This window comes from Panthera tigris, chromosome A3 (genome assembly GCF_018350195.1).
Source record: "Panthera tigris isolate Pti1 chromosome A3, P.tigris_Pti1_mat1.1, whole genome shotgun sequence".
NCBI lineage: Eukaryota > Metazoa > Chordata > Mammalia > Carnivora > Felidae > Panthera > Panthera tigris.
In genome coordinates, this window is record NC_056662.1 from 90360562 (window position 1) to 90504740 (window position 144179).

The 144179-nt window shown below is 44.2% G+C and overlaps 2 protein-coding genes and 1 pseudogene across 2 annotated transcripts; all 3 read left to right on the forward strand.

The window, feature by feature from the left end:
• Positions 1-2309: 2309 nt before the first annotated feature.
• HK2 (hexokinase 2) lies at positions 2310-64657 on the forward strand. The gene is made up of 18 exons (XM_042981816.1): positions 2310-2802; positions 22153-22315; positions 37861-38009; positions 42844-42963; positions 43574-43669; positions 44484-44583; positions 44871-45054; positions 47866-48021; positions 49297-49530; positions 50520-50824; positions 52163-52311; positions 52543-52662; positions 56183-56278; positions 56733-56832; positions 56930-57113; positions 58363-58518; positions 59758-59991; positions 62348-64657. Exons 1-18 carry the CDS (start codon positions 2740-2742, stop codon positions 62490-62492), a joined length of 2754 nt encoding a protein of 917 aa, XP_042837750.1. The 5' UTR covers positions 2310-2739; the 3' UTR covers positions 62493-64657.
• A 22699-nt stretch (positions 64658-87356) lies between these two features.
• Positions 87357-87923, forward strand: LOC107179746 (annotated as a pseudogene).
• Positions 87924-97505: 9582 nt separating this feature from the next.
• On the forward strand, positions 97506-109889 carry POLE4 (DNA polymerase epsilon 4, accessory subunit). The gene is made up of 4 exons (XM_042979776.1): positions 97506-97779; positions 98360-98444; positions 99069-99110; positions 109518-109889. Exons 1-4 carry the CDS (start codon positions 97570-97572, stop codon positions 109529-109531), a joined length of 351 nt encoding a protein of 116 aa, XP_042835710.1. The 5' UTR covers positions 97506-97569; the 3' UTR covers positions 109532-109889.
• Positions 109890-144179: the final 34290 nt, after the last annotated feature.

Sequence of the window (144179 nt, forward strand, 5' to 3'; positions counted from 1 at the left end):
CTGGGGGAACCACTTGAGATAAACTGGTCAGGAGAAAGTCCTCTGAAGAGGTGATATTTAAGCTGAACTTCAATGAGGAGCAAGAGTCAGCTAAACACAGATCTGGAGAAGGATATTCCAGATAGAAGAAAAACAAAGAGTAAAGGCCCTTGGATGGGAAAAGAGTTTGGCATTTTTGAGGACAACATGCCCGTGTGAATGCCAGGCAGTGTGCTGGGGAAAGTATCATGGGATGGGGTGAAAAGGGAGCCGGGGGCTATATCATACCATTGTCAGGATTTTGAATTTTATTCTAGGGTTAGAATCCATTAGATGGCTTTGAGCCAGGGAGGGAGAGACACAGAATGGTTTATCTTTTAAACAGGTCACTCTGGTCCCTGAGTAAGAAGACTGTGTAGGGGTCATGATGGAGGCAGACATAAATGGAAGCTGCGACAAAATTGGCTGATGTAGTGTTGGCACTGGCTGGGTTGTTGATGGCTTGGCTAGGAGGTATCCAAGGACATGGAGAGAAGCGATCAATTACAGGGTTTATTTTATGGGTCAGACTGACTGCTTGCTGATGGACTGACTGGATATGAGGGTGAGTGGCAGGAAGGAATTAAGGATGACTTAGGGTGGATGGTGATGTCATTTGCTGAGACAACTGGGAAAGGCATAGATTAGGGGAAAATAGTTGCGTTTGGCTTTGGACATGTTAAGTGTGAGATGTAAGTCATTCAGTGGAGGTGACAAATGGTTGTTGGAGAAATGTCTGGAGCTCCTGGAGAGCTATAGATTTATATCTGTGAGTTACCAGCATGTAGATAATGTAACAGTCATGAGGCTGGGAGGGATCACCCCGGGAGAGAGCATAACCGGATCAGAGGGTGGAGGACAGCCCTGGAATATTCCAGCATTCACCAGTAGAGAAAACAGGGTCTGAGGAGCTGGAGGAACACCAGGAGGGCGGAGCTTCCTGAACTCCCACAGAGGAAGGTGTGTCCAGATATCTGGAGGATGTGGTCAACTATGCACAGGTATCACAAGAAGTGCAGTAAGACAAGGGTAGAAGTGAGATAAGAACACAGGATTTGGCAACATGTAGGTCGTTATGATGAGAATGACAAAAGCAGTTTGGGACCCAGGCCTGAAGTTGGCAAGGCTACATAGCTTTTAAGAAGTTTTGCTGAGAGGATGGATCATGGATGTTTTTGTTATTTCTGTCTCTGTATTCCAACCATGAACATTTATTACCTACATAATACTACAATAATACATACTTTGCAGATAGCACCCCACTCTTTGGGAGAAGGAGAAACTCCTCAGTACAACACGGAAGCCCTTCATCTCCCCTCCCTTGCTACCTCTCCAACCCCAGGCTCGCTATTCTCCACAAGCACCAATCTGCTGTCTGCAGCAGTCTATATTTCATTCTCACTAGCTGCCACCGCGTATATGACCTCCCACTCCTCTCAGCATCTGTAAGCCACCCCATCCCGCCCCACACACGCATTCGGTTACACACGAATCACCCACCCAGTTTCACCCACACGTCCGTCCCACAGATGCAGATAAAGCTCCTTTCCTGCTTTCTCCTTCCCCAGGCCCCTTAGAGAGGTAGGATAGGAAACTAGGGAAGAGAATTGGGCCTCAAAGTCAGGCGGGTGTGGGTTCCTTCCTGCATCTGCCACTTACTAGCTGTCTGACTTTGGGCAAGTCTCTTAACGGCTCGTGCCTCAGTCTTCTCATCTGTAAAACGAGGTTAGTAAAAAACACACCCTATCCGTTTTGCGATGCCTGAGCAGCAGCTACGGTGCCTCATTTTGCTTCACCGTTGCTCCCTGTTGAGCCACAACAGGTGAGGACTGAGATGCTTCAGAAATGTGACCCGGCAATGGGGGCCCCTCACATGACCCCGAGATACCAGAGGTGTCTCTTTCCCCGAACAAGGCACGTGCGGGCCGGGTGACTTGTCTTTCCAGTAGGCCCACACTCTGGATCTGTGATCACGCGCCCCCCACCCATAGCTGAGCCTGACGCGGCGGTGGCTCATGCGCCTTTCCGCCCCAGCCTCTAGCCACGGACCACACGTCCCATCCCTGCCGCCCGGCCCCGCCCCCTGCCCCGGGCGCGCCCCTCCAGTTTGCCGGCTCGGGTGTCGGAGGGGCCGCGCCCGCGGGCCGCGGGCGCGGATTGGCTGCGCCGCGGCGGCGGGCGGCCCGTGGGCGCACACACCCTCCCCGTGCAGCCAATGGGCGTGCGCGCGTCACTGACCGGGAGGCCCGCGAGCCGGCAGCCCCTCAATAAGCCACATTGTTGCACGAAACTCCGGAGCAGGAGTCCCGGGCCGCCGCTAGCGCCGCCGTGTCATCAAGCGAAGATCCGTGGGCAAGAGCAGCACGCGTGTTGAGCCGGAGAGGCCCGCTCGCCCAAGTGAGGCCGGACTGAGATTCTTCCCAAGTTGAGCCTTTGGTGATTCTGTGGTGAAGTTAGCGCCTTGGCGGCGGGGCCACCCCGACACGTCGCCAGGAGTGATTTTTGGGCGCCTTCTGGGAATTCGGACTCCCAAAACCTGTTTCTGGAGACCCTAGACTCTCCTGTCAGGCGTGCCATCGCCTTCTTTTTGTGCCGCCCGGATTCACTGCTCCCGGCCGGGCCGCCAAGCCCGGATACAAAGCGGTCGGACCGCGCTGCCCTCCGCCCCCGCACGCGCTCCAGCCTCGGTTTCCCAACTCGGCGCCGACGGGCCGCGGCAGGATGATCGCCTCACATCTGCTCGCCTACTTCTTCACGGAGCTCAACCATGACCAAGTGCAGAAGGTAGGCAAGCGCGTGTAGGGGCGGCTGGCTCGCTTCTGACAAAGTTGTGCGGTCCCCGGCCGGCCGCGGGCTCTCCGTCTTGACCCTGCGGGGGACCGCTTCCTCCCCATTCGGGGCCGTGGGTGCGGAAAAAGTCAGGGCTGCCGGGAAACTCCAGGGCTCGAGGAGCCACGTCCGCTAGGCACCAGCAGGCGTGTGCGCGCGTGCGAGGCGCCTGGGCTCGCGCTCCGCGCGGCTCTCCGCCTTCCTGACACCCTGCGCGCGCTCGCGCTTTTTTCTTTTCTTTTCTTTTTTTTTTTTTTTTTCCGCTGGAGGGGCGGGTCAGCCAGCACGTAGTCTGAGACTGCGGAGTCCACGTGGGTGGAGCCCCCCTTTGGCCGCCGGAGTTCCGGCGAGAGCACGTGTGGAGAATCTTGGCTGCGGTGGGGGAGGCTCCTCTGCCACGTGGGACTGCAAGGGGCTCCCGCGCCGAACGAGCGCGTCTGGGGGACGTGCAGTTCCCCTCGGCGTTCCTCATGGCCTCGCGCAGGTGGGCTTGGGGAGAGGCCCCCTACCCCGCCAGAGGGAGTTGGGACGGGGGCCAAGTAACTCCGCCCGCCGCACCCCCTCCCCGGAACTGAGGCGCCCGGAACTGAGGCCCCGCGAGGGGCGTACATCCCCCACCGATCGGCCTGTGGACCGCCAGGCCTGGAGTGGCCGGGGCCCGCCTCCAAGAAGGGGGCCAACTTTGGTTGATACTTCTGGTGCTCCTAAAACTTGCTCGAGGAGGATCTCCCCCCCCCCCCCCCCCCCCCCGCCCCACTGTACCGTCTTTTTAAGAAAAGTTTTTGTTATGTAAACGAGCTTATTCCTGCCTTAGGCTCCGACAGGTCTGCCTACCTAGTTCTCGGCAGGTTCATATTCTCTCTCTTTTCTCTCTCTCCCTCCCTCCCTCTCTCCCTCTCCCCCGCCCCGCCCCCCCCCCCGTCTCTCGCCAGGTCATTTCCATAAGAAAGAGCTTCTGGCCCCGCCGGGACCAAGCTCTAGGTGCTGCGGGATATGGGGTGGGGGTGGGGCCCGGCCCAAGGTGCAATCACTCTAGGGAGTATTGAGTTTCTGAAATCCTGGGGATTTCTGGAGTGGCACCTGACCATGCACCTCAGCTAGGACTTGAGAAGAGGGGATGGGCTGAGGCGGAGGTAGAGGTGTCCAGACCTGTGAGGCAATGACAGCGTTGCTCAATTGCATACTTGAAGCTTCTGTGTCTTACAGGGAACACAATTTTGGGAGAATGTCTTGACATAAATTCGGTGCAGGGACCTGCTCTTACACCCATTCTGGGGATTGTGAGAGCAAAGGTGGGCTGCCATTATGGTGCTTTCAGAGCAGAGACACATGAACCCCCATATAAAACATGGCCATACTCAGCCTCGGACTGGAGTAGCAAGCAGCGGGAGGCTGGTTTAGTTGAGTTTTACTCTGCTTATAAAACGGCTGTTGCTCTCTCATTCCTGGGATGTAGCTCTGCTCTGCACTTTAATGCAGTTTATTTAAGAATGTGTCTGTGAGCCGGCAGGATCTTGGCAACTTCTTTCGGCTTCTCTGCCCAAGAAGTGAGTTAACCCTTGGGGAAGACTCATCCCTTGGCAAATTCTAAAGCAGGAAGCTGGAGGATTATTAATCCAGGGGAGGTCTTCTCGGATGCGTGAATATCAGACCAGGACATTTTAATTCTTTTACAAATTGTCTCCTACTCCAGGGGAGGGAGGCTAAGACCTGAACCGTGTCATGGAATGGTTTGGGGGCCATCTCTTTGGTCCCAGAGTGGAGAGATTATTAGCCAGGGTATCTGGAAATGAGTTCTAATCTCTGTTTTATGGTTTATTAACCTCAGGACCTGAGCAAGTCACTTTGCCTCTTTGGCCTGCTGATTTCTTTTTGTGTCTTCAGCAGGCTCCACGCTCAGTGCGGAGCCTGACATCATGACCTGAGCCAAGATAAAGAGTTGGAAGCTTTAACTGACTGAGCCATCCAGGTGCCCCTGGTTTCTCTTGGTAAAAGGGGAATGACAGCAGTGGTCCTGTCCACTTTATAGAGTTGTGATGATTAAGCACAGTAATGTAGAAATGTCTTTCTTGTAGATTACTCTTATCTACACTCACAACTTCCTTTTACCCTGTGAAGTATCTGGGGGGAGACAGGTGTATTTCCTCTAAATTACCAATGGAGGCAGAATAGAGTCAGGCCCTTAACTTACCAGGTGTCAGAACCTGGGGCTTGGCCTCCTGGCTTAGGTGAGCAAAGCTGTTTGATTCCAGCTGCAATTAGATAGGAAGTAGGAAGAGAATCAGAATATTTTGGAAGCATCTTTTCAAGTTGCTGCTACAAGGATGACTTAGGAAAGAAGGATGAAGCTTGAGTTTAATTTTAGAGTCTTTTGAAAAGGTCTTGATTTGGACTCTTCTGAAATCCCCATTATCTTACATATTCTGGGTTGTGGTCTGAGGCATGGAAAACAGATTCACCTGCCCAGAACTGTCACCCGCCTCCCTTCCCCCACCCCCTGCCTCCAATTTGTATCCTGATGGACAAGCCCAATGTTTTGTACCATTAGGAGGAGAGTAAGCGTCGTTTGCTCACTTTTGCCGATGAATGCTTTGAAACTCAAGAGCAAATACTTACAGCATCTACTGTGTACCAGGCACTGGTTTAAGCTCTTTACATTTGTTAGCTTATTAACATTCATAACAACCTCACAAAGTAGATGCAATTATTGACAGCATTCCTGTTTTACTGGTGAGGAACGAAGGCACAGTAACTTGTCCAGGGTCACTAGCTTTTTTGTAAAACCTGGGAATTAAAGCCATGCAGTTGGGCTCCAGAGTCCCATGCTCTTGACCACATTCACCTGCTTCTGGGAACAATATTGGACTCCATCCTAGCCTGTGTCTGCATTCACTCTTGGATGCTGGCAGCACCCTCACTTAGCATGCCCAGAAATGCAACTAGCTCTTCTCTTGGTTGCATTAATGGCACCAGTACCCTCTGGCCATTCTGGCTGGGAGCTTTGGACTCATTTCATTGACTTTCCTTTCTGATTGCTACACATTTGTCAACCGGTGTCTGGCTTACTTCAGAGGCCTCCTAGGGTTTCTGTGTTTCCACTCTCTTTCTGGAGCCAGACTGGAACATTTCAGAAGCCTTTTAACACCGCATGCTGAATGCCCCCTGACTCCTTCATATTCTGTATCTTCACTCCCCGAGGACTTGCCTGGCCATTCCTTTGAATGCCACACTCTTCACACTAGGTGCTTTTGCCTTATCATGGCATTTTTATCATCCCACTATGCATCAGAGTTGGTAGTTTTCAGTTCCAGTTCCTTCCTCAGGACAGGGAGAATCCTGGCTGTTCATCTTTGTAGCCACAGTTTCTGGCTACCGATGTACTCAATAAGTGTGAGGATGAGGGAGGGGACCTTCCTGGAGACAGCAGCTCAGCAAGGGCTGTGGGAAGGGGAGGAGGGTGAGAGGCAGATTGGGGGATGGCTAGTTCTGAGCTGAAGGGATGGGTGGATGGGGAGACATTAAGAGAGAAAGGCAGTGGGCTCTTCCTTCGTCAAGGCCCAAGGTTGATCCTGAGAAAAGGTGGGGGGGGGGGCTGGGGGGCACCGGGAAAAAGGCAGAGGGTAAGGGTGTTTCCTGTCTGCCAGCAATCAAGGCTTTATGCTCTGTCTGTGGAGAGATAGAGGATTCTTTTTATTAATTGAGGTATAATTAATATTCAAGATACAGGGTTTTTGCCGCTTGGGAATGAGAATCAGTTTTAACCATGGAAGTGAAATGAAGTGTGCATGCCTGCCTTTAGCCATTGGCCAAATTATTTAACATGCACAGACTGGTGACATATTTTCACTCCAGTTATGGAATATAGATAGCTCATTCGGGCTTCTTTCTGTGTGAGTGAAGCGTGGCTGTCAACTCTGGACTTAAGAGTGGGAGGAATATCTTGGAAGCAGAAAATTCAGCAGAGCCCCTAAGAGTCAAGATAGACAAGAGTTTTAATGTTTTCTGAGAACTTATTGTGGGTACCAAGCCCTCTGGCTACTACGTGGGAAACTGAAACTAAGACCCCTTTCACTTGTCTGGTGAGATAAGTTAGTAGTGAAGAGAGGGTGCCTTACCATGGGGTGAGGAGTTAGAGACCTCCAGAGAACCTTGATGGGCATGCCTTGAGCACCTGCTATGTGCCACTAATCTTCAGATAAGGGGTTAAAATACCAGGAGTCAGTACTGATCACAACCTTACTGAGATTAGTTTTGGCTGAGTTAACTAACATTGACAGGTACAGTTTTGCGTTTGTTCAGCTTGTATGTACCGCTTAGCATCCTAATACTGTCTCTTCCCCGCTCAGGAGCAGTTGATGGTGGTAGGAATATTTTGTAACTTTTGCTAATCATCCATTTTTTTTGTATCACCAAATTTCTATTTCAGAGAGCTCCGGGAAGCACTTTTCTTTACCATTGAACTAATTAAAATTCCCTTTGAGGCTCCTCAGATAAAGCCAACTTTTTTTTTTTTTTTTTTAACATCACTTTTCAAAGTTGAACTTTTCCAGCACTGTGAGGAGGGTGAGGGCAGTTAGGGGCCCTTTTCCAAGGGGAATCAAAACAACACAAACTGCAACAGTTTTCTCAAAATCTGGCAGCCAGAGTAAGGAGATCTGATGTACTAAAAGACCTCAGGAACCCCAGAAAACTGGCTTCCTTTGTTCAGATACTTCTTTAAAAGACGACTCTAGATAATGGGTTCCTCATTATCATTGTTGAGTTTTGCAGTCAGCAAGTTTGGTTTGTTTTCCAACACTGTGTGTTGTCTGTCTTTTCCTTTCCAAAGCAGTGGGGGGCTGGGGGTTGAGCAGATCAGATCCCAGAGTTCATTGGCTGAGTCTTAATATCGCACACCACAGATCACAGGCTATGCTTTCTTGTACTGGAGTGGTTGTTTCTGCTTGCTTCTCAAGCAGGTCTTTCAACTGCAGGGCTGTTGGCATTTTGGGCCATGCAGTCTTTTGTGAGGGGTGATCCTAATCTATAGTAAAGAGCAAGGATTCCCACTGTACCCAAGTTGACAGGGGCAAAGCCTGTGTTTTATTAGTTTCTTTGTTTGGTTTTGTTTTTGTTACTGCTTCTTTTGAACCATAGTTTTCAACTATTGGTGATTTTGCCTTCCAGTGGACTTTGGTAATGTTTGGAGACATTTTTGTCTGTCACAGGTTAGGTAGGTGAGGATACGTTATTGCATCTAGTAGGTAGAAGCAAGGGAGGTGCTCAATCCTACAACACACAGGACAGTCCCCTTGCAACAAAGACTTTTTTGGCCCCAGATATCTGTAGGTTGAGAAGCTGTGTTAGAAGAGCATAGTTCATCCCCTCCTTCAGTTTTATAGCGCATTGTTCATGGTCATAGAGCTACTTAATAGCATCTGTAACTAGGACCTTGGCTGTCAGCTCACAAGGTGCCAGGACATGGGACAGTCATGGTAGGAAGTGGTCTTTTACAAAAGTTGAATTTGAGGTGAAGTCTGCAGACCATGGCAGTCAGCAGATGTCCATGACCCTGGATAATGGGTAGGTTACCTGGGTTACTGTTTTTCTGTATTTAACCAGAAGAATGTGGGCAATGTAAGCACTCCAGGAAGCCCATGGGAGAGAAGTCTGCTCAGTTATCCACAAGAGAATCTCACCCTGGTTGTTGCTGGGATTTTCATGGAGGCCAGGCATCCATCAGGCTTCTGAACAAAGCAGGCGGATGAGCTGACAGAACATGAGTAAAGGAGCTACTATAGCTGGGGGCAGAAGAGAGAGGCCAGTGATACCCACCAAGGGCCAGTCCAGCAGTCATATTGGGAGAAGCTGTGTGGTGAGTGATAGAGCCAGTCTCCTAGGGTTGAGTCCTGGCTTATGTAACCAGCTTTGTGAACTTGGGCCAGTTAATTTAACCTTTGTAGGGCACTGTTTCTTCCTCTTGTAAAATGGAGAGTTTTGGGATTAATGCCTTAATAGGGTTATTGTAGGGATTAAAGAGGGTTCATATATAGGAAGCTCTTGGAGCTGTGCCTGACACATAGTCAGTTCTTCATGTTTTAAATATTAGTACATAGAGAATTACAAGCATATAGTACTACACTCTTAGATATCCTACTGTGCTGTCATCTGGGCAGGAGCAAAAGAGGCCCTTTTTCTTTTTTCCCCGAGGGCTTTTAGGGCATATGGATTCTGGAACATTAGTGCTTTCTGTCAGATGTCGGGTTGGAGTAGAAGATAGGGAGGGCAGAAGGATAGGAAGTTCCTAAATATGAGGACTAAGGAAGCATCCTCACCTGCCCTCTCTGCCATCTAAAACTGTGTCTTTCCTGGGCATAGGAGAACCATCCTTAAGTTCTTTGTCTAACTTGGTTTCCTCTGGGAAGTAGCATCTCCACTGGAGGGTCTCGGGGATGCCATGGCCACTGGTGTACCACAGCTTGAAGCATCCTCCGTGGAAGGCATGACTGATCACAGCATCAGTTCCACCCTTTTCACTGTAGAAACCTAGTCCCCTCCTCTTTAGTCCCTCCCCCAAAGGGCAGAGGCTCCCAGGGCAGTTGCTGAGACCACTTATGCTGCAGTTGGCCAATGAGATGCTTGTTTACCCTTCCTTACATCTGCCCCAGACTCTGACTTCCCACTGGGAAGCTGCTTGGGGTGGGGGATGCCCTGGGCTGTTGAGTCATGGTAGGTTTTGGTCCCACTGATCCCTGGAGTTTCACTGAAAGGAACCATCAATCTCATGTTATTTTGGCACATCGGGTAGAGGATCTGTGGCCATCTTGGGTCTCAGCAGAGAGCTCTTTGCCCCTCATATACAGACTCTGGGCTGTCTAGTGTGGCCCTTCCTGACACTTGGGTACCCAGGGCCCTTTCTTGACAAAGCCCAAGGCAACCTTCTTTGTGGAACCCACACTTGCCTTCCCCGATCCCTGTATAGGCTTTGTCTTGTCCAAACCCAGTTGGGAGTCTTGGCCTTGTTGCCCTGAAATGCTGCTCTCTTTTAAGGGTGGTCATGCTTTTTGCACTTTTGTCTATGGGTCTCTAAGCATTTCCTTGATGTTCCTTCCTAGGAGTGACCTTGGTTAAAACTTACCTTGGAGTTAACCAAGAGAGTGAGTCAGGGCTGAGACCTTGGCCCTTGGTGCCCACCCATCCAGCCTTCCTGCCTTTTCTCACCTTAGCTCAGTGACTCCACCCTGGAGGTGGTTCATGTGCTTCAAAGGCCTTATTCCCAGACTCTTCCTTCTGGCATCTCATATTGTCTGATAGAGGAGTTAAGCCAGATAAGCCATCAGGGTTAAATGAGGGCATGTGAAGCTACACTTTTCCTTTTTCCCATTTGAGAGACTTCCTCCTCCTGCTTCCTCCCAAATTTTCCTGTCTCAACCCCTTCCAGGGAAGCTTTCTAGCCATGTCTCATCAGTTCCTCCATCAATACCTAAAGCTCCTAAAATAGCAAACATTTCTAAGTGCTGGGCTTTGTCTATGCACTCACACTCAGGCCATCCTGAAGCAGCCCTCTCAGGTAGACATTATTATTACCTATTGTTCAGATAAAGACAGCAGGGTACAGAAAGGGACAGCACCTTCCTTGTTCAAGGGCCAGCCAGAATTCAAACCCAGGCAGCCTGACCCCAGAACCCAGACCCTTAAGCCCAGCCTGGGGCTGCCTGGAACAACTGGAGATGGCCACTTGTGTTTCAGTTTCATGGGGCTGTGAGTCAGGTGTCATTTGGGACCTTTGGATCATCTAGTTCCAGTTCTTCATTTTATAGATGAGGAAACCAGGTGCTGTGTACCGAGTGACCAGCCCAAGTTTATATAGGACAAGCCCCAGAGCAAGAACCCACTTTCTTGGTCCCTGTTTCCCTTTTGGCACCAGTTGTGCAGCATGAGCTCTTCCCATCAGTCAGGCATGGGCTCCTCAAGAACAGAGGCAGGATTTGCCTTGCGGCCTGTACCTAGAGTAACCCTATAATTTATTGTCCAAACTGGGCCACTTTGGGTAAAAGGGGACACTGTTAATACTTACGCTGCTACCTCAGTGTAAACTGAGCTCGTTCTAGGCTAACTGGACATATGGTTGCCCTGTCTGTGGTGGCTGTGATTGTGGGGTGGGCGGGCAGACTGGGAAGGTCTGGGGCAGGACATGGTGCGCAGGGACAGATCCACAGGGGCTCAGTGCAGCAGGTGGACACCTGGCAGCAGGCAGGAGTAGGTCGTTCAGACACGAAGCTCAGGGGTAGACTCAGGTCCCTGGCATGGGGCTATCCAGGGAAGGCAGAATCTGACACTTCGGGGACCTGGGGGACTGACCAGGGCAGCCAGGTAGCTGTAGAGGAAACCATGCTGCTGCCAGGGTCATGTGCCGTCAGGGCTCAGGTGAAAAACAGGGTTAGGCTCTGAGCCCCTAGGCATTCTAGAATGGCTAGCTCTCCCCTTTACCCAGGTTACTCTCCCACTGCTTCGGCACACTGTAGCCCCTTGTATGTGACTGTGACATATGATTTGAACACCTAGTGTATCTCAGTACTGAGATAACTGTTGGCATCACAAGTGTGAAGTTGGGAACGTGTGTGAGTGCCTTTAGTCCTCTGGGACCAGCGAGGGTGGAAAGACACAAGGTATCAAAAATGTGTTGGCAGCTGGGAATTTGGGGAGACACCATTTGTTCTGGGCCCTGAAGGGCAAGTGGGAGTTTGTTAGACCAGAGGAGGAGAACATTCTAGGTGTGGGGTCAACATGTATACCTTTGTAACCTTTTTGAGGCACTCCTTAGAATTCTATTGATGTGTGCATGATTTAAGGGATTGTAAATCTGTATTTTATTACGGTGAAAGGAACTGCCTACTATCTGCCCTTACTTTCAGTTTGTAATTACTTGCTGACATATTTGCCTCCCACCAATCGACTGAACCCCTTGCAGGCAAATACTGGGGTCTCCTTTCCCCTGGCGTCCTCTGCCCCTAGCACACTCCATTTAGCGCTCAATTAATGTGTGTAAATAACTGTGCCAGGGTCATGTACACCTGGGACATATCATCACCATGCTGCCCAACAGCTGGAACAGAATGTCTGAGGACAGGAAGGTCCCGAGACCCATCCATGTCCCAAATCCCATCTCCTGGACCCCTGATGGGTGCTGTTGCCTGAGGTCTGTCTGGCTGTAACTCCAGGCAGCTGAGGCAAGAACTGGAAGAACAGGAAACCCTGTGACTCACACGGAGGTGCAGCAGGATCCCGGAGGAGTGGCCTATAAGCCTCTAGGTCAGCTCCACACTTAGCCTGGCGCCCCAGGCTTGTGAGTGCGTGGTGCGTCAGCTGGAATCTCCCTGAGGTGGCATGGTGGCCCCAGTGAGGTTCTGCCTTGTCCCATCCTGAAGAAAGTGTTTTGGCAGATCTGTTACTTTTGGTTGGCTGCCTTTCAGAGGAAGGAGCCTTAAAGAATCCAGGATCTGCTGTGTCTTTGCCTCCTCAGTTTATCTTTTTTTCTTTTCTTTTCTTTTCTTTTCTTTTCTTTTCTTTTCTTTTCTTTTCTTTTCTTTTCCTTTCCTTTCCTTTCCTTTCCTTTCCTTTCCTTTCCTTTCCTATCCTTTCCTATTCTTTTCTTTTCTTTTCCTTTCCTATCCTATCCTATCCTATCCTATCCTATCCTATCCTATCCTATCCTATCCTATCCTATCCTATCCTATCCTATCCTATCCTATCCTATCCTATCCTATCCTATCCTATCCTATCCTATCCTATCCTATCCTATCCTATCCTATCCTATCCTATCCTATCCTATCCTATCCTATCCTATCCTATCCTATCCTATCCTATCCTATCCTATCCTATCCTATCCTATCCTATCCTATCCTATCCTATCCTATCCTATCCTATCCTATCCTATCCTATCCTATCCTATCCTATCCTATCCTATCCTATCCTATCCTATCCTATCCTATCCTATCCTATCCTATCCTATCCTATCCTATCCTATCCTATCCTATCCTATCCTATCCTATCCTATCCTATCCTATCCTATCCTATCCTATCCTATCCTATCCTATCCTATCCTATCCTATCCTATCCTATCCTATCCTATCCTATCCTATCCTATCCTATCCTATCCTATCCTATCCTATCCTATCCTATCCTATCCTATCCTATCAGAAACATCTGGCCTTGGCTTGGCAACATTACAGGATAAACTTGCTGCTCTTTGCACAGCCTTGGTCCTCCCAGGAGAAGTCTGTGAAGGCATTATTATTAATGAGGTCACTGACAGTAGTTACCTGGGTTTCCCAGGATGGGCACACCTGTGCCCTAGGTTAGGGCACTCAGCTGACCACTGGATGTTGTGGGGCCTGCCAGGGACTTGGCCTGTGGTTTGGGGAAGCTTCTCCAAGCCTTGGTTTCCTTGTCAAAGACTTGAGGTAACACTGGCAAAGGAATAATGCAAAAATAAATTCTTTTGAAACTAAGTTGCAAGCCTGTGTCAGCATGTAGAGTCACTGGAAGGCTGTGTGTGGCTGCATTTAGATTATGGCTCCCCTCTCTGGTCTGACCTCTTACAGACTTCTTTGATCTTCTTGGGCCCTCTTGACCATGAGTAGGGGGTAGACCAGGGCCTTGACCTTTATTCGTCCTGTATTTTAAAATTGTAGTATAATATACACAAGAAACTGAAAACAGCAGGTAACCACCACCCAGATGCAGTAACCGATCATTACCAGCACTAAGTATAATCACTGTCCTACCTTCTGTCAGCATAGATCTGTTTCTGTACTTCATATAAATGGACTCATAAGGTATGTCCCTTTCAGTGTCTAGCTTCTTTTGCCCAACTTTATTATTTTTTTATTTCTTATTACAAAAAATTTTTTAAATGTTTATTTTTGAGAAAGAGAGAGAGAGAGAGAGCTCGAGTTGGGGAGGGGCAGAGAGAGAGAGGGAGACACAGAATCTGAAGCAGGCTCCAGGCTCTGAGCAGTCAGCACAGAGCCTGACACGGGCCCAAACCCGAGAACCGAGAGATGATGACATAAGCTGATGTTGGATGCTTAACCGACTGAACCACCCAGGCACCCCTCTTTCACCCAACCTTATATTGTGAGATTCATCTATGTATGTTGCTATATGTGTGGTAGGTGGTGTTTTTTGTTTTTGATTTTTTAATTTAAATCCAAGTTAGTTAATATATAGTGTGATAATGATGTCAGGAATAGAATTTAGTTGTTCATCACTTACGTATAACACCCAGTGGGTAGGTGGTGGTTCTTAACAATTGCTGTATAGTATCCCTTCTCCTCTACCCCCAACCCTGTTTCAACTGTCTGATTTAAAGCAGATGAGACCAGTCAGAGCCCTTCAAGAGGGTGCAGACTTTCTGAAATTTCTTTTCAGAAACTTGTATATATACAAATATACAGGTCATCTGTGTAGATGGCCTGATTATATCTTTGGGACAAGAACGTGAGTGCTAGGAAAGTTAAAATTCAATCAGTTGGTCTGCTTGGGGTCTGGAAGAGGCTAAAGAGTAGCAGTCAGCTGCTGTCCCTCCAGCACCTCCTGGAGCCTGGGGACAGAATGTCCAGCAGTGCTTCCGGGTGGCCCTGACGTTACATGCCTGTGGAGTTGCTTTCTTATCCATTTTGTTCATTTGAATTCACACTTCTGTTGAAGAGGATATGTCCTGTAGGGATGGCTGATGAGCATTTGCTTGATCATGTATTACTTATTATTTCTGCTTACTAAAAGGATTAGGTGATCTAGTTCAGCTTTCAGTAAAAGGAATAGACAAGGGTGACTACCAACACGCATGGAACTAGGGACGGTTCACTGGAGTGGAGAGCAGAGCTCTGAGTTTCCTGGCAGTCTGGGCAAAAAGGACAGCTGTCCTTGAGGCAGTTGTTTTCATTTCATGGCCTGTGGCAGGAAGCAGTGACTCTGGGCAGCCAGACTTTCTCCTGGCACCAAACCCTACAGAAATGTAAATGGTCAGTAAATAACACAGCAACTTTACACAGTGGGGTGACCTTTATGATCCTTCCTTCCCGTGATCCCATGACTAAAAGTGGTAGGTTTAAATCATACTAATATGAAGACATTGTAGTAGGGAGTTAATGTAATACAGTGAGGTGAGTAGTTTTCTGGTCCTAGAATTCATAATGTCTTTCCAAGATCTTGGCCCACACCTTCTGAGCCTTTTCACATAATATCCCTACTCTCCAGGTCAACATCTATCCACTGAAATGTATGTTGGATATGTGTTCTTAGCCCAGAACAGTCTCCCCTGCATGCCAGTCTCACCGGCCACTTACTCACACCTGTGACACTTCTGGGGCTGCCTTGCATTGTGCTCCCTTTGTTATCTACTGGGATCCATCCTCCATTCATTTCAGAGACATTCATTTGTTGGGTCTAAAATACGATTTGAGTTCTGTGCTATCTTGTAAAGTCTTAGAGAATAGGAATCTTGAGTTCTTTTAAAAAAATTTTGTTTGTGTGTGTATATATGTAATGTACCATTCAGTGGCATTCAGTACATTCACGTTGTCAAACAACCATCATTACTATTCATTTCCAGAATTGATTTCTTCTATTAATTTATTTATTTTTTAAAATTTTTTATTCATTTTTGAGAAAGAGAGAGACAGAACATTAGTTGGGGAGGGGCAGAGAGAGGGAGACACAGAATCCAAAGCAAGCTCCAGTCTCTGAGCTGGCAGCACAGACCCTGACGTGGGGCTCGAACTCAGCGAACTGTGAGATCATGACCTGAGCTGAAGTCGGACGCTTAACCGACCAAGCCACCCAGGCGCCCCTGATTTCTTTTAAAATCATGTTCCTGTACACTGTAGTGCTTTGCATGTAACTGGGTTTCATCACAGGCTATACAATGGGAGAAACTGGGGTTGAAGCAATGGCCAGAGTTCTGGGGTTGAATGATACAAATCTTACAGAGACAGATGTTGAAATTTAAGGTTTCTTCCACACTTCCCTTTGAAACCTCTTAAGGTATTCAACTTAGGATTTGTAATACTTTGTATAATCAACTGTCAAAATTAGAATATTGTTGTCTTCTGGATCTGACCAGTTTGGTCAGGACTGTTTTTCCCACTGGGATCAGACAGGGCGGCTTTAGGATGTAGGCAGTGGCCACCAGCCATTCAGTTGGAATTGGCCTGCAAGATGACATGGGCCCTTGTGGACCAGCAACAGGATTGTCATTTATTGTTTTTGACAATAGAAGAAAGTATCTGGGTGATTCAGATCGTAGTCTCGGCTGTGTGACCTTGGTCAAGTCTGCCCCCTTGGCCTCAGTCTTTCCAAGGTCCCTTTCTGGCTTCCACCTGTAGGCCTTTCCTTTCAGGACTTCCCCATGCCTGACCGGGGCTGTGTCTCCTCCACCCAGGACACCGCACACTTTTTGGTGGATCTTTTGTGAGGGTGACCTGCTCTCTCCATTCTCTGCATCATTGCTGTGCCATAATTTCCCCTCCTTTTAGGGCTAGTCTGGAGGAAAATGTGGACACTGAAGGAGACAGGCTTCTCATTTAGAGTGTTACTCATTTCATAAAGAGTATGGTATTAATTTCTCTTTAGAACTTCTCCTGCCTCTACTCACAATCCTCTAGAGGAAACAGGAATGTTGGACTGGTGTGTTAGCAGAAGAAACTGACCAAAATTGCCCAATGAGGAAGTTCTAGTCTCAAGATTGCTAAAGAGATGTCATTTAAAACTGCTATCAGGGCGCCTGGGTGGCTCAGTTGGTTAAGCATCTGACTTCGGCTCGGGTCACGATCTTGTGGTTTGTGGGTTCAAGTCCCACATTGGGCTCTGTGCTGCCAGCTCAGAGCCTGGAGCCTGCTAAGGATTCTGTGTCTCCCTCTCTCTCTGCCCCTCCCCTGCCCGTGCTCTGTCTCTGTCTCTGTCTCTGTCTCTGTCTCTCTCTCTCTCAAAAATAAATAGACATTAAAAAAATTTTTAAACTGTTACCACTTTTTCTTTAACACACGTGCTTGCCTCCAGGCAGGGAGGTGGCCTTCTAATACCTCAGCCAGGCTTTGCTTTCAGCCTGCCTCTGTTTCCCCAGTTTCTCCTTTCCCTCTTTCTCCCTGCTAGAGTTTTAAAGAGAAGCAGCCCAGTGTGATAGGTCACACATCCACCACAGAAAGAGAAAGAACAGTTTGGGGAAACAGCCTCTCCTTTTGTTAATCCTGAATGTGACTAAGGTAGGGTTAAGAAGTGTCACTGATTTGCTGACAGTGCCACTGGCCAGTGGGGAGTCTAGCAGAAAAAGAGAACGGTTAGATAGAGCTTTAGGTCCATCATAAAGCCATTTATGCCAGTGACTGCTGTGTGGCACATTCATCCCGTTTTACAGGGAGGAAACTGGGTCTCAGAGAGTGACTCATCCAGTGTTACATACCTGTACATATGCTACAGCCAGGATTTGAATGATTTTTCTGATGCCACAGCTTGGCTAGACCATTTCTAACCATGAAATGAGGGTTGGCCTGAGTGATTCTGCTTTGATAGTTTCCAACCACCTGAATGTTTCCAACAAGTATACAGGGTTTAATCTTTCCAATTCCCAGCACCCAGGATCAACACAGGATTATTTCACACTTGGCCTAATGTTCTTATTAACTACTGACTTCCAAAGACTCCAAAGACTACAGGTAGAAAAATGGTAGAAATGACCTTAGGCAGTATTGACCAGAATATAGTCCACCATTCTCACATTATTGGCATGGTGGTACCAGCCTAAGGAGAGGGGAAGAAGTTTGAACTTCTAAAGGTATCAGTCAGTTTGGTCAGTCTGGAATGAATCTCTGGAATTCTTAATGTTTTTAAAAAGCTCCTCATGTCAGTCATGCTGATGTGTCGCCAAGTTTGGGAACTCTTGTCCCACGTGGTAGAATGGAGACTAGACAGAAGTTCTCAGAAAGTAGATTTCTCTCAAATTGAGGAAACATTTTTTAACACCTAGAGCTGACCAATAGTAGCAGCTAACCACCTTAGAGTACTGAGCCTGTCATGCTTGGAAGCATTCAAACCTAGGCCTGATGGTTGTTGGGGTAAGAGAGACAAACCTGACAAACTAGACAAAACAACAACAACAACAACAACAAAAACCACGTGATGCCCCAAGGGCATTTTTAAGGGTACTTTTTAGTTGCAGTCCTACTGCCCTGCGTCCATCTGATACCTCTTAAATGACTTTGTCCGTGATTCTGGGCCTGGTGCTCCCTCCCTTTGGCTGCACAGTGGGAGAGGTTGGCAGGATCTTGCAAAGTTGCATTCACTTTCTTCCCAATCTAGGAAAATCGTCTTTGTATGGAAGCTGTTTCTTGTTTCTGGCTCTTAGCTTCCCTTGGCCACCCTTCACCCAACCCAGCAGTGCCAGCCAAGGCTGGGTGGGCCCCGCAGAGTGTTTAGGAAACTGTAACTTTAGGCGATTAAGCATTCCTTCCTACTAAACTCAGGGTGGCCATATCATCGTGCTGTGAAGAAGGGGAAGTTCGGGCCAAGGTGCTCTTGTTGCATTTTTCAGAGCTGTCCCATTTCCTTTCTTTGGTCTCATGTGTTAGAGAGGAAATCAAGACCCCAGCGTCATCCAAGAAACCACAGGACAGGTGAAGTAAAGGTGGTGGTCCCAAGTGCCTGGCTTTAGAGCCAGATGCACCTCAGTTTGAATCCTAGCTCTGCCCCTCACCATCAAGTGGCTTGTAAAACAGGGGTGTAGAAGTTTTACAAAAGGGCAATGGCAGTCAAGTCAGTAAAGTCGTAGGATGGTGTCTGGTAGGTAAGAAATATTCGGTACGTGTTTAGCTACTGTAACAATCATCGTCATTGTTTTCATCTGTCACCGGACACTAAAAGATGACTATACTCTTAGGTAAAAGGCAGTGTGACTTGAATTAAGGCTGTTTACTTGTTAGTCTTTGAGGGTTAAGGATGAGAAGTATAGACTGGATTTCCAAGCAGCCTGTCACAGCTGAAGCATCAAAGTTAAATGAACAATGGCTGCTGTAGAACTGTGGCCAGTCCACCTTTGCTCTTTCGTGTACATGACCTCGCCCTCCGAGGTCGTGGCCATGCAGCCTCTTAATAAAGCAGTACAGGCTTTGCTTTCCTGGCTGGCTTCCTTTGTAACACCCAGAGCCATCCGTGCTGGCGGTGGGGCCAGCTGGGGCGGGATGGGGAGTAGCGGAGTGGGTCGCAGTGAAGCTTCTGGCACTCTACTTCTCTCTTTGCAAAAGTAGTAATATGGGAGCTCCAGTTTTATCATGTGGCAAACTCATGACAATGTCCAGAGACATGTCTGCTGCCTCTACTGCCCTCTGATCTGCCAGACCATTCCCCTGGGCCATGCTCTTTGCTGTTTGACCTTTGTATCTGCATCAGGGGATGACTGAATAGAAGATGGCCTTTTTAGTGGGCATGGCACTGTAGTGCCATTCGGCCTGTATAGTCTAGTCCCAGCCTGGCCCTTTGCATCTCTGTGACTGGGCACGTTGCTATCCCTTTCTGGTAGAGTGGAGGTGATAACATTGCCTACCTCACAGGGTTGCTGTGAGGGTTACATGAATTCATGGATGTAAAACCTTGAGAACAGCGTCTGTGCCACATATGGGTTTACTGTTATTACTCAGGCTGCTCTTGGACATGGCCCGGTGTTGGTCCCTGGTCTGGTGGCCCTGGGTTATGTACATTAGCTTTATCAGCCAGGAGGCAGTGTTCTGGGCCAGCCCAGGTGTCCCCGTATCTGGAGCAGGAGGCCTCTGGGGTGATTAAAGTTGTCCTGGGCCCAGGGTCACCGGGGATTTGCCTCCCACCAACAGGGAGGGGACTTGAATGGTGTAGGGCTGAGGTTGTGCCCTTTTACCTCCTGGGGAGCCTCAAACATTGTGAGGGAGGCCAGGTATCTCAGGAGCACTCTGGCTGTCCAGTGTTATAGGATACCCGGATCAGTGGTGGGGCTGGTGTCCACACAGCCCTGAGAGGCTGAGGCTGATGGTGGGCTCATGGCAAATGACGTGCCAGGGGCCTGAGGTCAGCAAACAGAATGGGCGATTGGGTTCTTCCTGATATAGACCGATACACTTGGATAGTCTGTGGTGGCTTTTCAATAAATGCTGGCCACAAGCATGTTCTGGGAAATCCTCATTTCTGCAAATTTGAAACCCAGCCTGACAAGCTCAGTTCCTCTCTGTTGCCCGGGGAGGGAGAGAAGTGGCTGACTGCTTTTCTCTACTCCTACCTTGCTCTTGCCCACCCTGTGTAGGCAAGAGTCGCATCTCAGTGTTGTGTTTTAACCACATGGTGGTTGTGGAGCAAGGTGGGCTGACTCACCAGAGACTCTTGGCCTGGCTTGTGGCTGTTTTTAGTGTTTTACTCCACACTCTGATCTTTCACCTTTGGGGATTTTATTTATTTTTAATTTTTCACCTTTTGGGATTTTTGAAGAATGATCAAAGATGAGTCTTGAGCAGGATATTTGAAATGATCCAAGGAGGGCCAATCTTTTTGTTCTACAGGGGCAGAAAGAGGCCCAAAGGGGAGGATGTGCCCCAGACCCCATAGGGAGTTAGGATACAGCCTGGAATAGAGAAGACGTGAGTAGGGGGACTGTCTCTGCTGAACAGACTGAGTTCTTTTCTCAAAGGATTAAGCACCTTTTGCTGTTCCTCTGGAAATCTTAGGCTGCAAGTTTGGTTAAAAAAGAAATTCTAGATGGCCCAACAAAAAAGGCTGGAAACTGTAACAGGCTATAATGCTAACAAGCACATTTGTCTAGAAACTCTAATTATAAAAATGTGTGCTTCTTTGTCAAAGTTGAGCAAGGGCAGGGGCAGGCAGGTGCTTACTTGTCTCCCACAGGAATAACAGGGGCAGTGGTCATCAGCCAAGCTTTGCCCTTGGGGACCCTGACATTTCAGAGCAGGGAATAGCAGGGTTGCTTGAAGTCTCTCAGTTTGCTGATGATGCTGAGAGGACTGTAACCTTCACCCCTTGAGGGGGCAGCTGGGGCTTGACCCGAGGTCCCTGATTGTGTGTGGTCTACCCTTCCATGGACAGCAGTGTCACCTGTCCTGGACACTGCTGCTGAGGATAAGGGTATTGCGGAAACTTGTGTGCCTCCTTGGATGGAAGTCTATCAGACCTTTTCCTGATAGGAGAAAACTGGGACCAACCATGGCCAAGGCAGACTAGAACTTCCAAGGAGGAAACTGTGAGAGGGACTCCTAATGCCTCTTTGAGTAGTAAATCAAGTACATGTAACTTTATGTTGGGAATAAGATCAATGACATAAATAGGGAGAGCTGTCTCTGCCTCTGAGGACAGGAGAGCTTGTGTTGCTATTTATGTAGAGGCTCTATTCTGTGTCAGCCACATGCCAGGGATGCAGGGGTGAACACACAGATGTGGTTCTTCTTGGCCTTGGTGCTTATGGTTTGGACACCAAGAAATTCATATTATGGATGGTGTTGTGAAGGGAAAAGTCTGAGTTTTTGGAATAATGGGAGGCCTGACTGTTTCATTAGAAGGATGGGAGGCCTCCATGGAGAGAGGTCTGGAGGGGGCTGAAGAAATGGGATGGAACAAAGAGCCGTGAGGGCCCCTGTGCACGGGTTCCGAGGCAGGGAAGGACTGAACCAAGGGTAGGGTTTGCACAAGGAGTGCAGAGACATGCAGTGAGCTTAGGAGGTGGCGAGAGGCCAGATCATGTGGGGCCTTGGAAGGATTTCAGGTTTGGTTCTCATCGGAAGCCACTGGAAGGTTTAAGCAGGGGAATGGTTAGAGTCTGGCTAGGGGTAGAAAATAGACGAAAGAGGTAAAGGCAGAGTTGGGGATTGTGTAAGTGAGGCAAGAGGAGCCGGCTGCTCGGCCTAGGGTGGGGGATAATAGGATTGCCATGACTGGCCTCGAGGTGTGTGGGGAGCAAGGAGGGTTAGTAAAGAACCCCAGCTCCCAGGATATTGTCACAGACCCTTAAACTCAGCCTTTCTGGAAAGAACTCTTCCTCTTCTCCACTGTGCCTTTCCCCTCAACTTCACCACTCTCCAGAAATAAAGTTAAACCTATTTTTTTCATTTGAGAAATTTTGAGTTTAGTATTTTTTTTAACAGTCTTGTCAAATAGATTCCAAGTAAATGGTCTTTAATAATAATTTTCTGTACATAATAGACTTTATTCTTTTGAAGGGCTGAGTGATGTTCTACCACATAGATGGCAGTACCAACTGATTTAAACTACAGGTCTGTACTCTTGTTTCCCCCTTTGCAGGTGGACCAGTATCTCTACCACATGCGTCTTTCTGATGAGAACCTTCTGGAGATCTCTCAGCGGTTCCGCAAGGAGATGGAGAAAGGGCTTGGAGCCACCACCCACCCCACTGCTTCAGTGAAAATGCTGCCCACCTTTGTGAGGTCTACTCCAGATGGGACAGGTACTGCCCTGGGGCAGGGGGTGTTGGCTCTGGGTGCTCCATTGCTCGGGGAAGGTTTGGGTGGCCTGGCTCAGGGTCCCAAAGAGCGATGTGTCAGTGAAGGTTCTTTGGTTTCACGCATCAGAAACCAGCCCTGGCTAGGTTAAGCATACAGGAAATTTAGTGAAGTCTAGGGTGGGGTAGACAGGAAAATGGGGCAAGCAGGCAACCATTTGTTTCCTGTCCATGTGCTGAGACAGGCTGATTGGCACACTCTGTCCTCAGGGTGATGGAGGACAAACACATTTAAGGGGGTCACAGCCATGGGCCAGGGCAGTCACTCTACGTGGCACATTCCACAGCCTTGCTGGAGAAACAGTACAGTACAGATTGTCCTAGATTGTTTCTTGAACTCTGTGAGAAAAGAATACTTGAGGTCCACATACACTTGGGACAACGTGAAGAGCCACGGTGCAGCTTAAGGTATTAAGGGCTCTGAAGGTGTGCGCATGACCCCGCCAGGCTTTGTTTAATCCCCTTATTTGGTTATAGACCCTAGCTTTCATGATGCAGCATCCAGGAAACCAGAGTAAAAGGTCATGGTGAAGGTAGAAGTTGGAAGGTAGGTTGGGCTAGATCACAGAAAGCCTTGCATGCACACCTGAAACCATGTTTTTCTTCAGGGAGTAACCAAGTTCTTGAGGGGTGTGGGCAGAACGGCAGCAGCAGCAGCAGTGGATGACGGGCCGCTGGTAGAAACAGAGCGTGGCCCTGGTGGGATGTGCTGGGCAGACACAGAGGACTCAGAGGTGATGCTGGGATGTCGAACCCTGCTGTCTAGGGGTGGCAACATCCTCAGAGAGGGGACGCAACTCAGTTGTGTCAGCACATTCACACTGCTTGTTTCACTTACTGCTCACAGTATCCGTTCGTTTTAGGGATGAGGTACCTGTGGGGGCCGCGAGGGGTGAGCAGTGTGGGATAACTACCCACATGCGGAGGGTTGGGAGAAAGAGCCCCAGGGACAGCTGCCAGGGCAGTGGAGGAGCCAGCAAGCACAGATTCCCGAGAGCCTGAGGGAGGAGAGGCTTATCCATGCACCATATGCCTTCAGATTTTCTATCCCATGTGGGCCATTGAGGCTAACCTGCCTGAGAGCCTCTGGGGGCCTGGTTTGTCTGACAAGACTTTGTACCTTCCTACGATTTGTAAAACAAGTATGTTTACCCTGGGACTCAGCCTGGACCCGGCACTGAGGGTGTGACCTTGTTCAGGGTTGTTCTGAGTATATGTCTCAGCCCTTCCATGAGTTCCTTGAGGTGAGTGGCCTCCTCCAGTTCTTGGGTATCCCTCGTATACCCTCCAGATTGGCACTGTTTACTGTACCTGCCACTCCCTCTGACCCGCAGCCACACCCGCTTCTATTGTTTTATTTGACATTCTGATAAATTTACTAGCTCCTTCAGGCCAGGGACATTGTTTTATTTCAGATACAACCACAAGGCAAGTACCCTGAATATTTACTAAATTTTTGTGGGCTAAGACCTTTTCTGAGCACCTACATGCAGTAACTCATTTACTTTTGATAAAACCCTATAAGGTAAGTCCAAATTTTGTCTACTTTTTTTTTTTTTTTTTTTTTTAAGAGGAGGAATTTGATGCTTGGATGGTCAAATAACTTGCCTAAGGTCACACAGCTAATGAGAGGCTGAGTCAGGATTCAAACTCATATATGCCAAAGGTCAGGCATCAAGACTGCACCCAGCCCATTGTGTGTGTGCGTGCACGCGTGAGCCTGTGCACTCAGCACCAGAGAACACAAGCGCAGCTGAAATTGTTTGAAATGTGGTTGGGGCTGGATGTCTGGCTTAAGTATAAGTAGGTGAATAAATTTGCTGAGGAGAACTAGGTTTGGGACCGGCGTTTAAAATTCTCACTGCTTTCCTGAGCTTGGAGGCCTGGACACCTCCCTCTGCCTCAGAGTTTGCATCGATTACTGTGCTATGTGGTCAGTGACTCTTCTTCCCTGACCTCAGGCTGGAGTCCTGGGAGTCCCGTCTGCGTGCCAGGCTGAAGCAGCAAGCATGTACTTAGCCTCCGTGAACGTGAGGTGCCTGGACTGAGGATAAGAGTCAGAGGCTGACTCTCGCAGCCTTCTGGAGCAGAAGGATCTAGGGCAAGATCCGTTTTGCCTGACCTCCTTTCCACACGGAAACAGAGATTTTACATGACTTTTGTGATACACAGAGTGCCTCTTGATAATGTCAAACTCTACAGGGTAAATGGGGATGACGTGTATTGGAATGTTTTATTCACTTAAGCAGAAGCAGGTTCTGCCTGAGAGTGCTGGAGACCAGACTGTAGGAACCCCAGCCCCCAGCCCCTTCGTTTCTCACTTGCTGGGGTCCTTGGGCCAGCTCCTCACCTTAGCTCTCCAGGACTCGGCTTTTTCTCCTTTGTAAAATTAAGTGGTGGATCTGGCAATCCCAATCTGTTCTACATTTGTACTAGAACCAGTGTGCTAGTTATCGATGTGCAAAAAAAGTTCTCTGAAATACTGTGATTGGGGAAAACCCCTTAGTGTCCATCAGTTGGGCTCTGGTCAATTCATGCAGAAAATAGTCCTTTGCACCCATTATAAAGCATGAGATAGACTTACCTATATTCATACTCTGTAAACTCACATATATTTATGTGTGTGTGTACAGGTACATAAAGTCCCAAGGACGCACACTGAACTATTAATAGTAGTTTTCCTGGTACACGAGGTTGGCAATAACTAGTCAAGTTGAAGGTATGTGTATTTGATAACTCAGTAATACTATGTCCAACTATATTGTCACTTGAACAGACTTCCATATGAACCCAAGGAGGCATGTTCAAGAATGTTCATAACACTGTTGCTTATAATGACAGCATATTGGAAACAGTTTATGGAATATCCCTGTGGATGGAATAACTATGTGGCATGTTACATAAATGAACATATATTAATACAGATACTTCTAAAAAACAGTGAGTGAAACATTGGGGAAGGACACATATCTCCTAGTTGGATGTAACTTAAAAAAAATCCCTCAATGTCGTGCATTGCTTATGGACAGACACACATCATGAAATTATTAGGCTGTAATATGGAATATATACACAAGATGAATGATAGGGGTTGCTTTTGGAAATCAAGAAAGGAAAATGAAATTGGGGAGGAGAACATGAGGGAATGCAATTTAAAATGGTCAACATCAAGGTTTTATGCTTTGTTAGTGCTGGCTCAGAGTTATGGAATGTGGCATTAAGGACTGACTTCTTCAGTATGTAAAGCCTATGAAAAATGAAATTTCTGGGGGCGCCTGGGTGGCTCAGTTGGTTAAGCATCGACTTCAGCTCACATGATCTCATGGTTCGTGAGTTTGAGCCCCATGTCAGGCTCTGTGCTGACAGCTCAGAGCCTGGTGCCTGCTTCAGATTCTGTGTCTTCCTCTCTCTCTGCCTCTCCCCCACTCATGCTTTCTCTTTCTCTCTCTTAGAAATAAATAAACATTAAAAAAATATTTAAACAATGAAATTTCTGCTTTGTTATTGGCACCCCAGTGAAGGGCTGAGAGGGGAGACCTTGGGGTCAGTTGTTTATAGGGATCTCTGCCTCTCGCCTAGATTGGTCACACAGCCCATGGGGCCTTGCTGCTGTGTTTGCTTCTTGGCCCAGGACACAGCCTGGGTTCTGTTGCTGCTACTGGTGGTTATGTGTCTCTCCCACAGAAGGCTAGGGGCTTTACTCAGGTGATGACTTTTCCACAATGTCCTTCCACAGCCTGTTCCTTGCCAGTATTATTTTTTGAATCTGGGTGATTAAACCTGGGATCTAAATCTCTGATCTAGAAGGACCTAATCTTTAAGTCAGTGGCTGTCTAATTTTTCTGGACTACAGGCTCATACCAAGAAACACATATGTATAATTATTTATGTACAGCTGGAACAAGTTTCAGGGGCCAATGTCTACTGTTAAGTGTGATGTAGTCAAATACATTGCAGTCCATTCTTTAAAAAAAGCTGCTAGTCAGGAGCTGCTGAGTTTTTTCCAGCTTGCAGTTTGAAAGCTACTGCCTTAAAGGCTCCTCACCCAGTCTTGTCCTAGACTGGCATTTGTAAAATTGACTACTTGGTGGGGAGGGAGGTGGTTTCAGGGGAGTGTGTCATGAGGGGTGAGGATAGAATTCTAGTTTAAATGGGGTTGAATTCAAGCTGTGTGCTTTAGAGCAGCTTAGAACAGGTTAGAGCAGTGTGTGCCCTGGTCCTCCATTTTCTCACTTGTAAAAAGAACCATCAGGGGGTTGGTGATCCATGAATTAAGGGGGATTGGATATGTGACCGTCTCATGTTCTGTAAACACGATTCTGTGTGGCCACAACCCACCTCTGTGAGGCATGGCCAGCACCAAGTTCACTGAGAGAGGGCCCTGCATTTTGGAGCGAGGACCAGGTTCCAACTCTTGTTTGTACGGGCCCCAGCTGTCTAATGGTAGTGAAACTCATGGTAGAAAACGTGGGAGAGACTTCAGGAAGTTTCAGGCCATCCATTTATGATGGAGGCCTCCATTAACACTGAAGAAAAATGAACCTCCAAGTCATGGTTTGAATTCTGTGTGAGAAGGAAGGGAATGCTAGTGGCCAATGAGCCCGTGGGGACCGATACTAAAACATCTACACTTCATAGATTGTGTGGACCATGCAATGCAAAGAAACATAGTTGGCACAGATAAAGATGAAATATATGTAGATGGGCCAAGAATATCTTATTCACATGACTGTCAGTCAGAGTATATAAAAAAAATTCTCCCTCTTCCTCTGCCTCTCCTTCCCCCTCCCCACCCCCACCTCCCATAAATAGTTGAAAGATTTCTATAACAGACATCTATATACGGACTATCTAGATTCTTCTATGTTGGTATTTTACTAGATTTGCCTTACCACACTCCTCAGTCCTAACCCATCAGTCCCTCTTGTTTTATTTGATGCATTTGCAAAGTAAATGACAGAAATCAGTTTATTTCAACCCTAAAACTTCAATATGCACATTACTAACTAGATTTCAATATTTGTTGTTTTTAATGTAAAATTTACATACAATGAAATGACAAATTGTAAGTATCATCTGATGAGTTGACAAATACATAATACTTGTAATACAGTGTATATATCTAATACAACCTCCACTGAGATAGTGGACATTAGCATCAGCCCAGAAAGTTCCCTCGTGTTCCTTCCCAGGCAATCCCTGTCCTTGACCCCAGAAGCAATAACATTAAAATTTTCCACGTGTATTAGTTTTGCCTGTTGTACAACTCTCCATAAATATAGCCATTTGGTATTTACTCTTTGTGCAAGGCTTCATTTATCCATTATAATGTCGGCTTTATTCATGTTGTGTAAATCAGTATTTCATTCCTTTTGGTTGCTGATTTCATGGTATGATTGGAATCCTATATGACATGCATACTGATGGACACCTGGGCTGTTTCCAGGTTTCGCCTATTAGAACTAAAGCAGCTGTGGACATTTTTGCACGAGCCTCTTTGTGGACTCACGTTTTCATTTTCTTAGGTCAAAAACTAGCAGTGGGATTTCTGGGTCGTGAAGTTTGGTGTATATTTAAGAAACTGCAAGACCTTCCCCAAAGTGGTTGAACCCCATTCCATTTTATATTTTACACTCCTACCAACAATGTGAGAGTTCTGCTTTTCCCTTATCCTTACCAATATTTGTTTTTTATACCCTTCCCCTCCCTTTTGTTTTTTGCAGTACAGCATTGAATAAAGAAAGCATTCATTTGTATCTGCCAGGGACCTCATCATCTCTGACCTCTCTGGAGGCAGCTCTAACCTAAACTACGGCTGTGCTTGTGTTGTGGTGCAGCCCCACCCGCAGTCCTGTCGGGGGGCCTACTGCATACATCACAGGGATGTGGCTTTCAGAGGACAGTTCCATCTTAAGAGTTAACGTAAGAATAATTGATACCATTTAATGAGTATCCACAATGTCTGTGATATGCTATTCACATAAATAATCAGTTTTATTCTCCATGCAAACTCTGTCAGAGAGACATTCCAATTTAAAAATAAGGCGATTGAGGCTAAAAGAAGGTTGGTGATTGCCAAGGTCACACATGGCCAGTGAATGGCAGAGGTGAAGAGTTTGGGTTTAAAGATTTAAGCAGATGTAGTCCTCACTCCGTGCCCATTAGGTTCATAATTTACATCAGCTCATGTTGCTGAACAAAAGTTTCTAGAGCAAATTGGACTAGCATCTTTGTAAATACATCATAAATACGGATTGGCTTTGTACCGTCAAAATAAGAAGCTCAAGTACAACCCACACGAGAATCTACGAATTTTTCAGATGCAAGTCCCAATTTAGAAATAAAATATCTTTGTAGTGTTTTTATCACCCTCTTGTTAGGCAAGATTGTTTAGATATAAAAATGCCTTGTAAGGCAGAGTGAGTTGAAGGCTTTGCTGTATTGATCATCTGATACTTCCCCACTTCCCTAAATTGTTAATTATTTTCACAGGTGACTACATCTTTACTATCTAGCCAGATTGAACTCCTTGGAGAGTAGGGGATGATGATGATGATGATGATGATGATGATGGTGATATTATAACTGTAGGCTTATTAAATGCCAACTACTGTGCTAAGCACTGTATTTGAGCAATCCCATTGATTCTGACAGTGACCCAGTGGGAGGCACTATGAACCCCATTATATGGAAAAAGAAACCAGATTTGTTTGATTAGCCAACTTGCCCAAAGTCACATTGGGAGCAAATGGAAGCGTTTGATTTTAAGCCAGCCAGCTGTGTGCCAATGCTTGGGTACTTAGGCACATCCCAAGCGGTGCATTTTATGCTTATCTGCCACCTTCACCCTCCACCCCCTGCTAGCACAGTGCATTCATTCTCCTAGTAACTCAGGTCTATCTCTTCAGTTTGGCTCCAAAGAGTCCCCACCGAGTCTGGTCCTCTGTGAGGCAGCACTGTGCTAAGCTGCCTTGTGCCCTGCCTCTGAAGAGTGAAAATCGTCCTTGGAGAGGTAAGGCTTACACAGATGAAATGATTATAGAATGATACTCAGTCATGTAATGCAAGCACATGATATGATAAAAACTAGGCTGCTGATAGGTTGCACAGAGGCTGTTAAAACCCAAAAGGAGCCCTTATCTTGGTTGCTCAGCATTATATCAACAGGCGTGCAGTGGAGTCAGATCAACCAGCACACAACACAAGTTAGTGGATTTTTATGGTAATAAGCCAAAGATTGTACTGATAAGAGGCCTTCATATAATATAGTAGCTAGAGTTTATTGAACATTTACATGTGGCCGGCATTGTGCCAAACACCTCACACATTCATTGCATTGAATCTTGGCCCAGAACTGTGTGTGTGTGTGTGTGTGTGTGTGTGTGTGTGTGTGTGCATGTGCACACCCCTGTGCCTTGGGGAGTGGAGAGGTGGTGCTGGCTAGAGAGAAGGTTATTGCTATTCCATTTTAACAGATGATGAAACTCGAGTGTCAGGTTTCTAATAATTTACTTGGAATTGTATGACTAATATACGTTAAAACCGGATTTGAACCCCTGGTCTGCCTGCCTGAAAATCTTAACACACTCAGAGCCTACAAAGTATTGAAACATATTTTAATCCTTTGAAGGGTGGTTTCACATCTATGGAGTGAATGTAACACTTCTGTGACTGGAACATATTTCGAGCTTAAGAAACGTTTCCTGAGTATCAAAACACCAGGATGGTGCTTTCTGGTGGTGTTCTGGGAGGTTTGGGGGGCACCTAATGTGTTTATGTCCTCCAGCCCCTTTCCTTCAATTGGTGCAACTCTGTTTTTCTCCAGTTTTACATTTTGGCATTTGGCATCTTATTGCTTAAATGATCAGAAGACCAATGGCGTAGAAGATCAGATTACCCCATTCCTTGATTGCTGTAGACCCAGCATTGACTGTGTCATTTGATACCTTTAATAACATGGAGTTACTTTATTTCTGAGCTATTGAGTGGGGTCCAGCATTGTATGGTAATGGGGTAGCAGGGATCTTGGGGCTTAAAAAAAGGCTGCCAGATGTGGTAGTGGCTGTGGTGGTTCCAGGTACATGGGAAATAACATGCCTCAAAACCTGTGTCTGCCAAAGATAGTTTTGCTGGATTACCTATCCAGGACCTGGGTTGGAGACCATGCCATACATTCTTAGAGCAGTCTATTGCAGTATGCTAGCAGGCCCTTGAAAACTAAAGAATAAACAGGATCTCCAACCCAGGGCTACTCCATGGAAGAAGATTGAATGTTCAGTGCAGTCATCTGGGGCCCCTGGAGGTGTTCTTGCTATGGCAGGGCAGGCAGGAGCTACTCCCTTTTGGGGCATTGAATTATGAAAGGGCCATTTCAGGGACTGGATGTGAAAGTGTGGATATGTGTCTTTGATCTACCTCATGGTTCAAGGCTGCATGTGTCTGGCATTAGATGACAAGAGGGGATGACCTTATGGTTGGATATAACATGGCCCTGGGGTGACCAGCCATCCTGGTGTGCTTGGCACGCTCCCAGTTTTAGCACTGAAAGTCCCATGTCAATCTTGAGCAAACAGAGGTGGTTGACTACTGTACATAGTCCTGGAAACCAGGGCTTCATCATTGCTTGGCCCAAGAGTCTTGTGGCATCCTCCTCACCAGCTCTGGTTCTAGATCCGTCGTCCACAGTGCTACTGAAGACCTTTTGAAAACAAAGCTAACCCTGTGCTTAAAATCCGGCGTTCCTGGCATTGGCATTTGCTACATGTATGTAGCCACACTGTAGGATCCCTACGTTGCAACCACTCCTGATGTGCCATTCCCTGAACACACCATCAACTTCCGCACCCTTATGTATGTCCCCCTTTCCATGTCTGGCAACTTCATCCCATCCTCTCAGACCTGGCTGTCTTGTGTTGCTTCCCAAGAAGCCATCCTTGTCCAAGTAACCAATCATTCCTTCTTATTGGTGCTCCTACCATGTACTAGCCACAGTGCATCTAACTACTTCCTTTCTCCCCGTCCGGTCAGGTGCTGGGTTGCACACAGCACCAGGTAGCCGAGAAGCGGTGAGTGTTGTGTTCAGTGCCCAGTGTTGAAATAGCTAATTGCAGACTGGGAGGCACTTTGTTGGCAGGGCCTAGAATAGATTTTCAGTGTTTGACTCTCAACATAGTGATTTTTAAAATGTTGGTTTTAGTAGTGGACCCCGTTCCCAACCTTAAACAAAATGAAATCTTTTGTAGAACCCCATATCTAAGACAGTGAAAGTAGAGGAAAGAGATATAATTGGAAGTGAGGAGGTGGGGGGTGAGGTTGTACCTTGATTGGCCTTCCTTGACCCACCGAGGCCAGACTTCACCACCTTCAAGGATCCCAGAACTCTGGGAACGCTGTGTAAAAGCCGCTTGTTCAGAAAGAGGCTTCTGGAGCTTGTGGTTCTGAAAAAGCTCTGGGGTGAGGGGACTGGGCTCTGGCTCCAACCGTAACCCTGCAGGGCACTGCCCCTTCTAAACGAATGTGGTTGCCTTTGACGAAGGTCACTGTTGCTTCAAAAGACAAAACCAAACCAAAGCTGTTTGCAAGTCACTGTTAGAGCACTGGTGGGCGCAGTGCTGCAAGTGCTGCTGGGAGGAACAGGTGGTGGAGCTATTTTAATTAGTGGCAAGTACTTAATGATTGAAAATAGATCCTGTTGGAAAATTCAGTTGGCCCTTGCCTTTTGTTCCTCAAAAATTGTGTGGACATTGCCAGGTACAGGCCACGTATTTGTGTGTTGTTAACAATGAGGGAGTTATGGCCTGCTTTGACGCATTCTGGTGTCTGATCCACCAACCTGATGGGGACTGTCACGTTCAGGTGGCCAGTGTAATGCCATTTTAGTTTTCCTTAGCCTTTCCCTGAGACAGGTGAGTTCCCAGGAGAAATTGAAACCCTTTTATCTTGCTGACCTTATGTATTTGATAAGAGCCTCACTGCAAGTGGGTAGAATGGTAGTCCAGGATGGGAAATGAGTCAGCAAACACACTCTGCCAGACAGAACACCTCGGATCTTAACTGTTGGGCAATTTGACGGGGATTGGAGGGTGGTGTGACTTAATGCCCCTGTCGCCAGTTCCTCTTCACTGTGTGCCAGCAGCGCTTCTTTGAGTCCTTGTTTTCTTTCAGAAGAGGGTTGGTATCTCTTCTCTTGTCTGGTTTTGGAGGGGAATGCTTTTAATTAGAAGGACCTTCAGCAGAGAGGGCCTGGTGGGAACAGAGTTTCTATGTGATTGTCTGAGATGGCAGCAATTTGTGGCTACAAAAAAGCCTGCATCAACAAGCTTTGGAAGGTTCTGGGCTCCTGGGGGAGAAGGACGCTTCACCTCTGGCCAGAGGATGTGTCTGCCAGCTCCCATTCAAGTCTGAGAGCACTTGGCCATCCAGTAGGCCTGGGGGTGGGGGGTGGAGATGGACTGCAGTCACTGATAAAAGATTAGGGTGTCTTTGCTTTCTTTTTCAGGCTTTCTGAGGCTTATTTGCCTCATCCTGGATTCTGTGCCAGGTCCTCCTCGGCTTCCAGGAACGAGAGACATGGGTATGGTGCAGTGGGATAGGCACGGGCTCTGAGGTCAGATGGACCCAGCAGTCATTTATCCCTGCGTGACCTTAATCAAATGACTCAATTTATGAACTACAGTATCACTTCCTCTGACACCCAGGCCAGCTTGGAGGTTGCTGGTGACCTCTGGCATTATATACTTTTGGCATTATTAAAGAAGAATTCCTTATTTGAGGATTGACAACTTTCCCATGAAGGAACCTCCTTGCTCATCGCAATAGAAACTTTGCTAGAGAACCAGACCTGAATTATATGAATCTTGGTTTCAGTTACTTGACCTGAGTCTTGGTTTTTTCATCAGGAAAACTGGGATTTTAATGCCCCATAGGGTTGCTGAGGTAATTAATGAGCTAATGCTTATAAACAAAGTGACCATCACTTAACAAATGTTAGTTTATCTTCCATTAAAAACACCTACGTGTTGGGCTCTCAGTCAACTCAATCTCCCTTATACCTGCCTCTGCCTTTCCATTGTTTCATTACCACAGTCATCCAGATGCCAATGATGAAGTCTGAACTCTGTCCCAGGGACGAGAGAGATGAAGACGGGGTTCTGTCTTCATTTTGCTATAAAATCACCTTAAAAAAAATAGAGCAGGAGCTGAGAAATTAGCTCAAATGGTAGAGTGCTTGCTTAGCATGTGAGAAGTAGCGGGATCAATGCCCACATTCTCCACAGCTGAATTTTATGAAGGGGGGTCTCCCACCTGGGCCAATTTACACGAAAATGGTGGCCAAGGGAAAATGGTGGCCATGTGGCGAGCAGCTGGGTGCCCCTAGCAATGTGCCTACTGTGAGTGACGGATGGGGTGGGGGAGCTTCAACAACAACAACAACAACAACAACAACAACAACAACAACAAAGAAATACAGAAGATTAATTTGATCTTTCAAATAAACCTCAAGTGGAACTTCACTTCCTTTATTTTAGCAGCGGTGGTGGCCACATTTAGGAGTTGGGGGGTGTTAGAAAGGATGGGCCACTACTGTAATCTTCAGAATTTCTATGGACAAAACCTAAAACCCAGAAACCACAAATACTTTGACAACATAAAAATTAAAAAGTTTCTGCATGCCAAAAATGCCACAAATAAAATGAAAAGACAGATATCCAACTGGAAAAAATAATTATAAATATACAACCAAAAAACTATTTTCTTTAATATACAAAGAGCTCTTTTAGGCTATTAAGAAAATAATGAATGTATTTTAAAAAAAGGCAAAAGATGTGACTAGAAAGTTCACAGAACAAGGAATTCCAAAGGCCAGTTAACAATTCAAAAAGTGTAACCTTACACAAAAGAAGGAAACCAAGTTTAAAAAAGGAGATACCACTTAGACCAAAGAAGTTGGCAAAGATTAATTGCCACATAACATGAGACCCTGGTGAGAACAAAACTTAGCTGTTGGTTTGTGTGGAAATTGTTGAGAACTTTTAGGCATGAACTTGTAGGCAATGTCTTCCAAATTAAAAACACAACATCCTTAGAACCAGCAATTCCAACCCCTTTCTTTGAATGTGTCTGTTAACAGCCTCCACTGTCTTTATAAAATAAATGTACCTAAGGACACCCAAGAAACATTAATAGTGATTATTTGGAGAAGAAAAGAGATTTGCTTTTTGTTTTTCCCACTTTTGTACTGTTTGAGCTTTTTTAGAAAAAAAATCAGATGTTCATATTTTATTATTTTTGGAAAGTTAAATTGCTTTCTAGACATAACAGCATGCTCAACAATGATAGAAACCTTACCTCTGACCTGATGGTCTCATGTATAAACCGGTTGGTATTCAGACATTTTGTTTAACAAATGAACCATCAACGAGTAAATGCAATAGGAGATGTTTTCTTAATATGTTGCCTCAAATATGTTACCAGCTATAATTCAGCAGAATGATTTCTCTGGACCTTATTGGGTCCTCTGTCACATGGCTGTGCACTTTAAGAAACCTACTGTGGGCATGTTTTCTGGCCCTAGAGCCTTGCTCCCACCCCCACCCTGTCTAGTCTGACGGTCCCAGGCCCATAGATGTGATGCTCCTTCATGCTCCATCATACACTCCTCTGTCTGCTCTCGGCTTCTGGAATGTCCTAGAAGGTTCACGGTGGAGGTGGGACTTGAGCCACTTGAGTAGGTGTAGGTAGGGATTGGAGGTTCTGAGAAGAACTACATAATCAACGAAAGAATAGAACAGTAGTTTTATTGATGAAAATAAATAGTAGGTTTTACTATTTCATGTCCGCCTCACGACCCCTGGGAGAAGTCAGCATTAGGGGCCATGTTCTGTAGGTGAGGTGACATGCTCAGAGGCCACATAGGTAGTGAGGAAGCTGAGCTGGAATTCAAAACAAAGCCTGTCTGCCCATCTCTGAAGGCCCAGCCCTTCACCACTGCTCTGTGGGGGCCTCTCATGCATGGTGTGGGGTGAGCACTAGGAAGGGTCTATCCACTGTCCCACGAGGTCACCTTAGGATTTAGCTCCAGGAGTCCTGGTGCTGGGTCTGCCTCAGAGACATTAGACCCTGGAAGGAGTACAGTCCTTGGCTGTGGTAATTGTGATCCCATGTGTTTGCAGAAGGGGTGCCGGGGAGGAGGGATGCAGAGGAATGTCTGTTCCGGCAGAGTCTGAAAAGAAAGCAAGGGATGACATTCCTTCCTGGGAACGGAGGCTGGGCTGGCCTTGAATCATGACCCCCGTGGTCGCCGATTCAGCGCATTGCATGCATCCTAGGCTACAGAGTGCTGATGCAGGCAGTTCATCTTTGATTTTCCTTTTCATCCCCCATGACAACCACCACATAGCTTTTCCTGCAGTCTGGCTGGGTTCCCACTACCAGGGGAGGCTCAGAACTGGAGTGCCTGGAAAAGTCGCCCATGGCCACGAGAGGAGCAGAGTCATCCCAGGTGGGGTTGATGTTGCCCCAGCTATTTAACAGCTGTAGCTGGTGGGGTTGGGAGGCTCTCCAGATGCCAGAGAGGGGACTGAAAAGTAGCGCCCCAGAGGAGGAATGCTGAAGTCACTGGGGCAGGTTCCAATGGCTTTTCTTGGACAGGTTCCTTCTTGTCCCCGCTGGTGAGGGTGATTTTGCTTTTCAGTCTGAGAGGCAGCCCTAACAGTGGGCCTGGGGGACGCCGGTGTGGGGGTTGGGCAGTGTGTGGAGGCCTGGATGGAAAGTTTCTAGTACTTATGGAGTGTGTCCTAAGTTCTCGGCACTGTGCTGGGTGTTTAAGGCACAGTGTCTAGTTTTTCCCCTCATAACAACCACCTGAACTATGATGTTCCCATTTCAGAGATGAGGCAGTTGAAGCTCAGGGACTTGCCATGGCCAACATGGCCAGAGTTCTAACACAGGTAACGTGGGCTCCAGAGCCAGGCTCTGTATGTTGCTACTCCCAGACCACAGTTGTGTGCTCTTAGGCTGTGTGTTGTGCCCTCAGGGAGCCGGGCAGAAGTAGCTTTTCTCAGGGCCAGTTACTGCTGCTGAGAGGGCCTGGGCACAGAATGGATCCATGTTGGCTCATTCAGTCAGAGCTTTTCCCTACCCCTCCCAATCCATTCTGCTGTACTTAAGTGGCTGTCACCCACCTGGAAATGGGCTGAGTGTTGACAAACATGCCAATAAGTGAATTCCCCAGGAAATAATTCTGTTTCCTTCGAGAAGGTGTGGGGCAGAGCAGTGGAAGACTGGTGGAGCCACTGCTTGTGGGGGAGGCTGCTGAGGGAGTGAGCCCACCTCCCCCAGCCCTTGCCTGCCCCGCCAGCCCCCAGCCCTGGCTCTGGCCTCCGCACCTCTTCAGCACTTTTGTTCTGTGCCATACAATGGAGCGTGTCCCTGCAACCAGCTGTATTATTGTCTGGAATCTGGATGTTTCCTGTCGACACTGCTTGTTTCCTGGGGAGGAGGGACTGTGCCTTCCTGGTGACACCTGAAGATCTTGACCCACTTGTGTTTGTGGAGTCTCCCTGTCCCCCCTTTATCCCCGCTCTGTAGCCTGCCTGCGTGGATCAGCTGAGTGGCCTGACTCTTGTCTTACATATCCTTGGGTCAGCATTCTCTCACATTCTAATAAGCCTGGGATCTTTTTGGGGGGCACCTGATTGGCTGGTTTGCTAGGCCTCTTAATTTATAGCCATTGGATCTCATTCGCGTCATCACATGACCCTCTTATCCTGCCATAGGATATTGCTATCATTGTATTCAAACATTAAAAAGTAAATTTTGTATGGGGACCACAATTTGGCTGAAGACCCAGGGGCCCATAGGCCTATAGCAGTGTTCTGGGTGTCCTGGGGCACGAAGAGCAAAACTGAGGCGTGGACTCCTGGTACAGAGCTTGATGGGCCCCTTGAGCTTGATGGGGACTTGGCTGAAAGTCCCTGGGAAATAGTTAGCTCTTGTGAGGGAGTGGGTACCCTATCATTGGATGTGAGGCTGTGTCATTGTGTGAATTTTTATTTTTTATTTTTTAATGTTTATTTTATTTTTGAGAGAGAGAGAGAGAGAGACAGAGCGCAAGTGGAGGAGGCTCAGAGAGAAAGGGAGACACAGAATCCAAGCAGGGTCCAGGCTCTGAGCTGTCAACATGGAGCCTGATGCGGGGCTTGAACTCTAACTCTCGAACCTCGAGATCCCAACTTGAGCCGAAGTCAGACACCTAACCGACTGATCCACCCAGGCACCCCTCATTGTGTGAATTCTAAAAGTAATATAAAGGTGCATTAAGAAAAATAATCAGATCATCATAATTGTTTATGGAGAAAAGTAAGACCCCTTGGCCACTCCATCACTGGGAGATGACCAGTGTTTATGGAGGGACTCATGGGTTTTGAGTCTTGGTCTCTGTGAAGATCTTGTCTTTCCTAAACTAATAGTGGCCGTTCCTCTCTCTATAGAACATGGAGAGTTTCTGGCTCTGGACCTTGGGGGGACCAACTTCCGTGTGCTTCGTGTAAGAGTAACAGACAATGGGCTCCAGAAGGTCGAGATGGAGAACCAGATCTATGCCATCCCTGAGGACCTCATGCGAGGCAGCGGCACCCAGGTATGACCCTTCTCTCAGAGCAGCCACTGGGACTCTGGGCCCCACGGGAGCAGACCCTATTCTTCCTCTGTCTGGGGGAAGGAGACCCTGACTAAGGTTCAGGTTTCCTGGCGTATGTCTGCCTGGTGATCCCTTTCTATGCCTGGAGGTTGAGTGGGGCGCCTCCATCAGGAGAGGTGCATGCGGGCCAGAGAGCAGGGAACATGTGAATGAGGCCCCGGGGTCCAGATGTACTATAGCAGGTGGTGTTTTGATTTGCCATGTCTTTTGAGGTCTGCTTGCGTGGGCTGGTTACCGATGAAAGTCTGCTGTCAGGACGCTGGGCCCACGCTGCCGGACGCCTGTGATTGGCAGTGGTGCTGCTGAATAGCAAGTCAGAAGACACAGTTGTGGTTTGACACCGCCACCTGCCACTGTGGTCATTCTGCAGCCCTCTTTGGTGTATACTTGCTACCATAGCATCACATGAAAATGGAAGTTGGCCCTTTACCTTTGTGGTTATTTGCTCTTTCTCTTCTTGACTGTCTAAAACAGAAGAGGTTTTGCACACAGGGATGGAAGCCTATTGAGAAAGCATCAAAATCTAGCTTTAGGGTGTCTGTCCCACCTGGCACTGCAGTGGACACCGTGTGCTTCCATATTGCCCCAAATCCTGCTTGGTCATCCCCATATCTTTGTGGCTTCTAGAGCATCTAAACAATCAAAGGAGTGAATGCAGAAGAAATGTGAAATCCAAGAAAGAATCCTCTCAGTAACAGCCAGAAAAAAAGGAGCAAGGATGGAATTGCCACTGTGATAGTCTCCAAACATATATTGAGCTTCTACTATGCATTGGGCAGTGATCCTTGCTGGGAATTAAAGTCCTGGCCTCTCCCCTCCGGGGCTTACAGCACAGCTGGACCACCAGGTCACACACCCACCCCTCACAGAAGGTCATAAGTGGGTTGAAGTGGATGAGTGACTGTCAGGAGGAGGAGGAGCTGACACATGATGACCCATTGTGTGTCAGGCTGAGCAAAAGCTTTTTGTATGCATTTTCTCCTTTTGTCCTCATGCTGGCCCTGTGAGGCCGAGTGTTCATGTTATCTGCTTTATAGATGTGGAATTGCGTTTTAAAAGATTGAGTGAATGACTTGGCTTTAGATCATAGGGGTGGTTGGGGCCAGAGGCACAACATAAAGCCCTATTGATGACATTAGAACCTGCATCTGCACAACTCTAGGGGGCTCCGTCCACTTGGTAGGCCACACGATGTGGTCCATGTGAGTGGTGCTTCCTGGAATTAGGCAACATGGTGGTCCTAGATCCCGACTACCTGCCCTGCTTCCAGAGTAGGAGGTGCCCCCTGGAGGGGCTGGTGATCCTACAGACAAGAAATCTTGTGGGGCAGGCCCTTTGGGGGCTGTCCCTCCCAAGAGTTCCCCCAGGGGATCCCTTCTACAGAGGGGACTCTCACTGCCACCACACCAGAAGTATCTGGCCAGGTGGTGGGTATCAGCCGCGGGTCCAGCATTATTCTCTGCTCTTGGGTGTCCAGGGAACCTGATCTCCCCTTTCAGCTGCTCTGCAAGAACCTTCCTTGGGGTGTTCTTCCTGCTCCTTCTTCAGCTTCTCTCAGTCCAATCACTGAAGACATTCTTGGATGATAGCACTGCTATAGGGATCACTCTCAGCTTGAGCGGTGGTTATTCCTGTTGTATTTTCTACCCAGCGTGTACGCAATAAAAGAGTGAATGGAGGAAATGAAATCCAATAAGATGCCCTTCCAGTGTGGTCACCTTTTCTTAGGCCTTAGAGTTTAGAAGAGGTGGGGCCTAGTGTATGGTTCTCACCACACTGGGCCACCTCCTCAGAAGGAAATTTCAGACCACAAGTAGATCATGTGGGGGAGATACTTTTAGACTCTTTATTTGTCCCTGGGTGTAGCTCTGAGGGTAAATCTGCTTTCCTTGTTTTAATGCTGGGGTTGGACTAGGGAGGCAAAGTCCTTGAGACTGAGATTTGAGCTCTCACATAGCTCCAGGACATACAGACAATGTCTATTAAACATTTGAAAAAATTTGAAAAAAAAAAATTTGAAAAAAAAAATTTTTTTTGAAAAAAAATTTTTTGAAAAAAAATAAAAAATCTGAGATCCACCGGGCAGAAACATAAAGCTATTGTGATATTTTAAAAGTTTTGAATAAATGGAAAAGTGCTAAATAAAAATGAAACCTAAGAAAATTAGAAGAAAATATAGGTGTTTATTTCACCCTAAGGAAGGGAAAGAATACTATATGCCTAAAGCAGAAACCAGTTGGTAAGAAGATTGGAATGAAATTTATAGTGGATATTTTAGTGGTGGAATTGCTGGTGCTTTTTTTCCTCCCTATATTTTCCTTTTCCTTTTTTTTTTTGGATGGTAGGTATCAGTCTTTTAATTGGGAGGAGAGCAAATGGATTTTAAACATAAAGTTTCATTAAAATCAAGACCAAATCACCAAACCCTAAACTTGCAAAGGTTTCTGAGGATCTGTGAACCTGGACAGGGCGGGTTCCTGGATAAAATCTGTCTTCAGGCACATGAACTTGCACTTGAGAGCAGTGAATTGCAAATTGTAATAGTGGTCACTTTAGATTTTTAAAGTGTATCTTATGGGAAGGGGAGTGAACAGATTCTCAGACCAATAAGGAAAAGGAAACCATTCTAACCTTACGAAATGATGCCCTTTGAGACTTTTTATGGCAGGAAGGTATTAGCTCTTTCTCCCAGTATCTTATCCTTAGATCATCAGCTAATAGAAAAGGAGATAGTCTTCCAATTAAGGAAGCCGATGGTCTGCTCTTTCTTGCTTAACCAAGTACTGTCTAGTAGAACTTTTTGCAATGGTACAACTGTTCTGTATCTGCCCTGTGCAATATCGCAGCCACTAGCTAGTTACCAGTGGCATTGAGCACTTGAAATATGGCTAGTGTTGTGACTCAAGAAGTAACTATTAAATTTTTTAACATTTTAAGTGATTAAGATAACAGGTGGCTAGTGGCTACTGTATCAGGCAGCATATAATTTAGTGCCTCTTCACTGCCTTTCCTTGTTGGCAACACAGTTGGAAAGGGAGCAGTGGATCGGGGCTGGATGAGGGAAACCATTTTGCTTTTCCCCCCTTCTAAAGCTCCCCCTCCCTTCATTTCTGATGACTAGAGTACCAGGAAGAAGGTGCTGGGAGTTGGCGATTTGTAAATTTTGTCTCTGATCAACTTCCCAACAGAAAATCAGAACTTGTTGAGTATCTATCTAAAAACCCTATGTCATATTAAAATACTTGGCTTCTGCTCAAGGTAATTAGCACTTGTGCATTGGTGATCCTCTTCATGAGAGAGCTTTGTCATTGCCCAATCTTTTTGCTCTTGAGAATGTTTCGGTTTGGAGATTGAGAGTTTCAGCATCAGCTGAGGTTAATTTTGCATGTGATTAGACAGAGGGGCAGGATCAATGCAGGACATTGTTAGAGCTGGCCACCTTCTAGATGGGGTTGGCCTTGTCTTCCTGGATCACTCCCACTGAGCATACCCCAGACATCTGGGGAGCCAGTGGGCCTCTCAGCCTACCCTGCCACCTGCAACCTCTTAATTCCTTTGTAAATGCAAATACTTTTTGGGGTTTAGGGCAGTGGTTCTCAAACCTGCTTCAGGATTACCTGGAGGGCCTCACCCCTGCAGTTTTTGATTCAGTAGGTTTAGGTTTGGGCTTCAGAATTTACATTTATAGTATGATGGTGTTGTTTCTGGTCTAGGACCACATTTTGGGAACCTCTGGTTTAGTGGGATCTTCCTTGCTTCTGTCTAGAAAGGAAAAGGTATATTTTCATCCATCCCCCTTGGCTTTTAGATTTTGCCATCTGGTCAACCTGGCCCGTGGCACCTATTTAGTCTCTTTGGCCTCTGCTTACTTTTTGTACCAGAGTGCCCCTGGCCTCAGCCTCTAAGCATCTGGAGGGAGTCACTGCCTCTCTTTGAGGATGCTAAGTGGGCAAGAAGGAAGCTATGGGGCTATGGGCCTTGGGACTGAGCGAAAGCCTGGATAATTGTAAATACAGCTTTTTCTTAGAAGCTGTGGGTCCTGCTTGGCATGGTCACAGTTGTGAGGCTGTCCATCCATAAAACCCTATACATTCTTCAGTGCTCTTCGTGGACTTACTGGGTTTTTCATTTTGAAGTTAAAAAACAAAGATGCTTCTTTGAAATGTTCCTAGGAAATTACTTTTCTAGAATGGAAGAAAAATATGGGTTATTGTTATTATTATTATTATTATTATTATTATTATTATTATTTTGTTAAGTTCATTCTATGAATGCCAACCAGAGAATGTCCCATTCCCTCCCCAGTCACAAGAGACAGGGATGCTAGAATACTTCTTGGCAGTGGGATGGGCTGTCCTTTCTGAGACAGTCAGCTGTGCACCCATGACAAGGAGTGTTCTGGCAGAGCCACCAAAGGATGTTCTGTTCCCAGGGTATGTGATGACTTTCTGACTAGCTTTAGCTATGATTTCCCCTGCCTCACAGGGTTATTTTGACAGTGGTTTGGATAAATAGTTTGAGTGGAAGACAGTATTTAATCAGCACTAACTGCTGTGAAGTCCTTATATGTGTGACTCATTTAATCCCTGTGGTAACTCTGAGGGCAGGTACAGTTGTCACCCTCATTCTATAGGTGAGCAAATTAAGACTTCAGAAGGGATACGTATCTTGAACACATTCAGCTAGTTCCTTGCCGAGCCCAATGTGTATGTATGCTTTTAATCTCCATGTTATTCTCCCTCCCTTCTCATCTTCTTGTGTTGTGTGCCCTTAGCTGTTTGACCACATTGCTGAATGCCTGGCTAACTTCATGGATAAGCTACAAATCAAAGACAAGAAGCTCCCCTTGGGTTTTACTTTCTCATTCCCCTGTGTCCAAACGAAGCTAGATGAGGTAAGATGAGTTCTTTAGACCCTTGTTGCTTCATTCATTGGGCTGGGAGGTCTGGGATGAACTTTGAGCCAGTTGCTGCTGTGGTTTTAGAGGCGGCTCTGATGGTTGTTTGGATGAGGTTTGAGTATTAAGAGTTCTGTCCTTCTGGGTGAGTGTATGTAGGTCTGGGGGGGATGGTGAAGTATCAGAAGTGCGGGAGGGGGAGGGTCTTTATCACTCTTCCCTCAAAGAACAATATGAAATACATTATCTTTATCCCTTGTAGGGAAACAGGAATGAGAAATTAGGAACTCCTTTGATCGAGAGTATCATAATAAAGATCCTTGGAAGAAAGATGCCTGGGGAATTAATGATGAGAGTATCTTATTTTGGCATTTCTATAGCCTGTTCTTTTCAGTTCTTGGGGGCAGTAGGTCATGAAGGAATCATTCATTTAATCTTCTTTCTGGGTCTTTGATGAGGCCCCAGTTTCTTTTTCCTAGGCTAGTCAGGAAGCAGTACAAATATTTAAGCACGGTTGTAGTTTAGCTTAGCTCCATGGCAGAGGTCTCCACTCACTAATGGCTGTTTGAGTAGAGTGGTCAATGTTCATTCCTTGGTCCTTTTCCAGAGTTTCCTGGTCTCCTGGACCAAGGGGTTCAAGTCCAGTGGCGTGGAAGGCAAAGACGTGGTTACTCTGATCCGGAAGGCCATCCAGAGGAGAGGGGTGAGTTGGGGAGGCAGGAGCTTGGTGTCTGGAGGCTCTTTACATTCTTATGGGTCCACTCTGAAATCTTTCCTAGTCTGTTCCCAAATCAGCATGAGAACCTTTTTGTGGTTCTTAAGGAGAGGTTTTCTCTTCCTTCTCTGCTAGGTTTACCTAATAAGATTTAATTTTTTTCCAGTTTTATTGAGATATAGTTTACATACAGCTAAATTTAAGACATGCCTCATAATGATTTGGCATCCATATACTGCAAAATGATTGCCACACTGATAATCTTACATATAATCAGATGCTTCTGGGTCTTCAGATTATCACGATGGATAAATAATCTTAGCCTCAGTACAGGAAAAACCCTTCAGTCTTTAACCTGAAGAAGACTTGAATATCATTTTCAAGTAAGAAGGTTGGGATGATGTTGGCATTAGGATGGAATGGGGCAGAGAGAGAACAAGATAAAGGCCTGGTCACAGAAGTTAGGAGGGAGGGAGGGAGGGAGAGAGAGAAAAGAAGAAAGAGAAGGGGAAGGGGACAACAATGACAAAGTGGGCTCTTGTGAGTGCAGTGGTGTCTGTAAACTAGACTGCAGGGCGGTGGCTTCCATGGTGAGGACATGCAGGGTGGGGAGTAAGTTGCTGCTGTCAGACTGCATCTGAGCCCAATTCCCAGCTCCAACCTTCTTTGGCTTCAAGTAGGGTCAGTGAGGAGGCAGCCCTAATGCACTTGAGCTCTGTGCCTTGCTGCTCTTTATCTCCATCTTCACAATTGTAACCTTTCTGTGATGGTGAAGGTCAGAGCTCCGCTTTTATCCCTGCAGGACTTTGATATTGATATTGTGGCCGTGGTGAATGACACAGTTGGGACCATGATGACCTGTGGTTATGATGACCAGAATTGTGAGATTGGTCTCATTGTGGGTGAGTGAACAATGGGTGTGGGGGCTGGAAAGGGAGGAGGGCTCCATGGCCTGCATGACTCTTTGTAATTCATATTAGAAGAGAATGGTACAGTCACTTTGGAGGGCTGAGCCAGGATTTGTGGGTTGGAGGTGGTTGTGGACTGGACCATGTTGGGATACTCCAGGAGCCTGCACTGGGGAATCCCAACCACCCTAGGTGGTCTCAAGATGGGGGAGTAAGAGGGAGCTGGGGGCTGGAGAGAGGCTGGTGTAGGTGGGTGCTGAGCAGTCCCTTGTTTTGGCCAGGCACGGGCAGCAATGCCTGCTACATGGAAGAGATGCGCCACATTGACATGGTGGAGGGCGACGAGGGGCGGATGTGTATCAACATGGAGTGGGGGGCCTTTGGGGACGACGGCACACTTGATGACTTCCGCACTGAGTTTGATCAGGAGATCGACATGGGCTCCCTGAACCCTGGGAAACAACTGTGAGCAGCACCCCTTGTGTGTGGCGGGCTTGTGGGGGGTGTGTGGGCCCAGGAGCTGAGGTGGGAGCCGGTCAGGGCTGGGGTGGGGGTGGTTCTCACTTTTGCTTTAGTCTTATATCCCCAAAAGGTTGCCGGGGCAGCCACTGGTTATGGGAATGGTGTGCTCATCACAAGCATTGTGACTATAAATTGCTGAGAGGGCTCTAAAACAGATAAAACAAGCAGACAAACCAGAGTGTAGGTAATAATTTGTCTACATCCTTTAGAGCTTTCATTTTAGAAGGTCCTTTTCTAAGTGTTGGCCCTGCTCTTCTTTCTGCCACCTTAAATTTGTAAGTTGTCCATAGAAACAGTCTGTGAGTCACAGAAGAAAAGTCATGTTGAGGTGGCCAGGGGGAGGGTCTCTGAATGCTGTTGTCGTAGCTTCCACCTCTGCCATTGCCCAGAGTAAGAGGCCAGACGGTCGTCTCCTCAATACTGGCTGAGGCTCTGAACTCAGACATATGATAGAGTTGCCTGCGGGCTGAGCTGGGGCCCACGGAGACCTAGGGTCTCCAGTCTCAGCTCTAGGCAAACCCAAGGCCTGTGGAAAAGCCAGCTAAGGAGCCTCCTTGGCCGCTTCCTAGACCTGTGGCCCAGCAGGCATTCTTGGGTGGACAGGACCAGGAGGGCCTCCAACATTTTGCACCCTGAGTGTTATACTCTCCAGCCTGGCTAGACTTGATTTTTAGTTTCTTTTGACTGTTACGAAATATTTCACTCTCATTATTACACCAACATTGGCCCAATGTCCCCTATTAGCAATCTTGAAACAGGGATTGCTGTAAACTCCGAAGGCAATTACAAAATGTTTTGAGCAATTCAGGCCCCCTCTGGTCTATGCTACGTTGCTATGACTATTGCAGGAAAGCCGCTGGCATAGATCTCTGCTTGGGGAGGAAAGCCCAATTCTATAAGCCAGCTCGGCAACGGGGACCCTTTTTCTTTACAGGGAGAGTCCTTACTTCTTCAAAGCGTGGTTTATTTAACTCATAAGCTTCTCCCATGTATCCAAGCATGAGTCCACTTACTTGCAATTTTCATAGGCACACACTGGCTGTGACTGCCATGGCCGGTGAAAATTTATGGACCCAAAAGTCATTTATTCAATGTCTGCCTCTAAGAACAAGGCACACCCAAGCCATTCTGAGGAGCCATATGCCCTTTAAAGTGTCAGAAGACAGAATTGCCAGCCCGGCCTTGGGAGCACACCACTGGCTCAGACTTAGACAAATCAAAGGTTGGGCTAAGATACCAGAATGTCAGCTAAGGTAGCCCTGAGGTCATTATTGGGCTCCAGTAGGAACTTTTCTCACTCTTTATGTATTTCTAAACAAATCTTTTTCTTTTTTTTTTAAAGTTTATTTATTTTTGAGAGAGATAGTGCGTGTGCACGCACAAGTGAGGGAGGGGCAGAGAGAGAGGGAGACACAGAATCCGAAGCAGGCTCCAGGGTCCGAGCTGTCAGCACAGAGCCAACCTGGGGTTCAAACCCACAAATCGTGAGATCATGACCAGAGCTGAAGTCGGGTGTTTAACCGACTGAGCCACCCTGGCACCCCTAAACACATATTTTTCTAAATGTTGACTGAAACAAAGTGTTTTTAAAAAGCTGGAGTGAAAGCTTTTATAAATCACTCACACTTCGGAGCCCCACTGGACCCCTCCCATATCTCTATCTCCTAGCTATTTTGGAAAAGGTGTCGAGGCAGACAGACACATGAGGTCCTTAGTGTTAGAGCCAGGCTGCCTCCCCAGGCAGTGTGCCTGTGCTGGTGCTTGAACCCTCTGCTCAAACAATGTTGTGAGCTCTGCACTTAGATCCAGTTCTGCTATAGTACCTTGTCCTGGGTCTTCAGCCAGTCACTTCCTGAGGGCCGGGCTCCCTCTCTTGTGGGTTGTACCAGGTGACTTCAGAGTCCCTTCCACACTCTTGCTCTGGGTTTCCTCACTAGAGCCCAGCTTAGTTAGTGTCCACTGGCCCTGGGGGCCACCTCTCTGGGCTCCGGATCATTAGATGCCAAGGAAGGGCCTTCTTTGCCACAAAGAATGGTGAAGCTTCAGTTTCTCTGACACAATTTGAGCTGGAAAGACTGGCTTCTAAAGAAAACAGCATCACCTAGTGTTGAAAAAATGTTAGCCGATTGCTTGGGGGCGGGCCTCTGCCTTTCTAAAACATGCGTTTATCTGGTCCCCTCCCTGCTCAGAAACTTCCAAAATGTCCCACTCCCAGATTCCCAGACCATCTGACATTTAAAGCTCCTAATCTGGCTCAACCTGCCCATCACCCCACCCCTGGGGTTGTGGGTTGTTTTCCAGAAATCCACAAATGATCTTGCAAAAGGAGGACAGTATGAGATGTTGAGTTGCTGGGCCTGCACCCCTGATTTAATCTATTGACCTTTTTTTCCTCTTGTATATAAATATTGAGGTTCTATATAAAGTTTCATCTTAGAAAAGTATTTCCTGGGTAGAGAAAAAAAAAAAATGTAAAGTCACTTTTACTGCATGTAACTTACTTTATCTAAAATTCAGTCTGTCCCAGAATATGTCGCACATCCCCTGGATGTTTAGTTTGGCTGCTAAAGGCCTTTTTCCTCCATAGTTCAAGGCCCCCCTGGCCTATAGAGATGTCCCAGATGTCCCAGATCCTGCAGCCTCCCCTGAGCTGTCACCTGTCTGCACATCTTACTTCTAGCAGCGCCATCAAGTTAACATGTCATTGTGCCTCTGCTTACATGTACTTATTGTTTGGTCTGTATCTCCCTGCAGATTTGAGAAGATGATCAGTGGGATGTATATGGGTGAACTGGTAAGACTTATCCTGGTGAAGATGGCCAAGGAGGAGCTGCTTTTTGGGGGGAAGCTCAGCCCAGGGCTCCTCGCCACTGGCCACTTTGAGACCAAAGACGTTTCAGATATTGAAGGGTAAGCTTCCTGGTCCTTCTCTCTCTGTTCACTGGATCCCCAGAAGAGTGGATAGGCTGTTGGGGAATGAGGAAAGGGCACTGACCCTTGACCCTTCAGATTTGGACAGCAGGAGGGCCTTGCTCAACATGGGCCATGGCGGGCCTATAGCTTGACTTCACTTTCCAGATAGTCTCCACTCTTGTGCACTACCTAAGTGGCTCATGGTGTTGCATGGGTGGGGGTCGGGCCAGGTTGAATGCTGGAGGCTCTCAGGGAGCCCCCTGATGACTCATATGCATCTACTTTCTTTCCCTTCAGAAGCTCTGACATTTATTTCTCTGTTGGTGATTCTCCAAAAAGGCTCTCTCTTGACACCTTCTTCATAACAGAAGGAGAGGTCCCTGTTTAGAGCCCTGCATGGCTTTAAAATTTACCCATTTAGTTCCAATAGGTAGATCTGAGGCCTGCATTTCCCAGAGCGACATGGGTGGGAGTGAGGGTGGCCTGATTTTTGTTTTTTCAGTTATCAGTATCCAAAGAGTTGGGTCTACTTTCCTGTTCTAGAGACTTCCACTTGTTGCTTGAGCTGGCCCTGTCGTTTCAGGGACCAAATGATGGAGAGGTGAGGATTTGGGTGCTAAAGGGAGCAGTGAAACAGTTTCCTATACCTTCAGATGGAAACTCTTGAGCAGATTGTGCCTGCTTGTTAAGCCCTGAGGGGATGGAAGGATGTATACTGGTGAGGCACTTAGTTTCCCTGAGGAGAGTGCTGCTCACTGCAGCAGACTCTAGCACAGTCTCTCGCATAGATTAGAGCAGTGCCTGCTCCCTCGTGAAAGGCAATGAGCTGAGTGCTTCACAGAGAGAAAATGGGGTGGGCTCCACCGCGGGACACTGTTCCGTCTACCCCTAGATAAGCAAACACAGCATGCACTCACACACACACACACACACACACACACACACACACACACACACACCCCTTGATGTGTGAAGCCATGAGAGCAAGGCCTTGTCCTTACATCATATACCCATAAAAAATATTAGTTTTTCTCAGTGGGAAAAAGGGGCACTTGAGCAGTGTGTGTGGTGTGTGTGTGTGTGTGTGTGTGTGTGTGTGTGTGTGTGTGAGATGAGCCTCATGTTGGCTCTGTTGTGTTTTCCCCTTTCTCTACCCTCACTGGGAGATGGTATTGGCTGGAGCTGAACGGTTTCCTTGTCAGCTGACATACTCCCTCCCCCTGGCCACAGTGGGTTGGACACATGCCCACACACTGTCCTTCTGTTTCCTAGGGAGAAGGACGGCATCCGGAAGGCCCGTGAGGTGCTAGTGCGGCTGGGCATAGACCCGACGCAGGAGGACTGCGTGGCCACTCACCGGGTGTGCCAGATCGTGTCCACACGCTCAGCCAGCCTGTGTGCAGCCACCCTGGCAGCTGTGCTGCGGCGCATCAAGGAGAACAAGGGCGAGGAGAGGCTGCGCTCCACCATTGGGGTTGATGGTTCTGTCTACAAGAAGCACCCTCAGTGAGTCAGCGTGCTGGGACCCATAGTGACAGGGCCCCCAGAGCACTTGGAGACCACTGACAGGCCTGAGAGAGACCCTAGTGACTGCCCAGCCAACTCTGGTTTGCATTCTGGCACAGTGGGGAGGGACGTGGAGTTGAGGAGCTCTGTAGAATTAGCTCCCAGCTGGGCATGTGAGGATCAGGAAGGTGTGTCCCTGGCAGGGGTTCAAGCCATCTCTGAAGGCTCTTGATGACTGCAGCTCTATCCAGGGCCCCCCCTGGCTCGCGGTGGGGGGCGGGGGAGGGGGGAGTGCTCTTTCTGCCACCCTCCTGTTTAGGAGTTAGGGTTTCTCTGTACTTGTTTCTTTGACTCTCTCATGATTCTGGGTGGGCTCTGCAGGTACTGTGTCTTCTGCCAGGGGACACCCTAGTTCAGCCTCTCTGGCTGATCTGGGTATTGAATTCATCCTGCCTTTCCCTCCATGTTTGGATCCCTTGGGTCCAAGATATTCAAATTTCAGTTGGGACCTGGCCATCTCTCTATTGTACTTACTCATTATCTAATCATTTTTATCTAATAGGAGCGCCAGGTCAACGGGCCTTCATTAACTGAATGGTTGATGCAGAAAGTCTCAGGCCTAGCATTCCCTGGTTTTCTAGTCTAGTGCACATGAATCACCTGAGGATCTTGTTAAGAGGCAGATTCTGATTCGGAAGGGTTCGGCCTGAGATACAGGGTCTTACTACATTACTTACTATGATTGTGTGCGGTGGGTAGTGACTTCCTACAACAGTCCTTCCCTTCACCCAGCCAGGGCGGTCACAGTTGCATAGCTGAGCTTTAATTAACACGGTGATGACCCTGACTTGGGAGAGTGGGGAGAGGATGATCAGGGTGGCATCTGCTCCTGCAGATGCCTCCTGGCCTTTGAGCTGAGGCGGTGAGCCCTTTGCACCATTGACCCTAACCGCGGACACCCATGTCTTACCCCGTCTTGGTGACTGCAGTTTCGCCAAGCGTCTTCACAAGACGGTTCGGCGCCTGGTGCCCGACTGCGACGTCCGTTTCCTGCGTTCCGAGGATGGCAGTGGCAAGGGGGCAGCCATGGTGACGGCAGTGGCCTACCGGCTGGCTGACCAACACAGAGCCCGCCAGAATACCCTGGAGTCTCTGAAGCTGAACCGTGAGCAGCTGCTGGAGGTTAAGAAGAGGATGAAGGTAGAAATGGAGCGAGGTCTGAGCAAGGAGACCCACGCCATTGCCCCCGTCAAGATGCTGCCCACCTACGTGTGTGCCACCCCTGATGGCACAGGTATGCGGCAGGCTGCCTCCCAGCTCGCGGTGCTGGGCCTGTTTCATGGTGTTGATGCCCAGGAGGACTCCCTTAGCCATGGCATTGGATATTTGGACCAGAACATGTTTCTTCAGCTCTAGCACTAGGCAATTCTAGTGTTCAGTAAGCTCAGGCAAGGCATTCCCCTGCTACAAACTGAATAGTAATAATGATAAACACTTACTGAATGCTTACTATGTGTCAGACACTTCTGTAAGCGCTTTACACATATAAACTTAATTTTTAACGGTTAACAGCAATTAGTAATTAATTTTGTTAACAAACTAATATGCTTGGCACAAAACTGAGACACTGAAAAATTAAGAAACCTGCCCAAGTTCACACAGCTAGAAAATGGCAGAGCTGGGATTCAAACCCAGGAGTTTTTGGTTCCAGGGCCAGTTCTTATAAATCCTAGGTCAGGGGTTGGCAAACTAATGCCCATGAGCTACATCTGGCCCACTGCCTATTTTTTTAAATAAAGTTTTCCTAATACACAGCCATGCCCATTTGTCCACATATTATTTATGGCTGCTCTGCACCACCATGACAAAGTTGTGTGGTTGCAGCAGGGACTGTGGCTCACAAGACCTGAAATGTTTACTGCCCAACCCTTTGTAGAAAAAGATTGCTGACCTGTGGTTTAGGTCTTACAAATTAAGAAATGGAGATCTTTTCCCAATTCGGAGAGAACTGACGTTGAGTAAGCCAGCGTAGCAGTTGGGCCAAGACTGGACCTTGGTCCCTGCTCTACCCTCTTCTGGCTCTGTGGGCCTGAGCGAGTGACTCAGCCTAGGTCAGCCAGGTCTCCCTCCTCCATCAGAGGGAAATGCAGTGCCTCTTTCTCATGGCTGCCTGAGGGCTGCGTGAGGAGTATGTTTGAGGCACGTAGCACCTTATGATTGCCCAACAAAGGAGGGTTTTCTCATGTGAAAAGATTTCCCTTCAATTTCCTTTAAAGAGTTGAACTCTGCTATTTTTTACTCTATTCTAGAAGCTAACATAAGGTAGCCTTTGATTTAGCACAAATGACAAGTTTAGATATTTTTGAGTATACTGTATCACAATTTCTGGTTTCCTGCAGAGCTCATTGTGACCTCTGGGACCCACCTGAACTCATCTGAGGACTGCTAAGGAGACAGCATGGCTCTGGCCCTCAGGGGTCTTACTTTTCTTTCCTGTTAGGTGGAGCACACAGTCCATCATCCCTGAGGGTGTTGAGGGGCTGCCAGGAGAGCTCCCCATTAGGGGAAAGTTCTTTAGACTGTCACCCTCTGCTGTGCCCCAGTGCATCATCTTCCCGGGTTTATTTTGCAGAGAAAGGTGACTTCCTGGCCTTGGACCTTGGGGGTACCAATTTCCGGGTCCTGCTGGTGCGTGTGAGGAATGGGAAGAGGCGCGGAGTGGAGATGCACAACAAGATCTACTCTATCCCACAGGAGGTCATGCATGGCACAGGGGATGAGGTGAGTCAAGGTGGCTTCTGGGAGGGGACCCCAGCAGACATTCACTTCTCACCCTGGAGGACAGTGCTTTCTCTGCTCAGCCATGGTCCCAGGGAAGGCTAGGTGGGCCAGGGCCCTGGCCTTGTCTTCACTCATGTTAGTGCCTGAGCTTGCATTTCTCCTGAGAGGAGCTGCTGGGGGCAGCCTGCCCTGGCCAGGGCCCCTCCCTCAGAGCCTGTCTTCTCCCTGCAGCTCTTTGACCACATCGTCCAGTGCATCGCCGACTTCCTTGAGTACATGGGCATGAAGGGCGTGTCCCTGCCTCTGGGTTTCACCTTCTCCTTCCCCTGCCAGCAGAACAGCCTGGATGAGGTAACCGCCTTCCCAGAGGGCTTGCCTGTGGGCTTTATGGACTCTCCACCAGCCAGAGTTTGGAGTGGGGCAGAAAGTTGAGCTGAGAGGAGGAAAAGAAGGGCATGAGTAAGCAGTTATGATGAGGGGCCTGTTGATGGGAATGATTCAGTTGGAACTGGTAGAGGTAAAGTAGGTAAGAATCTTAGGGATGATGATGATGCTAACCAAATATTAGCAACGAACATTTTTAAAGTACTATCTGCCAGGCACTGTGCTAGGCTGCCTATGTGCATTATCTTACTTAACGCTCACAGCAACTGTGTAAGATAGGTGTTCATATGCTCATTTTGCAGAAAGGAAAACAAAATCTATAGAGATGCCAAGTATTTTGCTTCAGATCAGAAGGCTTGGGAATAGCCAAGACAAGATTTGAATTCTGGTTTCCCGATACCCAAAGCCATGTTTTCAGTGATGCTCACCTGTCCCTGAGGCCTGTTTTGGGCTTGGGGCATTTTCATTAATCTTCTGTTGTTTAGATGCTCTGGTGCTTCTCTAGTCTTAGCTTTGCTTTTCATTCCCTTTCAACTTGCCACGCAGGAATGAAGCAGGTGGGCAAAGAGCTGGTGCTCTCACATATCCCAGACATGGTGTGTTGAGAATGTAGGAGAGCTGAGTAGGTCATGCTTGGGCTTATTCTGCATTGATTATCAGCATATTAGATGTTAGAATACTGTTGTCTAAGCAGTTGTTCCTCTGTCTCCATTGGTCTTCTAGAAGCTCACATGCGTGTTTACAACTGGTCAGTATGTGGTAGACAGAGTGGCCAGGGTACAAAAGGCATGATTCCTACTTGAGGTGCTTACAAACAAACTGTGATGTAAGCAAGCTCAGGAAGGCATGAGCTGCTGTTTGGAACGTGGTACTGATGGGGTTCTGAGGCCCTGAGGATGCGCAGTGTGATATTACCCGAGCACATACCTGGAAGGCATGAAAAATACTTGGATCATCTTCCAAGTCCAAAGCATGAGTTGATGGGGAAGAAAGGCAGGCAGGCCTGGCAGTGTGGAGGAGGGCATGTAGGTGGGAAATGTCACAGGTGTAGGGAGGTTGGTCCAGTAGGGAAGAAAGGCCAGCATTTCCCACAGGATCCCCGGAATAGCAACCCTCCTGTTGCTCAGCTGAGTTTTGTAAATGCTTCCTCCTCCTCCCCTCTGAGTTAAATTCATGTGCACCAGTACAGTGAAAGTTTTAGGATGTCGTGCAATAAAAACCCTTACCTAATCCAGTATTTCCCAACATGTGTCACCATTTGTCCAGTGTTAAGGGTACAGTGTTGCTTTTCACTTTTCTGTTCCTTTCCAGTTTTATTGAGATATTAACATGCACACTGTGTAAGTTTAAGGTGTACAGCACAGTGATTTGACTTACATATGTTGTGAAATGATCACCACAAATAAGTTTACATCTGTCATCTCCTACAGATACAAAAAAAGAAAAAGAATAAAAGTGGTTCGTTTTCCTTGTGATGAGAACTCTTAGGATCTACTCTTAACTTTCTAATATACCCTATGGCAGTGCTTGCTGTTGCCATCATGATGTTCATTCCATCCTGAGTACTCACTTACCCTGTCACTGGAAGCTTATACCAATTCCCTCTCCCCAGTTTTTCTGATTCCTTTGTCTTTTCACATTATGTTTCTCAGTGTCAATGCACCGGGTTTTCAAAGGCTACTCCATTTACATCAATTTACCAAAGGGAATTACCAAACATGCAGAAAAATATTTACATGTTTCTTAATGAAACATTGCTTATTATAATGAAAACATTAGAAACTAACCCAATTGTTCAACAGTTGGGAAATAGTTAATAAGTTCTGAGCCATTCACTGCCGGGTATCAGCAACGAATGTTTTTGGAAGAAATTTCAATGATGTGGGAAAAAACTGGTGGTAAGACTAACAAAAATGTTTTTAAGAAAAAGATAATCTCTATAGTATAGAAACCCACAAAAAATACCTTCATCATCAGAAGATGAGAACATAGGACTCCAGTGTGTTTGCTTCTAGGATTTTCCTGCTGAAATATTTTTAAATAGACATGCCTTACTTTTCATGCCAGCATGTATCTATCTTTAAGAGTTTATCAGGTAACCCAACAACATATTCACTGTTTCTACCTGCATGGTAAGATTCCAGGTCATTGTGTTAGATTTCATTCTTTATGTTCTAAGTTTCTGTAGGGAGTACGTGTTCCGTCTAGCACTGTGAAAATTAAGAGCAGATCAAACAGAGGCTGCGTTCTCTCTGTTGTTCAATCGGTCTGTGAGCCGGGATCTGCTCTGGTAAGATTGTCTTATTGAGTGGAAAATCAGCAGGTGCTGAGGCCCAGAAGCCCCAAGTTGCCTTGACCACCTCTTGGCCCTGGGCAAGTCTCCCCAGCTTCACGGGCCTCTCTGCGTGTCTTATTATTAAGGACCACCTGAAATAATGTTATTTGATCATTCTGTAAACTTGAAAGTGCTAAATATAAAATTTCATTAGAGATGTGAAACTAATTTGTAGGCAAGACAGCTAGAGATGGGCACACAGTTGTTTGGATGCAGGTATGTAAGCCAAGACACTGCTGGGATCATGTCTTATTTTTCCAAATCTGGGATCTGAACACAGCGTGACACATCCAGGTTGACTTGTGACTCTAAACTCCTGGGCCATGAAATGCCAAGCAGGGGTGAGGCTGAGCAAGGCCTGGAGAAACCATGAAAGAGGGTGGGTAGTGAGCACACAGTCCATTTATGGATTCTGGCCTTGCAGGGAGGTGGCCCAATAGTTCTTGATGCTGTTTTCCGATGGGTTCCAGCAGCAAAGAGGAAACCAGGGGACAATAACCGAAACACTTCTCCCACATGTAAAATCTCCATGTGTGTATTCCCCAGGGGGCCCTGTGACACGGCAGACGGCCACATTAAAGACGAGTGGCTTATGGGTGACTCTGAAGAGCCTAGAGTGCTTCCCTCACTGGGATGACGTGAAGCCTAGCTGTCACCCAACTGTCACCCAAGCAAGGCACTTGTTCACACCATCCTGGAATTTGACAATGAAGAGACAGACTCTGACCCTTCTGATGTGAATATAGGACAGGGCAGAGCAAACTGCTTTTCCCAGCAAAAGAAACACTTGTATAGAACTTAGCTCCCTGCAGGGACAGTGATGTGGTACTTAGGGGCCCATGGAGTCAGCTGGCCTGGGGGTGAGTCCCGCTCCTCTCCCCTAAGCTTCAGGCCTTGGGCAAGTTACTCCAGAGCCACAGTTACCTAGAAAATGGGCACAATAATGATAACTATGTCACCAGTTTGCTGTGAGGATTAAACAATGGAACACACGCATAGGGGGTATGCAATCATTTGTGGGAGGGATGATTGGTCATTAAAGGGAATCTGTACTACCTGGTGAGGTTGAGAACGAGAGGCATAACCGGGCCCCGGGAATGACACAGGAACCCTCCTCTGCTGTCCTCATCTGTGCTCTTATGTGACTTTTAGAGCATCCTCCTCAAGTGGACTAAAGGCTTCAAGGCATCGGGCTGCGAGGGAGAGGATGTGGTCACCCTGCTGAAGGAAGCCATTCACCGGCGAGAGGTGGGAGAGGCATGCCACGAGGCCCAGAATGACCCGTGTTTGGAAAGTGGGGAAGTGTTGGGTGTGGTTGCGTGGGTTAGGGGGAGAATTAGTGTGGTCCTTCGGTGGTGACCGAGTGTCCGCTGCTGGTCGAGCCCTGCTCTTGGCACTGGGGATTCAGGAATGACCACAACAAACTCTGGTACTATAAACAAACCCGTGAGCTAATGTCAGGTGCCTTAGAGCTGTGAAGAGACATGAAGTCAGGTGAGGACAGAGTGAGTGGGCTGGAGAAGGGCACTCCTAAATAGCACAACCGGGAAAGGTCTCTGAGGAGGTGACATTTGAACAAAAAGTGAGAATGAGCCAGGCTGTATCAAATACACTTTCTATACATATCAGTCTCCCTTGCAAGGGTCTGAAAGAACATGTTGTGGTTCTTTGGTGGACTGGGGATCTGCTTTTGCCCTCTTAGGAGTTTGACCTGGATGTGGTCGCCGTGGTGAATGACACAGTTGGGACGATGATGACCTGTGGCTATGAAGACCCTCACTGTGAAATCGGCCTCATTGTTGGTAAAGCCCCAGCAGTCCTTCCTGCGCTGTGACCCATGGCCTCAGACGGGTGTGGGGACGGTGCAGAGTGAGGCCCTGACGCGTTTGTGATTGGCAGGCACGGGCAGCAACGCCTGCTACATGGAGGAGATGCGGAACGTGGAGCTGGTGGAAGGGGAGGAGGGCCGGATGTGTGTCAACATGGAGTGGGGGGCCTTCGGGGACAACGGGTGCCTGGACGACTTCCGCACGGAATTTGATGTGGCTGTGGATGAGCTTTCTCTCAACCCTGGCAAACAGAGGTAGTTACCCCAGTGCCTGCGAGTCCTGGTACATGTACCCCAACTGCACTGTAGCAAGTGGTCAGATCCTCTGCAACAGCAAGTCCCAGGACACCTGTTTCTGAGACGTCAATAGAAGAAATTTCCTTGGCAAGGGTTTTCAAATAACATCTGGGAAGTACTACCGCTTGGACTATGACACCTTCAAAATTCAGTTGGGAAAACAAGAGTTGTGTTTTGAGGAGCATTTCTTAAAGGGAACTGGTGACACAGGTTTTAGAAGGATGAAAAGATGTAAAGGGGACACTGAGGAACACAGAGCTAGGAAATGTCAGAGGCAGCCTTCCTACCACTGCCTGTGAGAACAGGAAGGGATGGTGTTAAAACCTAGGTCTGGGACTGTGAGGAAAGACAGTTGAGTCATCTGCTGATAGTAGGGTAAAGAAGCTGGTGTAACAGGAACAGGAAGCAAACAGGAGTCTCTTCCTCCTCCTCATCCATTCATTATGTAGCATCCTCTATAGTCAGGACTGGACAAGGGCCAGCCCTAGCCTCACAAAGCATGATGGGGAGGTGCTCTGAGCTGCGAGCACACTTCCCATTGGGGAGATGTTGTGTGTAGTGTTTCCTAATTGGATTAATCAGGGACCATAGTTCTGCAGAATATACTTTGGTCAAGAGTACAAGTCACAGACGAAAATGCCTCTAGGGGCCAGATAAGTGTCATTAATGAAAGAAAGGGTGGGACAAGATGGAGTGGGGATGGGGGTCTTGGTTGCAACTGGGGGCCTCAGCTTTTTTAAAGGCACTATTGAGGGCCAAAAGGCCCTCAAGCCACCGAGCTGTCACATCAGTTCTGGTGGCCAAGACCGGGCTTCTCCAGTTGGCACTCAAGTAAAGTGATAATGATTAGTTTGGAGAGAAAACATGCTGAATGTCTGATGAAGTTAAGGATTAAGACTCAGCATCCTGCCGTTTTCTTGGAGATGGGGTTTGAGTGTGTTTTCCTTCTTGGAATTGGGAGTAAGCACCAGAAGGGAGATGAGCCCAGAAGATGGAGATGATCCCAGGGAACCCCATGGGCCTCAGGCACTGTAGTCAGTTTTGCCGAAGGCTGTGGGTCAATGTATGCAGATACCAGGAATCCTGCCCAAGTGAATCAAATAGCACTTCCTTTCCCACCAGGGGGAACCTGCATGCCCTCTACTTTCTAATGTGCTGGGCATCTCACCTTCCTGCTTAACCGCCATGCACATCATCTGCATTGCAGGTTTGAGAAAATGATCAGTGGCATGTATTTGGGCGAGATTGTCCGTAACATCCTCATCGATTTCACCAAGCGTGGGCTGCTCTTCCGTGGCCGCATCTCAGAACGACTCAAGACAAGAGGAATCTTTGAAACTAAGTTCCTGTCTCAGATTGAGAGGTGAGAATTTAGGGCCCGAGGAAGGGTGGGACCGTATCCTCCTTCTCATGAACAGACAAGCTGAAGGATTTCCGTAGCTCAAGTAAGGTCGGGGCACGGCTTACATAAAGGTCAGTTTAGTAGCAAACACATTTGTTGTCTATAGTGTTTATTTGAAGTTATGGATAGTTGGCATTTTAAGGGCAAATATATAACATTCTCATGAAAAATCCTGCTGAGCTGGCACAAGGCACCCCCTCACCCCCCATGCAAAGTAATGTGGGTGGGTTTTAGATCAACTATCAAAGGTAGAAAGATACCTGCTCATAGGATATAAACTGGAATGCACAAAGGAAACTAGCCTATTAAAGTGCTTGCACCTGGCGGGAGGGTGCTTCTTAACTGCTGCTGTGGTAATAAGGCAGCCAGGATCGAGTGAAGATTGGCATGCCAGGCAATGGCAATGCAGAAGAAATCAGGCCATGTGGTGGCTCATTAAAGCAAAACCCCCCTCCTCCAGTCTAATGGGAGCAAAGACCGTTCCAAATTACCATAGTGAATTTCGGAGTCCTTTAATAATTAATGCTATGCATTACTGTCAGGTGTATGGGAAAACAGGAACTGGATGACTGGCATGAGTGGGGCTCCAGGACATCTGCACCAGTGAATAGAAAGAATATGTTCTAGTGTGCATGTCTGTCTGTGTGCAGGAAGCTGATTCCAGGGTTCTAAAACAGCTCCCTTTATATAATATTTATTTTTTTACCATTGTATTTACATTTGTTTCCTGAGCCGCGAGTAGTTATCAGACCACCCCGGGTGGGGGAGCAGAGACAGAACAGGGTCTCTGCTGGCAGGTGATGCTTGTCCTGCTGACCTGTGGACAGCAATAAGAAAATGGATAAGAAAGCTGAAAATGCCAACTACAAGCATTGTCACTGTCTTTATTCTTTCCAAATGAGTGGAATACATAGATGGTGAATTTCCTTTTTTCTTGAGTGCCAGTTGTATGGTAGCAGTGCCCTGCCTCGCCTGGGCAAACTGGAATAGGAGCTCGTTTCTTTACGTTCCCGTCACACTCAGGTGGGCTCCGTGTGGTCCAGTGGGATGAGCATGGGTTCCTGAACTGAGTTCAAGAACAGGATCCACCTCTCAGGGAGCTCCTACGTGACCAGTCCCCTGGAGTGGTGGGTGGGCCACCAGCCCCTGGTGTATGTGACTGACCACTCCCTGTCTGTCCCCTCCCCCCCACCCCCCCAGTGACTGCCTAGCCCTGCTGCAGGTCCGCGCCATCCTGCACCACCTGGGGCTCGAGAGCACCTGTGACGACAGCATCATCGTCAAAGAGGTGTGCACGGTGGTGGCACGGCGGGCGGCCCAGCTCTGTGGTGCGGGCATGGCCGCCGTGGTGGACAAAATACGAGAAAACCGTGGGCTGGACACCCTCAAAGTGACAGTAGGCGTGGATGGGACCCTCTACAAGCTACATCCTCAGTAAGTGCCTGACCTCCACTCTCCTTGTCCAGCTTTCTTTCTCCATCTGTTCTTTCCTTGCTTTTCCTTCCTTCCTTTCTCTTCTTAGTTTATAGCAAAGCACCTGACATTCCAAATGAGTGTCTATAATATATATGCTTTACTTTAAAGGTTAAGAACCAGAAGTAGGTCTGTGTTTTACCACCCAGCTTGGAAGACTCAGGCGCTATGCCCCTGTCCCCTGCCAGGGAAGGTACTCTGGTGACTTAGTCCCTTGCTTCCTTTCCCTGCTTATCTGTGTATGCATCGCTATGGTTCCGTTTTACTTAATTTTGAACCTGCCATAAGGAGAGTCCTATGGCATCTCCTCTTTTGTGACTGGCTTTCTGCACACAGCATTTATAGCTTTGAGACGCATCCACATGGAAGAATGCAATTGCAGTTCATTAATTTTCAGGGCTGCATAGCATACCTTTGAATGAGTATACTATAGTTTACTGTTCTGCTAATGGATATTGGGTTATTTCTAGATTTTGTCTGTTACAAACACTGCTCCTGTGAACATTCTAGGAAATGTAGGGGAACTCTGGAGCGAGATATTTTCTGCAGTTTGGTGTGGGGGCTGGTAGATTATAGCCATGACTGTTTTTGTAAACATGAGCCATGCCCACTCATGTATATGTTGTCTCTGGCTGCTTTCACTCTACAATGGCAGAGTAGTTGCCACAAAGCTGAAAGTGGATCTACTGTCTTGCCCTTAAATTTTTTTTTTTTTTTTTTTAGAGAGAGAGAGAGTGTGCACAAGCATAGCATGGGGGAGGGGCAGAAGGAGAGAGAGAGAATCTCAAAACAGGCTCCGCACTCAGTGCAGAGCTCTTGGCAGGGCTCGATCTCAGGACCCTGGGATCACGACCTGAGCTGAAATCAAGAGTCTGGATGTTCAACTGACTGAGCTACCCAGCCTCCCCTGTCTGGCCCTTTTTATAAAGCGTGTCCTTCAAACTTCCCCAATGTGGAAGCACTGAATTTTCTTTTCTTTCTACACTTTTTCCTGTTTTTCCATCTCTCTTCTTCTCTCATCAGCCATTGTTCCTCTCCCTTCTTCACTCATTTGCATTTGTTTTGAATGAATCATTTTTAATTTAGGAAGTACCCCAATCCCTTCCCCCCGCCCCTCCCCCCTACAAGCTTTTCAGCTCAAAGTTAAAAGAACAGAGCTGTTACCCTGGTCTGGGCAGTAGGTGAGGCAGAGTGAGGAAAGAGAGACTCCTCTATTGAAATGTTGCCTGCTCGCAGCATGACTGTTTCTTGAGGAGTTGAGAGACTTGCCCAGAGTTTACACAGATAGTTAAAAGAGGGAAACTTGAGAAGTCGCAAGTCCCTTGTCTTGATGGTCAATGTCACTGAAGAGTAGGAATCTTGGTCCCAGAGGAGAGTTGGGAGGGGGACAGAAGCCAAGCCACTGGCACTGAGGCTTGCTTCATAGATGAGGAGGCCTTCCTGACCCTGCTATGTTGGGGTACATGGTGACCATCTCTTTCTCTAGTCCCATATTGAAAGGCTCTGTGATCACTGTAATGGGCCTACAGCCACCCATGAACCTGCTCCTTTTATCTTTAGTGGCATTTTGGATTAGATGTGGATCTGATGTGAGTCCATACCCCTGGAAAATGAAGTTTCAAGTGCATGGGGCTTTATCTTCCAGAATCTAGGGACAAGATATGACCTTCTGCAGGGTATACTTGTGATGCCTATGACTGTTGAACTTCTCTTCCACTGATTACTTTTTTTTAAATTTAAATTTATTTTTATTTATTGTTTTTTAATTTAATTTTTTATTTTTAAAAATTTACATCCAAATTAGCATATAAAATCTTTTTAATGTTTATTTTTTGAAGGAGGGAGAGAGACAGTATGTGAGCGGGGGAGGGGCAGAGAGAGAGACACACACACAGAATCCAAAGCAGGCTCCAGGCTCTGAGCTGTCAGCACGGAGCCCGATGCGGGGCTTGAGCTCACGAACCGCGAAATCATGACCTGAGCCGAAGTCGGATGCTTAACCGACTGAGCCACCCAGGTGCCCCTGATTACTTTCAAGAACACAGCTTCCAGAATCTCCGATGATTGTCTTACAAGGATCTCTGCTCCCCACTTGCCTGCTATGACATAGAATTTGGGCATGTTGCCAGCCTTCACAAGCCTTGGTTTTCAGATACACGATACAGAGTGTTTAATACATGGTAGCTGTCGTCCTCTTGGTCATCTTAATAATTCTTGGGTTTCCAGCATAACTTCTTAGGGTCTCATCTCTGAGGACACAAATCAATCATGGCTAAGGAAGTTTTTTTTTCCTGTGTCTTCCTCCCCACGTTTACAGCTTTGCCAAAGTCATGCATGAGACGGTGAAAGACCTGGCTCCGAAATGTGATGTGTCCTTCCTGGAGTCAGAGGATGGCAGCGGGAAGGGGGCAGCTCTCATCACTGCTGTGGCCTGCCGCATCCGTGAGGCTGGACAGCGATAGAGTCCTGAAATTGGAAGGGACTTCCTGGAGTTCCCTCTCTTCCCTCCTTTAAATTATAAGATGTCATCCCCTGTGTCAGAGACAGACCCCTTGGGTTTTCTTTGGCAGAGGAAGACCCGTCGGACTGGGTGTTGTCTCTATGTGTACTCACTGCAGAGTTCAGCGCCCAAGACTTAGCCCTCCTGAGATAAATAGGTTTTGAAGTAAGGACTTGTTCATACTTGTCACAACTCTTCCTTTGGTTCTCTGAAAACTTAAGAAGGCAAATTTTAACCTTTAGTAATCCCCCTGGCCAAATTCCATGTCCCTGTATAATCTCACAGAATGGGGACACTAATGAAAAGATACGGTTGCTTCACCATGGACCCTGAACGTGACATTTCTAGGTAAAGAGCATTCCCCAGTATGGAGGTGGATGTCGTTTCTGCTCTGAGATCTGTGGGGATCTCCAATAACTTGAGCCTGATCCTCCACAGGCAGAAGTGGCGGGGTGGGAGAAGAGGCAGTGATGGAGGGAAATCCATGGATAGCCATGTGACGGCCCCTCTTTAACCTCACTTTTCAAGCCTGATGGGTTCCAGCGATGCTCTTCCTGGAATTAAAGCATCCCGAATCTGAGCAAGCAAAATCAAAGCCATGAGTTGACACATCCTGCAAGTGGGCTTGTCATATCTCCTTGTGGGTTCCTGAGTCATCCATGAGCAATGGACCTTTGGGGGATGGGGAGACTTTTTTGGTCTGTTTTTAAAATTTTTCCTGCAGAAGTGGAAACAACCCTACTTTCATTTTAATTTATGTTTGAAATTTATTTACTTCATGAAGTACATCTACTCCTTTATCTTGACACTGTATGTAACGATGGGCTGTATGTAATGTATTTATATGTCAATTTGTTATGTGTATAAATACACAGGGTGTCTTCAGACTTGGCCTCTGTAGTAGATGAGCGTAATTTCAGGATGGAAGGTGAAGATACTGACAGGTTACTAGAAATACCTCATTCGCCTGCGGGAAGAGAAGGGAAGCCTCTTCAAGGTGAGTGAATGGCCAAAAGCTCCTTCCCGGCTCCTTTTTAACTTGCAGACTCAGAAACGTGGAAGGCAGGGAACAGTGAGGGAAGCTGGGTCTATGGACTGAAAAAAACCATAGCGACTGGCTGCTCTGTCTAGACCTTCCTGGGGCAATATTACCCAGGCTTTTAACCAAAGGAAACAGGAATTATTTCAGACAGACTCACTGCTTAGGAATTATCATTCTTAGGGCAGTCAGTAGTATTTTTTAAGCTCTCCAAGAAGATAAAGGAAGCCACCAAAAACATTAAAAAAAAAAAATCTGTTAATAGCAAACCAAAACTGAACAATGAAACAATCAAACAAAGAAAACCTCAGGGACAACACTTTTGGTGGATTTGTGCCCTCCTAGCAAAATCGGTTTGTTTCATAAATGTTTTATGAGAAGCATCGTCCAAGGGCTTCTCTAGGCTGAGCTGTTTTTATACACAGTATTTATTTCAAACTGTTGGTACGGTTGGGGGGAGTGGGGTGGCATAAAATCTTGTATACTCTTACTTTTCAGGAGTGCAGTTAATTCTGAGTCCAAAAGCCCATTTCTTCCCTAAAATATGCACCCACACACACTGCAACTACATGGTAAAGAGGGAATGGCCCCATAACACTATTGAGTAGGAATCAAGGATGAAAACAAGGAAGGAAAGACACGACTCAGTAGCACCCAGTTTTTGCACATCTCTCACACTTGTACTGAGAACAGTGTTTAAGTTTGTATATCACTAAAGAATGCCCAAGAAGTAGAGATGATTTTTAACTTTTAAACTTGAAAATTAGGCACTGTGTATGAAATTGCACCTTTTTTAAAGGTAGTGCTGTGTGTGTGGCTATTACACATGTGTTGTTGATTTCCAAAAAGGAATGCTGGAATATGCATTTTGAATGTTTGTGTTCCCACAGTTAGGTGACAGTTCCTTGCTGATGCTGCTTTGCCTGATGTAAATATGGTGAATCTCAATCTTTGACCGGGATGTGTTGAATCTCAAATTATTGAGCACTCAGTCTAGTAAAGATGTTGTCATGTATAATAAGGAACTAGTTGAATTAACTATGTGATGTTAACTATTAATAAATTTTAACATTTTTCAAAATATTCAGTGTGTGATTCCTGAGAATTTTGAAGAATGTACTCATCTTTTGAGCATATGAGGATGTTCTAACTGGTGTGAGTAATTCATGAGTATCTTGATTTTGACTGTATGTGCTTGCTTGACAGGCATGTGGCCAAGACTTGGTCTTGACCCCAGATATTTCTCTTCTCAGAAACTCTGTTCCAATGGAACTGGAAGATAGATGACCTTTCCTAGGCCGTTTTTGAGCCTGTAACTTTCAAGCATCGGTGAAGAACCATGACTGGTGCAGCAGAATACTGTTTAGGGAGTTTGGCCGAGATATTAGCAGAGCCTTCAGGGGCCTGTGGCTGGTCTCTGTAGGCATGTGATTCACATTCAGGATATAAAGCCCTTACTTACGTGAACATCTAAAAAACATGCGCGTCTATTCTCTCCTTACCTTTCCTCTCTCTCCAATAAACAAAATACAGACTTGGGCAATCCATTCCTCACAAGACCCTGCTGACATCGACTGACATGGCCCTCCCTGATTGACAGTGAAATTATGGAAGCATCCCATACACTCTTGTTGCAAGCGCTAACTGGTACAACCATTTGGGGGAAACAGGCAATATACAACAAAAGCATGTTTTGTGTAATTTTCTAGAAATTTGTGCAGAGGAAATGGATAGTTAGAGACCAAGATTTCACTTCGAGGGTATTGGCTACTGTGTGATTTATAATAAAAAAAACGTTCACTCCATACAGTGGGTCTGCCCACCCTGTGTGAGGGTCTGGTCAGGAAGACAATCTATTCCAGTTGGTTATACAGGTGATGAAAGAGCTGAGGAGCCAGAGTATGGAGAAGCAACCCAGAGATTAGCAAAGTCCAAAAGATCCATTTCCATCCCACTGGCTGGACCAAGTCCAAAAGCTGGGGGGAGGGGTGCGGGGGGGGGGCGGCGGTACAGGAGCTGGAACCACAGACTAGGCAGGAAGTCAGTTAGAAATACCCTGGCTTCTCCCTCCCATCTTCTACTTTTTTGCAGTGTCTCCATTGGCTGAACCCGGCAAGGAGCCAGCTGGAAAGGGAGACTGTGACCCGTGGAGGGTGGGGCCTGGACCTGAGCAATAAGTAACTTGCATGGACCCCATAAAACCATGACAGTGTTGTAGAAGGGTATTTAATATCATAGAAAATGTTGACAACATGCCGTTTCATGATGCAAGTGTGTTACACAACAATATATTATGATCCTGTTTTTGTTAGGAAATTATTATCTACAATAGGATTAATGTGTTACCCTGAATGTCCCCTCTGCCTCGCTGGACAGTGGACACAAATGAGGCCTCCACCTCTGTGGTAGCAGCTGTAGCACCCCCTCAGCTGGCCCTCCACCCCTCTGGGATTTGGGCACCTCCACTTGGAGACCTCAGCAGTCCCCACCCCCATGCTCACGCTGCTTCTCTGCCCAGCTCCTGCCTCTCCTCCAGAGGGTCCCTTTCAGCCGCCCGGGAAAACCATTTCCTTCAAACAATGGACAGTCTGCACCCAAGTCGCTTGAAGCTGGGAAATAGCTTTTCCAGCTTCTGTCAAGCCCATTGCACCTTTTTTCTTTTTTCTTTCTTTGCTGCTTTGTTTTCTGTAGGCCCCAGGTGCAGAAGGCTAAATTACTCATACTCCTCCTCAGTTCAGCACATTTATTTTCTAGGCTTTGCAAGGACTTAGCTTTTTAAAAAATCTACTTAGTCCCCTTTACCCTCATGTCTCTTTCCCATTCTCCACTCATGACCAGCGATCGTGTTATTGTGTTGATGTGCACCTTACTCGTGTGTCTTTATGAAGCATCTATTGCTTTGTGAGCATGCTTTTTAATTTAAAAATGTTGGTTATAAGTCTTTTTTTGCTTTCCACTAGGCATCACGCTTTTAAAGATCCATAGATGCTGCTGTGCATACAGCTAATCCATTACTTACAGTTACTGCACCACCTCCCATGTGCGCATGCACCGTTTTCCCACCCAGGCTCCCAGTGCTGGGCGTGTGGCTCGACCCCGCTCTGGCAGCACAATCATCACTGCGGGGATCATCTTTACACATGTCCCCTTAATCATCTTTGGATGATCTCTTTGGGCACATCCGCAGGAGCAGGCTAGCGGGATCCCAGGTGGTACACTTGCTTAATCTGATCCCATATTGCCAGGCTCCTCTCCTGAAAGGCTGCCTCAGCTTCCAATCCCCCAACAGCGAATCTCCCGCAACCCTTGGCATTATCCAGCTTCCTAATTTTTATTAATGTGCTGAAGGTAAAGTGAGATTGTAAGGTTGTTTTAATTTACATTTCTCTACGATAAGGGTGAGCATCTCTTTATATCTTTCTTGGCATTTTATGGTCTTTTTCAGTTAACTGCCTGTTCATTCTCTGCTGATTTTTTAACCAGGGTTTTTTTTTTCCTTGCTGATTTACCAGAGTCCCTTGTTTAATGTAGATATTAGTCTGTTGTTGCTTTAGGTGTTACATATATCTTCTCCCAGTATGTTATGTTTGTTCACAGCATCCTTTGGTGATAGGAGTCCCTCTCTTTTGGTGTAAGCAAATCCACCCATCCGTTTTGCTGTATGGCTGGTACTTCTGACCTTTCTCACCCTTAGCCCACTAACATTGTCTTCTGTTAATTTTATGTATAGTTTTACTTTTTACTTAAAAGGGTTAATGTAAAAAAAACCCTGTGGTCATCCATCTTCCCTGTGGTATCAGGTAGGTTCCAGTTTTGTTTGGGTTTGGTTTTTCATGCCGTTAGTGTTCGTCTGCCCTTCCCCACTGATTTGTGGCAGCTTTTCTGAAGTGCGTGAAGTTTGCAAGGGTCAGTCTCTGAGTGCTCCTTTCTGCCCCGTCGATCTCTTTTGTTTGTTCTGGAGCCAGTAACACTTTTTACTACCATGACTTTCTAGAGTGTCTTAATATCTAGCAAACCAGTCTCTCTCCCTCTTTTCTTTTTCAGACTCGACTGTGCTAGTCATGGTCCTTTATTCCTCCACGTAAATTTTAGAATAAGCTTATCAAATCTCTGAAGAAAAATCGGCTCAAAGTTTGATTAGGGTTACAATGAATTTAGCGATTTTCAGAGTGGAACTGGCCTTTTTGCACGTTCACAGGAGCATAGAATGTCTCTGCGTATTCATCTAATCTTTTCTGCCTTTTCTAAGAGTTTCAAAGTTTTCTCTATAGTAGTTTTGTGAATTCTTTGTGAAATTAATCCCCAGACAGTTTATACTTGCTGGACATGGTCCTTGATTTTCATTATATTTTCTGGCTGGTTATCGCAGAGTGTCTCAGCCTCAGCACTATGACATTTGGGGCTGGATGATCCTTCGTGGTGAAGACGGTCCTGTGTGTTGTAGGATGCTAGCAGCATTCCTGCCTTTCACTCATCAGGTGCCAGCAGCACCCCTTCCCCAGTTGTGCCAAAATGTCCTCAGACATTGCCAAATGTCCTCTGGGGATGGGGCTGTCACATAAATAACTGACACCCAGTATTCTATCGCCAATATTGCACGGGCATGTCTTACTACGTAATTATTTATTGCTTATCTGAAATTCAAATTTAACTGAGTGTCCTTTTAAATTTTACTTGGTAAATTTGTCAACCCTACCTGAGAGGCACAATCGCTCCTCATTGAGAACCACTGGTGTAGATAAGCATTAGAAATTTGTGTAGGTTGATCTTGTTTGCGATAACCTTGCTCAGTTATATTAGTTATGATAGGTTCTTTATTCTTTTGGTTTTTCTATGTAGATGACCATATATTTTATAAATAACTGAAATTTTATCTTTCCTTTCAAATTGCTCTACCTCTCTTTTTCTCTTCTTACCACATTAGTTAGGACCTCCAGCACTGTTTGTTAAACAGTAGCAGTAATAGTATATATTTGTCTCGTTCCTAGTCTTCAAAGGAACATGCCTAAATTTTCTCCATTAAGAAAAATGTTTGGGGTGCCTGGGTGGCTCAGTCAGTTGAGTGTCAGACTTTGGCTCAGGTCATGATCTCACTATTCATGGGTTCGAGCCCCACTTGGGCTCTGTGCTGACAGCTCAGAGCCTGGAGCCTGCTTTGGATTCTGTGTCTCCCTCTCCCTCTGTCCCTCACCCGCTTGTGCTGTCTCTCTCTCTCTCTCTCTCTCTCTCAAAAATAAATAAACGTTAAAACATGTAATTAAAAAAAAAGGAAAAATGTTTGATGTAGGTGTTGGGTATCGATTTAAGGAACTTTTCCTATTCCTAGTTTGTAAGATTTTTAATTATGAAATCTTAAATAGATGTTGTATATACTAAATGCTTTTTCTGTATCTATCGAAAAAGATGCATGGTTTTTCTCCTTTGGTCTTTACTGTGATGAATAACATCAATGCATTTGCTGGCAAATCTTTTACTGCTGGGATAAAGTATATCTTTTTCCATCATTGTTGGATCAGTGCAGTTGGTATCTTATTTTTTGCATTCTCATTCATAAGTGAAAGAGGTCTGTCATTTTTTACCCTTTGTATCATCCTGATCTGGTTTTGGCTCGAGGTTACATTAATTTCGCAAAAAAAGCTGGGCGGTCTTCTCTCTTTTCATTTACTGGAAAAATCTGTGATGGGATAAAGATTATCTGTCTCTGGAAAGTTGAGTGGAACACATTACTTACAGGTCTAGTCAAGTATTCTATATCTTGACGTTCATATTTCCCAAGAAATTTATCAATAACGTCTAGATTGTTACACTGTTTAGAGAACACATGTCCATAATGCTTTAAAGACTTTTAAAAAATATTTTTAAAGATTTTATTTTTAAGCAATTTCTACACTCAACATGGGGCTTGAACTCACAACCCTGAGATCAAGAATTGCAAGCTCCACAGACTGAGCCAGGCACCCCTATTTTTGAAACTTTCAAACATATTCAAAAGTAGAAGGATTACTGGATCCTTTGTGCTTCAATACTTATCAACTCCTGGCCAACCTTTTTTCGCCTATAACCCCCCACTCAGCCCCTCATATTAATGGGAGGCCAACATCTGACACTGTATCATGAAAACTGCAGATGCTCCTGTATAAATCTTCAAAAGACAATGACTCTTTTTTCAACCAACCCATGATGCCATCACCTCCTCTCAGAAATTAATAAATAATTTCTCAACATCAAGAAATTGCCAGTGTTTAAACTTCCAGTTGTTTCATAAATGTCATTTAAAAAATTTAAATCAGGGGGCACCTGGGTGACTCAGTTGGTTTATCGTCTGACTTCAGCTCAAGTTGTGATCTCAGGGCTCAGGTTGTGATCTCATGGTTCGTGAGTTCCAGCCCTGCGTTGGGGCTCTGTGCTGACAGCTCAAAGCCTGGAGCCTGCTTCAGATTTTGTGTCTCCTCTCTCTGCTCCTCCCCTGCTTGCGCTCTGTCTCTGTCTCTCTGTCTCTCTCTCTCTCTCAAAAACAAAAAGAAACATTAAAAAAATTAAATCAGAATCAAAGCAAAGTCTATGTATTGCACTTGATTGACCTGTCTTCTAATCTCTCCATAACAGGCTGCTCCCTCTGCTCTCTGTTTTCCTCTCATCTGAAAAAATCATGTCATTTGTCTAGTTTCCCATGATTGCCTCTCTGGTCTGTCATGTTTTCCTGTCCTCTGCATTCCTGTAAATTGGTGATGTAATCTCAACTCTTGATTAGATGTACATATGACATGTTAGCAAGCCTACTTCAAAGAGGTCATTGCATTATTCTTTACCTTTGTTGTGTCTGGACTTATGCCTTCCCTTCCTTGCATATTTGTTTATTTCAGTGGATAATTTCTCTTTCTCATCCCTTTTCTTGACCAGTCTTGCCAGAATGTTATTTCATTAATCTTTTCAAAGAATTAGCTTATGAAAAAAAAAAAAAGAATCAGGTTATGAGTTCTGTTAATTTTTTTTTCTTTCTCCCCTTCATTAATGTTTGCCCTTTTGTATTTCTTCCTTGTTACTTGAGCTTGCTTTGCTGCTCCTGTTCCAGCTTTTTAAGTGAGTTGTGTAGTTTGTCTTTGAAGTTAAGTTTCCCTCTGTCTACATACTGCATTGAAATTTCTTTTTTTAATTTTTTAAAATGTTTATTTATTCTTGAGAGAGAGGGAGAAACAGAGTATGAGTGGGGGAGCACAGAGCCTGAGTGGGGCTCGAACTCATGAACCGTGACATCATGACATGAGCCAGTTGGATGCTTAACCAACTGAGCACCCAACCCAGGCACCCCTACTGCATTGGAATTTCTAAGTAATTAGTAATTTGGCAAATGGGGTTTTTTTCCCAACTTTTAAAATTTAATATTCTTTTCTTTAGTTTCCAGTAATATATTTTTTTAAACTATCACTTTGTTACTTGTTTCTGATTTTTTTGGATGATGGTCTGAGAAATGGTCTGTTTAATACTGAGTCTTTAGAATTATTAAATCATCCTTTGTGGTGTACTATATGGGCAATGCCATAAGCTTTCTAGATGTGTCTAAGAAGTTTTCATTCTCTGGTGCTGGGCTAGAATTAGTGAGAGGGAGTTATAAATATGGATATATTCTACAGCATTAACAGAAGTCATTTTTGAGCTTCTTGGTGGAAGTACAGCGTTATTTTCTTCCTCTTGGACAGCAGTTGTTTTTGTTTGCCTGTGTTTCCAAATGTTCTTGAAATCGATGTCGAAGATTTCACACACTCCCCCCCCACCCTCAGGTAAGGGCACTGATAGGGACAAAGGGTGACATTTGCCCCTCTACATCATGTGGATGGCTCACGTATCCTTCCTGGCCTGCCATCTTGGTCTGTAAAATGAAAGGATTTAAGCTCCCACCCAGCTTGAACATTTATGCTGTGTTGTTTGTAAGCTCCATCTGCTGCTGGCGTGGTTACCTGAAAATCCTGGCACCATGGTCCAGGCTCAGATGCCAGCATGGCTGGAAACCTCACGAACCTGGCCCTCGAGGGAGAGCATGATCCCACCCACAGGCGAGGGATGAGGCCTTCCTCACTGCAATATCAGGAGATGATGTGGCCTTTTCCCTTTTTTCACTTAGTGATAAATGTGTTTCTTTCTTCATCATGTTCTTTGTTTTCCAGGCTGCAAGCCCGTTTTCAGGAAAAGGAGGCACGAAAGATGCCATTCAGAATGCTGAAATAAATAGCTATCAGCACCCTTGGCAGTGCTAGGACTTCAGGCCTGCTGAGGGACAAATGTGTGCTCTCTGTTTTATTAAATGTATTCCTTCTTAATAAGCAGTGGGAAATGTCAGAATGATCTGCAGCCGTCTGCTGACCCTGGGGACTGAGGAGGGTGTTCTAGTAGGCCTCTGAGCTTCTATTTTTCTATTTAACTCAGTCAGGCCAGGCAGAAATGTCCTCACCTTGGGATTCCAGAATTGCCCCAGGGGTCAGCTCCTCCTTCTATCAGCAAAACCAAGCCACCCTTCCTGGGAAAATTTCTACACATCTCCAAGCCCCAAATGCTGCCCTAAGTCCATTTTCTCATGCTCCATAGAGTGAATGTGTGTGTGTGTGTGGGGGGGGGGCAGTTTGTGCGCATGGGTATTACTCAGTTTATATACATTATACATGAAGAGTGTATGACTTTGCTTCACAACACTTGGATGCAAGAAATGTCACAGCACTGAAATTAGCTCTGAGCCTTCCCTCACCGAGAGGATGATAAGTCTGATATTGGGTATTATTGGGGTGCCCTTCCCCCCTGTCAGGATGGAGAGGGAGTCCCTGGAGACGACACAGTCCAGAAACACCTGAGAAAGGGGCTTCAGTTTTGAGCACATAGAGCACCCTGCTTTCCAAGCCCAGGTGACCTGTTGGAGAAGCCTTAGTGCCTGCCATCCTGCCAGGGAACCTGCAGGAGTATCCACCTCACTTGGCACCAGAGGCTGGCCCAGAGCCTGCTGAGAGGATGGTACCCCTGGAGGCAGCACCCATGTGCCATTTAGCAAATACCCATCCTTGTGCTGTCAGCAGCTCTGCCTCAGAGGCACCCTCGTGTGGTCATGAAGGGGAACATTTCCCCGCCCCCAAGGGACCACCAGAGAGTCTGTGTCCTGGTTGTCCTGGTCCCCAGACTCCTCTCTGGGTCTGCTACTCACCTTAAAGACTGAAGGTTGCTCCAGCCTTAGACACTGGATGAGTGTTTAGATTCCCTCCCAAACCAGCAGATTATTTTATTTTTTATTTTGTTTTTAAGTTTGTTTATTTTGGGGGGGGGGCAAGCAAGCATGGGGGAAGGGGGAGAGAGAGAGGGGGACAGAGGATCCCAAGCAAGCTCTGCACAGTCAGCGCAGAGCCCAATGTGGGGCTCAAACTCACAAACCATGAGATCATGATCTGAGGAAAAACCAAGGGTCAGACACTCAATGGACTGAGCCACCCAGGTGCTCCCAAGCAGATTATTTTAAAATCATGCATGTTTCCTTTGTGTCCATATAGACAATATTTCAAAGGAGGAGAGGAAAGAAAAAGGAGGAGGATGGAAAAATCGGTAAGAAGGCTTGAACACTCCAGAAGATGGACTGGTAGGTAGGGATGAGGGTGGTGAGGTCTGAGGAGAACAGGCATTCAGAGCCCTGTCCATCCCCACCTCGCTCCACCGTTACCCCAGTACTTCTGGGTCCCTGTCTTGCAGGTTCTCATCCTGCACAGCTGGCCTTTACAGCACGAGTCCATGACTAGAGAGAGCTGATTGTCTTAAAGAGATAGTCAGACTTCCCAATGCAAGTGGTCTACCTTGGACAGTCTAAAAAGTCAGTTATTTACTGTAAATCAACAATGTAGTAAATTCATATTCAGTTAGGTTTATTGTAAATCAATACTTTAAATTTCCCACCTGAATGCTGTGGTGGGAGTTAAGAGCAGACTGGCTATGGAGAAGTGCGCTCAGAGAAATTCGCATCTGCACGGCCCTGGGCCTCTCACTGGGACACTTCCAAGGGCCTTGCCAGCTTTGTTTGACATCTAGCCAACACGGACACTTCTGGGGTCTCTTGCTCTCTGGTGTTTATGGAAATTCAGGAGTGTTTATTTTTTCTCTGGCTCACACTGTTTCTGTTGTCTTTGTAGCATTGTTTCTTCCAGCTCTCTGGAATAAATTTTTTTTCTTATGGTTCAGTGCTGAATCCTGACTTGTCTGTAGTTTGGATGAGGGATACTTTCGTAGAAGACCACGAAGGGACATTTTAATCAGAGAGTCTGGGACAGTGGAGAGCTCTGTGTTCTTTCCCGTTAGCAACACCTCACCAAGTAGAGTGAGATCAGGAACGACACCACAGCCACCAAAGGCTAAAGCAGAGGTCTCCAGGCCCCTCCTTGCACAAGTTCACTGTCAGTGGGCAGAGACACCCGATAGAGGCGAGAGTCAAATCTTCTGTCCATTAGCTCCAGCATCTTCCCTGCTTAGGGGCAGTGGGAAAGTGGACCCCACATTGGAGGCCTTCCCTCTCCTACATCCCCAACATCCTCAGATCTGCAGTTTCATTCTCTGGCCTAACCCTTCATTCCTTTCACTTCTCAACCAGCAAATTACCCCAGATGCCCAACCTTATCCCCAGATGTTCCCTCCTCTCTCCTGCCTTAATTCACTCATTCAAAAATATTGACTGAACAATTATTAGGACCATTGTTTTTGATACTGAGGATACAGCCATGGACAAAATACATAAACTCCTGCCTTACATCCTTGTAGCAAGAGAGTGAGCACCTTACATATATTATGTCACATGTGGTTCGTCCTATGAAGAAAAATACAGCAGGGTTAGTGGATAGAGAATGATGGTGCGGGGCAGTGTGACTATTCTATACAGAGGAGAGAAGAAAGCCTTTTAAATAAAGGGGGAGCCACGTGCATATGTGGGGAAAGAGCTTCCCACACAGAGCCAATGGCAAGAGCTGTTGAGGAGCATCAGAAGGGCCAGTGTGGCTGGCAGAGTGCATGGACGGACGAGTGGCAGGGGACACGGTAAGATGGTAACTGGAAGCCAGGTCAGGTGAGGCCTTGAAACCATTGTAAGCCTTTTGGAGTTTGTTCCAAGTGAAACAAGAAGTCATTGGAATGGTTTTGAGCAAAGCAATGCCAAAATCTGAGTTATGTTTTTTCTTTTCTTTAAAATTTTTAATCTTTATTTTTGAGAGAGAGAGACAGAGACAGAGTGTGAGCAGGGGAGGGGGCAGAGAGAGAGGGAGACAGAATCCAAAGCAGGCTCCAGGCTCTGAGCTGTCAGCACAGAGCCCAATGCGGGGTTTGAACTCACGAACCATGAGATCATGACCTGAGCCAAAGTCAGACGCTTAACTGACTGAGCCACCCAGGCGCCCCAAGAGTTATGTTTTCAAAAAGAGCACATTAGCTGCCATGCGGAGAATAGGCAGACATGGAAAAACCAGCTGTAAGTCTACTGCAGTAAACCAGGTGAGAGATGATGGACCAGGCAGGCAGCAGCACCAGTGGTGACAGCTGTCAAGCCGGATATGTTCTTTTTTTAAAAAATATTTTTACTGTTTATTTATTTTTGAAAGAGAGAGAGAGAGAGAGAGAGAGAGAGAGAGAGAGAGAGAGAGAGAGAGAGGAAGGGCCAGAGAGAGAGGGAGACACAGAATCTGAAGCAGGCTCTGTGTTGTCAGCACAGAGCCCAATGGGGGCTCGAACTCACGAACTGTGAGATCATGACCTGAGCCGAAGTCGGACGCTTAACCAACTGAGCCACCCAGGTGCCCCAAGCTGGATATGTTCTGAAGATAAAGTCAATAAACTTGTTAATAGAATGGATAGGGGGTGTGAAGGGAAGAGAAGAAGAGAAGATCAAAGCTGACTCCAAGGTTTTTGGCTTGAGTAACTCAAAGAATGGAGTTGTCATCCACAACCCTGGGACAGGGGTTGGTTTTGAAGACCAAAATCAAGAGGTCTATTTTAAATCAACTCAGGAGCAACAGATTGTGGTCTTGAAATACCATGTTCCAGGTTTGCTGGTCCCAGATCTGGGGCAGGAAATTCACCACATGATTCCAGAGCATCTTAAAATACCAGAAAGCAAGGAATAGCAAAGATAATTTAGGGCCTGTCAAAAGGACTAAGCCACATGCTAAAGGTGGGATAATGTGAGCACCAATAAAGATAAAACTGCAATGGACCGAAACATCCTCAAAAATGTTTAAATCCAAAAGTTTATGGTGACAGTAAATTTGGTCACTTCATTGGTCTCTGGTGGAGAATGGTAAGGAGCCAACTCATTATTTTGAAAACTGGTTCATACAGGAAAAAAGTCAAGCATTTATACTGCCTTTCCTATGCAAACGATACCTTGGAATAACCAAATAGTAGATGAGGGGACATTTCTCTCTACAGAAGTATTCCAGCTAATGAACAAAGAATTATAGAACTTAAAATTCACCATTTGGCAATCCTAATGAAGTAATAGACCCAGACAGTGAGCATAAACTTTGAATATGACAAAAAGAGAGAGAAACAGACATTATGTGCCTTCTGATGGAAAACTATACCACCACATATAGAATCTCAGTACCAATTTGTAGGTAATACACAGGTGGGACATTCAGCAAAATCCTAAATTAAGGAAACTCTGTAGGACAAATGGTCTTATTTTAATAAGTACATTGAAAAGGAAAAAGAGAGAGGGAGGGAGAAACTATAGATTAAAAGAGACTTAAAAGGTATATCAAACAATCACACTATAGATCTTTTTGGGATCCTGATTCAAATAAGCAATCTTACAAAAAATTGAGTCCATTGAAAATTGGAACAGTGACTGGGTATTAGATGATATTAAGGAGTTGTTATTTTCTGTGATTGCAATAATGATATGATGGTCATGTTTAAAAATGGGGTCTTATCAGGGCGCCTGGGTGGCTCAGTCAGTTAAGCATTTGACTCTTGATTTCGGCTTGTCATAATATCACGGGTTCTCGGACTGAACCCCACATTGGGCTCTGTGCTGACAACACAGAGCCTGCTTGGATTCTCTCTCCTTCTCTCTCTGCCCCTCCCCTGCTCCTGTGGGCACTTTCTGTCTCTGTGTCTCTTTCTCTCTCTCTCAAAATGAATAAACATTTAAAAAAAATTAAAATGATGTATTATCTTTTAGAGACACACACTGAAATATGCACAGATAAAATGATGCAGCCTGTATGTCTGGGACTAGCTTCAAAATAATGCAAGGTTCAAGGGGAAGAGAAGCAAGATTGACCATGAGTTAGTCATGTTGAATCTGTGTGATGGGTATATGGGAATTCATTAGACCAATCTGTCTATCGATTTTGTAGGTGTTTGAAATTTCCCATTATAAGTAAAAGAGAGAGCATATTTAAAAAGTAATGAACAGAGGAAGGTAAGGGAGAAGGGAAGGAGAGAGGAAGAAAGGAGAGGAAGGAGACAGTTGTGTTTTGGGCATGTGAAGTTGGAGCTGCTAATCTGATGTCCTGACAGAAACATCAAGTTGGTAGGTGGGTATGTGGGCCTGAAGTTCAGGAGAATATTAAAGTTTGAGGCAAAAAAAAATCAAGGAGTCCTAAACTTATATATGTGTGAAAATCATGGAACTGGGTGGGATCACCTTAAAAATGAATTGAATAAGAGAAAAGAGATGTTACAGACTAAATCTTGAGGATTTCCGAAATTGAGGGTCTGGAAGAGGAGGCAGAAAAGGAGGTGCTCTGCTGAACGTTGCATTTGGCAGAGGGTCGCCATCACTGACCTGGACCAGAGCAGTTTGGGGAAAGTTGCAGTGATTTCTGGAAGGCAGAGAAGGAGACCAGAGGCAGTGAGCATGGTTGAATCTTTAGAGGAATTTTGCAAGAGAGCAGCAGAAAAATTACACAGATATGTGAGCAGGGGTACAGGGATGACAGGTTAGTTTTCAAGGTGGGAGGAGTTACAGTATGTTTTTATTCTGATGGGAATCATGAGTAGACAGAATAAATAATGATGAAGGGAGGGGGCAGTTACCAGCAGGATGTCCTGAATCACCCCTGTGGGTCTGAAACAGGTTCATGATCAGGTTAACTACAATGCATTTGGTGTTATGCACACACACTTCACTGTCTGAAGCCTGAATATCAGCCCATGGCCTTCTCAGGGGCTCCGTAAAAGTGCTGATGTAGCTTTGATGCTCATATAGCCATTCTGGAGCTGAGTCCACAGTGGGGGCATGAAGTTGGGGGCCCCCCAAGCGTGGGACTCAAGGATCAGCACAGGGTGCTTTGTGAGGTTCTGCATCAGCCCAGGTTGAGTACATTTGGAGATACTTTCTTGGGCAACCTGTACACATTCTTAGCAAACTCCTTTACTCCTGCAAACTGGGTGGAACTGCGAAGGAATTGATGACTTTTGATTCCAATTAGGCTGTGTCCTTGCTGTGCTGCTCCTTGTGGCTGTCTGTGATGCAGGACACTGTGATGAGGCATGGCCAGGCCATGTGCTGCAGAAAGACCTGGGGAGAGTCAGCTGGTCAGCACTACAGTCCATGCTGAGGCCAGGCTCTGCTGGCACAGGAAGTCGAGATCCTGCTTCTGGGTCTGAGGAGGAAGCCAGAGATAAGGCTGGGGTTTACCTCTGAAAGCTGAGCTGAGACCAGAGCAGGTGCTGGGGATGAAGTCACGGGAGGAGCTCTAGCCCTTGTGGATTTTTTGGCAACACACCTTTCCCCCATAAACACTTGTATTAAGTCCTCTTTTATTAGACTTATTTATTACTTACCTTACTGGAAGGGTCTGAGAAGAGAGGGGGCGTGTTTAAAAGAATCACTCAGGTGATTCTCTGTGCTGAGAATAGACCAAGGGGAACAAGGGCAGAAGCAGAAAGTTCAGTAAAGAAGCTATTGCAATGATCCAGGTGAAGGATGTGGGTGCCTTGGCGGAGGTGTTGGAAGAGGTCAGACTGGATTATTTTGAAAGTAAGGCCAGGACTACTGGTGGATTGCAAGTGCAGTGCTGGGGAGGAGAGGGCTGGAGGAGAGTGGGGCTGTGCATGGTATTTGGGCTGTTTTCTTTTTTTGGCACATAGATTTGCATTTTCACCCGTTGCATTTTCAAGCCACACGACTTGCTTTGGACAACAAGATATGAGCAGAAGAGATGTGTATGGCATTGAAGTGTGAGAGGGAGACCTTGCAACATGCCTTCTCCTGCCTCAAAGACTGTGGAAATATTTGGTCGGGTCCCTAAGTGAACATGAGGTGTAGAGCTCCGACAAACTTAGGCTAGACATGAGCAACAAAATAAACATTTGTTGTGTTTGCCCCTGAGATTTGGGGGTCTTTGTTATTGCAGCATAACCGAATGTATCCTGACAAGTTCAGATAACAGGATGTGTTCTGAGCAACCGCAAGATGAGTTTTTCATTTCTTGAGATAAGAGGGAGTGTGGGAGGAGTGGGTTTTGAGGGGAGAGTTCTGAGCTTGTTTTTGGACACACTGAGTTTGAACTTCATATCCTGCATCAGGCATCCAAGTGCAGACGTTGAATCAGCAGTTGGATACACGGATCTGATTTCTGGGGAAAAGTCAGGCTGGACATTTAATACACTCGGGAGTTGTGAGCAGGAGGCCAGGTAAGATCACTAGGAAGTGAGCGCAGGTAGAGAAAAGTGTAGACAGCTTTAAGGCACCAAAGGAAGACTCACAACTGTGTTGGATGCTGCTGACAGGTCACCAAGGTAAGAACTCTCAACTGACTTGAGATTGCAATGTGGAGTGATTAGTAACCTCAACAAGAGCAATTCTGGTGGCATCAGGAGAATGAAACTGATTGAAGTGGGTTCAAGAAAGATTAGGAGGAGGGAAAGTGCAGTCTGAGTATAAACTCTTTTGAAGAGAATTGATGTAATAGAATGATGGTTGTGGGAGAAGTTTCGGGTCAAAGGAATTTTTAAATTAAAAACTTTTTTTCAGATGGAAAAAATTATAGTACATACACATGTTTTGGGAACACGTGCATGTTTCCTTCAGTAGAAAAAGAGAGAGAGAAAATTGTTCACGTAGTGCGAGAGGAGCCAATGGATGAAGTGGTGTCGCATAAGGCTGCTGATCCTGCAGACGCTTGCACTTCGGAAGGTTCAGGGCCCCTGCCTTCTGGGTGGGTGGGTGGGGGGCTAGGGTGGAGGGGTGGAGGGGTGGAGGGGAAGGAGGAGGTGGCTCAGACTCCCGTGCATTGATTCAGTGCCCGAACGGAAGGCAGAACAGGGGGTTGTTCTGGATGAGCAATAAGGTTTTTTGCAGGTCTAACAACTTAGTATCTCAAAAGCGAACTTTTCCTAATAATCTAGCCATCAGCTCTTTGCTGTTCTTCATCTTGCAGACTGGACAGTCGTTACGTAGTGTTGATTGCCCCCACTGGGCGGGAATTGGCTCTAGCCCTCCGCCCCCTGGCGCCGCTGACTCTGCTCATAGCCCGTAGAAGAGTTCAGGCCCCGCAGCTGGCCCATGAGCTTGAACCTAGCTTCAGGGCAGCTGGCACTTGATGGATACCTGTTTTTTCCCATTGGTAAAATTGGAATAATAATAGTACTTACCCCATTGGTGCATTTAGAGGGTGCCAAGTGCTCAGCTGTTTCTCGGCACCTGAGAGTTTGAGCTGCTAGTACCCTCACCTGCCCTCACTTCTGCGTTTCGCGCTGAGCTTTCCACAGCGCAGGTCTCTGCTGTAGAACCTTGGGTGGTCCCTGTTGTCCTCTGGCTCTGATCCAAACTTCTTCACTCATCAAATGGAGCCCTTCACGATCTGGTTCCAAACTCCTTTTCTAGTTCCGTGTCTCAGCACCTCCCTTCCACGCTCCTTGTAGTTCAGACACAGAAACTTGCCACTCTCCAACCCATGTCTTTTCTTTTTGCTTCCACAACTTCACAAAAGATTCGCCGCCTTCACCTCCCTGAGAAATTCTGAGAAATTCTGCCCATTCTTTAAAATTCAAGTTAAGTAATACGTTTTCCTGGAGGATGTCCCTGACCTCACTCTGCACACCTCTGATCCTGGGCCGGCTCATTCTTTTTTACTTTGTTAAAAAAAATTTTTTTAGAGTTTACTTATTTTTGAGATAGAGCACAAGCAGGAGAGGGGCAGAAAGACAGGGAGACACAGAATCCGAAGCAGGCTCCAGGCTCTGAGCTGTCAGCACAGCTCATTCTTAGGTCTGTCCCCTACCTCTAAGTTTGCCTGTCTGTCCCTCCCGCGATGAGCTCCTCATGAGCAGGAGCTTGTTTTGTTCCTTTATTTTTAGTGCCTTGAACGGCCTCTGGCACTAATAAACACCTTGGGGATGGCCACTTATGTTATTCCCTCCTTTGTATCTATCTCTTTCCCAGCCCTTAGTGATGCACATTGAATTATTTGTTGGGGGTCTGTCTTCTCCATTAAGCCACAAATGTCGTAGGAGATGAGACGTTAGCTTTTCACTACCCATGTTATCACAGTCTAACACACAGCAGTGGCTCAACTAAAAAAAATAAATAAATAAAAAAATAAATAAAATTGAAGGCATGGACTCTGCCACCTTCCCAAGTGCCTGAAGCATCCCCGCATTTCTTGAGACGGCCTCCAGGTGGCGCCCGCCGCCCAGAGGAGCGGGCACTTGGGGCGAGGCCAGGTCCCCGCCTCTGGGTGGCCACGCTGCCTTTTCTCCACAAAAGTGCAGCCTGTGTCAGAGGTGCATGGCCTCCCTGCGCCTTTGGGTCTCCTTGCAGATATTTTAGGAATGTTAACTAGGGAGGGAGGAAGGGGCTGCTGCCTTCCGGTGCCTCTTGGGTGTTATCTAAGCCTCCGGTGTAAGCAAGTGAAGGAGGCACATCTCTGCCCGTGGCTAACAGCTGCAACATGCACACACGCAAAATGTTATTTATTGGTCAGAATAATGACAAGTGCATGACTTGTCCAGCACACTTGCCAGGTGTCAAGCACTGTTCTAAGTACTTTACATACATTAATTCAAAGGCTCATTGTAAGATTAAAAAAGTTAAAATTTACATTTTATAGTGAGGAAACTCAGGTATAAGAGGTTAAATAACTTGGCCGAGATTGCTCATTTAACAAGTAGCCCAGGTAGGGTTAGAACCCCGGCCGACTGGTACCAGAATATGCAGGCTTTTCACTCTGCAAGCCGGCTTCTCTCTCACTATTGAGCTGAGTGGCCATCTAGCTGTCCAACTATCTAATGCCCAGCCAACCAGACTGCATTTATTCAGCACCTACCATGTGCCAAGTACTTCCTTTGCCTTAGGGCTAAGCGGGTGAATGAAACAGAGCATCTGCCTTTCAGGAGCCTCCTGCTGTCAAGGGAGACCAAAGTGTTGGGAGGGGGATGTGCCAAGTAGGTGCCCAGGGACAAGTAGCGGAAATGGAGATGCCAGCCTTTTCCCTGTCTTCCCAAGCAGCTTGCCTGGCTTTTTTCTGGTGTCCTATTCCTATTATTGGTCTTTTTTTTTTTTTTTGGTCCATCAATCTTGGCACTGGAAACCTGTTGGGGCTCAGGCATTCCCCTCTCCAGTTTTGTCCCAGAACACTTGCATAGTGCTGGGCCCCCCGTGCTTACTGATTAACTTCCCCAGAGCTGCCTGCTGCCTAGACTTCTGGATATCAAGGACTCTGCTGCACTTGATTATTATACAACCAACTGACACACTGCCCCCATTCTCCCCACACTTTCCCATCACCATCCTGACCCCATTATCTACAGCTGCAGCTTGCCTGATCCTCCACTAAGCTCTGCTTTCTGAGGCCGCAGCCCAGCCATACCATCTGCTCCACCTCTGAAATCTTTAAGCCCCAGCTTGAGTGCTGGGTAGGTTTTATTATCAGTAAATAATAAAATCACTCGTTCTGGCTCAGTCACACTTCTACTTCACTCCAATTGGTGGTGTCTATAAGACCTGCAGACTCTAGACTCTTTCCTTTTCTTCTTCCTTTTTTTAAAAAACAATTTTAATGTTTATTCATTTTTGAGAGACGGAGAGAGACAGAGCACGAGCAGGGGAGGGGCAGAGAGAGAGAGGGAGACACAGAATCCATAGCAGACTCCAGGCTCTGAGCTGTCAGCACAGAGCCTGATGTGGGGCTCGAACTCACAAACCGTGAGATCATGACCTGAGCCAAAGTCATACGCTCAACTGACTGAACCACCCTGGCGCCCCACTTTCCTTTTCTTCTAATACATCAGTCCCCTGCTGGCTTTGCTTCCTTCCCCACCCATCCTAGATGTCATGGGTGATCACTGGAACCCTGTGATGGTCCCTCAACTTTTCTGTCTCCTCGTCAACACCTGCTCTCCAAGTCTGCCAGGCTGGATCAGCTGGAGTCTGCTTTCTTTCTTCCCTGGGGATGCTGCAGGAGTTCACAAAGCTGGAAGGTTGGTGGCAGGTAGGACTGGCCACATGATTTGTGCAAAATGAACATGTGGGGTCCCTGTTAAGATTTTTAACAATTCCAAGATGGTGACAGCAAAGCATTAAATCAAGTGCAGGCCCTTCCAAGCACAGGACTGGGTGAGACTGTACAGGTCACACTCCCTTGAAGCTCTGTGCTAGGTCTTAAACATAGCTCCCCGCTTTGCAGAGCTTCCAGGGCTATCCGATCACCCTGATGCCTCAGATCTGCTGCCTCTCCTGCCCTCTCCATTGGCCAGCCACCATTGCTGTCCTCAGCTATCCCATAACATCCTAGTCCCAGATGACGTTTCTCCAGCCTCGCTTGCATTCTGGAAGGTTTTCTTGAGTGGAGGAGAAAGGCCGGAGTTCCCACCCGTGTGAAAGCCATCTGGACCACACGGCCTGGTAGACAAAGACATGAGAATCTCTGTCATAGTGAGCCCTCTCAGAGCCTGGCCTCCTTAGCTACCTGTGTGACTGCATCTAGACATCAACGGAAAAAAAGACAGAGGATGGGGAAGAACCGACAGGTGGCTGTGCTCTCCCTGGCTAAGGGTTGATGAGGCATTTCACATGTGTTCCTGGATCTATTCCTTTACGGGCCTTTTATGTTCTAAGATGAGGGAATAGCCTCAGAAAGGTTAAGTAGTTGCTCCAGGTCACACAGCTGGTAACTGGCACACCTCTAAGCCTAGGTTGGTGCGAGGACAAAGTCTACATGCTTTTCCCTTTATGTCTCCCTCTCCAAAGGGGCAGTGTTAGGTCTCGACACTTATTCACTAACCAAATCCAACACTTCTTTCTGCCCTGTCTCCTCCCCAGCACATTGGTTACCTCCTGAGGAAATTCAGTTTTATCCTCCGAACCTGCCAAGATGACACTTACACACTTCTCTTCACTGATAATAAAAACTACCCAGCATTCAAGGAGAAAAATTCACTTGGTTATTCTCTCACAACCCTTTTTTCCTCGAGTCCCCCACCACCCCCCTGTCCATTGGGCTGGGAAGGAATGGGGGAGAATTCCATCTCCCTCTGCTCGATACTCGCCTATGGTCCTCATGTGACATCTCTCACCATTTCCTCCCCCATTCAAACCTTTGGCACCCACGTGGTCTGGGCCACGGCCAGGTCCACTGCTGTCCTGTCACAGATTGTGCTTCTGCCAGTGCCCTTCCCAAAGCACCATGAGTGGTACTTAGTAGATATGGAAATGAGAACACTGGCTGCATATTTGATGATGTTAAGGTGTTTTCTAAAATCTAGATGTGGTAAGAACATCGAGGTCATATTTTTTTAAAGGATCATTTTTAAGAGACATACACTGAAATATTTATTGATGAAATCAAACTTGGGCTTGCCTCAATATAGGAGGGGAGATATAGGTGGGAGTTTGGCCAGAATAAGATTGACTCTGAGCTGATGGTACTGAGCTTTGATGAAGGGCACATGGCGGGGGTGGGGTGGGGGGGGGGAGGGCGTTCACTGTACTCTTCCATCTGCTTCTACATTTATCTGAATTTCTCCATAGGAAAAGGTTTAAATAAAGAAATGTATTAGGTATTAAAATGAAGGGTAGTAAACTCAAGACGTCTGAGTATAGGAGAGGGGATGGTGGTGGGCAGAGCTGGGAAGAAGCCTAAAATTAGCGAGTGCAACAAGGTGAAGAAACATCACATTTGGGCTTTTCTAGAATTAATATGTAACCAGCTGTCTCTTCACCTGCCCCCCTCCTGCCCCTATCATCAGCCAAGACAGGGCAGGGGGCCCAGTGTTCATCTCTGGAAGCCTGCCTCCTTCACATGTGTTGCTGGAACACTGGGGGCCTGTGCAAGTCTGAGCGGAGCTCCCCCAGGCTTCTGTCTAAGCAAATGTGCCCTGGCCAGCCTGCAAGCTGCAGCCATTCTTGCCCTCTCCGCCGCAGGATGCTGCTATAGAGCACTGGCCCCATACCCTGACTTCTGTTGCTTCTCGAACTGGCTAAGGAGTGCTTATTTGGGTGGGGACTCCAGAAGGCTGGCTGTATGGTGACCCCCAAAAAGGAATGGACATTCCTTATGTGAACGAGACTGTTTTTCTTGCTCTTTCCATGTCTCCCTGCCTTTCCTCCCTGTTGGTAGTGGTACGTGGAAGCAGGAGTACAGGCAACCCTGGCTTCTAAACACGCAGTGATTATGGTCTGAGGAATTAAAGAGAATACGTGGTTTGAAGACACGTCGTTCTATGTTAATATTGTAAAATTCCAATCAGAAAATTTAACATAATCAGAAAATGGATTATCATTCATATTTTCCTGCATTTTCTGGGTAAGGCTTGCAATACTTGGTCTTCATCAATGAAGCATAGAAATAGCCTTTGATAGAGTGGTTGGAAGCCAGCATGCACAGCTGCCATGATGGATGATGCAACGTCATAAGTAATGAGGCAATCAGCATTAAATAAATGGTATCAGAGAACTGCAGAGGCACAAAAGAAAAACAAACAGCCCAAATCCCAAACCATCTTGTTTCAATACAAACAGGTTTCAAAGCATGACACTGTGAGCAGTAACAGTGTTGCTGTCTTTTTCTTGCTGGGAGAGATAGAACATTAGCCAAAAGAGCACAAAGAGATGTTTCCTGCATCTGAACAGAACCACTTGGTGCCTGGACTCTATGAAGAATCTTCACATGTAGTGATAGAACAGTAAACAAATATGTAAATGCCTCTTTGCTACTGATGATTCTAAATCTTCATTGATTGATGTCAACATCTCACATGAGCCAATAAATTTTGAAATACATTTTAAAGTCAAATTGTTTAGGTAGACAAGGACCCCGACAAAATGCTTTTCCAGGGCTCTGCACAGCAGGGGTGCCCTTGGTCACTGGTGGTCTTGAAAATTCTTGCAGTGGACTGGTGGCAATAAATACCTCATTGGAGTAAGTGCAAGAGGGACTGAGAAGACAAAAATTGGAGACAATGAATATAGACTAAGTTTTAAAAAGACTTTTGCTGTAAATAAGAGCAAAGAAACGAGGCAGAAGTTGGAGGGGTGTGTGGGGTGAAGAGTTGCCTTTTTTTAAGTGTATGCTGAAAGGAATGGTTCAGCAGAGGGAGGAAAAGTTGATGTTGTAGGAGCGAGAGCAATTTCCTTGAGTAGGAAAGAAGGGATGGGAATCTAACAGAGAGAGGTTGTGGGGCTGGCCATGGAGAGGGGCATGGGCATCTCAGCCTGGTAGCAGGTAGGAAGGCAGACTATGTGGGTACAGGTGCTACCCGGTGTGTAGGTGTGGTGGTGAGTTGGCAGAAGCTCTCTTCTCAGTATTTCTATTTTCTCCATGAAACAGGAAGTGAGGTCAGTGGCACAGTGAGTGTATGGTGAGAAGGTGATACAAGTTTGAGGAGGTGAGAGTGAGGAATCATCATCTGGCTGAGGATGTGAGGGAGCAGGCCAGGGAAATGTGGTAGGATTGCTGGCTGCCCTGACACCCACTTGAGACTGACAAGACTAGTGAGACCAGTTTGGTTTTTGTTATTGATACTGTTTTCTCTATTCACACACAACTGCATGAGTGTCAGCATAGCATAGGCATGGGATTCGATCTAACCAGGGTTAATGTGCTGTTATTAGTCTGTTGCCTCTCAGCTCCAAATCCACCTTCACTACTTGATGGTGATGTTGGCACGTTCCTCCTTAGCCAGATGATATGATGTTATGCTTCATCAGTAGAGGGAACTAGAGGAAAAAGGGGGCATTTCCTGGTTCCTATGAGCTTTTTTTGGAGGAGGCTTTTGTAGCACACAGTGGCGGGGCAGTGTGCAACACTTCTTCAAAGGCATCTTCCCAAAGCACCCAAAAGGTGAATTGCCAGCAAGTCTTTCCAGCAGACACGTCAATGACTTCACTGCTCATTGAGTCATAGGTCTGCACCCTGTCCAACAAGGTTTCAATTTCAGGTCCAGTGGTAAGGGTGGTGTCCCATGTTCGTTCCACCCTTGGGTTTTTTTTATCTAGCCCTGGGGGTAGTGACTCCTCCCTATACATGCAATTCATCTATTCTTTACACTTTCCTTTTTTTTTTTTTCTTTTTTTAAAGTAGGCTTCATGCCCAGTGCAGAGCCCAGTGTGGGGCTTGAACTTTCGATCCTGAGATCAAGACCTGAACTGAGATCAAGAGTTGGAGGCTTAACCGACAAAGCCACCCAGGCACCCCTAGGTTTCTCTTTACTCCTTAATAGTCAATCCCCATTAGAGTTAGTGATTTTTTATAGTAAGCTTTCCTTTCCATTCTTCCCTGGTACTATCTTAGTTTCAGAAACAAAGAAAAGCACTTTTGACTTTTGGCTCAGAGGAGGTGAGGGTGCAACAGTCTTTGCTTGTCCTGAATCTAGGTGTATCCTACACCAGTGGCTTCCACCATGCTGCCTAAGTTCAACCCCAATGCAATCAAAGTTGTATACCTGAGGTGCACCAATGGCGAAGTGGGCGCCACATCTGTCCTGGCCCCAAAGATTGTCCCATTGCGTCTGTCTCCAAAAAAGATTGGTGATGATATTGCCAAAGCAACTGGTGATTGGCAGGGTCTGAGGATTACAGTGAAACTGATCTTTCGGAACAGACAGCTCCAGACTGAAGTGGTATCTCCTGCTTCTGCCCTGATTATCAAAGTCCTCAAGGAACTTCCAAGAGACAGAAAGAAGCAGAAAAACATTAAACACAGTGGAAATATCACTTTTGATGAGATTGTCAACATTGCCTGGTAGATGCGGCACCGATTTTTAGCCAGAGAACTCTCTGGAAACATTAAAGAGATTCTGGGGACCACCCAGTCTGTGGGCTATAATGTTGATGTCTGCCACCCTCATGACATCATAGATGACATCAATAGTGGTTCAGTGGAATGCCTAGCTAGTTAAGAACTACAAAGGAGAATATTTCAATACAGGATCATTTGACAGCAACAAAACAAGAAAAAAAAGGAAATAAAAGCAAGAAAAAAATCCAAGATTTCATTATATTTTCAAAACTTTGAGTCTCACTCATTTAATCCCTAGTTGCCAAGGAGATGGTAGTCATATGGACAGTAAGGGGAGTGCATTAACAACGAAGGGACAGCCATGGTGGAGAGAAAGGCTGATCCACATGAGGACTTTGAGAGTCCTGGTATATCAGGGCAGGCCTTAAGGAGTGTTGTTTACTTGAGTAAATTGATGGAGAGGATATTGATACTAAGGTTGGACCCTAGAACACTAGTGTATTCGTTTGCTAGGGCTGCCATAACAAAGTGCCATAGACTGGGTCTGGAGGCTAGACATCTGAAATCAAGGTGTAGCTGCGGTGGATTCAGTTGGTATTAATAATGTGTGTCCTCCCAAATTTATATGTTGAAGTCCTAACCCCTAGTATCTCAAAATATGACCTTATTTGGATATAGAATCTTTATAGAGGTGACTATATTTGGAGACGGGGTCTTTAACAGAAGTAATTAAGGTGAAAGGAAGTCATAAGAGTGGGGCCCTGATCCAATAGGATTAGTGTCCTTATAAGACTAAACACCAAAGAGCTCTCCCTCTCTGTGCACGCACAAATAAGAGGTAATGTGCACACACAGCGAAAAGGTTGCTGTCTATAGGCCCAGAAGAGAGCTCTCAGTAGGAAACAAATCAACCAACATCTTGATTTTGGACTTCACAGCCTCCAGAACTGTGAGAAATAAATTTCTGTTGTTTAAGCCACCTAATCTATGGTATTTTGTTATGGCAGCCTAATCAGACCAACACAACTGATTTAAATTATGTCTGCCCCGTCAGAAGCCAATTTCCCCAGTTCCATCTCTATTTCCCCAATATCACCAGTGCCTGGCATGGTGCCTCTCACATAGTGGGCACTCAATAAATATTTGTTGAATGAATGATTAGTAAATCAATAAGAAGTGTTATTATCCTCATTTTATAGTGGAGAAAATTGACAGATATGAAAAGATACTTAATAATTACAACCCAGAGATACAAATGGCATTTTGTTGATCAAAATTAACTAAAAAATCAAATAACATGTTCAGGCACCAATTACATTAGGAGTTGCTTTAGCTGGTTAGTGAAAAGGGTCGTTTTTGCTCTGAATTCACTCTAGTATCCTTTCTCTAATCAGGATCAGAGATCTGCCAATCCACATCTGGTTCCTTCCCTATAAATCAATGCTCTCAGAGTCACCAGACAGATACAAATCTTAGAGGAATTTCATTGCAAAGGCAATGCAGGGATATAAGAGGGTGAGTATTTGGTCATCTCCCAAGATACCTCACAGGGTGGCATTCCCTCTGTCAAGGGTCTGGTCCACACCCCACTGGTTTAGAAACTGGATCTGTCAACACACTGAGTGTGGATCCACCTCATTGTTCTCTTTTTAATTAAGCTCAGAGCTGATGCATGAAACCAGAATGTCTACTTATCAATTCACAAGAGGATTAGAACCACTTCTGTGTCTGGAATATTTGTCTCCACATGGCTGGCAGGTTCTTTCACTGAAGACAGACCTCTGAGGAAGGCAAATTATCAGCAGGTTGCTTCGTGAGCATGGAATCCAAATGAGGGGAACAAGTTAGATGATTGAAATTTATAGTGGCATTAAGCCGAGAAAGCCTGACACGGTCATTTTTTACTGTAGGTATGGCCATACCTATGGCACCAGAATATTTACAACCATTAGCTGAGAGGCCATCTCTAATGGGCATTTCTTAAAAGAGCTCTGCTGATGTTTGCCATCATGATGCCCCTTTTTCTATGCTTTCATTGCCAACCAGTCCTGCTTTGATGACCCTTTAAATCTTTTTCTTTGCTTAAACTTTCAGACTTACTCTTTTTCCTTAAGATGACTTTATATCTGTTCTGATCTGTTTTGTGTAGTTGTAGGGTTTAATTCTCTACAAATAAAGGATAACTTTATTTCTTTAACTTACACGTACTTGAGGGAGGCCTCACCTCACCAAATTCCTCAATAACCAAATAGGTATTTTCTGTTCTTGTATTTTTACCTTATCTTACTTCATTCAAAATATATATTTGGGGGAACTTCTTATCAGACACTGTTTGTCCCATCTTTGTACTAGGTCAAATTACTTATTTTCTCATTTGTAGATAATTTTCATCTTAATTACTACTTATTGATTTATTAATTGGGTCACTGATTATTTCTTCCTGGTCACATGATTACACAAGAATAGTGTAAATGGCAGTAAGAGCAATCCTGAGACATAGTGCTTTTCTTTCCATAATGATAAATCTTTGCTAGAGTCACCTTTAAGTTACATAGAAAATACATAAACACATGGCCTTATTCACAAAAGAGGTGGCAGGCTGGACTTGGCCCACAGACCACAGATTGCTGGGCTCTGATGTGTATTATCATCTTGGCCCAGGAAGGCACATGGGTTCACAATGTTTAGTATAGTGGAGGCAAACCTTATAGATGCAGGTTGCAAGCTTAGCATAGTTGTGTAAGGTGCTGCTTGTATGGATTTTCAACTGCACAGGGGGATCGGTGCCTCTAACCCCCGTGCTGTTCGAGAGTCAATAGTACTACTACCTTTGGTAGACATTTCCAAATAACAATTCTTTCTCCAGGTTCTGACATGCTTTCTTAGGGGCTGGCAATTCCAGATGAGCCACAGTTAATGATTCATTCATTCACTAAATATTTATTAAGCACCCACTAAGTGCTAGGTACTGTACCACAGACTCAATGAACAAAAGTAGACAGAGACACTCCCTTAAAGGAGCTTATTGTGGAGGATGGGGGGAAGAGAGAAGTCAAATGTTGATCAAATAATCGCATAGGTAAATGCAGAATTGCAACCTGTGATCAATACTATGAAGGACAGGTGTTCAGTGGTATGTGTAACTTAACCTCTTCTGTGGGAAGATGAGTTGATAGGGGAAGACTTTTGCAATTTGAAGGAAGATGAGAAAAACTTTCATGGCAGAATTGCTATAGACTGGAAACAAAATCTGTATGGCTTGAGCACACAGATGAAATGGGACTAGAAAGGTTAGAAGAACCTAAATATGGAAAGTTTTGTAGACAGCATTGAGTTTTTATCATTTCCTTGTTTTGTTTTGTTTTTGTTTTTATTTTTTTAATGTTTATTTATTTTTGAGAGAGAGAAAGAGTGTGAGTGGGGGAGGAGCAGAGAGAGAGGGAGACACAGAATCCAAAGCAGCTCCAGGCTCCGAACTTTCAGCACAGAGCCTGACGTGGGGCTCGAACTCATGGACTGCGAGATCATGACCTGAGCTGAAGCTGGACGCTTAACCGACTGAGCCACCCAGGTGCCCCAATGTTCATCTGTTTTGTATCTTGAATTCCACATATGAATGAAATCATATAATATTTGTCTTTCTCTGACTGACTTACCTGGCTTAGCATTATGCACTCTAGTTCCATCCACGTTGTTGTAAATGACAAGATTTCATTCTTTTTCATCGCCGAGTAATATTCCATTGTGTATTTATGTGTGTGTGTGTGTGTGTGTGTGTGTGTGTGTACACATACATCACATCTTCTTTATCCATTCATAAGTTGATGGACATTTGGGCTCTTTCCATACTCTTTCCAAGCTGTTGTTAATAGTGCTGCTATAAATATTGGTGTGCATGTGCCTCTTCGAATCAGCACTCCTGTATCCTTTGGATAAATACCTAGTGGTGCAATTGCTGGGTCATAGGGTAGGGTTTTAATTTTTTGAGGAACCTCCATACTGTTTTCCAGAGTGGCTAAACCAGTTTGCATTCCCACCAGCAATGCAAAAGGGTTCTTCTTTCACTGCTTCCTTGCCAACATCTGTTGTTGCCTGAATTGTTAAGTTTAGCCATTCTGACAGGTGTGAGGTGGTATCTCATTGTGGTTTTGATTTGTATTTCCCTGATGATGACCAATGTTGAACACTTTTCTATGTGTCTGTTAGCCATCTGGATGTCTTTGGAAAAATGTCTGTTCATGTCTTTTGCCCATTTTTTCACTGGGTTATTTGTTTACTGGGTGTTGAGTTTGATAAGTTCATAGATTTTGGATACTAACCCTTTATATGATATGTTGTTTGCAAATATCTTCTCCCATTCTGTCAATTGCCTTTAGTTTTGCTGATTATTTCCTTCTCTGTGCAGAAGTTTTTTATTTTTATGAGGACCCAATAGTTCATTTTTGCTTTTGTTTCCCTTGCCTCCAGAGACATGTTGAGTAAGAAATTGCTGCAGCCAAGGTCAAAGAGGTTTTTGCCTGCTTTCTGCTCAAGGATTTTGATGGCTTCCTGTCTTACATTGAGGTCTTTCATCCATTTTGAGTTTATTTTTGTGTGTGGTGTAAGAAAGTGGTCCAGGTTCATTTTTCTGCATGTTGCTGTCCAGTTTTCCCAGCACCACTTGCTGAAGAGACTGTCTTTATTCCATTGGATATTCTTTCCTGCTTTGTCAAAGATTAGTTGGCCATACATTTGTGGGTCCATTTCTGGATTCTCTATTCTGTTCCATTGATCTGAGTGGTTTTTTTTTTTTTGTTTGTTTTGTTTTTTGTGCCAGTACCCTACTGTCTTGATGATTACAGCTTTGTAATACAGCTTGAGGTCTGGGATTGTGATGCCTCCAGATTTGGTTTTCTTTTTCAAGATTGCTTTGGGTATTCAGGGTCTTTTCTGGTTCCATACAAATTTCAGGATTGTTTGTTCTAGCTCTGTGAAGAATGCTTGTGTTATTTTGATAGGGATTGCATTGACTATGTAGTTTGCTTGCTTTGGGTAGTATTGACATTTTAATAATATTTGTTCTTCCTATCCAGGAGCATGGAACATTTTTCCAGGTGTTTTTTTTTTGTGTGTGTGTGTGTGTGTGTGTGTGTGTGTGTGTGTGTGAGTGCCTTCTTCAATTTCTTTCATAACCTTTCTATAGTTTTCAGCGTATAGACTTTTCACCTCTTTGGTTAGATTTATTCCTAGGTATTTTATGGGTTTTGGTGCAATTGTAAATGGGATCAATTCCTTGATTTCTCTTTCTGTTGCTTCATTATTGGTATATAGGAATGTAACTGATTTCTGTGCATTGGTTTTATATCCTGTGACTGCTGAATTCATGGATCAGTTCTAGCTGTTTTTTGGTGGACTCTTTTGGGTTTTTCATGTAGAGTATCATGTCACCTGTGAAGAGTGAAAGTTTGACTTCCTCCTGGTCGATTTGGATGCTTTTTATTCCTTTGTGTTGTCTGATTGCTGAGGCTAAGACTTTCAGTACTATGTTGAATAACAGTGGCGAGAGTGGACATACCTGTCTTGTTCCTAACCTTAGGGGGAAAGCTCTCAGTTTTTCCCCATTGAGGATATTAGTGTTGGGTCTTTCATATATGGCTTTTATGATCTTGAGGTATGATCCTTCTATCCCTACTTCCTTGAGGGTTTTTATCAAAAAAGAATGCTGTATTTTGTCAAATGCTTTCTCTGCATCTATTGAGAGGATCATGTGGTTCTTGTCCTTTCTTTTATTGATGTGATGTATCACACTGATTGTTTTGCAGATATTGAACCAGTCCTGCATCCCAGGTATAAATCCCACTTGGTCATGGTGGGATTATTAAAATTATAAAATTATTAAAAGAATAATTCTTTTAATGTGTTGTTGGATCTGGTTGGCTAGTATCTTGTTGAGGATTTTTGTATTCATATTCATCAGGGAAATTGGTCTGTAGTTCTCCTTTTTAGTAGGGTCTTTGGTTTTGGAATCAAGGTACTGCTGGCTTCATTGAAAGAGTTTGGAAGTTTTCCTTTCTCTTCCTCTCTCCTCTCTCCACAAAACAGCTCCCTACCCTCCACGGCTTTTCTCTTCCCCAGTTCACCTCTCAGAACTGTGCACTTGTGAAGTTCCGTGGCTCAAATTATGCAGATGTTTGTGTTAATCCTCAGATCAATTTCCTATGTGTTCAAAATGGTTTAGTGCTGATCTAGCTGCATTTCAGGGATGAGACAAGCTCAGGGTCTCCATGCTGATCCACCACCTTAACTCCCCTCCAAATTATTATCATTTCAATCAAAGTTAGAAGGGAAGGATTGGGAACACTGCCTAAACAATATCTTTAAATACTGAATTAAGAGTAAACTATTCCTTTGTATCTTTTAAAGATTTAAAACACTTAAAATTTTTTTTTTAACATTTATTCATCTTTGACAGAGTGTGAGTGGTGGAGAGGCAGAGAGAGAGGGAGACACAGGCTCCAGGCTTGAGCTGTCAGCACAGAGCCCGATGCAGGGCTCGAACTCACGGACTGCGAGATCATGACTGGAGCCGAAGTCGGACGCCCAACCGACTGAGCCATCCAGGCGCCCCAAAACACTTTTCCTTTTGTTTCTTTCTTTTCTTTTTCTCCATATGCTTTCTCTTTCTGATGAGTTGACTTTCAAGTGCTTAAGCGATTCCTGCATCCCAAGGTTTCTATGGCCAGGTTCATGATATTTTTTTCTTTCTCTTTAAAACAGTCCTATGGATTTTTTTTTACCTTGTGTTCCCTATGGTTTACTTAACATTTGACCCTCCAGAAGTGTGTACACATACATATATGTAAAATACATATATGTATATGTTAAAGCAACCAGATTAGGTCCAGGATGGAGTTGCTCATGCTAAGCCCCATGTCAGCAAGTCAAAACTTAACTAGTTTCTATGTTCCGTTCTTCTAGAAAAGGAGGGCTTTTCTAGAAGCCCATCAATGCTTGCCTGCTGAACACAAGTTTTCTAACCTGGCTCTAAGACTTCTCTCTGCTCCATATAGGGAAACTAACCCTGCTTTAACCAATCAGCAAATGTCCAGTATAACTTCCTTACTCCTGTTCACTTTGGTCTGTAAAAATCTCTCGCCTTGTACAGATCTTCAGAGCTGCTTTCTATCTGCTAGGTTGGATGCTACCCAATTCATGAGTTGCTGAATAAAGCCAGTAAGATCTTTAAAATGTACTCAGCTGAGTTTTAACAACATACAACACACATGCAATTATTTTATTTTTATAGTTTATTTTGAGAGACAGAGAGAATCCTAAGCAGGTTCTGCATTGTCAGTGCAGAGTCCAATGCGGGGCTTGAACTCATGAACTGTGAGATCATGACCTGAGCTGAAGTTGGATGCTTAACTGACTGAGCCACCCAGGTGTCCCAATATGAAATTATTAAAAAAAAATAATTCATAAATGAAATGTATTTCCACAAAATATATATCTAATGGATACAACTCTTATCCAAGGAGGGTAGATGATAACTTGTCTTAAATCATTAGTTTATCACATAAAATGTTCACATAATATTTCCTTTTTGCATTAATTTTCTTCTTGTAGCCTTTAAAGATAATTTTAGCCTTTCGTCCTATATGGTTGAAATGCAAACCTTTTTTTTTTGTGTGTGTGTGTGGCTTTTTTGACCCCTGTTTTCCTGTTTCCTCTGCGCTTTTACCACTAAAATTCAAGGACAGTAAAATACGATTCCCCTTTTAACACGACACAGTGCCTTTCAACACTCATAGTCATGAACTGCTGTGTGGTCTAAATAAACGTCTTCTTATTGTGATGGTAAAGCCAAGGAAAGGAGAATGGAACTAGGCCAAGTGGACAACTGACTGGGGTGGGGGGGGGAAGGAACTAGGGGAAGAAAGGGAAAGGAAGAGGAGGAAGTGGAAGAAGGTAGGGAAAATATGGATAACAGAGAAAACTGGGAAGAAAGAGGGGTTAAAGAGAATCCTCCAAAAGCCAATTTGCCTCTACCCTTCAGGAAGTCTGAACTAATTCCTGTCCCCACAGTGGTCAATTCATTTATTATGTTAACTCAGAATTTAGGCAGCCATTAGTATTTAACTACTTTGACATAGTTAGAATATTGCTCCATGGAGTGTCCCACTGTAAGGGGACACAAGAATCTGGCTGTGCCTTTACGAATTTTGTGTGGAGCTTTCCCTGTGCAGGAGTGTCCACAAATGTAATCTGAAGGTGGACTCTGGGCTGAGATCCTAAAGGAGATTGTAGTGAAATTTTCAGTGCCAGAGACTCCTTTCTGAAGGTTTTAATCTTGCCCAGCCTCTTGCTCTGCTCTATTGGAGCCTCTGCTAATCCAGTCATGTAGCATTTACGACATCATTGATGAATGCAGAAACTAGATATTCTTTAATTCAACTGTATCTTGGTTTGACTACATTCTGCAGTGGATAAATTAGCCACTTCGTGTTTTAACTTCCTCAACTGTAAAATAAAGGTTAAAATACCACCTACTTCAAAAAGGGGATTACAAAAATCGTTACTCGATAAACATAAATGTAAAGCACTTTGAACCATGCACATAGTAACCGCTAAAAAATGTGAGCTATTATAACAACAGACTTAGGTTAAAACTGTTATTGCAAACGTGAACTGATCTTTTATGCCAGATTTCAAACTTTGGTGTGGGGACTAATGGGGGGTGGTGTGTGTCCTGAGAGTCTCTCTGCAGGTGTCTGTGACGTCAAAACTATTTTCTTAATACTAAGATGCTATTTGCCCTTTTTCATTCTCATTTTCTCAAGAAGATGCAGAGGAGTTTCCAGATCTATGTGAAAAGTGATAACGTGAACATACAGAAGCAGCTGGAGAATCCAACTGTCTTCTATTAAAGCCATACATTCAAGAGATTTTCCTCATTAAACTTTTTTTTTTGGAAGCACTTTGTGCTTGTCATAAAAAATGTTCACTTGTCATGAAAAACATTGTTTGTGTTAACGTGTAATGTATTAAATATTCTAAAACTGCTTTAATTTCGAATACAATAAGTATCAATATAACCTACAGAAACAAAAGCTCTTTGCGATCCTTAGTAACTTCTAAGAGTGTAAACAGAGCCTGTGAACAAAAACTTTGAAAGCCAACACTGTGGTGCAACTCGCGATTGAACGAGCGTGGACGGCTTGTGATCGCCACAACTTCATACTTTCCAGCCTCTATGCTTTTTTCTTATGGTTTCCAGTCAGGACTGAAACTCTCCCATTTCTGCCTGCCAAGGTCCTACCTCCTTTTAGGGCATTTTGTTCTCCTTGACACTGGTCCAGATTTCGCGCCCTTCTCGGTACCCTTTTTCCCCAGTCCACTGCGCCCTCCGGAAAGCCCAGCCCTCGCAGGGGCATCTGCCCTTCTCAGCTTGGGCTATCACTTGCTTATCACTTGACTGAGACATTCTTGCGGGCCAGGTCTGGGTTTCTCCAGACCAAGGATGCTCCTCCCCCGCACTAGCCGGGCCCAACCACATTAGACCAGTAAGGGACGGTGCCTGGGCCCAACTAGGCCCCACAGGTTCACCGGTACCGGGAAAAGAGTCCACGGTCCGTAGCGCGGTAGCGGAGCGGCGACGGCGCAGGGAGAGCCGCCACGCCCAGCCGGGAGTCCCGGGAGCTTCCAGCCGCGTAAGGGGCGGAGCCACGCGCCCACAGGGGGCGTGGCCTTCGGCGCGCGCGGGAAAGGGGCAGGCGTCGCATGCGCGCGCACAGTCGGCGGCCGCGCGCAGCACGCTTGGGGCCCGGATGGCGGCGGCGGCGGCTGGAAATGGGACACCCCGCGAGGAGGAGGGGCCCAGTGGGGAGGCAGCGGCCCCGCCGCCGCAGGCCCCGACGAGTGTGCCCGGAGCTCGTCTCTCGAGGTTGCCGTTAGCGCGAGTGAAGGCCTTGGTGAAGGCGGACCCCGACGTGACCCTCGCGGGACAGGAAGCCATCTTCATTCTGGCACGAGCAGCGGTGCGGCGGGAGCGCGAAGGCCACACGGGGCTGCGGGGCGGGGAGGTGGCGAGGGGCGGGGCCGTGGCGAGGGGCGTGGCGTGGGGGGGGGACCTTCCTGGGGGCGGGGCTTAGCGGCGTCTTGGGAGGCTTGGGGAGAGGGGGAAGCCGGGGTGGAAGAGGCTCTGGACTGGGTGTAAGAAGAATGCGGAGGTGAGGGGCCGGGGCCAGATTCTGAGATAAAAGTCTAGGAGGGAACACTAGGGGAAAGAGACACATACTTTCAGTAGTTGTATTGGTTTGTTAACACACCTGCCTCTTCATTAGGGCACGGGCAACGACTTTAAATTGCTTTTACAATGCCTGACACAGTTTGTGGGAATCTCAAGTGAATGAGTCTGGAGAATTTACAAGTGAGGGAGCAGGAACGTGTCACGTCCTACTGGGGTAGAGGGAATGGGAGCAGATCGTCATGAAGTCCAGACTGAGAACCTTTCCATGCACCTGAGCACCCCTCACCTCCTTCCCACCACTCAAATAGAAGAGCTCACAAGAATTGTGCTAGAACCCATTGCTACAACTCTCCCCTTGTGCCTCACAGGAATTATTTGTGGAGACCATTGCAAAAGATGCCTACTGCTGTGCTCAACAAGGAAAGAGGAAAACCCTTCAGAGGAGAGATTTGGGTAGAGTGTCACTGTGGTATTTGGTATCTGGGGGCAAAGAAGGGAGGGCTGGGGGAAGCCACCTCTGTAAGATGAAAGGTGCCACATCCCTTTGGACTGCCACAGTGATAGAAAGTCCTACCTTTAGAGCCCCAGTGCTTTGGGTGGCTGTATAGGTGGTGGGGTAGGGAATGAAAGGAGTCCATGTGTTGCTAAAGCTGATTATACCCCTTTATGCTGTCTGCTATGTTGAATCAGACTTGACACTTCTTTTTCCCATAGAAACTGGGGGTGTGATTTGTTTCTTTTTAGTTGGCAACCCTTGTACATGTGTAAACTTTTGTGTACCTTAATTCCACTTTCCCTTCATTTTGCCAGACTCTTCTTTGATGACTTTCAGAGCAAAGGGTTTCCCCTTACCGAACAGTGTTTACCTAGGGTTTTCTACTCTTATAGAGAGGCAGCTGATATGTAAGATTTAGTGGTGGAGTAGAATGGATTCACAAAAGCAGGGGACAAATTTTATAAATGCCCTCATTTGCATAAAGCCTCACGCCCTTCACTATGTGGGTTGTAGTTTTTTTTTAAGAGGTTGGTGTCCAAATGACCAGAGTTAGTCAGGTGTCCCTTTACATTGTGTTTCAGATAATGCAATAGAAGCCGTGGATGAATTTGCTTTTCTGGAAGGTGAGTTCTCTATGGATGGATAATCATTTCCACCTGTCTTTCCCATGCTAATGAGCTGAGTTCAAAATCTTATAAAACTGCTATTTGGTTCTTCCTTGTCTGTATAGTGATAATTCTTTCTACTTCCCATTAAGATGGGAAAAACTAATATGTTAAATCTGGTGAGATCTAGCAATTCTAATTCTCTTGGGTCATTAGAACTTCTTCCTGAAAATTGCTAATTATAAAAAATGAGAGGCAATATAAGGACTCCAGTGGAGTTAGGTGCATTGAACAGTTTGATTCATACTTTAATCTCCATTCCTAGATATAATCTTCCCTGTATCATAATGCTAGAGATCAGAAACAATTGCCAACATTTAAAGGGTTGCTTCTTGTTCTTTTTTCTTCTTCAGTCTGTATAACATTATTTAAAAAATTTTTTTTAATGTTTATTTTGAGAGAGAGCTCGCATGCTTGAGCGAGAGGGGCAGAGAGAGGGGGAAAGAGAGAGAATCCCAAGAATCCAGTACTGTCAGCTCAACGCGGGGTTCAACATGAGCTGAGCCGAAATCAAGAGTTGGACTCTTAACCGACTGAGCCACCCAGGTGCCCTATAGTTATTATTTTGCCACTGGGAGATTATGTACTTGCCTGTTTGTTGTTAAGAATTTTGGATTAAGTTGTGTACTAAGTCTTGTCATTGAAATAGAAAATATTTGAGATACCTTATTTTAGCTATCTTCTTTCAGGGCTATTTCTCCTATTTAATTACTATATCTGATCAGCTTATTGTTCCCTGCACAAATTCTACTTGAATATGTGAAAGCAGTGCACTTGGAGTTCATTCTTGCCCTTACAATACCAGGGTGTTCTCATTATCTCTTTCAAGCCTCATTATCTCCACAAATCCTTTGTGGCTTTATTTATTTCACTAGTTTTCTCTTTTGTTCTGTGTCATATATATCACTATTTTTCTCTTTTGTTCTGCGTCATATAATCTGGGCCTCTCACCCTTTTGATACATTCTTTTAAATGTGTTTCAAGATACATTTCCATAGCTAGCTTCAAGTCTAGATTATTGAGTATTCTTTCAGTTTGTAGGTCTGTCTTAACCCTTTTTTTGCTTACTCATTTTTCTTAGTAACTTGTTACCTGCCTACCTAAGGAAGGCAACTTCTTGTGACAGACTTCCCATCAGTTCTCCAAAAATGTTCAGAGCCTGCTTTACCAGCTCACTTTTAGTGACCAGTTTTTCAGAGTATATAATAAGATATGTATTTTAAAGAGATAACACTACAGACCTGTGGATGATGAATTGGAGGGTACCACAGAATAGAAGTGGAGAGATCTTATGTAGTTTTCCCCTCTATCCTCTTCCATGGCATAGAACTTAGCTTGAATTTTTATTTTTATTATTAATTTATTTGTTTATTTAAGTTTATTTATTTATTTTGAGAGACAGAGTGTGAGAGCACCTGCACAAGCGGGGGAGGGGCAGAGAGAGAATTACAAGCAGGTTCTGCACTGTCAGTGCAGAGCCTGCCTTGGCTGGTGGGGGGCTTGAACTCAAGAAACCACGAGGTCATGACCTGAGCTTAAACCGAGTCAGGGCCCTTAACCAACTGAGCCACCCAGGTGCCCCTTAGGTTGGATTTTTCATAAATGGTCATTTATTGAGTGGTGGATGTATTCATTTTCATCTTCTGATCCAATAATCTCAGTAGTTGCATTCCTCTGTTCTCTCTACATTAATATATCTGAATTTTGGCCATTTTAGCATTTATAGATTCAGTATTCTCTTATTTTGTACTTGGTAAAATAAATGTTCTTATGTCCTTAGATGTATATGTTCTAAGTAGAAAATTATTTTTTTTCTTTTTTAATCAAGGCGATATGTATCCATGCTTGAAAATCAAATATCTAATGTCTAACAATGAAATGCAGCTGCTGCTCCATGCCCTTTTGTTGTTTCTGTTTTTTAGCTTTTTAAGTGGTCACTTACATTTCTAAATAATATGGTTCATCTTTGGTTTTTCAACTATACATGTTATCTGTTAACTTCCTGCTGTGATAAATGAAGATTTGGGTAATCTGTACTGCTCCATAAATCCCTCTTCCCCCCTTCTGATTTTTGGTAGTTATGTCATTATTTTTATAATGTTGAATATTATAAAAGGAACAAATTGTTCCTTTGTTACCTTTACAGTTTACATAACACTAAAATATCTATTTTTTTGGTTAACTCTCCACTTTGGAAGGTATAACTATCAGTGAGCCTATCTCTTCCTTTCCCATTTTTTATTTTTTTTTTTATTTTTTTTATTTTTTTTAAAGTTTATTTATTTTTGAGAGAGAGAGAGAGAGAGAGAGAGAGAGAGAGAGAGAGAGACAGAGCATGAACGGGGGAGGGTCAGAGAGAGAGGGAGACACAGAATCTGAAACAGGCTCCAGGCTCCGAGCGGTCAGCACAGAGCCCGATGCGGGGCTCGAACTCACAGACTGCGAGATCATGACCTTAGCCGAAGTCGGGCGCTCAACCGACTGAGCCACCCAGGCGCCCCATCCTTTCCCATTTTTTAACCCACTCTTAACTCTCACTTAGTGTCATTTATACTTATACTTTGACATTGTCAAGGCTAATAACATATCTTCTTGTCATAGTTAAATCTCCCATGCTTTACCTGTAGGTCAAGTAGTTGAAGAACAGTAATGTGGACACTACCACTACCCTTCCTGTCCTTTAATCCCTCTTAGACATGTCTTCCCTGCAGGCAACTGTTATTAGTTTCTTGGGTAATTTTCTGGATGTTATATGCAAAGGTATTGATATATGTATATTCTAAGCCTTTCCTTATGAACACAGATAACAAATGTAAAGGCAATAAATAACAAAATGAACACCATTGTAACCACCAGCTAGGTTAAGAGATAGAATAGCATCAGCCCCCAGAAGTTCCATATATATTCCTTCTTTGTGATAGATCTTCTTTCCATCCCCTTTGCTGACTTAACAGTATCCTGACTTTTTGGTAATTACTTACTTGATTTTTCTTTATAGTTTTAGCATATAAGCATGTATCCTTTAACAGTAGGATTTAGTTTTATATTTTTTTGAACTTTTTAAAAATGTAACCAAATTATCTATGTGGTTGTACATATCTCTTGTTTGTTTTTTGTGCTGTATGGCATGTGATTGTGTGACAGTATTACAATTGAGCCATTAAAAAAACCTTTTTTTTAATATTTATTTTTGAGAGAGAAAGAGAGAATGCAAGTTGGGTATGGCAGAGAGAGGGAGTCACAGAATCCAAAGCAGGCTTCCAGACTCTAGGCTGTCAGCACAGAGCCCAATGTGGGGCTCGAACTCATGAACTGCAAGATCATGACCTAGCTGAAGTTGGATGCATAACCAACTGAGCCACCCAGGCGCCCCACAATTGAACCATTTTAATGTGGATATTTGGATAACTTTTTTTTCTGTTATAAACAATTCACTATGAACATTCTTACACATGTTTCTCCAGGTGTGTGTGTGTGTGTGTGTGTTTATGTATGTATGTATGTGGGTATAGATAAAATTGCTGGGATATAGGATATGTACAACTCCATCTTTTGCAGATACTGCTGTCTAATAGATACTGTTGTGTCTATTCCCATGCCCATACTTCTTGCATGCCTGATTGACATTTCTACCAAGAGCATATGATAATTCCCATTGTTCCTCATTCTCACCAACACTTGGGATTTAATTTCTGCCAGTCTGGTGGGGATGTTAATGATAATTGCATAGTACTTTTAATTTGCATTGCCCTGATTACTGGTGACATCTTCTCATACGTGTGTCCCTTTTTTGGGGGTGAGGTGGTGTCTTATTTTTATCTTGGATATTTTGTCTTTTTCCTTATTGATTTATAACTATAACTGTAATTATATATGTATATGCTTTTTCTCTTTTCTGGATATGAATCTTTTTCAGCATATGGGAAGCAGGTATCTTTTCCTGGTTTAGACTTGGCTTTTCACTGTTTAGAGTGCTTTTTGATAAATGAGGTTATTTTTTTAAGTTTATTTATTTTGAGAGAGAGGGAGAAAGGGCATGCACAAGTGGGAGGGGGCAGAGAGAGAGAGAGAGAGAGAGAGAGAGAGAGAGAGAATCCCAAACAGGCTCCACACTGTCAGCTCCGAGCCTGATGTGGGGCTCGACCTCACTAACCATGAGATCATGGCCTGAACTGAAGTCAAGAGTCGGATGCTTAACTGAGCCACCCAGCCACCCCAATAAATGAGTTCTTAATTAAAGATAGTCAAATGTGGGGGACCTGGGTGGCTCTGTTGGTTGAGCACTTGACTCAGGCTTAGGGCATGATTTCATGGTTAGTGAGTTCAGGCCCCACGTCAGGTTCGCTGCTGTCAGCACAGAGCACACTTCAGATCTAATGTCCCCATCTCTCTGCCCTCCCTTGTGCTCTGTCAAAAATAATTAAAACATTAACAAGAATAAAGACAGTCAAATGTATTAATGTTTTTCTTTATAGGTAATGCTCTTTGTTTTCCTGTTTAAGACTTTTTTCCCATCCATGTCATGAAGACATTCTCCTATATGCTAAAATTTTTGTAGTTTTCTTGTCTTTCATAAAACTTTAGTTGACTTTTTGTGTATCAGACTGAAGTGAGGGTCAATTTATTTTTTTTCTTATTATTTACATAGACACTTTTCCATATTATTTTCTTTGCAGTGCTACTTTTGTTAGAAATCAGGGCTGTTTCTGGGCTTTCTGTTGTGTCTATTCCCATGCCCATCGCAAACAGTCTCAATTATAGTTGCTTTATTTGAAAGAACAAATCTTCCCACCTTTAAGTGTCTTGACTATTTTAAGTTCTTTGCACTTTCATGCGTATTTTAAGATCTGCTTGTCAAATTCCATGTAAAAAGCGTATCGGTGGGGATTGTATTGAATCTGTAGATTATTTAGGGGGAGAAACTATATTTTTACAATAGTGAATCTTTCAGTCCATGAACATGGTCTATTTCTCCATTTATTTAGATCTTTAATGTTTAAAAACCTTTTTTTTAAAATTCATTTTTGAGAGAGACAGAGACAGCGTGAGTGGGGGAGAAGCAGACAGAGGGAGATAGAATCCCAAGCAGCCTCCACACTGTCAGTGCAGAGGCTGATGCGGGACTTGTACTTATGAAACCATGAGATCATGACCTGAGCCAAAACCAAGAGTCAGATGCTTAACTGACTGAGCCACCCAGGTGCCCCTTTAATTAAGGTTTTTTTATTTTCTGGGAAGAAATCTTGATGTATTTTGTTAGATGCTTTTCTTTATTTAATAATTTTGATGCTCTTGTTACTGGTATCTTTCTAAGAAAAAATTAATTTTCTGAATGTTGATAGTATAGAAATATAATTGGTTTTCTGTGTTAATTTTGTGCCTAGCATCTTGTTTACCTCTAATGATTTCTGTTGATTCTTTTGGATTTCCTTAGTTACACAGTAATATCCACTAGTAGTGACAATTTTGTGAAATTTTCCCAATCCTTTTCTTTTTAATTTCTTCTTGCCCTAGAATCTCCAGTCTAATGTTGAATAGATGTGCTGATAGCAGTCATCTTGATTTCAAAGGGGAAGCTTTCAGTGTTTCCCCATTAATTATACTTAACTCTAAGGTTTTTTGTAGTTTAATTTTAATAGATTGCAAATGCTCTATCAATGTTTATAAAGAGAGATTGATTTTTTTCATATCGAATGTGAGCCTCATACAAATTAGTTGGAGAGTATGTATATCTTTTTGATCTGTTCTTTAGAAAATTTGTAAGATTGGAATTATTTCTTATTTGAATGGTATAATTCATCAGTGAAGCCATCTGAGCCTAGAATTTTCCTTGTGGGAAGATTTTTGATTGATGTTTTTGGATGGTATTGGGACCATTCTGATTTTATTTTCTTTTCTTGAGGTCGTCTTGCCATGCTTCCCCCCATAAGAGTTGTAGTTTTTCTAGGAATTTTACATTTTATCTAAATTTTCAAATTTGTCGGCATAAAGTTCTTCATAGTACAGCTGACCCTTGAATAGCACAGGTTTTTTGTTTGTTTTAAATTTATTTATTTTCAGAGAGAGAGCATGTATGTGCAGGAAAGGCAGAGGGAGATGGAGAGAGAATCCCAAGCAGACTCTGAGTGCTGTCAGCACAGAGCCTGATGTGTGGCTTGAACCCACAAACCTGTGAGATTATAACCTGAGCTGAAATCAAGATTTGGACGCTTAACCTAGTGAGCCACCCAGGTGCCTCTGTTTGTTTTTAAAGTTTATTTTTCTTTTTCTTTAGTACTTTCTGTACCCAGCATGGGGCTTGAACTCACAACCCTAAGATCAAGAGCCATCTGCTCTTCTGACTGAGCCGGCCAGGCACCCCAAGTGGGCATTTTTTTTTTTTTTTTTTTTTTAAGTAGGCTCCATGACGAATGTGGAGCTTGAACTCATGACCCTGAGATTAAGAGTCACATGCTGTATTGACCGAGCCAACCAGGTACCCTAAATGGTACAGGTTCGAGCTGCTTCAGTATATGTGGATTTTTTTTACAGTACAGCCCTATAAATGTATTTTTCCTTCCTTATTTTATTATTAACATTTTTTTCTAGGTGACTATATTGTAATAATACAGTATAGTAATGCATATGACATACAAAATATGTGCTAATCAACTGTGTTATTGGTCAGCAGTAGGCTATTAGCAGTTAAGTGTTTGAACATTTTATATTTATAAATTGATCATTGTTACTTTTGTTTGTGCTTTTTGCCTTAAAGATTATTTTGTTTACTATTTTTAAAACTTACAAGCTTTCTTTTGTTAGTATTTGAATAGTGTGTATTTTTCTCGTTTAAAAAATTTTTACCTTTCCGTATTTATAAACGGTATAATTGGATTATTTTTAAAACTTTAGGCTGACAATCTTTGGAGCACTTAGTTCATTTATGTTTAATGCAATTAGTGATATATATATATATATATATATATATATATATAAATAAATAAATATATATATAAATAAATATATATATAAATAAATAAATAAATAAATAAATATATAAATATATATATATATATATATATATAAATGGGTTTAAATCTACCATATTATTTTGTGTTTCCCATTTGTCCTATTTTATGGGTTTTTTTTTTTTTTTCAGTTTTTTGCCCTTGTTTTAAGTATAATTTGTTATTTCATTTTTCCCTCTATCCGGAAAGTATATACTCTCTTTTTTTTTAAAGTTATTTATTTTTTTTGAGAGAGAGAAAGAGCAGGTGAGCGTAGCACAGGGAGAGGCAGAGAGAGAGGGAGAGAATTCCCAGCAGGCTCTGCCCTGTGAGCGCAGAGCCAGAGCAAGACCTAGAACCAGAATTGGGGTTTGAATTCCTCTAGTTCAATTCCACATTGTTGCAAATGGCAAGATTTTATTCTTTTTCATCACTGAGTAATACTCCATTGTGTATATATACCACATCTTCTTTATCCATTCATCAGTCGATGGACATTTGGGCTCTTTCCATACTTAGGCTATTGTCAATAGTGCTGCTATAAACATTGGGATGCATATGCCCCTTTGAAACAGCACACCCGTATTCCTTGGTAATGCCTAATAGTGCAATTGCTGGGTCGTAGGGTAGTTCTATTTTTAATTTTTTGAGGAACCTTCATAGTGTTTTCCAGAGTGCCTGCATTCCTATATTTTACTTTGGTTTTTATTTTTTATTTTTTATTTATTTTTTTTTTAATTTTTTTAACATTTATTTATTTTTGAGACCGAGACAGACAGAGCATGAACGGGGGAGGGTCAGAGAGAGAGGGAGACACAGAATCCGAAACAGGCTCCAGGCTCTGAGCAGTCAGCACAGAGCCCGACGCGGGGCTCGAACTCACGGAGCGTGAGATCGTGACCTGAGCTGAAGTCGGACGCTTAACCGACTGAGCCACCCAGGCGCCCCTTACTTTGGTTTTTAAAGGCATCTTGCTGAATATAGAATTTTAGGTGGAAAGTTAATTTTATAATGTTGAAGATCTCATTCTGTGTTTCGACTTCATTGTTTCTGTTTAGAAATCACTGTTAATCTGTTAATCGTTTGAAGCTAATTTGTCCCTGTTTTGGATACTTTTAAGATTTTTGTATTTGTCTTTGATATTTTTGTAGTTTTACTTGGATGTATCTAGGTGCTGATTTCCCTCTATGTATCTGCTGCTTAGGCTTCTTAAATCTAGGGATTGATGTCTTTTATCAGCCCTGGAGAAATCGCAGCTTGTATCTTTTCAGATAATGGCTCTGCTTTGTTCTTTCTCCTTTCTCATTAAGATTTCCATTAAATGTATGTTAAACCTCAGTCATAATTTTGCCTCTCTGTGCTGCATTCTGTGTAGTTTTTTTCTGATCTCCCAGTTTATTAATTCTCTCTCCAGTGAATTGTCTCCTTTAAACTTTTCTGTTAATTTTTTAGTTTGTTTTTGTATTTTCAGTTCTGTGAATTCCATTTGCCTGTTTGTTATTTGTATTTGCTCCAGGTGTTTTGAAGTAGTCTTTTATTTGTTTAAACAAAGTAAGTGTAGTTGTTTTATAGTCTCCAGTCTAATTAATATCCAAAGCATTTTTGAGGCCGATTTATTTTATTTTTTTTCCTGACTTGTTTCTGTTGATATTGTTTCATAGTCTTTTTTCCTCTTTATGCCTAGCTTTCTTGATGTATTGGTCAATGTACTTGAATAAATTATTTTTTGGATAGTTTGAGGCTTGTATGATGAAACCTTTCTCCAAAGAAGATTTTCATTTGCTGATGCAAGGCACCTAGGGGAATGTATTAATCTCCTTAATCCAGATCCAAGACTTGAGGATTCTTGGTTCTCTGTGGTAATCTATGTGAACCCTGATGGCAAGTCTGTGAAGGGGCTGATTTAATTCTAGTGCAGTGTTACTCTGAGGGTGCCACTTTTTGGGACTGTAGCTTTTTAAAAAATCAGACCTTCTCTCTTGGGCACACTCTTAGATTTGACTCTTGATTTGCTCAGCCAAAATTTCTCAGCTCTATCTTTTGGACGGCAAATGATCTTAGGGCAAAAACAGGTTTGGAGGCTGGGTTTACTTTGTGTTCTTGCCTTCTCTAGATTTTAGATTTCACTTTTATTGGTGCCTCTTCAGTGCTTGAAGGATTTTCTTTTTAAAAATATTTCAATCAGGTTTATCAGTTGATCTCAGCAGGAATTTGCCTTTATCACAGAGGCTATTTCTTTTTTTCTTTTTTAACTTAGAGGTATTTTTGCTTGGTTTTCTTGTGTTCTTTTCTGAATTATCTGTTTTATTCTAGGGTTTTTTTTTTTTTTAATAAATTTTAATTTTTCCTTTCTCTCTAGTCTGCCTAGTAATTTCCATTCCGTTTAGGAATGAGGTAGTTAAGAAGTCTGTTCGGAAGCTGTGTGTGTATGGGAAGGTGGTTTTTGCCTGGCACTTTTACTTTAGGGTGGGCTGGGGTGGGACCAGATGTTAAGCTGGGGTCTGGAAAGCCTTACTTTGGGGAGCTGGCATTTTCAGAGGCTCCTGTAGTTCTTCAGGTAATTCATTTAGTTTATTAGAAGAGAACCCCTGATTTTTTCCCATTTTGTTTTCTGGTAATGCTCCATGCTGGAAGGGTTGTAGGGAGATGGGGCCAGCTGTTTCTTATGTAGACCCTCAGGTCACTAACCTTTCTGACCTGTTTCTTTCTGTCATTCCTGGTGTCTGAGTCTGGCTGGAACTTCCCCAAGGGTCTCCTAGGCGATGGGCTCCCACCTCTGTTGCCCCCCTCTATTCATTCTAGGCTGATTTGTTTTTCTATTTATAAACATACTTCAATCAGATTTCTATTCAGCTTTTTGTTGAAATCTCTTAACTGCTGATGGGCCCCATTCTTTATTGTGGATTTATACCTTCTTAAAACCTTTTATTTCTTTTGAATGGAATCTTGGAAGGGAGGGCATACAAATTTGTGAGCTCAGTCTCCCATCTTGAACTGGAAGTTTCTCAAAAGGTTATGAACTTTTTGCTTAGAAAACCTTTCTCCTTTATTCTGTATTAATCACACTTTGTATGGAATCCCCAAATGCTCATTAACTAACACAACAACTTCTTTGCTCTGTTCCCCACATCTCATTCTAACTCTCTAGACCTGTATGCTTAACTCTCAGCTGCCCACTTTCTGTAGTGACATGTTCTTTCTCTGAGATCTTTTGGATGGATATTCCCCCAAATGAGTAATTTGATCTTAGAGAATTGCCAGTACCAGAGCAGCTTCTACTCTAACTTTGCCCAGTTTGTGACACTCATCCAGTTCTTGAGGCACCTTGCTTTACATGTTGCTCTTTGTTTTTGTTTTTGTTTTTGTTTTTGTTTTAAAGGAACTTTGGATTGATTGCTGAGCTGGGCAGTTTTGTGAGCCTTTGGATTGATTGCTGAGCTGGGCAGTTTTGTGAGCCTTCACCTGCGTCCTTCGGACAGCCCCTCTCCTGCAGGCCTCATCTTTGAAGAACGGAGTATTTGGAATATTGTACTTATATGCTTTTCCTGTCCTACCTTCACCTAAGCCGAGATAAGCAGAGATCTTACATGTTAGCTTTTCTCTACAAGGTCTTCCACCTACTGTGTCTTCCATTTAGGCTTGGATGCTTGGATGCAGCCTATGCTGTTTGAGGCAGAGAAAAAGAAAATGATTTGTGTAGGTTGCTTAATGAATGATGAGGAACATAATAAAGGTTTCTGATCAATTTCAACATAGTGTGTTTTATAATCTTGCCTTTGTCCTTGTCGTTGTGACCAGAGGACCACCATGCCCAGTTACAGATCTTTCCGATCTTCCTTGCCAGCTGTTCTAAACCTCATTCCTTTGATTTATTTGCTTCTTTTTCCCCCAGTATGTCACCAGAATGTGATTCCAGGATTTATGGGATGCCACTTAAGTTCTTCAGAAGTTTAAATAAATGTGATCATAGTTTTAAAATCAGTTAAAATTTTAACAGCTTTATTGAGATATAATGTACATACTGTACCATTCACCCATTTAAAGTGTACATTTTAGTAGTTTTTAGTACATTCACAGATATGTGCAGCTATCACCACACTCAATTTTAAAATATCTTCATACTGATGGAATCATATGATTTATGGTATTTTGTGTCTGGCATCTTTCACTTAGATAATGTTTTCAGGGTTTGTTTATATTGTAGAATGTATCAGTACCCATTCCTTTTTTTATTTTTTAAATTGTGGCAAAATACACATCATGTGACATTTATTGTTTTAACTATTTTTAAGTGTACAGTTTTGTGGCATTAAGTATATTCACACTGCAGTGCAACTGTCACCACCATCCATTTTCAAAACATTTTTCATACTCTGAAACTGCAACTGTAGCCATTAAATAATAACTGCTCATTCTCCCCTCCTTTAGGTCCTGTTAAATTTTGGTTTTTAAGGGAAGGCTTGGGTGATCTAGCAGGAAGGAGGCAAAGTACTTGGAGAGTAGTGGTTAAAGAGAGCAGCAGGAAGCTGATTTAAACACTTGATCGTTTTTCAGATTCATCTGTGGCATTTGTTTAAAATGCCCATTTCTACGACCCCTAGGCCTAATAAATTAGAATCTCAGGGGGTGGAGCTCCAAGAATCTCTCTTATTATTTTTTTTCAAACAAATTCCCCAAGAAATTTTCTTCCCACCACTGGTTCACAGACTAGTCTACAGGAAAATGTAAATCTCCCTCCTAAGGGCAGGGGGAGATGAAGTATGTAGAATGTCTAGAATAGAGAGGAAGTGAAGGAAAACAACCACCACTCTTTAAGAAGTAAGGGGTAGGGGGGACCTGGATGGCTTAGTCTCTTATGCCTCTAACTTGGTTTCGGCTCAGGTCGTGATCTCAAGGTTGTGAGATCAAGGCCTGCGGTGTTGGACTCCTTGCTGGATGTGGACCCTGCTTGAGATTCTCTCCCTTTTCCGTCCCTCCCCAGCTCGTGCTACCTCTCTCTCCACCCCCCCCCCAAAAAAAAAAACAAAACAAAAAAAGTGAGAGGGGAACACCAGATATTGTAGGTCACCTGGTGAAGGTCCTGTATCACGGAAAGGACTGGGCACACAAAGGTGCAGAGAAAGATTCAAACCAAAGGAGGGCCCCAGTGAGACAGTCTGCAAAGCTGTTTGTTGAATCTATTTAATGTATTGGTGATCTCTAGTACATCAACACTTCTTGTCTATACAGTACTCCCGATGCGCAATACCTGGCCCATGAGTCCTGCATGCATATCTTTTGAACTGATTCATCATTTATAAAATAGCCAGTGTCATGGTAAGAAGTGGTCTTGGAATGCTGCCATAAAGCCTGCAGGTGACCTAGGAATTCAGAGGCTCCTACATTCCTGGGCCATAACCAGTAGGAGGAGGCTGACTCCCTGAGCCCTTGGTAAAGGCAGCCACCATTAGACCACCATTTGGTAGATGTGTTCTCTTCTGCCAGATGAGGTTAAGGTTGTGACAGTTTTAGGAATTTTCCTTGGAGTTTCCTGAGAAATGACAGTTACACTTTTCCTCTGGATTCTGGCCCAGAAGCCTCCAGACGCTAAATAGTGTATCAATTGTAATATAGAATTCTTTCTGCTCTTTCATTGCAAGCTACCTGAACCTCAGGCATGTGTTGTCCCTGTATGCAAGATCTGGTGAAATGCAAAGGAAACAAGTATGAGGCTCTGCTCAGAAGTGCGTGATCAAAGCCGTTTGCTCATAATAATATGCTCCAGTATGTGAGTGATGGTAGATCTCCCCAGGAATTTGGAAATAAGCTAGGAGGATTACCTTTTGAAAGTGGAACCTCTAAGGCTTTTCAGAGGCTAAATGGCTCCCAGACTCAGACCTGATCAAATACATCAAGAAGAATCTGCCAGTCAGTAGAGGGCACTGGTTAGTTATGAACAATAGGAAGGAGTCCCAGAGACAAATTGATAGGGCTCATTCTCCACTAGGTAGGGTAGCTTGAACCTTAGTGCTCCGAGGTGTTGACCAACTGTGTCATCCTGTCCCATTCAGGTGCCTTCAAACACTGTAGTCATATCCAATGTCCATGGGGTCATTGTGGGATCTAGGCTCCTTCCATCCAATTGCTTTGTCAGTCCCTTCTATGTTGTACTGTCCAAGAGAACTTTCTGTGATGATGGAAATGTTCTGTATCCATGCTGTAGCCACCTACCAGCAACATGTGGCTACCACACATGTGGTTAGCGTAACTGAGGAACTAAATTTTTTAATTAATTTTTAATTTATTTAAGTTTTTATTTTGTTATGTATGTATGTATTGTCAAGTTAGCTAACATACAGTGTAGTCTGGGCTTCAGGAATAGATTTCCGTGATTCATCACTTTCATACCATAGCCAGTGCTCATCCCAACAAGTGCCCTCCTCAATGCTTATCACCCATTTTCACCATCCCCACAACCCCCCACCCCCATAACCTTCAGTTTGTTCTCTGTATTTAAGATACTCTTATGGTTTGCCTCCCTTTCTGTATCTTATTTTTCCTTCCCGTCCCCATGATTATCTAAAATTCCACATATGAGTGAAATCATATATCTGTCTTTTTCTGACTTATTTCGCTTAGCATAAAATACCCTCCAGTTCCATCCATCTTGTTTCAGATGGCAGGATTTCATTCTTTTTCATTGCTGAGTAGTATTCCATTATATATATATACCACATCTTCTTTATCCATTCATTAGTTGATGGACGTTTGGGCTCTTTCCATACTTTGACTATTGTGGATAGTGCTGCTATAAACATTGGGGTGCATGTGCCCCTTCGAATCAGCACTCCTGTATCCTTTGGATAAATACCTAGTAGTGCAATTGCTGGGTTGTAGGGTAGTTATTTTTAATTTTTTGTAGAACCTCCACATTGTTTTCTAGAGTGGCTGTACCAGTTTGCATTCCCACCAACAGTGCAAGAGGATTCCCCTTTCTCCACATCTTCACCAACATCTGTTGTTTCCTGAGTTGTTCGTTTTAGCCACTCTGACCAGTGTGAGGTTGTCTCATTGTGGTTTTGATTTGTATTTCCCTGATGATGAATGATGTTGAGCATCTTTTCGTGTGTCTGTTTGCCATCTGAATGTCTTCTTTGGAAAAGTGTTTGTTCATGTCTTCTGCCCATTTTTTCACTGAATTATTTGTTTTTTGGGTGTTGAGTTTGGTTAAGTTCTTTATAGATTTTTGATACTAACCCTTTATCTGATATGTCATTTGCAAATATCTTCTCCCATTCTCTTGCAGCTTTTTAGTTTTGTTGATTGTTCCCTTTGCTGTGCAGAAGCTTTTTATCTTGATGAGGTCCCAATAGTTCATGTTTGCTTTTGTTTCCCTTGCCTCTGGAGACATGTCAAGTACGAAGTTGCTGTGGCTGAAATCAAAGAGGTTACTGCCTGTTCTCTCCTGTAGGATTTTGATGGTTTCCTGTCTCACATTTAGGTCTTTCATCCATTTTGAATTTATTTTTGTGTATGGTATAAGAAAGTGGTCCAGTTTCATTCTTCTGCATGTTGCTGTCCAGTTCTTCCAGTACCATTTGCTAAAGAGACTGTCTTTTTTCCAATGGATGTTCTTTCCTGCTTTGTCAAAGATTAGTTGGCCATCCATTCTTGATCCATTTCTGAGTTCTCTATTCTATTCCATTGGTCTATGTGTCTGTTTTTGTGCCAATACCATGCTGTCTTCATGATTACAGCTTTATAATACAGGCTAAAGTCCAGGATTGTGATGCCTCCAGCGTCGTTTTTGTTTTTGTTTTTTTTTCAACATTGACTGTTTGGGGTCTTTTGTGGTCCCATACAAATTTTATTTTATTAAAAAAAAATTTTTTTAAAACATTTATTTATTTTTGAGACAGAGAGAGAGCATGAACAGGGGAGGGGCAGAGAGAGAGGGAGACACATAATCTGAAACAGGCTCCAGGCTCTGAGCAGTCAGCACAGAGCCCGATGCAGGGCTCGAGCTCACAGACTGTGAGATCATGACGTGAGCCGAAGTCGGACGCTTAACCGACTGAGCCACCCAGGTGCCCCCCCACCCCCCCATACAAATTTTAGGATTGATTGTTCTAGCTCTGTGAAGAATGCTGGTACTATTTTGATTGGGATTGCATTGAGTGTGTAGATTGCTTTGGGTAGTATTGACATTTTGAAAATATTTGTTCTTCCAGTCCATGGGCATGGAATGTTTTTCCATTTCTTTGTGTCTTCTTTTCTTCAATTTCTTTCATAAGCTTTCTGTAGTTTTCAGTGCACAGATCTTTTACCTCTTTGGTTAAGTTTATTCCTAGGTATTTTATGGTTACTGGTGCAATTGTAAATGGGATAGATTCCCTGATATCTCTTTCTGTTGCCTCATTATTGGTGTGTAGAAATGCAACCGATTTCTGTACATTGATTTTATATCCTGCGATTTTGCTGAATTCATGTATCAGGTCTAGCAGTTTTGGGCTGAGTCTTTTGGGTTTTCTATGTAGAGTATCATGTCATCTGCAAAGAGTGAAAGTTTGACTTCTTTGCCAGTTTGGATATCTTTTATTTCATTTTGTTGTCTGATTGCTGAGGCTAGGACTTCCAACACTATGTTGAACAACAACACTATGTTGAACAGTGATGAGAGTGGACATCCCTGTCGTGTTCCTTATCTCAGGGGGAAAGCTCTCAGTTTTTCCCCATTGGAGATGATATTATCTGTGGGCCTTGAATATATGGCTTTTATGATGTATATTCCTTCTATACCGACTTTCTTGAGGGTTTTTATTGAAAAGTGATGCTGTATTTTGTCAAATGCTTTTTCTGCATCTTTGACAGGATCATACGGTTCTTTTCCTTCCTTCTATTACTGTGAGATATCACGTTGATTGATGTGCAAATATTGAACCAGCCCTATAGCTAAGGAATGAATACCACTTGATTGTGGTGAATAATTCTTTTAATATACTGTTGAATTCAATTTGCTAGTATCTTGTTGAGAATTTTTGTATCCCTATTCATTAGGGATATTGGCGTGTAATTCTTTTTAGTGGGGTCTTTGGTTTGGGGAATCAAGGTAATCCTGGCTTCATAGAATGAGTTTGAAAGCTTTCCTTCCATTTCTATTTTTTGGAACAGTTTGTGCAGAATAGGTATTTACTCTGCTTTAAATGTCTGGTAGAGTTCCCCTGGGAAGCCATCTGGCCCAGGACTCTTATTTGTTGGGAAATTTTGATAACCAATTCAATTTCTTCACTGGTTATGAGTCGGTTCAAATTTTCTATTTCTTCCCTTTGGAGTTTTGGTAGTGTGTGGGTGTCTAGGAATTTTTCCACTTCTTCCAGGTTGTCCAGTTTGTTGGCATATAATTTTTCATAATATTCTATAATAATTGTATTTATGTGGTGTTGGTTGTAATTTCTCTTCTTTCATTCATGATTTTATCTATTTGGGTTCTCTGTCTTTTCTTTATGAGAAATCTGCCTAGGGGTTTATCAATTTCTTTTGTTGTTCTAAAAACCCAGCTCTTAGATTCATTGATCTGTTCTACAGTTTTGTTTTGTTTTATTTGGATTCTGTATTGTTTATTTCTGGCTCTAATCTTTATTATTTCCCCCTCTTCTGCTAGCTTTGGGCTTTCTTTGCTGCTGTCTTTCTAGTTTCTTTAGATATGAGGTTATATTATGTATTTGGGGCCTTTCTTGCTTCTTGAGATAGGCCTGAATTTCAATGTATTTTTCTCTCAGGGCTGCCTTTGCTGCATCCCAAAGGATTTGGACTGTCATGTTTTCATTTTCATTTGCTTCCATATATTTTTTAATTTCCTGATTGACCCATTCATTCTTTAGTAGGATGTTCTTTAATCTCCACGTATTTGGGGGCTCTCCAAATATTTTCTTATGGTTGATTGCAAGTTTCGTAGCATTGTGATCTGATAATATGCATGGTATGATCTCAATTATTTTATATTTGTTGAGGGCTGTTTTGTGACCCAGTACGTGATCTATTTTGGAGAATGTTCCATGTGCACTCGAGAAGAATGTGTATTCTGCTGCTTTTGGATGAAAAGTTCTGAATCTGTTAAGTCCATTTGGTCCAATGTGTCATCCAGAGCCATTTTTTTCCGTATTGATTTTCCACCTAGATGATCTGTCCATTGTTGTAAGTGGAGTATTAAAGTCCCCTACAATCATGGTATTATTATCTTTACATTTCTTTATGTTTGTGATTAATTGATTTATATATTTGGGTGCTACATGTTGGGGGCATAAACATTTACAATCATTAGCTCTTCTTGATGGACAGACCCCTTAATTATGACATAATGCCCTTCTTCATCTCTTGTTACAGTCTTTGGTCCATAATCTAGTTTGTCTGATATAAGTATGGCTACTCCAGCTTTCTTTTGCCATCCAGTAGCATGATAGATGGTTCTCCATCCCCCTACTTTCGTTCTGCAGGTGTCCTTAGGTGAAATGAATTTCTTGTAGGCAGCATAAAGATGGGTCTTGTTTTTTCTTTATCCATTCTGATAAAGAATGTCCCTGTGTCTTTTGATTGGGTCATTTAGTCCATTTACATTCTGAGTGATTATTGAAAGATATGAATTTAATGTCATTGTGTTATCTGTAGGTTTCATGCTTGTGCTGATGTCTCTGGTCCTTTGTAGTCTTTGCTGCTTTTCACTCACAGAGCCCCCTTTAGGATCTTTTGCAGGGCTGGTTTAGTGGTCATGAACTCCTTTAGTTTTTGTTTGTCTGGGAAAGCCTTTATCTCTCCTTCTATTCTGAATGAGAGCATTGCTGGATAAAGGATTCTTGGCTGCATATTTTTCCTGTTCAGCACATTGAATATTTTCTGCCACTCCCTTCTAGCCTGTCAAATTTCAATGGATAGGTCTGCTACTACCCTTATGTGTCTACCCTTGTAGGTTAAGGCCTGTTTGTCCCTAGCTGCTTTTCTCCTTATCTTTGTATTTTGCCAATTTCACTATGATATGTCCTGGTATTGGCCTGTTTTTGTTGATATTGAAGGGAATTCTTTGTGCCTCTTGGACTTGGATGCCTCTGTTTCCTTCTCCAGATTAGGGAAGTTCTCAGCTATAATTTGTTCAAATAAACCTTCTGCCTCTTTCTCTTTCTTCTTCTTCTTTTGCAACGCCTTTGATATGGATATTATTTTGGTTCATTGAATCACTTAGGTGATTAGGTGATTAGGTGATTAGGTGATTAGATCTCTAATTCTCCCCTCATGGTCTGTTAATTTCCTTTCCCTCTTTTTTTCAGCTTCATCATTTTCCATAATTTTATCTTCTATTTCACCTATTCTCTCCTCTGCTTCTTCCATCCTTGTTGTCACTGCATCTAGTTTATTTTGCACCTCATTTACAACATTTTTTAATTCATCACAACTAGTTCTTAGGTCTTTGATCTCTGCAGCAACAGGTTCTTTGCTGTCTTCTATTCTTTTTTTTTCAAGTCCAGCTATTAGTCTTTTGACTTTTATTCTGTATTCTTGTTCAGATATATTGTTTATATCTGTTTTGAGCAGTTCTCTGGCTGTCATTTCTTCCTGGAATTTCTTTTGAAGAGAACTGTTCCATTTTGTCATTTTGGCTAGGTTTCTGTATTTTATGTGTTTTAATAGCTTGTTATGTGTCCTGCACCTGTGAGTACTACTATATTAAAAAGGTGTCATACGTTGTCCAGGGCCTGGCACTTCAGGAAGTGTTTTTTGGAACATTTTGTGTACTGTGTTGTTGTGTCTTTGGCTCTTCTATCCCGCTGCTCATGGTGGTGGATTGATTGGACCTTCCACCAGGTGTCTTGATTTGTTCATTGAAGTAACCCTGGAAAAAAGGAAAAGGGGGGAGGAACCCCCCATACAAAGAGAAAAATGAAAGGGGTGAAATAAAAAAGACCAGGCAGAGAATCAAAGAGATCGTAAGACTTATTCCAGAGAGAGAGAGAGAGAGAGAGAGAGAGAATAAAGGAGATACAGAAAAAGGTATAAAAAGAATAAAAATGCCTGATTAAACAAATAAACAACCAGAACAGAGAAAGAAAAAAAAAGGATGTGTGTGTGTGTGTGTGTATATATATATATACATATATATACACTCATATATATGTATATATATATATATGGTTATATATATACGTATATATATATGATTATATATACGTATATATATGATTATATATGTATACGTATATATATATGATTATATATATACGTATATATATATATGATTATGGTCATATATATGTGTATATATAATCATATATATATATAGGATTATATATATATATACACATATCCTTTTTTCTTTGTATTATATACATATAATACATATATATAATATATATGTATTATATATATATTATATATATATAAAATAAGAATTTACCAAAAATCAAATCAATCTATGAGCCTGATTCCAAAGCGGGGAGGGGGAAGAGGAGGGTAGAAAGAAAAAGAAGGGAAAAGAGAAGGAAATAAAAGAGATAAAAAAAAACCCACCAGACTACTTTACAAAACTGCAGGACAGTTGTCTGTTGGTGCCTGGGACCAGTGGCTGTGCTGGTCTGGAGGACAGGCAGTCTGGTTCGGTCAGTGTCAGTCTCACTCTGGTAGATAACCAGTTGCCAGACATGGAGAGGCGGGATTTGGTATAAGCAAGTCCCACCTCCACTTCTGGCCACTGTTCTGTTAACTGAAGCATCCCCACCTCGTGTTGGTGTTGGGGAGAAAAATGGGCACACCCCAGTCTCTCCTCCCTCGACCAGGGAGACAGCCCTCACAGGGTAGCCTGGGTGGGTGGCTTGTCCTGCTTCAGCCTCCCTGCCTCCTACGCGCTTGGCTGAGATTCAAACCCTGATGTCTTAAAACATCCCGCACCAGGAGTACCTGGTTCTGGGGTAGTTCCACTCCGCCCTGCTGATAAAAGGTCTCTGGCTGATGCCTACAGGGTCTTTTTTCTTTGGGGGTGCAATAAACCCTCTTCCTACAGTACCAGAGGAGGGGGATTATTGTCTTTCAGTGCACCCCCAAGATTGCTACCGAGCCCTGGAGCTGGCTTCCCTTCCCCCCGAAGGTGCATACACATACAGTGGCAGCTCCAGTCTGGAGAACGTCCTGCACTCCTGAAAATTATATTTGGCACCTAAGGTTGTTTGCAAAGTAGAAACTGGCACTCTTTGTATTTCTTGTTCCCCAGTCTGTGGTCTGGAAGTTTTTGTCTTGTCCAGATGCAATACCACACTTCCACAGCCTTTCTTTCTCTCCCTTTTGTCTCTCCACAGAAGGGGTCCCCTCCCCCATGCCTACACCGCCTGTTTTATCTCCCCCAATTCACATACATACACCTCTGTCCCTCCAAGCTGTCTCCATCCACCTGTGGAGAGTTTTCTGTTACTCCACAGACTAATTTTGTGGGTGTTCCAAGTGTTCTGACCTCAATACTGTTGTTTTTGAGGGATGAAGGAAATCCCAGTCTCCCTACTTCTCTGTCATTTTAACTCTTCCTTCTCAAGTTTTTATTTAAATTCTAATTAGTTAACATATAGTGTGATGTTGGTTTCGGGAGTATAAATTTTTAATTTTACTTAATTTAAATTTAAATAACCAGAAGTCTTAGCCATAGCATCTCTTCTTTGAAACTCTTAACTGCAAAACTGTAGGCACAATAATATTTCTAAGCCTCTGTGACAGTAACGGTCACTACACCATATGGAGGGTCATAGAATAGTGCTAATAAAGCCCTCAGCACTGTGTGGGGCACATAGTACCAAGCCTACGTTAGACATTGTTACTACAACTTTTGCCAACTGCAGCATAAGTCTTCAGCAATGCTTACTGAGCAATGAAGCCCTTTTTTATTCTGAACATCGCTCACCTGTGGTAACAAAAGCTCTAAATAAGAAATGAGGGCTCTTCCAAAGACACATGAAGGTAACGCCATAAATGGAATGTGTCTGCACATCAGACATTGAGCTTCATTAATGAGAGTCTGCTTCTGCGAAAAAGGTTCATCTTGATGTGCTGACAATCCCAGGTTTCTTAGCCTGAGACATACTCACTGAGCTTATTAATGTCAATGTGAAGCACCTCTTGGAGATGCTAGAGAGCTTTTACCCAAGACCGACAACAAGCCCCTTTTGCTTTCCACTCCCTAATCGAGTCCAGTCCAGCGAGTGGGGAAAGACATGCTTTTAAAAAGTTATCTATGTCCATCATTTCGTGGTGTTTTCTTGAGGAGCTGCTAATTAGCACATCTCTACCTTGTTAGAGATAATAAGTAGAGACTGATCAGGGCTCCGCAGGGCAGGGAGAGTTGTAGAAATCATCTGTCCTTACCTCAGGGATGTCACACCAGAGTGTCACAAAGCAGAGATGGAAGTTTGGCTGTTTAAATTACAATGCAGATAATGAATTTACCAAAGACTCTCAGTGCATTTTAAAGAAATGCATCATTTTAGAATAAACAACTGTGAAACTATTTCAAAACAATGGGCAATTGTATTGCTTATTTGCCTTGCTGGAAAAAAAATCTTTGTGCCTTTGGTGCTTTGAAATAGTAAAATACTCATCTGGTGAATGTTGGCTGAAAATCTTAGGGATAATTTCAGGTTTCCTCCTCATGCCACTGTTGCTATATGGTGCAACTAAAAGCAAGAAGCCAAATTGTTTTTTCTTCTAATTGTCATTCTTAATTGTGAGTGACATGAATCACAGTGATTTCATGAAGCACTTCATAAAATGTGAAAAGGTCTTTAAGTCAGAATGTGTGTCCTAATAGGGAAAAATGTCAGACATAACCGAAATGGAGAGAGAAAATTCCCAAGAGCTCAATGTCATGGGAAACCCTCAAGCTCAGAGCATGACACATAAACTGTGGCCTAATAGCAGACACTTGGAAATAAGACAAGAGGAAATCCTAAGCTGGGGTGGCACTGGGAGAAGGGAGAGGAGAGCAAATATGCCAGCAGGTGCCAGCAAATCAGTATGTGTGCTAACAAGGATGAGTGAGGAATTGAAAGTGGTATGCCTTCAGGGTCACCAAGGTAGCCAGGGGCCTACAGGGCCTCCGGTGGCTGAACAGGGCTGCCCTCAGAGGATTTCACCAGGGGATTCCTCTGTGTTAAACTACTGGAAAGGGCTGAGATATTCCTGGGGTTTGACTCTAATCAGTTTATATAGCTAGTGGTTTAGGAATGATGCTGTAAATAGCCCCGAGGAAGGTGCCCTAGCTACTAAGGCTGGCCCTGACAGCCAGGAGTCACAAACTGGGAGAGATGGGTAGATGCTTCTCCTCCATTGACAGTGGGAAAACATTACCCAGTGTTATGAAAGATAAGGGAAACTTGGCGGGTGTGCTGAAAAGAACAATGCCCTGCTTCACAGCTGATGTAAACCGGAGGGAAGATGCTGATGACTGATTATGACAAAAGCCAGGTTTGACCAGCCCTTTCTGCTTAGAGTCCTTTGTGACCACCTATTGGCCTTCAGGGTAAAGTCCGACTTGCTTAAGAAGATTTTACACAATATTTCTTCACAAAGTCTTTGTGATGGACCTTGTCTGCCTCTCCATGCTTGCTTCTTTCCCCTGCCCTCCTAGTGGTCCAGCAAAGGCATTTCTTGCAGGAGCCATGGTCTCTGTGCTTGGGAGGTGCTGTTCCCTCTGCCTGCTGTATGTTTCTGCTCATTTTTTCTTTCCTGTTTGCCGGCCTAAAGTCTAAGGCTGGGAAAATTTTCCTGGCTGCCCTCTAGGTGAGGGTGGTTGACCTTCCTCTGTGCTCCCAGGTGGCCCATCTCTCTCCTTCTTAAGGCTCATCTCACTGTGGAATCAGTGCCTGGTGCCCTATATGTGTCCCCATTAGGTTGCCTGCTCTGTGAGGAAGGGATGGTGTCTGCCTGCTTCTCTGTTAAGGCCTTGGTGTCCCCATTCTGGCTCTGGTGCAAGGCAAGTAAAAGGTTTGGAAAAAATTGTATTAAAACATTTATAGTTGAAAAAAGTAGTATGTAAATCTATGATTTCTGTAAAAAAAAAACCCTAAACAACATTGAAGATAGATTCAAAAGTGGAAGTTCCTTTTAGTCCAGCTCCACCATGAAGCATCCCCATAGGTGTCCACTGTTGCCCATTTGCTATGTTAGCCTTCCAGTTTTGTACACATGCTTATTATATTCATGCATATGTAATTTTAGGGCAAAAGGAAAAAACAAGCCATATAATATATGTATGATACACACACACACACACCATTTATGTGTATGCGTGCATGTGTGTGCACACACATGTGTAGTTAACATTCTAAGTTATAAGCAACAGAAACAGACGGGTGATTTTAAACAGAAAAGGAATTTAATGTCTACTAGCTCCGGAAGTGGCAGCAGGCTGAGGAAGCAGGCTTGAGAAATGGGAAGAACGGGAGGCTGGATGATCAACCCACAGCCAGAGTCCACAGGGCAGTCTGGTGAGGACACTGCAGCTGTCCCCTGAGCCAGCACTCCTCAGCCAGGCCCCACCGCCTCTGTCGGGTGCTGCTCACTGCTGCTGGAGCTGCCCCTGACCAGCAAATGCTGCCGCTGCTGCCACCACCCCTGCCTGCTCTTTGATCCATTCATTCTCTGTGCAAAGGCTCTGTCAGAGGACTGGCCCTGTTGTTAGGAGCCCGGAAGTCAGCTGCAAAGGCACTGCACCTGCGGGTGTCTGCAGACTTTGACTCCCAGGGAGGTGGCCTCTGCCCCCCGCTAAGTCTGCTCCTCTCATGATTTTTCTTCTAGTATTTTTTGTTTTCTTTTATGCTTAAGTTTTTGATCCATCTGGCATTTATTTTGGCCCATGGAGTGACATGGGGATCCATAATTACTTCTTGTCTGGATGGCAACTCAGTTTTCCATATGCCATTTAAACAATAATACGTCTCCATCCCTGCTCAGCACATGATATTTTGAAATGCCACCCTTTAAATGGATTAAATCTCATATGTGTTTGGATATATGTATTTATGGATTTTCTGTTCTGTTCCACTGATCTATTTGCGTACTAGTACCAAATTGCATATTTACAGCTTTTGTCAAAATAACTGATACATATTTTTTGAAACTTTGCATTTTGAAGTAGCTTCAAACTTGAGTTGCAAGACTAGGACAAAGAACTATGTTCCCTTCACCTGGATTCACGTTTGCTTTGTCTCTCTATAACATATGTTATTATTTTATAATTTTTATTCAGAACCATTTAAGAGTAGGTTGCACCTGGATGGCTTGGTTGGCTGAGTGTCCAACTCTTGATTTTGGCTCAGGTCATGCCAGGGTTGTGGGATCTAGCTCCGTGTCAGGCTCTGTGCTGAGTGTGGAGGCTACTTGAGATCCTCTCTCTCCCTCTCTCACTCTGCCCCTCTCCCCTGCTTTCTCTCTTTCTCTCAAAAAAAAAAAAAAAAAAAGAAAGATTACAAACATGATACCTCTTTACTCCTAAATACTTCAGTAACTATTTTCTAAGAGCAGAGACATTCATGGGGTGCCTGGGTGCTCAACTGGTTGAGCATTGGACTCTTGGTTTCAGCTTAGGTCATGATCTCACAGTTCGTGAGTTTGAGCCCCACATTGGTCTCTGGGCTGACAGTGTGCAGCCTCCTTGGGATTCTCTCTCTCTCCCTCTCTGTCCCTTCCCCAATTGTTTTGTCTCTGTCGCTCTCAAAATAAATAAACTTAAAAAAAAAAAAAGAACAAGGACATTCACTTATATAACCATGAGACAATGATAAACATCAGGAAATTTGAAGTCATTGCAGTGCTATTATCTGATCTATGGATTTATTTAAATTCTGTCAATTGTCTCAATAATGTCCTTTAAAGTAATTTTCATAGTATTTTTTTCTTGTCCAGATGCAAACCAGGATCATTTCTTTTATCTAGTTTCCATATCTTTTTTGTCTTCTTTAATCTGTATCAGGTCTTCAGATTTGTTATTCATGATTTTGACATTTTTTAAGAAAATTACCCATTAATTTTTGTAGACTATTTTTTGGTCATGTACAAAATTTTGAAAAGTCACATAATATGGTATTTCTATCAATCACTGGCAGAAACAAAGGCACTTCAGGAAGCTAAAGAGACTTTAGTAAAGGGATAATTTTCAGAGGTGTGGGCAAGATTAAGGGACACAGGGACATTGAGAAGATATTCCCAGTCCTGGGCCTGAAGGAGCAAGGAGAGGGGGCATTTTGAGAGAGCTGGTGAGAGCCAGAACTTGGAGAAGAAATTGTATCCTTTGCTCAGAAATACCCTCTCAGAGCAGGGAGATTGCAGGAGCCTCCTCCCTCCTTCTACCCTTTGATCTCTGCAGTGCCTTCCACTGACTGAGTTCAAGCAGAACCAGGGGCAAGGGAACACCAAGACCAGCCTCCTGGGGCTCAGGGTGGAGCTGAGAAGGGTGAAGAGTGGATGGGTAGGGATAGTCCTATAATGAGAAATAGCCATGGCTTTCCACACCCTTCCAGTCCTTTTCCTTAGAGACAACCACCTGCAGCCATTCTACTTTTTCTCTTTAAACAATTAAAAAAATTATCAATTGACTACCTTTCTACCTTTGCCCCTTCTTTCTCTGCCATCATAGTTATGTATTTTTGTTTTTAAGTCAATAGTCAGCGCTTATGAGTGTGCAAAAATTGTTCACTGCTATGCCAAGAGGTTTGTGATGCTTGAGTATCTTTTTCTTTTATTGTTTTTAAGTTTATTTATTTATTTATTTTGAGAGAAAGAAAGGGAGAGGGAGAGACAGAATGAGCAGGGGAGGGGCATAAAGAGGGAGAGAGAGAATCCCAAGCAGGTACCACCCTGTCAGTGCACAGCCTGATGCAGGGCTTGATCTCATAAACCCTGAGATCATGACTTGAGCCAAAATCAAGTCAGATGCTTAACTGACTGAACCACCCAGGTGCCCCAAGCCTCTTTTATTTTTAAATTCCTAATTTTGTTCTGTAGTAATAAGCATATTGCTTTTTCATTTGCCTAGCTTTCTGCAAGCTTCTTATTAAGTTTACCCAGACACTCTACATCTATGTACCATGCCTTTCATTAAAATTTTTCATATGCTTAAACATCTCTGTTTTCTTTATTTTATGCCCTCAGTCTGCCTGTTTCTTTTTTTTATTATTATATGAAATTTATTGTCAAATTAGTTTCCATACAACACCCAGTGCTCATCCCAAAAGGTGCCCTCTTCAATGCCCATCACCTATCCTCCCCTCCCTCCCACCCACCCCCCATCAACCTTCAGTTTGTTCTCAGTTTTTAAGAGTCTCTTATGCTTTGGCTCTCTCTCCCACTCTAACCTCTTTTTTTTCTTTTTTTCCTTCCCCTTCCCCATGGGTTTCTGTTAAGTTTCTCAGGATCCACATAAGAGTGAAAACATATGGTATCTGTCTTTCTTTGTATGGCTTATTTCACTTAGCATAACACTCTCCAGTTCCATCCATGTTGCTACAAAGGGCCATATTTCATTCTTTCTCATTGCCACATAGTACTCCATTGTGTATATAAACCACAATTTCTTTATCCATTCATCAGTTGATGGACATTTAGGCTTTTTCCACAATTTGGTTATTGTTGAGAGTGCTGCTATAAACATTGGGGTACAAGTGCCCCTATGCATCAGTACTCCTGTATCCCTTGGGTAAATTCCTAGCAGTGCTACTTCTGGGTCATAGGGTAGGTCTATTTTTAATTTTTTGAGGAACCTCCACACTGTTTTCCAGAGTTCAGTCTGCCTGTTTCAATACAGAACCTTTGGGTCCTAGACCAGCTATCTGCCATCATCTGGAACTTTCTCTTTGCTGTTGTGGTAGTTAGAATTGTAAAGATGGTCCCCAAGATTCCCATCCACTGGTTATTCAGGCAAACATGACTTAAGGTACTACTATGGGAGACTTTATAGGTGTTATTAAGGTCACTAATTGGCTGACCTTAACATAGGGAGATTATCTTGGTGGGCCCGGTGTAGCCATATGAGCCTTTAAAAGCAGAAGAGGGAGGCAGAAAAAGAGATGTGGCAGTAAAGATGGGGGCATGAGGAGGTCAGAAAGATTTGAAATGTGACAGGGATTTGAAATGTGACCTGCCATTGCAGGCCCTCAAGATGAGGGAAGGAAGCCATGAGCCAAGGAATGGTCTGGAGGGTGGTCTAGAAACAGATCGAACCAAAGGAATCAGGGGCTTCAGTCCTGCAACGAAATGGAACTGAACTCTGCCAATAGCCTCAGTAAGCTTGGAAGCAGAGTCATCTCCAGGGCTTCCAGAAAGAAATGCATCCTGTGACATTTTGATTTTGGCCTGTGAGACTCTAAGCAGAGAGGCAGCTAAGGCACACTGTGCTTGGACTTCTGCAGAAACTGTGCCATAATAAACTTGTGTTGTGCTAAGTCACCAACCTTGTGGTGATTTGTTACATCAGCAAGAAGAAACTAGTACAGCTGTCATCATAGACTTCCTCTCATCTTTCTTGTGTTAGAGTCCCTACTTTCTAGATCTTTTGTCTTCTTCCTGGAATATGTTCTCTAGCACAGTGGTCTCAGGAGACTTTTATGCTCTTAAAACTTATTGGGGACCCCAAAGAACATTTGTTGATGTGGTTGTACCTATCAATATTTACCATTTTAGAAGCTAAAGCTGGAAGATCTTTAAAATATTCAATAGTTCATTTCAAAGTATTAATGATAAAGCACATAGCATACTAACATAAAATTCTTTATCAAAAGTATAGTTTTTTTTAAAAGAACAAAACCATTACTGAGAAGAGAGGCATTGTTTTACATGTTTTGCAAATTTCTTTAATGTCTGGCTTAGTAGAAGACAGCCAGATGCTCATACCTGTTGCAATGCATTGTTCTAGTTGAAGTGTATGAAGAAAATTTGGTCTCAACACAGATATAGTTAGAAAAGCAAAGACCTCAGTGATCCCTAGAAGGACCTCAGAGTCCCTGAAGTCCCTCAGCCCCACTTTGAAAACTGCTGTTGTGGTAGTTTGTTAATCAAAGTATGGTCCAGGCACCAGCAGCACCAATATCATCAGGATCCATTAGGAATGTGGACCCTCAGACCATCAGAATGTACAGTTTAATAAGATCCTCGGGTGCTTCTTATGCTCAGGAAAAGTTTGAGAAACACCATTTGAGGTAAATCCTCAGTGCTTCCTCTGGTGTAACTCTTCACTCTCACATACCATCACACTTGTAGCCCTTCTCATGTCTGATGTGAGGAGGGTTTCCCCACCAAGCAATTCTCTAACACTGGCTGGGTGTCCTATAGTTCTGACACTGTCTACCAGGAAATAGCATCAAATCACACAGGTTGGGGTTCAGTCCTACAAGACTGCTCCCCCACTTCAGATGCTAATTGCAAGCCCAGGTGGTCACTTGTGCTTCTGATTAATCAGCTATAAATCTGAGGTTCCCACGAACCCTCCTCTGGTCTGATAAATTTGCTAGAGTGGCTCACAGAACTCAGGGAAATGATTATGTCTGCCAGTTTATTAAAGGATATAATAAAGTATACAGATGAAAGGCCAGACGAAGAGGACGAGGTCTGGGAGGGTCTTGAGTGCAGGAGCTCTATCCTTGTGGAATTGGGGTGTGTCACCCTCCCATATGTCTATATGTTCACTCACCTGGAAGCTCTCAGAACCCCAACTATTGAGATTTTATGGAGGCTTCCTCAGGCCTGGTCAATTATTAACTCCATTCTCAGTCCCTCTCTCCTCTCTGGAGGATGGGGGTGGGGCTGAAAATTTCAAGCTTCTAATCATGGCTTGGTCTTTCTGGTGACCAATCCCCACCCAGGAGCCCACCAAGAATCACCTTATTAGAACTAGAATTAGAATTAGATCCTAGAACTAGATCCTAGAATTAGATCCTAGAACTAGAATTAGAACTAGAATCAGGAACAGTATGTTCCCTGAGTCCTTGCATGCCCTAAAATATCTTTATTTTAGCCTCATGTTGACTTGATAGTTTGGCTGAGTATAGGCTAGATGCTAGGTTGAAAATCAGTTTAATTTTCAACTTCTGTTTTCCCAGAGAATAAATCAATGGCATCTGGTGGGAGAGTAGGGGACATTATTTATTTTGGCAGCCTTGGAGAAGGTACCCATGGGATACTAACCTCTCTGTAAATAGACTTTCAATCACATGTTTTCAGCCTCTTGCCTGATTTCTACTTTCCTCAGAGCATTGTTCCTCTGTTCTTGAAGCTCTATCAGGATCTGTAGGGACAATCCCTTCTCATTTTTAATTCCCTCTACTCGATAAAGGAAACCAGTTTATAGTTTTCTTTGTTCCTACCATTCTCTTTGCATTTTCAATTTTGATTAGTATTTCACTGTCCTTTGGTGGTGTTTCTATAGCTGTGTTTGCACAGGAGTCTCCCAAATAATTTAATTACCAGAACACTACAAAATGTTCTGCTATCTGAAGGGTCTAAAAGAGTTTTCCTGGCCCATCTTTCACTGCTATTTTTTATATGAACTTTATAGTCAGCATGTGTAGGCCCAAAACCCATTGTTTTGTTTTTGTTTTTTTAACTAAGATCATATAAATTTATAGTTCAATTTAGGAAGAACTGACATTTAAATTATTTGAGTCTTTTGAGAACAGAATATGCTTTTCCATGTATTCAATTATTCTTTTATATCCCTCAGTAGAATTTAAAAGTTTCCTGCTTATAGATTTTACTCATGTGTTGTATTTTCTCTCTTTGGTTGCTATTTATTTTATTATTAAAAATTTTTTATGTTTATTTTTGAGAGAGAGTGAGACAGAGCATGAGCAGGGGAGGGGCAGGAAGAGAGGGAGACACATAATCTGAAGCAGTCTTCAGGCTCTGAGCTGTCAGCACAGAGCCTACCATGGGGCCTGAACCCATGAACTGCGAGATCATGACCTGAGCTAAAGTCGGATGCTTAACTGACTGAGCCACCCAGATGCCCCTCTGGTTGCTAGTTATAAATGAGATACTTTCTTCTGTATACTTTGTAACAGGTGTTTCACTTGCCCTTGTATCAAATGAGGTCTTTTTGATCTTGATGTGTACAAATCTCCTTCATATTTTAAAAAGGTTTTAACTAGACTTCTGTTTAGTTTTAAAAGCAATACATAACAGCATAAAAATGATTAAAGTATAAAAGGGTATACAATGTAAAGTTAATTTCCCTCTCATCTTTGTCCCCTAGTTTACCCCCAGTTGTTTATTGTGGATTATTTATTGTATAATCCTTCCAGAACTTAAAAAAATATGTACATGGGTATATGTGTATGCAAAAAGATGTTGAAATGGTACTCTTTCTCCCTTTGAGTGAGGCCCAAAGGCCTGCAACAACATTGTAGATGCCTTATACTTGCACTGGTTTTACAGCCTTTGTAGGTTGTACTAAGAGATTGTAAGAGCGCATTGGCTGCATTAGCAACCCTCCCCCTGGCCAATAGGAGTAGAGGGTGTTGGGGCTGAGAGAATTTTTTTGGAGAGTATTGTCAGTATGCTTGGCCAAGTGAGTGGGGCTTCAAGGCCATCTCTGTCAAGGCCATCTCCCAGAGAGCTGGACTCTTGTTTCCTGGCATTTGTTAGAAATAAAGATAGTATCTATTTCTACCTGGAGATGGTGATAAGGCTGTTTTGAAACTGCCTACCAGGGAGTTGAGTGAAGAGGGGTAGCTGCCCTGGAGTTGAGATTTCATTTTCAGTAGTTGTGGGGCAAAGGTTCATGTTTTGGGAGTACCAGATTTGGATTTTGTTGGGTTTGGGGAGCAGCCTGGAGTTGTCTTGGGTCCACCCAAGAAGATTTCCTGGTGGAGCCATGTGATCCCTACATAATGAGTCTGTGGGCCCAAGGGAGTGTTTGGCCATAGCCAGAGAAGAGGCAGCTCCTGTTGTAAGAGCTCCATACCCATGGGTCCCCAGTGGGAGAAGCTCCAAAGAAGGGAAAAAAAGAAAAGTCAAAACTGAGAACAACTTTGTGTAAAGCAAGCATCTGGAAGATCTGCGTCTGTCACACTCTAAGAAGCCATCTTCATAACCTCTGCACCAGCCACAGAAACTACCCTCTCTCTCCAGACCCTCTTCCCCCACATCTCAAGGTGGGGTGAGGGCATGGTCAGAAACCATAGCCAGCAAGTGGTTTGGAGAGGTTAGTGGGGAAGAGGGAAACAACCAAATCCACCCCTGCCCCAGCCCCAACAGCACCCACCTGCAGAAAACAGGCCCAGACTGACAGAAAAACAGGAATAGTACACTGGACAAGACTGGAGTTTTAGTTGTTACACTGAATGGTTAAATTACTAAAATGAGGTTTTCCTTATAAGTGAATGTGACTAGGGGCTTTCAAAATTATCTAGGAGTAGCTAGAAAACTATGGGACCTGCAAGCAATGTCATCCTAGAACAGAGCCAGAACAAATCCACAGTGTGAGTTTAAACAGAAGTGGTGGGAAAGAATGAACTTACTTTCTTCATGCACCCTGTTCCAACTGAATCTGGCTCCATCCCCAAAACAACACCCCCATATCGTGCCCAGACTTTTGTACCTTGCTTTTTACCTGGTGTTTTCTTACCAGCACACACATGCACCTATTTTTTAAAAATCCTTATTTATTTTGTGAGGGAGAATAAATGTGAGCAGGGGAGGAGCAGAGAGAGAGAGAGAGAGAGAGAGAGAGAGAGAGAGAGAGAGAGAGAGAATCCCAAGCAGGCTCTGTGCTATCAACACAGAGCCTGACAAGGGGGCTGATCCCACAAATGGGATCATGACCTGATCATTATTTATTGGTAAATAATTTGGATTTTTCCAATCCTTGCTTTCAAACAATGTTGCAGTGAATATCTATGTTCAGTTTTTTTTACTCACATGTGGGAAGATAGAATACATTTCTAGAAGTAAGATTGCTAAATTAACCAGTATGTAAAGTTTAAATTTATGATCCTCCAAAGAAATTGCACCAATTTGTATTGCTACCAACAGTTTCCTCATAACCATGCAGATACAGTGTGTCATCAGATATTTTCATCTTTGCCACTATGAAAGGTTAAAAAAATAGTACCTTGGTAATTCATAAATAATAAATAAGATTGAGCATCTTTTCTTATGTTTGTAAGTCATTTGTATTTATTTTTCTATAAATTGCATGTATATGTCTTTGTAGATTTTTAAAAATTGTGTTGTTAGCTATGTTTTTGACTCAGCCAGTGAGTGAGTGGGTAAGGAACAAGAGGGTGAGCTGAACCCCGTATGGGGGCATTGGAATGTGGCCAGGATCTTTAATCTGCTTTTTTCCCTTCCTTCTGTCATTGTGTTTGTGTCTAGACATCGGGGTTTGAAATTCGGCAAAAACCAGATTACCCTGGTTTTGTCTCCCCCTCCTACCCTGGCACCAAGCCCTCTGGGTACACATTGGGCAGAACCATGCAGGTGAGTGATGTTGTGCTACTAACAGAGGGAAAGACACTGTGCAGGACCCTTCTCCACACTTCCCTGTGTCCTGGGAAGCCAGCCTGCAGGCCCTACATCACTGGGCTGCTTGCCCTCCAGCTGCTGGTTGGGTTGTCAGTGAGGAGCCCCACAGGAGATTGGAAGGAGATGGAAGCCAGTGTAGATTTCCTTTCTCCCTGTGGGATTGCCACAGTCTCCTTTGTACCTTGACCCAAGGTCTCAGTTATTTGCAACCACCTCGCAACTTAGCCACCGCATCTTTAGTTCCTTTATTCACACCTTCCCTCATCCCTTCCCGCCTAGGGGTGAGATGGAGGCTATTTCTGATTTGGGGATACCACACTATTCCTTGTGAGTTCCCTACTTCTTGCCTACACCTTTGTAAATAGTCTCTTTAGTAAACTGCCCACAAATTGTCCAAAGTTGCACATGTTGTTTCTGTTTAGGGACTGTGACTGATGCAGGCACCTTGTGTTTAGCTGCATCCATTGGGTCCTATATCAGAAGGAAAGTGATTGAGCAGCACCCACAGCTGGTGTTAGAGTCTTCAGCCACGCCCAGGAGGGGCCACAGAGTAGTACCAGAGGCCAGTCAGCTCCATGCTGTCCCATAGAGCAGCCAGGACCAGGTGGATAAAGGCAATGGCACCCAGGCAGTGAGTGCTTTAGACCCTGGTGACCACAGAGCTGAGAAGGTTGTATTGAATGGATGGAGCTCTGGACCAGCAGAAGGGGTTCTGTGTCTGAGGAAGAGGTGACAGCCACACTGCAGCACTGTGACCCTTCCTGGGGCTTGGGAAAATCTGGCTTTGGTGAGGATCCCAAGGGTAAGAGAGATGAGGACTCAAGGAGAGCTGGGCGGTGAGGGGGAGAGGATGGGTTGGTGGTGGGGGGTGGGGGTGGGGGAAGCTGACCAGAATGTCTCAGCTGTAGGGGGACTGGGCAAAGTTGGGGTCAAGTTCAAGGTATCCCTAAGAGACCGCTAGTGGGGCTGGTAGTGGGGCCCTGACTGGGTGAGATCCAAGAAGATGCTGGAACTAGGGAAGAGGTTAGGATGGTATAGCCAGCGGTGCAGCTTTCAGTCCCTGGCTCACATTCTGTGGTCTGGTAGGGGTCCAGACTATGAAGGAATCTCCTCCTTGCTGTTCCTGCAAGACTTCAGGGAATCCCGCATGCCCTCCACAGCCCTTCCTATCTGCAGCCCCAGTCAGTGTTTTGGCCCTTGTGCAAAGCAGCTCTGCTGGTCAGTGCTGCTTGTTACAGTTTTCCCAGGTGACTACGGTACTCACTGTAATGTCACAGTCCAAGAGTGACCCACTTTTTCTTTCCAGAAAACAGCTTAGGGCAGGCTTTCACAGAAGGTGTGGTGAGAAGAGGCAGTGATTACAATACAGAAAGGAAAATCCGAAGTACCTTGCAGAGTTTCTCCCTGGAGGTTTCTTTCCTCCCCCACCTCTGTCTCTAGCTCCTTGGCTGGGCCATCATTTTATTTTTCATTCATTCGTTCATTCATTCATTAATTCATTCATTTTATTGTGATAAAATACACATAACATCAAATTTACCACTTTGACCATTTTAAGTGTACAATTTAGTGGCATTAGTTGTATTCATAATTGTGCAACCATCATCACTCTCTATTTCCAGAACCTTTTCATCATCTTGAATAGAATTCTATACCCATTAAACAATAACTCCCCATACCTCCCTCCCCACAGCCCCCTGGTGATGTGTATTCCACTCCCATGAATGGGTGATCATTTTGCAGGATCTAGGTTAAGAGTTCTCCAGATGCTGGGTCCGGACCTCTACCTCTTCCAGGTCTGGACAGAGGAAAGCAGGTTGTTTTTCCTTTCTTCAAGATTAACAGAAAAAACCCAAAACAAAACAAAAAAGTGATGCAGCTTAGCATATAAAGCAGTATCTGTAATCTCTGAGTTACTATGTATGACAAATATGTGATTTAAGCAGAAAAAAAAGACACAGTTTAGTCAGTTTGTGCATTAACAGGAGTTACTGTTCTAGAGTGGAACAGTTTAACGTTGTACCAGTGGCCTCAACTTGTGCTTTTAAGAGGTGACCATCTGTCTGCTTGTTATAATGTCTGATCTCTCGTAATTCTCCAAATTTCTGCTTTCTGTTTGCTGTGGACTGGTAATCCAGACAGGTAAGCTTGTTACTGTGTGGTATAAAATAAGGTTGATAAATTCTGAATGAGAGCTTGAAGACTAATCGTGTAGGTAGAATGCGTTAATGTTAACACCATTGTTTTGGTTGTTTGGAGGCCTTTATGATGATGTTTTCTCAGACTTGACTTTCAGCTATATTCCAAGTAAATGAGGTGACCAAATAACCTAGTTCTAGGTTGGGGGTTTGTGGTGTATATTCTTGAAGGAACATGGCTGTGGTGGAATGGGGGAAGGGGATGTGGAGAGCAAAGAAAAGCCCTTGATGTAGCTTCTGGTCTCCTTAACTGTGTGTATTGGGTCCAGGATGTGATCACTTGTTATGTCCAAAGGGCAATGTGGCCATCAGACTTAGAAGAGGTGCTGTGGGCAGATGACCACCCTGATAGACTGGACCCCAGGCACAGTTCTGTGGGGGTCCTGGGCTCTTTGTTTTGGTGCCCTCCTTGATATTTAGACCACCCATGTCTGGGGTTTTTTTCCATGCTCCATTCTTTGTCCCAGATCTTGATTTCTTACCTGAATCTACTATTTCTGAAATTTTTTTTTTCTTTTTTTCTTTCTTTCTTTCTTTCTTTCTTTCTTTCTTTCTTTCTTTCTTTCTTTCTTTCTTTCTTTTAATATCATCTTGCTTCATTCTGACTCCAGCCTTCATAGTAATATCATAAACCATCACTATTTTTGGTTCTGATGTCTTGGCACTTGCTTGGACTTGATAGGCCCAAGAGTTTCCTGAGCTTGAATAAAATCACATGGGACAGCCAACTGGTATATAGGGAGAGATGTATATTTTGCAGGTCATAAAGATCTAGCCAGAAGATTCTAAGAAATGTAGGGTTTAATGAAAAAATGGCTGGTGCTGTGCTAGCAAGCACCCATTTGTGGTCCCCAAACCAGACTCACAGTAAGTGGGTAATGGAATTCTGATACCATCTTTCCTCATTCTTAGAGAAGAAAACACAAGCCTCTGGGAGGAAAGATTCATGTCCCGAGGCAGGTGAAAGAGGGGATCTTCCTTGAGGAGCTCCTTATCTCTTCTCTATCCCTGTTGGTATTGCCAACTGACCTTCTAAAACCTTTTAGGAATGGGTGAGGTTGGAGGAGAGGGGCAGCAATACAGAGATTCTGAAAGGACTTTTGAATTAGAATTGCATTGTCTGCAAGAAGACAAGTTGTTTCTCCAGTGTTTGCTAGGTAGGTTCCTTTTTAGCCATTTACTCTTGCATGAGCAAGTGCTGACCCAGTGGGCCAGTTCGAAGTCTACCTGGGGAGTCCTGCAGGCAGATCTGTTAGCCTCACAAGGTGATGACTTAGCTCAGAGCAATACCACTGTCTTCAAGGCCCTGATATTGTCTACTGCCTAGATAATTTCAAACATGGTCTAGACCAGCAGTGTCTAGTAGAACTTTCTACAATGATGAAAAATTTCTGTCTGCCACCAAAAGAGTTTTCCCTAATATACTCTAGTCTGGGTTGGGGACCACAGATGGATGCTTGCTGGTGTAGCATCACCCATTTCCCAGTAAACCCCATGTTTCTTAGAATCTCCTGGTTAGATCTAGACAACCCAACCATCCTCTGTCCAGCTGGCTGTGAGGCCAGCGGGTTTTTCTGGCTCCAGCCAGATGCTGTGATTGCCTCCAGCATGCTTGGGTCACCTCTGTCCACAGCCCACATGCTGAGTCATTTGCTCTGCCTACTTTATATCCCACTTCTTGCCCAGTGCCTTATCTTCCTCACTTTCCAACCATGTTCCATCTTTAGTTGTGCTCGCTAAAAGGGACTTTGGAAAAATCATACTTCATAATATGTAAAACAGAAGCATCCAACAGAAGAGACTTGAAGGATGTAGCCCCTTGCTCTGAGGTACACTAGGTGATTTACCAGATTCTTCCAGCCCTGATCTTGCTCTCTATTAAGCTGAAATAGCAATTAGGATAACAACAATAACATGAATGATAACAAGCATTCCTGCTGTCCTGCTAGAAAAATACAAAGAAATAAAACATGTAAAATGACTTTGAATAGTTAGAAATGCTCTAACAGTAAAGATATCAAATAGCTATCAAATCCTTGCTTTTCTGTCAGGCACTCCACCAGTAAATACTGCTCATTTTATCCATCCCTTATGCATTTTATTTCTCTTCCTTATTTTTTTCTGGGCCAAGTGTAGCTGATCAAAAAGTGCCTTGGACTGGACAAGCTTCCCTCTGATGGTCACCATCGAAGTGCTTTCTTGTTGTCTTCTTTCATCTGGGTCACATTCAGAAATAGCTTTCTAGCTGGTTTAAAGAAACAACTTTCAAATTACTTCATAGAAAAAAAAATCATAAAAAAAAATTAAGGCTCTGACACCTCACAAGGCTTTGTGTATCTGGCTGGCCATTTCCTGAAATGACATAAGATGACAGGCAAGGCTTTAGTGAACACATCCACCAAAGTTGGACAAGTGTCAAAGGACCCAGGACATTGAGGATGATTTAAAAAATCACTCAGGGCTCCAGTAAACACATTTTGAGGAGAGAATCTTACAGAGATTTTTATACAAAGTATTATCAGAAATATACTTTAAAAAATAACCAGAACATTTTCTTTCTTCATATTTTACAGCACATAGAAAGAATTATTTTAGGTGAGCAGACAGACACTGAAGGTACAGAACATAAAGAAAATTCTCTATAACTCATTTATCTTGCTGAATGTAGAAGGGTTGAATGACAGTTACAAATGACAGCCCTCCTAGGTATTCAATTTTCTGAGGTCTTTAAGTGAGGAAATGTATTTCTGGGAATATTTATATGATGATAACAAGTGGTGTTCAACTTTAGGTGATAAAAAATGGAGTTAATTAAAATATTTAAAAAATTTAAACCGGATTTGAAAGTTTTGTTTAAATATTTTCTGTTCATTGTTGGCATTAAAGAGAATGGCAGAGGGGGTGAAAGGGAAGAAGGCCATCTAGATGCTTAGATCAGGGCCCCAGAGGCATTGGGCCATACTGTCCATGGCTAGGTCTTTGTGTGCTGGAAATTCAGAGACAGTCTCATGAAAACCAAATCCACAGAAGACTTATGCATATGGGTACTCCTTACCTCTATAGGAAGAAGGACCTTGGAGGTCACCCCTGCATAAGGCTGTGGGCAAGGATGAGAAGGCGCTTTTTTGCCCACTGTTACTGTCCTTGGTCTACCCCTTCTTGACCCACCCATGGCTTCCTTTGGCTGAGGTCCCTAGCTGGGCCATTTGAAGGACTTGTCTCTTCTACTTCATCTTAAACTTCAGTAGCTAGCTAGCATTGCCTAGGTTTTCCATCAGAAAACCAGATAAACTAGATAAACATGCTGTCTAGGGGAAGATGTTTCCACATAGGGAGAGAAAGAAGCAACCCCTATTATGTTCAGGTCTGTGTCATTGATTTGGTGCTCCCTACGGAGACTGAGGTCAAGGCTATTGACAAGTCATCTACACTTGCTCATGGAAGGACTTCATCAGGTTTTCCCTCTCTACCAGCCAAAATGCCAATAAGGTGTGGGAGCTTTCTGGTTACTTGAAGGCATCTAGTAATTCCTGGATGGGCTTCATGATAATTACAATGTTTTGTTCTTTACTTTCCACTCAGTCTTCTAACCAAGATCCTCAAAAAAGAAGGGCAGGTGAGGTAGGGTCCTGCAGTTGCAGAATTCTAGTGACTCAGACAGCTGAAAACTATAGATCCTCATGAATTCTAGTTTCTCTGACCCTACTTAGGCTTGCATGGTCAAGGCCAATGCCCACAGAATAACACTGAGGGTCATCAGGGAGATCTGAGGTCTGATAGTCTCTGTCCTGTTGCTTCTTTTCTTGGGAGCTTATCCTGGTAGAGGTAGAGGTCAACCATCTGGTTTGGGGATGGGAGTTACTCACTGTCAAGCTTGCTTCCATCTTCCCAAGAGTCTACCTTGCAGGAGCCTGAACCATGGCAACTGGCAGAGCAATGCTGGATCAGGAAGCCCAGCTCAGGCCAGCCATGCTGGCCACAACTTTTAGTTTCTTGAGCTCACTCTTTATTATTTGCATATATGGTGTGTATGTGGTTTCATACATAATATGATGTATTAAATATTATATATAGCATATGTATTTTATATATATATTTGGGTGGTGAGTTCATGTGGGTGAATACAGGTAGATACTGTATATGTTACAATCTTAGCTAAAATCAGGGATATGTAATCTTAAGCTTTTCATTCATTTACTTATTAGTTCAAACAAGTATTTATTAAATGCTTAAGAGTGCATAACACTGTACTTAAGAATTAAGCTGGGGTGTGAGGCACAGAAAGGTAAAAAAAAAAAAAAAAAAAGACCCAAGTACCCTGTCTTCAAGAAGCTCAGAATTTATGGGGGAGACAGGCATCAGATTTAAACCTGACAAAAATTGTCAAGAGAGAGGTGTAAATCAGGTAACATGAGCTTTATGATGAGAAAATGACCGGTTATCTCTGTGGGGATTAGGGACCATACCCATGAGGAGATAACCTTTGAGATGGCCTTGAAAGATGAATACAATTTCATTTTAACAGCTTATAAAAATAATTAGTCTTGGCAGCCAAGCTCTTAACAATTTGTATTTGTATGGCAGTTCCTGCTGACTGAGCAGCCTCACACACTTTATCTTATTTAATTGGAACAATAACTTTGCAAGGTTAAGTAAGGGGATATTACTATTATTTTTTAAAGGTCAGATTGAGGCTTAGAGAGCTTTTATGACTTGCCTCAGGCGACCTATTATTTAGCCAGGGGAGGAAAAGATATTGTGCAGCCAGTATCTTCCATCTGCAAGTATTTGAGAGCCCTTTCCCTGCCCACCCCTGTCTCCCGCCCCACACACCCTATACCTTTCCAGAGGTGCATTCCAGGAGTTTGCCAATAGTTGGTCACTCATAGCCTTACCTACCAGCCTCAGGGACCATCGATGATTCTCCACGTGTTGTCCCTACCCCAGCAGCATCAACATCACCTAGGAGTTTGTTAGAAGTATAAAGTCTCAGACTTAGTTCCATACCTGCTGGATCAGAAATCCCAGCAGTCAGTGTTTCAACAAGCTTTCCAGGTGATTCTGATGCAGGTTCAAATGTGAGAACCACTGGCATAGGTGATCTAAATAACACAACTTTGAGGATACTCTTAAAATGGAATGAGTGCCCCCTTTGATAGCTCAGCTGGTAAAGTGGAGGACTGTAAAATGGAATGAAACATGAGAGCTGCCTCTTAAAAAACCCAATCAATCCTTACAGTATCAGATTAAGGCAAATTGTGTTTTCCTTTTCACTGTCTAGGGATTTTTATTGAGCAGGGTGATATGGCATAGGGCTGGAATAAATTTGGTATTAAAACTGCAGACACTTACTTCTCATTGAGAAAACCAAGATATACTCAAAGCCACAGGGAACATGGGGCTCAGTCCACAAAAGTCAAAGCCTCTCAGAGCTGAAATACGAGGTCATACATTACTTCAGAACACAGTGGGATGTGTTTCTGATAAGGGTTATCCACAAAAGAGGGCCCAACCCCAGTAACTTGTGAATCTGCTCTTGAGAACATGCAGGTTCTAAAGAAATTCAGCTGGGAAGTGGGAGAAATCCTGGTGTCATGGCATTTCATTCTTTTGAATATTTTGTGAGAAAAAAACAGAGGGATGAGGGTATTCTGTTACCATGGCAACTTGGAGAGGCCCAGGCTGGCTGATGACACTGTGGAGCTGACAAAGCTTGGCATCCTGATTCTAGATGAGAAAAATGGGGCTGTGGAGGCCTGGAGATTGGGTCAAAATGAATATTCTTTTATGCCTATATAGTTCTGCCACACTGCCTGATTTAAAAAAAAAATTCATTAAATTAAACAGCTCGCACAGTGACTGTGATTGATGAACCCCTAATCGCATGTTCCCCTTACCTAGAAGGCACTCCACTTTGTCTGATTTCTACCCTCCTTCACTGCAGAGCTCCCAACTCACTCTCTCAGGGTGGCCTTCCTTATGGTACCAGCCCTCAGCGAACCACAGCCCTGAAAGTCTCCCTCATGCCTCTTGTCCTGCGTACCAGTGTTTGTTTTTACATGTAAACTATCCCCTTCAGTGGGGACAAAAAAAGTGCCTTCGGGGTCTAAATAGCAAAACTGTCTATAACTTTTTTTCTCTTTTTTCTTTTAAAATAAAAATAGCTGGGGCGCCTGGGTGGCTCAGTTGGTTAAGGGTCATGATCTCGCGGTTTGTGGGTTCGAGCCCCGCATCTGGCCCTGTGCTGACAGCTCAGAGCCTGGAGCCTGCTTCAGATTCTGCATCTCCTTCTCTCTCTGTCCCTCCCTGCTCATGCTCTCTCTCCATCTCTCAAAAATAAATAAACATTAAAAAATTAAAAAAAATAGCTGACAGTTATTGAGTGCTTATTGTATACTACCCCATTGCTATTTAACATGTGGTCGAATGCCAACAGCATCAGCATCACATGCAAATTTGGTAAAAATGCAAATTTGAGGGTCCTCCCTGGACCTGCTCAATCAGAAATTCTGGAGTATGGGGTCTAAGAATCTCTTTTTATTTTTTATTTTTTTAATTTAAATTTAATTTTTTAAATGTTTATTTTTGAGAGAGAGAGAGACAGAGAGAGAGAGACAGAGCACGAATGGGGGAGGAATAGAGAGAGGGAGACACAGAATCCAAAGCAGGCTCCAGGCTCAGAGCTGTCAGCACAGAGCCCGATGTGGGGCTTGAACCCATGAACTGTGAGATCATGACCTGAGCCAAAGTTGGACGCTTAACTGACTGAGCCACCCGGGCACCCCGGAAATCTCTTTTTAATAAGTGTTCCTTCCCGACTTTTGTGATTCTTATACACACCAAGTTTGAGAATCACTTTACTAGATGCATCTGAGTGCTTTGTAATTTTTCTCACTTAATTTTCATAACAATCCTTAACCTAAGAACTAGTATTACGTCCTCTACAGATGGGGACTGAGGCACAGAAAGAATGAGTAAATTGCTCAAGGTCCCTGAGGTGTATTATTTTCAAAGATGTTGACAACAATCATTCCTACTTTTCCAATATGACTTTGCCACTTCTAGCAAGAAGTGGGGTCTATTTCTCTTCTTGAATTGAACTCATCTGTAACTTGCTTTGACCAATGCAGTGCACTGAAAGCATATGGGGCACCTCCTGATGGTGGCTTTAGGATGCCTTGAAGTATCGTTGTTTTGTTTTTGTTTTTTAAAGTTTATTTATTTATTTTGAGAGAGAGAGAGAGCGTGAGCTGGGGAGGGGCATAGAGGGAGGAGAGAGAATCCCAAGCAGGCTCTGCACTGATAGTGCAGAGCCCCATGTGGGGCTTGAACCCACATGGGTTCATTAATATGAACCCAGCCGAAACCAAAATGCTTAACCAACTGGCACACAGGCACCCCGCAGTATCTGTTTTTATTCTCCTAGTACCCTGACTCCCATGTAAAGAAAGAAGTCCAGGGTATCCTGCTGGAGAGGGAGGTCATATAGTAACAGGGACTGTGTAGAGAAAGAGGCCATGAGGAGGAGAACCACAGTGTGCCAGTGGACAGCCCTACCTAAGCCCAGTCCTGTGGGGAAGGCCAGTTTGCAGGAGCTGTGGTAACACCACACGGAGCAGAGACTTGCTTGTTGAGTACCGCCTGAATTACTAGCCCACAAAGTGTGCACAGATAAAATGGTGTCATGTTAAGCCGCTGAGTGTTGGGATAGCTTGTTGTGCAGTGATAGATAATTGAAACAGTCATGTAATTTGCCAGCCATAGATCCTGGAGTCCAACCTAGGCAGTTGAGCTTTGTTGTATATCTTAACCATTGTTCCTTGTGTCACTTAATTAAAAAAAACTACACATGCTATTTTATTGCTATATAGGGCTTTAAACCCAAATTCCAATATAGAGAATCTGGTTAGTTTTGGTAAACCATGTAGCATATGTAGCACCCATTTTTTCCTACTAAGCTAGGTAATAATAATAATAACAATAATAGCTAACATGTATATAGTACTTATAATGTACCAGACAAATCCTGCTTTGAATATATTTTAATTTGCTAATTTTTTAACTTTTAAAATATATACTTAGATCATTGTTTTTTCAGCCTTTTAAAAATGCAAACATTTAAAGCTCTCTATTTTCTTCTAAGTACTATTTTAGCTGCATCCTAAAAATTTTGATATGTTATATTGTAATTATTTAATTTAGAATAGTTTGTAATTTCTGTTGTGATTTCTTATTTGACCTCGTGCTTTTGTTTTTTTAGAAACACGTTGCTTAATTTGTGATTTTTCGCATTATCTTTTTATTAATTCTTTCATTTTTTATTTTCCTGTGGTTAGTGCGTATATTCTATATGCTTTCAAACATTTGAAGTTGATTGGGACTTATTTTATGCCTAGTATATTTTCAGTTTTGGCAAATGTTCTGTGTGTATGTACTTGAATAAAAATGTTCATACTACCATTGATGGCCGACTTCCATAAACTTTTGATATTGTTGTTGTAGATAATTATTCCCTTAAGGAAATTTTCCTTTACAGACTCCTTCAAATAAAGAAGGATTATGTTGTCTTGCAAGGGTCTGGAGGTCCAAGGTTGGGATGGGGGAGCATAACCATTTTTGAAGGCTTCTGTTTTATCTTCAAAGTTTTTTGACTTGTGCTCTTGACTCAGTAACATATCTGGGTTTACTCTGAGGTGGAATTATTTTCCTAACACATGCATCTGGAAAACACCACCTCCTAGAACAATGTCTGACACATAGAAGGCACACAGTATGTATTTGTTGAATGATTGAATGATTGAGTTGGTTGACCCTGTCTGCAGTCTCAGCCACAGAAGACTCTTCAAGGCTGCCATGGGCCTCACTGGTCATATGAGATGCTTCCCTAACATCTGCTTGGAAACCATTGTTACAAATATGCAAATTATGATATCTCTAATGCAAGTGGGGTCCCTAGAGTTGTGCAGTATCTAGCATGGTCAGTTGCACCTGTGGCCCCAGCTGGGGCCAAGTGGACCTATTTTCAGCCTCCTGGTTAATCTTTTCCCCATATGAGCCAAGAGGTGGGAAAGCCCATACCTGTTGGGGGTTTCTCCTTAACTTGTCTGGACTCTAAGCAGAGGACCTGAATTCTCGTGAGCAGTGTTGCAGCAGGCAGCATGACTCCATGGGGTAAGCCTTAGCCAAGTGGTTGTGTATAACTGTGAGTGTTCCCTACAAGGAAGACTGAAAGCAGGACTGTGATGTATCTTCACAGATGCTGAGAGTTTTATTTCGAATGGAATAAAATCAATAGTCCCATATGTCTCACTAAATTGAATATATAATTATAAATATTTCTACAAAGAAAACTCTATGCCCAAATGGTGATTTCTAGCAAATATTTTTTAAATGTTTTTATTTATTTTTGAGAGAGAGAGAGCATACGAGAGAGTGGGGGATGGGCAGAGAGAGAGAGAGGGAGACACAGAATCAGAAGCAGGTTCCAGGCTCTGAGCTGTCAGCACAGAGCCCGACGTGGAGCTCGAACCCACAGGCTGCAAGATCATGACCTGAGCCAAAGTCGGATGCTCAACCTACTGAGCCACCCAGGCACCCCTATTTCTAGCAAATATTTAAGGGAGAAATAATGTCAATTGTATATAAACTCTCTCAGAAGTTAGAAGAGGAGAGAATATTTTCCAACCCATTTTATGAGGTCTGCATTACTCTGGTATCCAAACCAGACAGACAGATGTAACAAGAAAAAAAATGTGGATTAATAACCCTCTGAATAGAGCCACAAAAATTCTTGACAATTAGGAAATCAAATACAACAATAAAAAAAGGATAATATTTCATGACCAAGTAGGGTTTAGTTCTGAGAATGCAAGTTTGATTGAACATTCAAAAAAGTCAGTCCTATAATCATGTTAACAGAATAAAAGAGAAAAATCGAATAGCCATTTCAGTAGATGCAGAAAAGGATTTGAAAAAATGCAACACTCATTTGTGATTAAACACTCTCAATTTTTAATACAATGGAAATACAAGGGAACTTCTTTAACCTTATAAAAGATATCTTAAAAAAACAATTGAATGAAAGTTCTTCATTCTTTGGTGACAGATCTAGGGTAATAATATCAGTACCTAACACCTATTGAATGTCAGCCCCCAATTCAGTTTCTGTATAGATGTCATCTTATTTGATCCTCTGAATAACCTTGTCATACTACCATTATCCCATTTTTAGGATGAGAAAATGCACAGAGACATCAACTAACTTCCTTAAGCTCAGCTAATAAGGGGAGGAGCTAGGACAGACTGACTCCAGAACCCATGCACTT

What these genes read in the sequence shown, in the direction of transcription:
- POLE4 (XM_042979776.1), top strand. Translation starts at nt 97,570, where the DNA reads ATGGCGGCGGCGGCGGCTGGAAATGGGACACCCCGCGAGGAGGAGGGG. An exon ending in TCATTCTGGCACGAGCAGCG is followed by an intron (nt 97,780 to 98,359) that starts GTGCGGCGGGAG and finishes TGTGCCTCACAG; the next exon opens with GAATTATTTGTGGAGACCAT. An exon ending in CCTTCAGAGGAGAGATTTGG is followed by an intron (nt 98,445 to 99,068) that starts GTAGAGTGTCAC and finishes ATTGTGTTTCAG; the next exon opens with ATAATGCAATAGAAGCCGTG.
- HK2 (XM_042981816.1), top strand. Translation starts at nt 2,740, where the DNA reads ATGATCGCCTCACATCTGCTCGCCTACTTCTTCACGGAGCTCAACCAT. An exon ending in TGAGATTGGTCTCATTGTGG is followed by an intron (nt 44,584 to 44,870) that starts GTGAGTGAACAA and finishes TGTTTTGGCCAG; the next exon opens with GCACGGGCAGCAATGCCTGC. An exon ending in AGCAGAACAGCCTGGATGAG is followed by an intron (nt 52,663 to 56,182) that starts GTAACCGCCTTC and finishes TGTGACTTTTAG; the next exon opens with AGCATCCTCCTCAAGTGGAC.